At 49.2% G+C, this 128,181-nt stretch overlaps 1 protein-coding gene across 7 annotated transcripts; it reads right to left on the reverse strand.

Moving 5' to 3' along the window:
* Window positions 1-22,911: 22,911 nt before the first annotated feature.
* On the reverse strand, window positions 22,912-103,657 carry COL6A3 (collagen type VI alpha 3 chain). Of its 7 annotated transcripts, XM_019838939.3 has the most exons (44): window positions 103,423-103,657; window positions 89,673-89,793; window positions 87,546-88,163; window positions 81,265-81,867; window positions 76,904-77,488; window positions 74,622-75,221; window positions 72,724-73,296; window positions 70,522-71,130; window positions 67,876-68,481; window positions 65,398-66,012; window positions 63,652-64,251; window positions 62,510-62,847; window positions 61,289-61,367; window positions 60,038-60,183; window positions 58,516-58,608; window positions 57,820-57,873; window positions 56,814-56,885; window positions 55,822-55,848; window positions 55,429-55,473; window positions 55,256-55,309; window positions 54,737-54,799; window positions 53,810-53,875; window positions 53,398-53,451; window positions 51,202-51,237; window positions 50,537-50,599; window positions 49,391-49,453; window positions 48,054-48,116; window positions 47,261-47,323; window positions 45,738-45,788; window positions 45,502-45,537; window positions 44,992-45,054; window positions 44,071-44,133; window positions 42,782-42,814; window positions 42,661-42,697; window positions 42,548-42,559; window positions 41,958-42,451; window positions 40,374-40,470; window positions 38,913-39,611; window positions 37,495-37,597; window positions 34,286-34,683; window positions 32,732-32,995; window positions 31,611-31,712; window positions 24,282-24,446; window positions 22,912-23,623 (listed from the first exon to the last, which is right to left on the reverse strand). In XM_019838939.3, the coding sequence occupies exons 2-44, from the start codon at window positions 89,761-89,763 to the stop codon at window positions 23,583-23,585; spliced, it is 9,537 nt and encodes a 3,178-aa protein (XP_019694498.3). In that variant the 5' UTR covers window positions 89,764-89,793; window positions 103,423-103,657; the 3' UTR covers window positions 22,912-23,582. The 7 variants fall into 7 exon arrangements, with proteins under 7 accessions (XP_019694498.3, XP_023115623.2, XP_023115624.2 ...); XM_023259855.2 differs by lacking the exon at window positions 74,622-75,221 and having other exon boundaries at window positions 103,423-103,656; XM_023259856.2 differs by lacking the exon at window positions 87,546-88,163 and having other exon boundaries at window positions 103,423-103,655.
* Window positions 103,658-128,181: the final 24,524 nt, after the last annotated feature.

Below are 128,181 nucleotides of genomic sequence, written 5' to 3' on the forward strand. Positions count from 1 at the left end.
AATAAACTTTAAAAAACTTTAATAAAAATATATACACATGTACACATCTCAGTATACAGTGGGAGTGATGCCCTCCCCTTAGTTTCATCCTTCAGACTTGCATTTCAATCCTTTATGACTCAGAGGTGTTCTCAGGTTCGCATTTTCCTGGTTGGGGTTAAGTGGCAGTTGATGCTTCCAACACAGCACGCCTACTGCGACCCCCACTGTATTTCTTGCGTGTCCTGAGGTCCACCCAGGGAGCCCTGCTTGCCCTAGATCTCAGGATCTGGGCCAAAGGAGGCCCACACTGTTACTCACTTCCTGGGAGTGTGGGCCATCATGCCATCTTCAAACTTCTATCCCAATGTGGAGTGTGTAAGTTCCACTCACATTATCATTGGCCAAAGCGAGTCACGTGGTCCCACCTACCTTAGAGGGGGTGGGGGGGGCAGCTCTGTCATGGTCATGACACGATCATCTGCCTCCGTGACTATCACGGCCATTCCTTGACCAAACCAGGTCAGGGAGGCATTCTTGCCCCTTTGGCTACTGTGGAGAGAGATGGTCACTGGATCTGCCATCCCAACAGCAAAGAGAGAAGCATGCTGTTTGGAACAGCGGACAATGCTGAGTAGCCAAAAAATGGCATTTGTCCAGGGAGCAAACCTTATCAGCTACCCAAGGTCCAAATGCCTTTTACATGGGTGTCTTGAAAGAACACCCCCACCCCCCGATTAATCTTTTCCCATTTGTCGTGGGGGGTTTTGGTATTTGCTTTTTTTTTTTTTTTTTTTTTGGCATCAGTAGGCTTTCTTTTTTTTTTTTTTTCTAGCACTTTTAGGTTGTGGAAATACCAAGCAGAAAGTACTGAATAGCGTTCCCTTACACCCCCTTTTGAGACACACAGAGCTTCCCTATTCTGAACATCTTGCGTTAATATGGTACATTTGTGATCATTGGTGAATGGAGTTGGCTGAGGCTCTTAGTCAGGGAGGAGCCTTACCCGCTGTGGCAAGGAGTCTGAGCTCTTGGTGGTCCTGCCTCTGTGGAATGGTGATGATTTTTCCTTAATCGCAGTGTGCTTGGTGGTCCAGGGAGGCACAGCAAGGGACCCTCGGGCCTTCATCTGTATTCCCCTCCACCCACTTTGAGCGAATAATCCCTTCACCCTTGAGGAGCGGGATCAATCATGCAGGCACTATAATCCACTCCTTTGCTGGTTAGCTCAGTAGCATGAGGAGCCCTGAATGGCCAAGTAGCAGCATTATTTCCCGCTGGGTGGATGGAAGAAGCTATCCTTTCTAGAGTACTAAAATCTCTCATGCAGAAGATCCCAGCAACATGGCCACCGAAGAGAAAAATGTAATCAGTTTATCAGGGATACTTGTGGAAAATGACACGATCCTTTCCATCTCATTGTTCTTAGATCCGTATGTGTTAGTTAGGAAAGAAGCAGCACTGTATATGGGTCTCAAGCACAGCCTGTAGAACAACATCATAACATCACAAGGCGTTCTTCCCCGGCTGGCTCACATCTGCATTTTCAGCACACCGTTTATATCAATCGTTAGGATTATCGCATATATTCTGGTTCTCCTCTCCTTCCAGCAACCTAGTAGTGAAGTCCTTCCTCCTTCCCTGGAACTTAAGTTTGCCTTGTGCCTCAATGTGACCAATGACATAGGAGTGGCAGTGCTAACTCCCAGCAAGGAATGCGTTGCCTTATCTTTTTTTTTTCTTACCTTGGTAACTATGGAAACATTTGTCAGGATGAAGCCTCCACCAGCCAGAGTTCAGGCGGGGCTGGGCCTGAAATGTGAGTGAGAAACAACCCATGGTCGTGTTGGGGTTTGTTTCTTTCTTCACCATAACCAACCTACCCTCACCAACTCACCCTTTCTTCTACAAGCTCAGTTGCTTCTGGGCCATGGGGTACATGATAAAACCAATGAAATTCATTCGTTGTAAAGTGATTCCCTTTAGAGACAAGGCAGTGAATAAGGTGTTCAGTAAGTCTATGGATGGTGGTGCTGGTGGAGCACAGTAACCAGGAGAAGCAAAGCCAATTTCGGAGTCAAGGTCTGTCCCAAGTAGGACCCGTCACTGTTCCCTCATGGTGCAATGGGCCAATGTTATCAACCCGCCATATGGAGTTGTTGGTTGGTCCCTCACGACGCCATATAGGGAGATAAAGTTTGCATAATTTGCCGGCAAGTAAACCACACAACAGCGGCAATGGCCAGGCCAGCCCTAATAAAACAGAGTCTCTACTGGGGCGCCTGGGTGGCGCAGTCGGTTGAGCGTCCGGCTTCAGCCAGGTCACGATCTCGCGGTCCGTGAGTTCGAGCCCCGCATCGGGCTCTGGGCTGATGGCTCAGAGCCTGGAGCCTGTTTCGGATTCTGTGTCTCCCTCTCTCTCTGCCCCTCCCCCGTTCATGCTCTGTCTCTCTCTGTCCCAAAAATAAACGTTGAAAAAAAAAAAAAAAAAAACAGAGTCTCTACCATGGATCCAATCATAGGCTTTAGCATAAGCTCTAGGGCCACGTGGGTGTTTTTAGCCATTGATCATTGGAAGAAAGAAGCTAAAAAAGCTCCCCGATGTGAGTCATCCCATCTGCCTGATGACTGAGAGCTCCCCCTACAGTGGGGATCTTTGGGTGGCCTTTCAGGTAAGATGACTATTCTCAGCTTCTGGGCTCGTTTCAAAAGGCCCAGCCTTTTACCCCAAATCTCTTTGTCTCTAATCCTCCAGTCCTGCTCATTTGGGGCTCTGACTTCTGTGTCATGGTCCATTGATCAGTATGGCTCCTCATCACCCGCCACTTCTTCACCCCCAGTTGCCACGGATGGAGTTGGTGTTGAGGACATGACACCATTTGTTGTGATTTTCCTCCCTGTTAAGATTACTTCACACCAAGTAGACAAGATGGTTGCTTAGAGTTCTGCCTTTAGAAGCTTCTTCCCTTCTGCTTTCCTTCTTCAGGGTACCCTGAATAACAAATAGCTTCACACAGCATCAGTCCACTGGCACAAGGCACTGACACAATTTGCAGTTATCTATGTACCTATAGAGATAGATAGATAGATAGGTCATGCTCCATTTTTCTTCTCCTCTGTAATAGTCACAGATGTGGGCTAAAGAAGGGGCCACATTGTGACAGAAGTAAGAGTGTCTCCTACTAGCTCGTGCCAAGTTCCTGTGTCTACAGACTCTGCTTGTACCAGCCCAGATCTTCCACTGATGGATGGAGCCAAAGCTGGACTCACCCGAGTCCGTGGCAGGTTGGCGGGGCAACACCTGGCCCATGACTGGCAACCTACGTGGGATGGCCACCTCGTGTCCCCGGCATGACAGAAGCCATCTCCAAAAGAAGAGCCCTTATGTGCTCAAGGGGATGTGGATGGGTTCCAAAATCCACAGGAACTCCGTTGTGACTCTGTCCAGTCAAAGCTTGTCACTGGCCCCTCACGGAGTCTCAGAGGGGCTTTCTGTGGTGGATCAAAGCAATAGTAGGGGCCTCGCAGCTGGTCCCCGTGCGCTGTTCCAAGTGTCTGTCTTATGATAAACTAAAAAGTCTCTAAAGAAAATAAGCTAATAGCAGTAAAAATAAATGTTGAAAGACACAAATCCTGAAGTTTACAAAATTAATTTTCAAAGCAATGAAAAAATAAACAACTGAAAAAGTTTTTAAATTCGGAAAGGCAGAATGAAATAGCATACGCTGAGGGTATGAACAAGGAAGATGCCATTAAAAAGGATTCAGATATTATAAAAGATAATGTCTTAGCATGATTCGAGAGGAATAAAATGAAAATAATTTGAGGGTGATGGAAGCGAGATACAAATAATGGAGAGACAATAACACAATAACTCAGCAATTCTAATTACAGGGCTTTTCTAGACAAATATGAGAAGAATCCTCCTAATGGTATACACAACCCCTCTAACCCCCAGCTTGGTGAGGAGACCAGGCCATGTTCTCAAGATGGCATTGAATCACATACTTGGCTTCCTGCCGTACCCAAGCAAGGAGGTGGAAGCTGGCAACTTTCATAGCTGAGATAAATTCACCATCTGCAGGACTTTGGCACACAACCCCAAACGTCCCCAGAGGTGTCCCATATCCTTCGTTACCTATAGCCAACATGCACACGTGCGCTCGTCATTCTGTGCACGCGCATTAAGCAAGAGGCTCTCAAGAGGCTTCGAGAGACATACGCGCACACTAATCCAAACCCTTGCTCCCAAAGTCTCAGGCAGTAAAAAAGGAATAAAAGTCACATGAAAATTAATGTGAAAATTAATGAAGCTGATGGCTATTTGCACCCCACTGGCCTCCAGTCTTGATGTCCTCCCATGTGCATGGTGTGACTTTACTTTGGTTTCAGGCCAACTTTGAACTAATCAACTTCATGGTGTCCCTTTTTTATGGTTTTACCCAAAACGTATGGGCTCATAGGAGGCAATGCCTTGCACATAGAGCATTTCACCGGAAAAGTGCCCTCCAAACACCTGGTCACCAGATCTCTCTCCTGGCAGCCAGCCACAGGTGCTTCCTGACTGCCACAGGTGAGGCTCACGGAACCAGCATCTGAGTTGGAGAGCTGCATGCAGGAAGCCACTGGAACGTGCTTCGGGGAGCAACACTGTCATCTCCAAGGATGGTCAGAGTTTTGGGGGTGGGGGAGGCTTCAGTGAGGGGAGTGAAAAGACGTGGGCAGATGACGGCAATCAAATGGAACGGAGTGGTTTTCATGAGGTTGTGGGGGGCAGCTCTGGGAGATGGTGATGGGGAGCAGAGAAGGCAAACCCATCTTACTGGCCCTGGTATGGCTGGGATTCAAAGAAAAACCCTTGAAAGAACGGAGGCAGAGAGCATTCCCCTTAGCAGAAAACCAGTTTTAGGGTAAGGCAAGTAAGAGAAAAAAAAAAAATATTCTGAAAACTTTTTGAGAATACAAGGGGAGTTTGCCATGATACAGGTGATCCAATAGGCACAGTGGAAAGATCTAGAAAAGAGGGAAGAAATAGGGGTTGGAGCCTAATTAGGAGGCGCAGAGAGCGTGTGGAAGGAGTCTCCAGCAGTGATGAATGACCAAACCTCCCACTAACCAAGCTGTCAGCCTCCCACCAAGCAGCCCAGGGCCTCTGCCGCATGGCTCCTGGGCTCTGGTAGAACTTGTAAGCAGCCAAACTCAATACTCCCAGCCTTTGCATGTTTCAGCCAAATAAGGGACTCTTCCAGACCCTGACAAAAGGCGAAGAAATAAACCCTGGGATGTTGTCAAGAAACACAAGACGGAAGTGGCACCAGTGGCCATTTCTCCCATACCCCACACCGAGGACAGGAAGAAAGGCATCTGGTCTGGGCATCCTGCCGGGAGCAAGGCGGGGCTGGGCACAGGTGCGGTGTTGTGTCATGGCACTCCTGTGCTGGGTCCCCACTTTCAGAGGCCTTGCTCTTTCTCCACTAGCAGTCACGTAGAGCCACGGTCGGCCCATTGGCTCTGGGGCCCAAGGATGCCCCGAGATGCTAAGAAACCCGAGGCCCCCATTTGGTTGGGGTTTCCCTGGCAACAGAACCTTGGTGAGCTGCCTCTCAATTTCGGTTTGCGATACGCACGGTGATCTCAGGCCACAGCCCGAGATCTAGGAGTCAACCACTCTTAAACGCTTGCCTGCCGGATGTGACAATCGAAACTCACCTTGCTTCTACGATTAACAACGGACCCCAGGGAGTCTGCCCTTTGCTGGGGTTCCTTGAGTAGGACATGGCTTCTGACACCAGGAGGTGGGGCTACGGGGCAGCTGCCAGAGAAAAGCCAGGGGCCTGGGCAGATGCCCAGACAGCATTTGCTACACGGTGTTCTAACCTGGAGACAGAGATGACGTTTATATGCATGGCAGCAGGGATGACGTTTGCAAGGGGGAAAAAAAACAGTAGGTTTGAGCTCATAAAAATTTAAAGCCATGAAAATACCAGGAAAAGGGTGAACACTTGAAAATGTGCAATATTTGTCAAAGTCCTTCAATGAGTGAAAAAAAAAATCTTTAAAATAGAACAATAAATAGGCCAAAAGAAAAATAGCAGAGATAGCAAGGCAGACTTTCAGACTGTGTTGAATTCAAAAGTCAGGTTGTCCGTTTAGCGGCTATGTGACTCAGGGCGATTACAAAACCTCTCTGAGCCTCCGTCGCCCTGCCTACAAAATGAAAAACTTGCATTTTTTTTAAATTGTGTTAAATGTTTTTATTTTATTTTTGAGAGACACAGTGCGAGGGGGGGAGGCACAGAGAGAGAGGGAGACACAGAATCCGAAGCAGGCTTCAGGCTCTGAGCTGACAGCTCAGAGCCTGATGCAGGGCTCGAACCCACGACCCGTGAGGTCATGACCTGAGCCGAAGTCAAACGCTTAACCACCTGAGTCACCCAGGTGCCCCTGAAAAACTTGCATTTTTACTGGAAGAATGCAATGCATGGGCTCCAGATACAGAGCACAGTCTCTGGCCTGGAAAAGCCATTGTGTCCGTTACCGTTAGACTTTTTTGCAACTGTTTAGACTGCATTCTAAATGTTTAAAATTTTAACTTCTCTAATAATTTTAAAATTAAAATTATGCAACATAAATTCTCACATATCGAATGGGCAGAGTTCATGAAATCAACATAGCTCTAATGGGCGGATGGAACATTTCAAAGCCCATAAGTAGGAGTACAAATTGGTATCACTTTTCTCGTGGGCAATTTGGGGATGCATGCCAAACAACAAGACGGAGAATGGCCCTCTGACCATATATTCCATTTCTTACCATATATTCTGCAGGAACAAAAAGAGAGCTGGGTTAAGATCCATGCACAAGGTTACTTGCCACCGTGTTATTTATTAACATGAAAAAGTAGAAACAATGTGGGTGTTTCGAAAAGCGAGCTGATGCGGGCTCCCGTGTGATTCAGTCCATTGCGTCCGACTCGATTTCAGCCCAGGTCACGATCTCATGGTTCGTGAGATCGAGCCTCACTTTGCTTGGGATCCTCTCTCCCTGCCTCTCCCCCATTCATGCTCGCTGTCTCTCTTTCTCTTTCTCTCTCTCAGAATAAATGAGCATAAAAAAGGAAAAGTGAGCTGGTATCATTGTGGGTCATGCAGAGGTGCAAAAGATCACAGGTGCATCAAAAGGAGGCTCCAGGGTCCTGATCGGTAACCAGAAACACCACCGTGATCTGTTTAGTAGGTGACAACTAAATATTCTCTCCCCTTGAGATTCTCTCGTCCATCACCCTTCGTTTGCAGAATCCACTCCCCTGACTCCTGCTTCCCATCCCCCATTCCCGGTGAACCCTTCCGAAGATTCCACCTCTGGGTCCAGGTCTCTCCTTACCCACCCAGTTCCCCAGCGCCTGGCGCCTGCCTTCCTTCCCTTTGCTCGAGCCACAGTCCCTCTGGGCAGCAGCATCTGTGCCCAAGGTTTCCACTGCACAGGGATTCTCCTGAATCTGTCGTCCAACTGACTTCCCTCCTCTGCTTCTCTTGTGTGGCCAATGCTTGCTTAGCAGCTTGTGCACCATAAGAGCCTCAAGACCATGAGTCGTCATTCTCCCGACCGTCCCATAACCCATCATGTGTTCCCCGTCTCGAGGAATGGCTCCACCTCGCATCCCGTTCTGTAACCCGGGCCTGGAAACCACCATCTGTCCCCCGCTGTCCTCACCGGCCCCATCGAAGCAGCCACCCGGCCCTCTTGTTCTGGCCCCACGTCTCCTCCATCCACCACTCCTTCCTCCCCGGCACGCGGCCCTTATCAGGGTCTTCGTCATTTCCAGCCAGACCGTTCATAGCCTCCTTTCCTGCCTCCCTCGACGGAAACCAAACAGTTCATGACGACAGCCGGTGGGGAGTAGACTGTCCTGCTACCATGAGACGTAATTGTGCCGTTTGCCCGCTTAAATTTTTAGTCGATGTCCCTTCACCTGCTCCGTATTAAACACTCTTTTGCATGACAGGCCGGGCCCTTCAAGACCTACACTGAGACTCTCAGTCCCGGCTTATCTCCACCGTCTCGAGAAGGTCAGCGATAACAAAGCTCATGTCCCCCTGAACACCGTCCTCCCTCCAAAGCCAAGCATTGCTTGGCGCTCAGGTGCCCACGCTATGTCCTTTGTGGCCTTGTGGAGCCACCAGCCCTGCTGTCACCTGCCCCTGGGGCCCGGGGCAGACTCAGACGCGCTTCTCCTTAGCTCCTCTCTTCTTCATTGTCACCTCGACTAGAGCAAACCCCACCTGTGTTCACTTGCCGGTGTGTCTACCTCTGAAGGCTACATAGGGGCAAGAGCCGAGACTTTCTGTTTTCCTATCCCGGCTGCCTTTCACGGGGCCTTGCTCACAGGAGCCAGAACTGCGACTGCCGTGTGCATTATCTGCCGCCCCGACTAGACCGGACACAGAAGGCTCTGTCGTGTCCAAGGCTGTCAACACCGAGTCCAGCAGAATGACACATGTACGGCACACGGCACGGAGCACAGACCCCAGCCGCAATAGGGGCCGGGCAGTGAAACTCACACCTCCCCCCCACCCCACCCCCCAGCGTGCTCTAGCAGGACTGTCCTAGATCCGAATGGATTTTATAGCTGCCAGCTCTGACGGTGACCGAAGGAGACGAACCCCAAGGCCAGGTTGAGAAGGCGGACCTGGTCTGTAGCTTTGTTTCCAGAAACTTCTTCCTCCGGGAATTTCATTTATGAAAATGTCTCCGGCATTTGGCTCCCATAGCGGGTGTTTTCTTCTCTCTCCTCAGGGCCCCGAAGCCCAGCACATCCAGGACGAGCAGGGGATTCCCTCAGGTACCCTGCTGCGCCCATACGAAAGCAGCGTTGCCGAATGTAATGAATTCTCGGACAACTTTGGCAACCGTCCTAGTCGGGCACAGGGTGAACCCCTCCAGGCCCTGCCATGTGTTCTGTACCTCTGTTGGGGTCACATGCAGTGACCCTAAGGTCGAGGGGACTCCATTTCCAGGCCACGGCTGCAAAATGTTGCACGGTCCGTATACGACAGACCGGACGCAGCAAAACTGAATTTTTTTTTTTAATTTTTTTTTCAACGTTTATTTATTTTTGGGACAGAGAGAGACAGAGCATGAATGGGGGAGGGGCAGAGAGAGAGGGAGACACAGAATCGGAAACAGGCTCCAGGCTCTGAGCCATCAGCCCAGAGCCCGACGCGGGGCTCGAACTCACGGACCGTGAGATTGTGACCTGGCTGAAGTCGGACGCTTAACCGACTGCGCCACCCAGGCACCCCATAACTGAATTTTAACTAGATGTCTCTGAACCAGAGATTGAAAACTGGTGGCCCAAGGGCTACTCTTACCTAGAGGACATTTATTCGGCAGTCGTGTATTAAAGTCATCAAAACTGCGTGCCTGTGAGAGGGACGAGTCCCCCCATCTGCCTGTCCTCTGACCTTAGTCATCTGTGACCCTGGTCGGGGTCTGTGACCACGCCTAAACCTGGCACACCCCGTGAGCTCCAGACTCAGGGGCGGAGCCTGAGGGTGGTCTCTGAGATGTGGTCACGGCGGCTGCTGTGGCCTGGTCTTTTCTGCCCACTTGGAAACCCCGTAGTGAGGAAGGGGGGGAATTTGGGGGCCCAGACGCCAAGGAGGCATGACCCCCCTCACTGCCAGGGCACTTACAGACCCGACCGACCTGAGGGGTTCCATGCTGGGGGGGCCCTCTCTGAAAAACAAAAATCAATTTGGGGTGGGGCTTGAATAACAGCTTCTGCCAAACGAGGGAATTAGGGTCCCAACGAGACCCAGGAGACAGTTCCTATATTTTCGCAGTAGATATAAATGGGCTGCGGCCGCAAAGCCTAGTGAACTACCCCGGGCTATTTTTAGCCCCTCCTCTCTGCCACGCTGGCAGATGTTCTCCTGCTAAAAGGCAGGCGATGGGTTCCATGTGTGCAAACGGGAACAGAGCGGCTGAAATGCTTCCAGACGCTGAGTCCATTTCCTTAAAAGGCCTGAGAAAGTCACATCGGGTGGCCACAGGGACAGGAGCACGGACCCCGCGCAGAGGACGGATTTCCATCCGAGAGGGCTCTTTGGGCCCAGCCAGGGAGCCCCGGCACGAGCATCCTTTACGTGAAAATGGGTTTTTATTTTGAAACTCAGATACGGAGGAAGAGTTGAGCCGACAGCTACGTTGCATTCTGACAGTCTGAGGAAAGACAATCCTCGTGTGATTCATTTGTGGCAGACACTTTAGAGTCACTCACATAAATCCCCTACAGACATTTACTTTACAAATCAAAGCTGTTCGCCCGGCCAGTTGGTTAGAGCTTGATGCTAAACAGACCCAGTCCTCAGCTCACGCCTTTCCCAGGGCAATGTCACAGAAGGAAATAGTTTTCAGAATATGTTCCAAGACGAATAGAATAGAATAGAATAGAATAGAATAGAATAGAATAGAAACAGAATAGAATTAGGATTAGAATATTTCTTTCTTTTTAAATTTTTATTGATTTATTTTGAGAGAGAGAGAGAGGCAGAGAGAGAGAGAGAATCCCCCAGGCAGACTGCACACTGTCGGGGCGGAGCCTGATGCAGGGCTTGAATTCACCAACCATGAGATCACGATCAGACCCAAGAAACTCTGAAATCAAGAGTCAGGCGTTTAGCCGACTGAGCTACCCAGGCGTCCGAGGATTAGAGTATTTCTAACTTTTTTACCTTAATTCTGAATACAGTGAAATCTGCATAAGTTCGTGTTTCTGGAAGTGGTTAATCTTTGTTTTTGATATCCTGAAGTTGTGTCTTATCGTGAGTAGTATTAACTCCCTTGATGAGGTCGGAAATTCAACAAACCATTTATTGTGCGTAAGGCCAAGCCCTCTGTTGCCCCACTAGATATAGAAAAACATAGATGGGGAAATGTTTGAAGCCGTTTGTACAGCCCTAGACTCCTGTTCAACCACCATACTGTTTGCCAAAACCTAGCTGTAGGTCACAAGCATTAAACCTGGCCCAGGAGTCAGTGAAGGCTGCCAGGAAACTGAGAGGGTGGGGAGTTAGGTGTGGGCTGGAGTGCTGGGCAGAGACCCCCGACATCCAAATCAAGACCTGCAGTGAAAGGTGCCTCGTGGAGGCAGTGGAGCTGACAGTCCGGAGTTCTCCTGGGCCACCGTGATGGAGCCACAATAAACTAAATGTCAATAAGTCCCATTAGCTCAAGTGCTCCTCCTTAACAAAAACTATAAAGCTTTGTTTCTGCTATTCTGCTCTTCCTTTGGAAAACGTCAAGAGAGTTCATCGAGAAGAATCTACCTTGTACAGTGAAACCTTGGGATTGCAAGTAGCTTGTTGTGCGAGTGTTCCGCAGGACAAGCAAACATTTCTAATGCATTTTCACTTGATAAACGAGCGACGTCTTTTGCAATCGAGTAGTATGTGACATCAAACACCACATGATCACAACTGAGCCAATGGTTCTTCTCTCCCCCTCTCTCTCTCTCCAAGACTGTAAGTGATCGTCTCCCGTGCTCAGATGCTTGGTCTCAGGCCATGGTGTTTGGTGGAAATCAGTGATTTTTCAGAACGTTGGAAGGTGCCCATAACTGGCACGAGTGTATTTTTTGTCACTTCAAAGCACCTATGGACACTCCTTTGCTCTTCCACGTGAGAGTAAGTTCAGCGAGGCTTTGCTTCATTCTAGGTCAGGCTTCCAGCAGACACAGACCCTTTTCTCTCCCGCTTTATTTCCAATTACATTAAATACAGTAGGACACAAGTTTATTCATACAATTCTGTAGTCAACATCAGTCAGTGATAGTGAAAGTCGTCCTACACAACAACCCTCTTCTCTCTTGCCTCCTTCGTGCCAGCCACGAAGGTTTTCAAGGTGTGAGTTAATTTGTGTCTTTCTCTATATTTTGTATTTTCTTTTTTACTTCAGATTATATGACAGTATTGTAATCATTTTATACGACTATGTTTGGATTGCAAAACAAAGCATCTGAGTCTCCATCATTTCTTATGGGAAAATTCGCTTTGAGGCACAAGTGCTTTGGATTACAAGCATGTTGCCAGAACAAATTATGCTCGCAAACCAAAGTTTTACCATACTAGTGGCTGAACTATATGCGGTTTCTTAAATGGCACATACCGTCATGAGCCGTGGACGCATCCACGCAGACCCGCACCGTGATGGATAGATACAGTAGTGGATACAGTCGACCCACATCCTCCTGACCGCCATCCCACCTATCTTTAGGCTCCTGGGCCTGAAGGGTGGGGGGCTTCTTTGCCAGTCGTCCCGCCAATGACTGGGGATGTCTGCTGGGGGCTGTGGGGAGACGCTCCCTCGCTCCCGAGAAAGCCACAGAAGCGCGGGTCCTGATCTTCCCTGCAATGGTGCCGTGTCCAAATGAGAGCATCTTGGTACCAGGCTGAGGGTGAGCCCAAACTGAACACAGCACGCAACGAGGACGGAACCTGGACCCTCAGAGGCATCATCCAGCCACCTGACTGGCCAGTCGCGCAGTCCGGGCTACAGATTTTCTATGCAGCGGAGGCGAAGACTGTTCCTAGGGCCCAAGCCAATTCGAGACAGGGCTCCAGTTCCCGGCCGCTGAGAACATGTACTGCACACGTCAGCATCCGCACGGGTCTTCTCCAGACCTCCCCGGCCCGGTCTCAGCAGGACTCAGTGCAACAAAAGTCTCCGTGTCCTTGAAACAAGTTCGCGTCCGTGCTTCCCATGACCCCCGTCCCTCCTGGGCTTGGCCTGTTTCCTCCGCTCGGCCCGAACTGTCAACCAGCCGAGAGGCCTCTCCTGACTCCCTTTCCCTTCCTTACCTACTTGCAGACCAGGCCATTTATCGGCACTCATGGCTCAAAGGACTTTATGTTCCCAAGCTGCCACGTTTATACCCCTCGCCCCAACCGCTCCCTGGAGCCGCATCAATTTTCCTGACACCACTTCGAAGATGGGTGGGCTTCCTGAATTAAAATGCACATGAGGGGGGCGTCTGGGGGGCTCAGTTGGTTGAACGTCCAACTCCTGACTACGCCTCAGGTCATGATCTTGCGGCTCTATGGGACGGAGCTCCGAGTCAGGCTCTGCGCTAAGAGTGTGGAGGCTGCTTGGGATTCCCTCTCTCCTTCTTCCTCTCTCTGCCCCTCGCTCGCCCTTTATGCGCTCTCTCTCTCTCTCAAAATAAATAAATAAACATTTAAAGGAAGGAATGAAAATAAAATAAAATGAACCTGAGACAACTTGACTCCCCAACCGCACTTCTGAAGATAACCGACACTGATGCTCCCCCTCCCCCTCCGTTTTTCCTCATCTCAGTAAAAGGCATCACCAACCATTTAGCTTCTTTTCCGACCCATGTGTCTAAGTCGTAAGCATGTCGTGTGGATTCTATCCCCCAAATAAGTCCGAACCCGTCCTCTCTTCTCCACTGCCATGGCCAACGCCTGGTTCAAGCCTCCATTTTCTCTAAACCGGGGCCACGGCTCCTGAGACCCCCGCTCCCGTACGCACACGTGGCCACAGCAGCCACCCTGCTATTTCTCCCAAGTACCAGAGTCCATGCACCAGACTCAGGAGAGACTTTGGCCCGGCCCTTCTCTCCACCTAGAATGTTCTTCCAGGTCCTCCCATGGCTGGCTCCCTTTTTGCCTTTTGGGCTTGAGCTGATAAACCAACGGCTAGGAAGGCTTGCCCTAACCCCACAGACCCTCTGGGCCCCCCGTGATGCATCCTTACTTCCGCACAGTCTGACTGCTGCAGAGACAGGGAGCGTGTACCGTCCGTCCTGCGTCTGGAGGCCTCGTGTAGCACCTGGCACATGGTAGCTACTCCACAAAAGTCTGTCCCACTTCAGCTTCTAGGCTGCAAGTGCCAGAAACTCACTCTGGTGAACACACACAGAAAACTACTTTCTTAGAAGGATATCGAGTAGCTAGCAGCAACAACAGGAAGACTTAGAAAACCAGTTCGTTTCCCAAAACGGACAGGAGCCCCAACAGCCGGAGAAACAGCCAGAATGCAGACCGCAAGCACCATGGCTCTCTCTAGAGCTCCTGCACCGAGGGACACCGGATGGGCCTTCGCCAAGACAGTTTGCCGCCTCCAGCCCTGTGGGGTGCCGGGCCCATGTGGGTCCATGGGGAGAGCTCAGAGTATCTGCTCAATCACTGCTCCCACTAGAGTGGCCAGGAATAGAGCATCCCCTCCGTCCTCTCTGACAATCCTCTCTCATCGGCTCGATTTTTTGTCTCCACTGAGCTCCCATGGGTTCATGTCCAACCAGGCTGCTAGCCGTCACACTCTTCAGCCCACCTGTGAGCTACCCCGCAGCCACGGTGTGCCAACAGCTCTCCACCCCAAGGGCCCGTGTCTCCCTGCTTCTTGGCCTGAGGACTTTCTGTAGCAACAGTGCGGGCCTAGGCAACCCAGAAGGGCTGGGACTTAACGCCCCCATCGTAGCCCCAACCACAAGAGGTGAGAGTCGAGAGACAGGCGCCCATCTCCCCTCCCTCATCACACTTCTCCCCGGCTCCTGGCGGCTCCCCAGCAGGATGAAGCCCCAGGTGTCTACGGCCACCCCACCCAGAGGGGGAGCCTGCCCAAAATTAACGCACCTGCTGTTGACTTTTCTCTGTACTTCCTTTCAAGTCCCTCAGCTGCGTTTCCCACATACTTTCCTGAACCAACTACCTGCAGCCCAGCAGTCAGGGTCTGTTCTTAGAGGCACCTGAACAAAGACTGGTGCACAAATGACCACGAGCTTCTTTTTTTTTAATTTTTTTTCAACGTTTATTTATTTTTGGGGGGGACAGAGAGAGACAGAGCATGAACGGGGGAAGGGCAGAGAGAGAGGGAGACACAGAATCGGAAACAGGCTCCAGGCTCTGAGCCATCAGCCCAGAGCCCGACGCGGGGCTCGAACTCACGGACCGCGAGATTAAGTCGGACGCTTAACCGACTGCGCCACCCAGGCGCCCCGACCACGAGCTTCTTAAACCAGAATTGCTCCCATCAAGCGCAACTGCTCTAACTTGGGTCTTTCCAAGGAGAAGTATTCTTCCTCGAGTGCATCGACTTCACCGTTTTTTGTTTTTGCTTTTTGTATTGTGCTATTTCTGTTTCGAACATCTCCCAGAAAATTAGTGCCAATCCTGGAACTTCAGCATTCCTGTCGAATTCAAACCTGCTTGGCGAGTTCCATCTACAGATGCCCAAGCCCCCTTCCACGAGATGACATTTTGCAACAGCGTGGCCTGAGGGTTTTCACAGACACCTGTGACTTAAGGCAAGAAAAGAGCATCTACTTTCCAGGTTGAGTATTACTTGGAATGTGTTGCCCTTATGCACAGACTGGCCCTTTCTCCCCTGGCTGTTCCCCCATTACCTGCCCTGCCAAACGTCTCTGGGCTATAACAACGGAACTTTAAAATACCCTTTCTTGGGGCACCTGGGTGGCGCAGTCGGTTAAGCGTCAGACTTCAGCCAGGTCACGATCTCGCGGCCCATGAGTTTGAGCCCCGCGTCGGGCTCTGGGCTGATGGCTCAGAGCCTGGAGCCTGTTTCCGATTCTGTGTCTCCCTCTCTCTCTGCCCCTCCCCCGTTCATGCTCTGTCTCTCTCTGTCCCAAAAATAAATAAAAAACGTTGAAAAAAATATATAAATAAATAAATAAATAAAATAAAATACCCCTTCTTTGGGGTGTCTGGGTGGCTCAGTCGCTTGAGCATCCAACTTCGGCTCAGGTCATGATCTCACAGTCTGTGAGTTCGAGCCCCGTGTCAGGCTCTGTGCTGACAGCTCAGAGCCTGGAGCCTGCTTTGGATTCTGTGTCTCACTCTCTCTGTGCCCCTTCCTAGCTTTCTCTCTCTCTCTCTCTCTCTCTCAAAAACAAATAAAATATTTAATAAATAATAAATACAATATCCCTTCTTTCGCTCTTTGGCCTGCCCATGTGGGCCTCCAAGATCAGGAACAATGCGGAAAGACATCTGTGAACTGGCTCCACACTGGGCCTCCGAACCTCTGAAGGACTGTCCAGCTCTGGAGTCGTGATTCCAAACAAGCAGAAAGACACCCCCACCCCCCCACCCCACCCACCCCCCCCCCCCCCGAGAACCCAGTGGCGCTAAGAACAGCCCATCATGTCAGCTCGGGGGAAGGTGGGAGGCCCAGACAGCATTGAAGCTCAGACCGGCAAACTGAAGTTGGAGAAGGAGCAGGCCACTGGGCAGCCTGGACGGTGGCCCGGTGGCACCACTCCACCAACAGCCCCCAGCTTCTCTGGAAGCAGCTCCCAGATGGGTGGGCCCGGATGACCTGGCTCCTGAGGAGCAGCCAGGTCCAGCTGGAAGTTCGACAAAAGGAATTGGCAGGGAAATCTAAACTGTTCCCTAAAAATGAATCACCATGGGGGACGAAATTTAAGATTGCTCTTCCTAGTTCATGATAACTGGCTTCCTACAAAAAGACCGGCTTCCATTCATGCTTGTTGTGATTTTTTTTTTTTTAAGTTATATAGAAAGTTGTTGGAGAAGGGTAGTTGAAGGCACTTATATTCACAAATCCAGCCAAGATGATGACATACGGACTGAAACGTGCTAATAGTTGGGTCCAAACAGATGTCCCAGTGACCTGGCCGCAGAGGCTTGAGCAGGCCATCCTCCCTACTCAGGCCCTAAACTTGAGCTGAACGTCTAGCTTCTCTGAGTCCTTCCCTGAGCAGAGAAGCTCCGGATAATGAGAAAGACACGAGAACAATTATAACACAAAGAGGGCAGGACAGAGAGAGAACCTCTGTCCACGGAAAGTGACACCAGGTCTCGAGTAGGGTGCTGGGTAGAGCTTGCTTTGTGCTGGGAGAAGACAGAGCCACAGCCGAAATCCAACCCCCAGGGAAGCAGTCCAAAGCCCCCGGAGAAGACGGCGAGGGTCCTGCAAGAATCAATATGTCCTCAGAAACTCTGGAGCGCATCTGGGTCACGACGTCTGGCTCAGATTCAGCCTCCATTAGATCGTTAGCTGGGTGAACTGGACCACTGGGACCCCCCTGCTGCATCATCTATGAAAACCGGAGTGATGACCACACCCAGACAGCACTGCCCGAGGGAGCGTGTGTGAGTTAGTGTGTGTGAAACACCTCATATATTGCCTGACACACAACTGCTCCTGGATAGAGACGCGTTGTTATTAATGTCACACGAGCTGCTAGGACAGCCCCAAACCTCAGTGCGTTACCTGTAGAAGTTTAGTCCTTGCTCACAAAATCCAAAACAGGTGTGGCAAGCCACCTCCAGATGGCCGATCTGGTAGTTCTCGGACGCTACCCCAGAAAGAACCATGTGGACATTCGGATCTGGGGCCCACCAGGGTTCGAGGAAGGACACAGCGTCTGTGACATGGGCTGGCAAAAGGACGGGTCTTGGAAAGAAGTCCACAGCTGTCAGGGGTCAGGGCTCCTGCGGCTCAGACCACACTTTGCTGAACGCAAGCTCAGGACAGATGATCTAGCGCAGGAATTTATTTTAGCTCCTTGGTGGGAATAAATGCGAAAAACTGGAACACAGAAATTACTTCCATTCTTGCATATTTCAGATCAAAAGCTACCCAGAGCCCACACTTCGCCTCCTCTACTATTTCTCTGTCTTGGCCACTGTTGCCTCTCACTGTCACCTGAGTTTCTGCCATAGTGTCGTCACTGCTGCCACCGTCTCGCTGCCCGGATGTCTCGTCCATGCAAGGCAGCCAGGGGACCCTTTAAGATTCATAGCAGAGCACGCAGGCCCCTTGATGGAGCTGCTGAGTGGCTCCTCCTGTGGCACAGAGTATAGGCCAGCGGGCTTATGGGGCCACTGGCGTGCCTTCCAGCCCTCCCCTGCCTCGCCGCAGCCCTGCTATGGTCTTCCCCGGTGGTCCTCCTTCTGCTTGAGAGGAGGACTCTGTGCTCTACGGTCCCCTCTTCCCAGAACCCTCCTCAGTTAGCCACCTGGCCGCCTCCCTCAACATCCCCAAGTGTTCCATCACAGCGGACTCCCCAGCCAGGCCCCCAGGTCTCCCTGCCGGAATTGGGTGGCCCCCCCGCCCCAGCAGGGCCAGCTCCCATAGCAGCCTGGCTGGCGTTCGCTTCTTGTCCCACTTTCCACTCTTGTCTGTCTCCCGCCATGAGAACGTGAACCCCCAGGGACACACACGATGCGCTCAGTGTCTGTAAAATGAATGAACATAACCAAGTGTCGGTTGAACAAAACAGAATCATCTAGAAAGGAGATATTTGTGCTAAAATGGGAAATCTGGTGTGGCTGAGCCCATTGAGGATTGCTCGGCTCTATCTTGTAATTCATATGGGGGTGAGAAACAGCTAGAAGATTAGGGTCTGGATGTGAGGGAAGGGACAGCGCTGTAGCTGGCCAGGAAAATTTTGCCGCATTTGCTTATTTAATATATTTTCCCTTTGTTAGAAAGAAACATATATTTGTGTGTGTGCATGTATATGTGCGTGTGTGCTATTATTGTATTAAATACACAGATTTGTATCATTTTTTAATATTCTATCATAAACTGCAACTGATTAGCGGCCTGGGCCACTTACCAACATTATGACCTATTTAATGGTTACTTTTCCTTTTCTGTTGTCAGCAAAGCATGATGAATTTCAGCATCCCCCTCTCGTTACCCATTTTGATGGCCTCAAATTCATTTTTGTCATCGCAAATAATGCTGCATGGAATATCCTTGGACAAAAATCTGTGTGCACCTGATTGCTTCCTTGGGATAAATTTCCACATGGAAATTTACTGGGAGCAAAGTTGCACACAGGGAAATGTTACACATCGTGAGTATGGGGGGGATGCCATGGGAACATCTGTCAAAACTCAGCAAACAATATGCATAAATGGATGTGTTTTCTTGTATGCAAAGTTGATTTTTTTTTTATTTTTTGAAACTTTATTTATTTTTGAGAGAGAGAGAGACAGAGCACCAGCGGGGGGAGAATAGAGAGAGGGGGAGACACAGAATCCGAAGCAGGGCCCAGGCTTTGAGCTGTCAGCACAGAGCACGATGCGGGACTCGAACTCATGAACCTCAAGATCATGGCCTGAGCTGAAGTTGGATGCTTAACTGACTGAGCCACCCAGATGCCCCATAAAGTTGATTTTTTTTTTTTTGGTGGGGGCTGAATAGACGTCCTGGGAACAGTGCAGGAAGCACAATGCCCACCATTCCCCATCTCTTGGGGTTTTGCTTTCCCAGACAAAGAGCCCATGCCAGGGGGTGGACCAGCACCGCTGTGGGCACAAAGGGCTATAAACATCTGGGTGAGGGAAGAGGAGGGGGAGACGTGAGGCAGCTGCTGGAGGTGGGCAGAGGCAGCTTGTTAAAGGGCACTTGTATGGCGTAAGCCATGGAATGTGTGAGAAGCTTCTCTCCAGTGTCTTGGGTTCAAGTCTTCCTTCTAGATGCCCCTAAGGCCAAGAATGAGGGAGTGCAGTATTCAGCCCATCGTGAAGGGGGCCAGGGCCCAGAACTCTCTGCTCATTGAGCTCCCACAAGACGGGTATTACCTACTTGCTAGATCCTGCTCTCTCAGACTTGGTCAAGGGCCCAGCTCAAAGCACACTGCCCCGAGTCACTGCTGAGATAGAACAAGATAGATGGGACAAGGTCATGGTGGCCCTGAGAGGGCAAAGCAGTGCTTGCTTCTTTCACCTTCCACGGGGAAGGGAAGGGACTCACTTCCTAGGGTGGCAGGAAGCCACACTGCCCAAAGTTGGCCCCCAGTTTCCTCCAGAGAACCAGTATGTGCCTCAAGAAGCCAGACTGGGGACCCTGACTCAGAGGGAGGCCGGGGCAGGGCAGGGCGGGTTAGCAGGGCAGCAGCAGGGAGCCAGGGCCAGCCTCGCCCCGGGAGCCAGGAGGGCGCTGCAGCACAGAACCCCACAGGCCTGGCTACAAAGACGAATGGGGGAAGAGAATAAGCCACAGACTTCTCCACCCTGACTGCACGCAGGCCGGTGAATCCAGCCTGTGCGGGGTTCACAGCGAAAGGCGGTGAAGTGTATATTTAAGTCCTGGAGCGCCTCGGGTGGCTCAGTCGGTTAAGCCTCTGACTTCGGCTCAGGTAATTATCTCATGGTTCATGGATTCGAGCCTCGAGTAGGGCTCTGTGCTGACAGCTTGGAGCCTGGCGCCTGCTTCGGATTCTGTGTCTGCCCCTCCCCACTCATATTCTTTAAGTTTTAAAAAGGATGGGACCCAGCCTTAAGATCCAGTAGCGAGGGTTTCCATAACCAAAAGCGACTAGAAAGTGATAGGATTCAGGGGCGCCTGGGTGGCTCAGTCGGTTGAGCATCCAACTTCAGCTCGTGTCATGATCTCACGGTTCAGTTCGTGAGTTCGAGCCCCGCGTCGGGCTCTGTGCTGGCAGCCCGGAGTCTGGAGCCCGCTTTGGATTCTGTGTCTCCCTCTCCCTCTGCTCCTCCCCCCGCTCATGCTCTGTCTGTCTGTCTCTCAAAAATAAATAAAACATTTAAAAAATTGTTTTTTTAAAGGAAGTGATCGGATTCAGCGGAAAGCCCTCACTGGAGGGCTAGCTAGACTCTGGAGCAAGCAGGTTGGCAGCGGGTACAGGAAAAGCTAGTGCTGTGTTCTGGGCTCAGTCGTGCACTCTCTACTCCCTTCCCCCCAAAAGATATGCCAGGACTCCAACCCCCAGTACCTTAGGATTTTTGGAAATAGGGTCATGGCAGCCATGATAAGTTAAGGTGAGTCATACCATAGTAGGGTGGGCCCCTAATCCCATCTGACCGGTGTCCTTAGGAGAAGACGGCCTGTGCAGACAGAGGCAGAGACCAGAGCAATACAGCTCCAAGCCAGGAGGTCACCAGAAAGTAGGAAGAAGAAAGGATTTCCTACAGATTTCAGGGGTAGCGTGGCCCTGCCGTCTCCTTGATTTGGGACATCCAGCCTCCAGAGCTGTGAGAGAATAAATCTCTGTTGTGTCAGCTGCCCGGTGTGCGGGGCCCCATTGAGCGATCACAGACCGTCTCATGGCTTATGTTCCATCCGCTGCACTTGCGATGCCCCCTCTCCCTGGCCCCACTGCAAATATTTCTTTGCTCCCATGGTACGAACTTGACGAATACACGCAGCCCGAGGGGAGGCACATGGGCCTATTTATAGGGAAGGGGGGGCTCTTCCTCTAAGGTTGGGGACTTTGGGGGCAGCTGTTCCCGAGAAAGTCACAGAATGCACATTTCCCACCCAGGTTGAATATCCATGTGAAGGGAGCTCCTTCGAAGTCCCCTGGGATGGCCTTATCCTAAAAAGGGGTCCTTAAAGATGGCGGCGGGGGGGGGGGGAGTCAACATGACCTAGAGGGCAGAGAGGGCCCATGGGGGGGAAGGGTTGGTGTGGTGCATTGTTCGCATGAGAGGAACCCCACAGGGCTTCTGCACAGGACGCGAGTAGAGGTGTTGGGGGGATGCCCTGACTGTGAGAGTGTCCAAGGGCTTCCCAAAGCTTCTTGGTTCCCTTGAAGCTGCCCTGGTGTCCATCCAGGCCCTCTCAGTCCCAAAGAAGGCAGGTAAACTCACAGCCCGGATGTCTTGTGAAGTCTTGAGTCCTCCCTCAAATTCCTGCAAATTCCCAACAGAGGTCTCCTCTGCCTACCCCTTCCTTCTGTTTCTACGTGTCAACCACCCAGATACGGGCACACAGCTCACGTCTTCCACCAGTTTCTAGGCAGATGGGGCCACTCGGAGCGTATTTTGAGAATTTAAAGATGTCACCCAAAGACCCGGGTGGAAGTCACGGGGAGTGGCTCGCAGGGAACTCGGCACACTCTCTGACCTCCCGTTCCTCTCCGTGGATTAAGTGACAGGGTCATCCCTGGTCTCACACAAAGCAGCTCGGCCCATGCCCACGGCCCCCGCCATCTGTCAGGAGCACTTGTCAGAGCAGATGTGTTTTGGCAAAGGAATCCAGTGTCTCTCCTAAGTGGGTTTCAGGTGCCCCCGAAATATGTATTTATTTGGGTCTTGTGTTCTTTCTGAAGACGGGAGAAAAAGGTCTTTAAGGGAAAAAAAGCTTAGGTTTTGTCTTTGAGACCAGAAATGCGTCGTCCTGACCAACTGTGTCCCATCTCTCAGTCATTGTGGGGTGAGAGCAAGCTGAAATCCCAGAAACAGTCACTTCATAGAGGTGGCAGGAGGGCACCTGTGTGGTTCAGTCAATTAAGCATCCAACTCTTGGTTTTGGCTCAGGTCATGGTCTCACGGTTTGTGAGTTCTAGCCCCGCATCGGGCTCCATGCTGGCAGTGTGGAGCCTGCTTGGGATGCTCTGTCTCTCTCTCTCTCTCTGCCTCTGCCTGCTCACTCTCTCTGCCTCTCTCGGAAATAAATACATAAGTAAACAAACAAACTTAAAATCAAAAAAATAAATAAATAAAAAGAACAGGCAGGGAAGGAGGCCATGGCTCTGGGTCTCGCCAGAAGTCAGAACAGAGGATAAATGTCAGCTGGGCTGCAAAAGATCACAGACTCCAGAAAGGGGGCCTAAGCAAGGAAGGTGATCCACTGGGTCCCAGAGCACTGCAGTGCCAGTGGGCTGAGCCCCCGGTGTCCCCACACTTGGTGACAGGGCAGTCGATCCCCCACTGCAAACACAGGGTGGTGCCCAGGACCACGGGCCTGGGCTGGGCCCCCTTCCCCTGTCCCGGGGTCACTGTGACAGTAAGTGCTACAGAAAACCAGACGGCCAATGACACCAAGCCCACAACACTTTCAATATACTTTATTAAAAAGTTTCTTTGTATAAATTTCCTAAAATCTTTAAAATTAAAATTAAACCCCCTCCCCACCCCCCACCCTGCATAAAAAAAAAAAAACCACACAACATTAGAGGAATGCCAAAAATATTCTCTATTATGACTTTCTTCATTCTTTAATGAAGGCATTGGTCCCACAACAGTGCACCAAGATTCAGGGATTTTGCTTCCTTCTAACTAGGTCGTTTGTTAGAGGCTTTAGGAAAAGAAAATTAGCTTGACATCTAATCTAGGAAATTGGGGGGGAGATTAAAAAGTTGGAATCGTATTTCTTCACCGTACACAGGCTTTCCATCTAAAGTCATGCTCTTTAAGCATGCTCATTAAGTCATGCTCATTAAGCAAGAGGGAAGAAATGAACCAAGCAGAAGTATATAGAGTAGCAGTGAAATTTGGAGTTCCGTTCTAGATCTTACACTTGCCCGACACAGGCATAGCGTGAAACTCCAGAGGGGATCTGAGCTTACAGACATGTCCACATAAACACCAGCAGTGGATAACTATTACACAACGTTCAAAGTATACGATATAACTGCCTGGAGACAGAGAGCGTTGGGTCCACAGACACATTTAGCACCATATTGATAGGTCATGCGGCAGAACGGTTCGTCCCAAGTTCGAACGTACATCAAAGCGGGAAATGGAACAGTGCAAGGATGTCTATACCCAGAGCTTCTAAAGAGACGACTCGGAAATGGCTGCCTCCTTCTTCAAGAGGTATGTGGTGCTGGTCGGCCACGCTTAGGTCCCCATGGCAGCCATGACTCCGGGGTTGACGAGCGCTGAGGATTGATGGAGGGGGCGGGCCGGTGAGGGTGGGAGAGAAGAGGAGGGAAAAAAGCCACATCACTGACCCAAAAGGACACAAAAACGATCCCACGGTTTCTAGTTCTCCTCCCCAGTCTTTCTTCCCCGCTCAGTGCCTTTAACGGCGCCCCTGGCACTCCCTGGCCTGGGGTCTGGGTCTGCGTGTGCAATCTGAGCCCATCGGCTGCCTTGCATCACCAGCCAGGCCCCTGGGCACCCTGCACTTTCCCATTCTGGAACCAGCCAGGCACCCGGAGAAGCTGTTCTTTCTGTGTTAGCAGTCGAGTTGCCCAATGTAAGGGAGATACTGGGTGGCCCCAGTGTCCACATCAGTATAGAGACGAAGCAAAATTATTTAAAGATGAGCAGGAAAGAATAGTTTGGTCTTGTGTTTCTTCGTGGGCAAAAACCCAAGTACACAAGAATGTTTTTAGGAAATAGCAACAATTCAGAAAATTAATTTCACGTGTTCTATTTGAGCATCTTCCGTATCTAAAGATACAACGTACCCCCTTTGTCCTATCCACCGTAATCATTGTAATTCTTATATCTTAAAAAAGGTGAATCGTCGGCCCGGACCTCTTGTCTGATTTGCAAAAGCCACAAACGCAAAAAGAACAAGCAATCACTTACCGGGAGCGCAAACCTTTTCACATTCTTTCTGTGAATTAAATCTGTTCTCGTTGCCACCGCAACCTCCGTACCAGAATCTTGCACAGCTTTTGGTGTCCGCGTCGTAGTACCATTTTAGTATGAATTTCCTGCAAGTCCCTTCTTCTTTGGGTAGCTTACATATATCTTTAATAACGGGATGAGAACAGAGCATCATTTAGGACACGCTAAGGACTCTGCTCCCAGCGCGAGGGGCTGAAGGTCTTATCACAAGGCTGGCCAGGCAAACAGGAGAGTTTTGAGAAGGGACACCTGTCACCCTCCCCACGCCTCCACCTTCTGGCTGTCGGACGCACATGAATCTCACCCACAGCAATAATGCAGTCGCCTCGATGAAAGGACCTCGCCAATTTTACTCGGACCCCAAATGCAAGCCATCGTTACTGGATAATTTCAGATGGAATGAACTGTTTCCCCTTTTCCCATCACGGGGCCATTTACCGTCCAATTCCTCCAACACTAAAGCCCCAGCTAAGAAACTACCTCTTAAAACTATGGCGCTTTCTACTCCTCGGCCAAATGGCACGTAAGTTCGGTCAGATTCTAGTTTAAACAGAAGGCTGTATATCTCACTACAAGACGAGCGGAGGGGAAATAAAACTCAACGTGGAAAAGAAACATCTTTCTGAGTATATGTGTATGTATGCCTGTGCGTGCGTGTGTGTGTGTGTGTGTGTGTGTGTGTGTAGCTGGCAGCCTTTGAGAGCAGCCAAATTAAACAAGCAAAGCAAAGTGCTACCGCTGCCGTAAAATGCACGATGGCAAAAATGTCACATCGCAAAGCTGTTTTGAAGACACGGAGGCATTCTTTGTCCCGTTAAGGAAGTTTATGTTTTCAATGCATACTTCTGGTGTGGCCCAGCTGCAAAGTAATGGCGACATCAGACCCATTGCACAACGCCTGCAAAGAAAAGTTTACAGCCCTTCCACAGGAAAACATCTGTTTACAGAGTCTTCTGGCAAACTCCAGGTCATGCTGGGAAAGAGGAGCATTAATGTCAACCATCTTCTGTAAGTTTGAAAAACGTAATCCTTCCTTCTATAAAACTCCCTGGAGGGGACAGTGCTACATGTTTACGGGAGTAGCCAACAACGCCTGAGTCACCGGGCCCTCCCCACGCAGGGCTGACGTCCCCACCCCCGTGGGTTGCTCACAGCTGCAGAGCTGGGGAGCACGTGCAGGTCTGATTGCACCAAGAAGTGAAAGGAAAACCTAAATCTTCAGGTAAAGAACCAAAGCTTGGGTCAACCGTCATGGACCAGACTCAGGTACACAGGATTTAGGCTCAGAATTGGCCCAAAACATTCCCTGGGGACATGGGAGAGGCCATCACCTAGGCACAGACCGGTGGCTCCACAGTCTCTCCTAGTTGCAGACCCTCTCGAGGGCCCGGAAAGCCAGTGGCCCTACCCAGAGCCTTGGAAGACCCAACGAAGCCAGAAGAAAATAATGACAATTACAAACACAACTTTCTTCCTCCCAAATGTGCCTACCACCAAAGGAAAATGCCTGGCTTTCAAGAAATGTCCTGCGGGGAAGTGAGCAAAGCAGGAGTATTTCAACCACCAAAATTTATCCCTCATTTGCCAGTGGGTTCCCCTTTGAGTGTGAGGCTTGGGCCAAATGGTTGACTCGTCCCCCTTCCTTCTTCCCCTGAGCATCCCCCACATGGCTCACGTCTGTTCCATCTAATTTGTTCCACGTGCCATCAGTCCTGGCCACCTCTGTTTAGCTATTCTGTTCCCGTTCCCCCGTGCTCTTCTGAAGCAGACACGGGAAGTCTCCCCAGACCTGAAGCCACACAGCCCAGGGGCCGCCCTGCAGAAGGACACTCTGTTCCCTGACGGGTTGGCTTCTCCAGCCTCCTAGGGTTTTCATCAGAATGGTTCATCACCAAACTATCACTCCTGCAATTCCACAACCTTTATGCCAGTGACAGTCGCTGCTAAGATCCTGTAGCTTTACCAAGATGACATAGGGGCGCTGGCACCGTGGGCACACAGATATTTGGTAGACCAAGAGAAACATATTAATGAGGGCCCTGCACAGTTGGAAGACAAAAACGTGGGATTCTTCCCTCATAAAGCATGGAAATGAAAGGTTTTGTCCTAAGAAGCCTTGCAGTTTTCATTCCCATCATCCTGACTTCTGAGACACGCCGTGTAGACGGGACTCAGCTGTGTCAGTGCTAAAACAACCATTTTAAAGACACAAAACTAAAAATGTCTTATTATCCAAAGAGGTGTTGATTAGATGGACCTCACTGAGCTTGTCCCCAGAACAAGTGTTTGGACACAACAGCTGTCCAGGTTTTCACTCCAAAATGAGCGTGCCCTTTGGGCACAAGCCTGGAAGAAGCCCGGAGTCCCCTCTGATGTGAGAGGAAGGTCAGGCTGCATACTCACTAATTTTCTCCTCCTTATGTTGAGAACCCAACAGGAGCCTGAAGGCCAATAGGGAGCGACATTTTCAATAACCTTTCCTGATTTATTTTCGCCGAGAATAGCCACGTAATAGGTTCCATCTGAAAAGATAGACCTGAAGGGTTGTGGATTCACTCTCTGGTGACACTTGCCGGTGAAATATGAGCTGGTCAATGGGCACCAGTGAGCATCCAAATACAAGAGGAAACTGAGGCAAGGGCATCTGGAAAACCCTGCCAGGGAATCCCACCTGTTCACAGAAGCCATGGGAGCCAACCTAGGAGTCTTAGAACAGCAACCACAGGGTGGAAGGTGCCCTAAGAAACATGAAAGACGTGTGCACGTGTACGTGTGTGTGTGCACATGTGTGCGTGCATGCCCACGCGTTCTATTCATTTAAAAAATTAGAAGGGCTATGCATGGGATCATTAACAGCGGTCACTGATGCTTCAACTATGGGAGTCATATTTTCTTAGGTTTTTTTTTTGTAAGTTCTGGATTCTCCACAATGAATATCTATGATTTTATAATTAGAAAGAGATACTACTCTTTGAAACACATAAAGGGTTCAACTGAAAATCTTGCCTTTTTTATAGTTTGAGATTTCTAAAAATTTTTTTAATGTTTTACTTATTTTTGAGACAGAGAGAGAGACAGAGCATGAGCAGGGGAGGGGCAGACAGAGAGGGAGACACAGAATCCGAAGCAGGCTCTGGGCTCCGAGCTGTCAGCACAGAGCCCGACACGGGGCTCAAACCCACGAACCGCGAGATCATGACCTGAGCCGGAGTCGGACGCTTAACCGACTGAGCCACCCGGGAGCCCCCAATTTGAGATTTCTATAGTGTCTATGAGTAGCATTTAAAAGTTATCAGCTTTGGGGCACCTGGGTGGCTCAGTCGGTTAAGCATCCAACTCTTGGTTCCAGCTCAGGTCATGATCTCACGGTTCATGAGTTCCAACACTGATCACCATGTGTTCTAAATCCAAAGTGCTACACTGTAACAAAATACAGTTCCTTGTAACAAGCCCCAGTGAATCTTTTATTCATGGAGGTTAAAAAAAATAAGGCAAGGAAAAGTATCTAACCTTTAATACGAAGAAAGGGACACATCTTTGTAAATACAAACCGTGTTTCTAATTAACTGGTACTGCGAAAAATAAGAGAAATTAAACTGTACTCACAACCACCTATAAAAACCAGTTTTTAAACTTAACTTTGCCTCCGCTGCCTAGAAAAAACATCTTTGGAGAGATAATTTATAGTATGCATAGTAATTGATATTTAGATGCAGCTACTGAGTAAGAATACAGTGAATATATTTTTAAAAGTTACTTAATAAAGTGATTCACTGTCTCTCTTTTTTTACCTGTAAAAATAAGAGTATCATAAAAATGTTTTACCCCCCTGGGAAAAATTCCTCAGATGACTTAACTATGGCAGGGGACAGGGGAGGGAGGAGGTGGGGAGACAGGGGAAGCTTTTGTCTCCTGATTCTTCTTTGCCATTTGGAGGTTTAAACATTTTAAAGTAAGTATCTGATCGATTTCCTTCAAAAGAGTTCTCAAAGACTCACAGGCACCACCAAAATCCCTTTTCTCTGCCACATGGTGAAAGGAGACCTAAGTGTTAAAGGTCCGGATTAGGGGACCTGGGTGGCTCAGTCATTTGAGTGTCTGACTTCAGCTCAGGTCATGATCTCGCAGTCTGTGAGTTCGAGCCCCATGTCGGGCTTTGTGCTGACACCTCGGAGCCCGGAGCCTGGAGCTTGCTTCGGATTCTGTGTCTCCCTCTCTCACTTCCCCTCCCCTGCTCATGCTCTGTCTCCCTCTGTCTCAAAAATAAATAAACATTAAAAAAAATTAAAGATCTGGATTAAAAGGACTTTCCTAACTCTGAACCCATGACTCAGTCTTAAGCAACAAACACAACAGCCCAGTCAGATTCTTGTTTAACGATTATGCTGTTTATATTAACTAAATATTGTTTATATATTCCTGTCCCTTCTGGGCCACACAAAAAAAGAACCAAAAACATCCCCAAGTCTTGCCATGGAATTTACTCTCAGTCATTTTCTCTCAATGAAGCACCGAATTTGTAGGAATTTTGCCATCTCTACTCTCTATGAGGGGTAAGGTTACCAGTGACCAGGAAATAACAGACAGATTTCAATTACTTTGAAGTCAGAATTTCATCTTCCCTGACCCAAATCTTTGGGGAAATCCTAGTGAGTTCTTTGCCGCTTCTCTCTGAGCTCGAGCACCATGCTGGGAACCAAGTCACCATGGAGGTGACCCAGGAAGGGGGCAGAAGGGGGACAGGAGCTGAAAGGACCCCCGTGCAAGGGACAAAGGCTCAACCATGGTGTCTTCATGCAAGACTCAGAAGACGCCTTATGTGCAGAAATCAAAGAGGCAAAGACAGATGTCTTCTCCACATACTTCTCCTTTTGTTAGTTTGAGTTGAAAATTACAACCTCAAAAGCTTTTATAAAATCCTTTTATACAATCTCGAACAAGTTCAAGTTTAATTACCCTATCTACCCTGAATTCCTGGAATTCTTTCTATACCTCCTTTCTACATCTCTTTCTCTTCGATATCTCTTTCTAGATCTCTTTTCTGATAAATTTATATCAAGAGGAGAGAACGTCTTGTTTTTCAGCCAATCTTTCCAGTGGGAAGGCTGCGAGAGTTTGAAAAATGCATGGCTGCCTCTAACATAGACCAATTCCTAAACTTGCTTCCAAAAGCAGATTTTTTTTAAACCTTTTCCAGTTCTATATGTAATTCATTTCTTTACAGTAATTACATACCTGTGTGTATGATAGTTCCACAATTCCTGCATTAACTTAGTTACTTTATTTCTAGTAAACTCCCAATGCCACCTGTCAATAGGGGTTGTGGCTGTACTAATGGATGACAGAAAGAGAGAGAGATAGATGGATATAGACATAATACAGTATAGATACAGATATAGATACAGATACAGATATATAAAGGTACAGATATAGATCACTGATATATGTGTGCACAGATACACGGCTACAGGGCAAGTCCACTGATGGCATAAAATAGTCTAGCAATAGAGAAGATTCTCTCTAGAAACAACTAAAAGAATCAAGAGGCCTCTCCTCCCGAGGGGCCACAAAGAGATGGGGGTGTGGAGACAGAAATCATCCAATATTATTTACACACAGATGGGATGGGATGCAGTCTCTACAGAAAGGTAGAGACTGGAGGTGAAGAAACAGACATCATCTTCAAAACTTGCAGAGCAAAGAGTAAAATGATAGGATCCTCATGGTGCCCGGGTGGCTCCATCAGTTAAGCGTCCAACACTCGATGTCATGATCTCACAGTTCACGGCTCATGAGATCGAGCCCCGTGTCGGCCTCCGCCCCGGACACGGAGCCTCCTTAAGACTCTCTCCCTGTTCCTCTGCCCCTCTCCCCGGCTTGTGCACTTTCTTTCTCTCTCTCTCTCAAAGGAAGAAAGAAGAAAGAAAGAAAGAAGAAAGAAAGAAAGAAAGAAAGAAAGAAAGAAAGAAAGAAAGAAAGAAAGAAAGAGGAAAAGAAGAAAGAATCCTCACTAATGGCTCAGAAAGCAATGTGTCGCTGCTTCTGACAATGCCATGAGTATTGAGAAAGCACAGAGCTTTTAAATCCAGAACAAAGGCAGTGTGCCTCGGCAAATGCCTTCTATCAGAGTCCACTGCAGAAATAAACGTTGTAAAGAGGAACGCCTTCCTTCTCCGGATGGCGGCCAGCATATCAAAGAATAAGGACTTGTCTTCACAGTGAGGGGGGTCTATAAAACAATAACATAGGTAAATGCCCATGGAATGTTGACTTCGGAGACCGGTGCCAACATCTTCTGAAGAACACTTACACATACGCAGAGCACACCAACTATATCAATAATCAGTTTCTCAAGGGAGAACAGTCTAAGCTCAGGGTCCACTGGACAAGGGTGAAGGTCTGGAAGGATCACAGAATCCCACTGCCCAGGAACAAAAGCACACGTATCAGCTGTCGGTTCCAGAAACAGGTCGAACTCGTCCCTCACGTAAGGGTACACACACTCGGGCTCAGGCACACGGACAGTGGGATGATAGGGTAAGCCAAGGTGTGTGCTTAGGGAATGAGGACCAGAACATCCCTCCCGTGGTTCGCTTCCAAACGCATGCCTTTCACGGGTTCTAATCTTGGTTGTTTTGTGTTCTTTTAAGCAGCTGTCATTAGATTAAGTCACTGAGTGGACAAATCCCTATGCTTCCAGCTTCATGAACCATAAATCAACTCTAGTCCCAACAGGAGGCTCAGGGGAATCCAATGAACAGACACATGAACTCCTGGCTATAGCCCCAAAGCAACGGCCATCTGGCTTTCTTTTAAGAGTCTGGTGACAGGAAAGGAAAGTCACTATTTACAACTTGGACTACGCAGAATCACACCACATTGGGCCACAAAGAGCCGAGGTGGAACATTCCCACAGAAGCCAGATTGCCTGAGAATCAGAATCCCGGTGGATGACCCGGAGTCGAGGCTTCAAAGGCTTTGAAATGTCTGGTAGAGGGGCGCCCGGTTGGCTCAGTTGGTTAAGCATCTGACTCTTGGTTTTGGCTCAGGTCATAACTCATGGTTCGTGGGATCAAGCTCCAAGCCTGGCTCTGCACTGACAGCGTGGAGGCTGCTTGGGATTCTCTCTCCCACTCTCTGCCCCTCCCTGGCTCACGCACGTGTTCTCCATCTCTCTCTCTCCCTCTCTCCCTCTCTCTCTCTCAAAATAAATAAACAAAATTTGTTTTAATGTCTGGTAGAATGCTTTCTTAGTGTTGTTAATGGACCCAATACTTCACAACTCACCTGCTTCACCACCAGCCAATGGCTCTGTGCTCACCATCAGATTGATGGTTGAACTAGAAGCTGACCTTGCTTGTGGTGGAGACGGCGGAGGCTGAGCTTTCTCTAGAAAAGAGAAAATACATGCGACTCGTAAGAAACACAGACACGGAAGGGCTTAGGAATTCTCAGCAACTGAGGCAGGCTGCCTTTCTGGGTTACCATCTCATGCGAGGGCGAGCCACCGACACACAGAGACCGGCCAAGTCTCTACAGACACTCCCGAGGTCCTCTCATCTCACTGGGCAAATGGAGGGAATCTCTGAACTCCGAACAAATCCTCCCATCTCCCATGTAACCTCTTCCATCCACATGGTTCCGTCCATGAAAACGGAGCCCCAGCGTGGAAGGCGTTTTGCACCCACATCTTCACAGATTACATGGTGACTGATGGGGATTCCCTTTCTTCAGGCATAGTTCCTTGGCCTGAATTATGCTAGCCCAAATAGAAAGGCACGGGGGTGGGGGAATCCCGGAGAAGGTTCGAAGGGGAGGGGGATGGGGGGATTGTAGCTAACAGAGCCTGGGAACACATGCAAGGGCAGGTCGAGGGCCTCGGTGCCGAGGCGGAGCCAGGGAGACGAGAGGCCACGGAGGGCAGAGCCACAGCCTGCTGCACCGGGGATGGGCTGTGATGCCCTCTGCGCCTGGCTGTGCGTGTCCGCTGGTCTAAGGGTGGTAAGAAGCAGGGACTCCTAGGTTCCCCTCTGAGAAGCCAGCGACTCTGGGGGGTGTTTTCTGTTCACTGAACTTGCAAACAAACTTTAGAAACACGGTCGTGGTGGGCAGTCGAGGCCCCAGTCAGGGTCCACGAATGTATTTCTTTCTCCCAGAGAAGGGGCTTCACCTTAGGCCAAACGGATCTGGCTTCCCCCATAAAGCATCCCAGGACCCCCACGGCAGGACAACAGTTCACAAGGAACCCATCTTCCGCGGGATTAATTTACGAAACGGGGCACAACCAAAACACCCAGGACAACCTCATCATTTCAGATCCAGTGAATAAGAACCATCCCCTTTGTGTCCTGTTTGACAGTCCATGCGGAAATCAGGTACTGGCTGCTCAGGGTGGCTCACGTACTCACTTGTAGTGAAACTTCCTTGGTAGGCAGCTCTGACCTGAGACTTCAAGTAGCAAAGCACCACCACGTGGTACGTGTGCCCAGCGAGCAGGCCCCCGATGGCACGCTCCGTGACCGACAGGTTCTGCCTCAGCACCAGGGACTGATCGTGGGCCGAGGTGACAGTGAGGTCATAAAAGTAAGGACTGGGGGGCTCGGGCCTCTCCCAGTGGATTCTGGCGCTGTTCTCTGTGACGTCCGACACCTGGACCTCCCGGGACGCCTTAACTGGAAAACAGATGGAAGCAGAATGTGGGGATAAAACTTAAAACCCCACGTGACTGTAGCACACAGGCAGCAGAAGAACAGAAGCGATGTATCAGCAGGCAACTGGGTGGGAATTCGGGTGAGCAAGGAACTAATTTCTTGTTTGAGCGCCTGAGAACCGTTAGTCTCGTAAGCTACCGACATACACGAAACGTGGAATTCATAATCTCATTATTCATCAGCAAGATGCATCACTATTTCTTTTCTATGGAGAATCTGTGCTGTTAAGGAGAAACTTTGAAAACACACAGTCCAGGGGCACCTGGGGGGGGTCCAGTCGTTTGAGCATCCGACTCTGGCTCAGGTCACAATCTCGCAGTTTGTGACTTCGAGCCCCGCGTCGGGCTCTGTGCTGACAGCTCAGGGCCTGGAGCCTGCTTCGGATTCTGTCCCTCTCTCTGTCCTTCCTCTGCTCCCACTCACTCTCTCTCTCTCAAAAATAAATGAACATAAAAAAAAGAAAAAGAAAACACACAGTCCAGTGTGCTAATCTGAACTGAGACATCCAAAACAGAATGAGCTCCGTAATTTAGAATGTGTTAAATTTAAACTCCAGGGCGTGACAGGAAATTCTTTTAAAGGAATCCCTGCTTTCTCTCTGTTCATCAAATGAAGACAATTTCTACCTTCTCGCAGACACACTCATTCCGCCTTCACCTTTCTATATGGTTTGTGACTCTCTAGTATCTTCTAGCATCAGAGGAAAAGATAAAACAAATTCTGGGTCTCATTAAGCCCGCCCACCCTCATATCTCGTTCCATCTGGAAGGTGTCTTCCCCATGGACAGCATTTGTGGGGCAGGGGGGTTGATCGTCCAGGCTGTGACTTGCCCAATATTGGAATCATCCCAATATTGCCAACATCCCAATATTCACCAAACATCCCAATATTGCCACAGCGTGCATCTTGGGGCCTCCTTCCCGCGGGAAAACCCGAGATGGGGTTCGGGGCCCAGGGTGGGCAGTGGGGGAAGGAGGCAGCAGAGGGCGGGAGACCCATTTCACCTGCTTTTTGAGAGGAGCTCCCCAGCCTCACAGAGCTAAGAGACAGACCGCTTCCTAACAGAAAAAAAGCAACGCTTTGACAATCGCACGCTCTGACCAGCACCTTCTAAAACGCATCATCATCTAGATGCACAAATCCCAGCTCAGTGACGGCATTTCAACTGCTTTATAGACAGGCTTCGAAGGATGTGCCCTGAGCACAGGGAATAAGGATGTCACAGCTGGGCCCTCATGGTGCTTTCTTACCCACGGGCTTAGCAGCGTCTGTCTTGCTGGTGGCCAGTTTGGTGGCCTGGGGCTTGGCGGCCTCGGGCTTGGCGGCCGCTGGTTTGGCTGCGGCAGGGGGTCTCACAGCTGCTGGCTTCGCGGCCGCCGGCTTCGCGGCCGCCGGCTTCGCGACCACCGCGGGTCTGACCGTGGCCGTCTTGGTGGCCTCGGGCTTGGCGGCCACGGGTCTCCCAGACACCGGTCTCGAGGCTGCCGGTTTGGGCGCAGCTGGCTTTGCTGCGACCGGCTTAGTGGCCGGCAGGTTTACTACTGTGACTGGTTTCGTCGTGGTGGTCACCGCTTCTGTGGAGGCCACTGGCTTCGCTGTGGTCACTAGTTTGGATGCGGGACTCGAAGTCACGTTATTCGGAATATTTCTGTTAAGACAAATTAAGTACTGTTTAATATTATTGTTGTTTGATATTTAATTATTTAATTTATCATGTAATATAAGTATATTTATATATTTATATAAATTAGTGTAATATTATATAATATATAAAATATATAAATATAAATATATAATATATATAAATATATTATATTATATAATATATATTATTAATTGTATTTAATTATATATAATATAATTACATATATTAATATATATTATACAATAATAATATATATTAATATATTATATATTATAAATATATAATAATATATAAAATATTTTATATATTATATAATATTACATATTATAATATGCATATGTACATATACATAATACATATGTAAAATATGTATATTATATATTCTATAATATTACATATATACATATTATATATAAATGTAATATTATAGAATATATAATATAATAAAATATTGTTTAATATTTAACTATTGTTAAACATTGCATGTCTTTGCCAGCTATCTACGCTTTACAAAAACACAATCCCACGAGCTATGTGAAATTTGCTGCTTTATCAAAATGCACGCAGTAGTTCTGATATTACACATCAGTATTGCTTATATTAAATTCTTTCCTTTTAGAATCGTGCCACAGAAAAGATACTGAAAAGCATATAAAGTAATAGAATCATTAAAAACGAAGCCCACAGGGGTGCCCGGGTGGCTGAGTCAGTTAAGCGTCTTGACTCTTGGTTTCAGCTCAGATCGTAATGTCACGGTTGGTGAGTTCAAGCCCCGAGCTGGGCTCTGTGCGGACAGTGGGGAGCCTGCTTGGGATTCTCTCTCTTCCTCTCTCTCTCTGCCCCTCCTCTCCCTGCTCTCTCTCTCCCTCTCTCTCTCTCTCAAAATAAATTATTCCTTTAAAAAGTGAAGCCAATATTGTACTGTACGTACATCTGTCATCTTAATTCTAATTTATACAATAAGGGCAGGAGAATGTAAAGAGACAATAATAAATACTTTAATTATTATTATTCTTGTTAGCAAAATTACAGTAATACTACTCGAACAACGTTCGAAATGTAAAAATTGACCAACTGAAACATATACACCAAGAATTAAAAAAAAAAAAAAACCTGTTAACAGCTACTCTCATGATAAGAAAATATCCATTCAACCAAATGCTGTGCTGAGCTCAAAATTTTAAGGTCGGTGTATACTTTCACTCCCAGACCTTATTGTGTGTGTTTGTTTGCATTGATTTTCGCGTGTGTGGTTGTTTTGTTTTTTTTTCACAATGTCTTGATCTATTATGAACCTCTAGAAAGAACGGCAACATAAGGAGACACGGATCCACCAAGAGCCGCACGGATCCACCCCGTGTCCACTTCCGGCCCCGAGATGGGCACTCGTGAATTCCCAGAGCTGTCACGCTCCATGTGTTCGGCAGTAGATTTTTCAGTTGGTGTCATAAAACCTCAAATACTATGTTATATTGCCCATTCTGTCTTCCTAAAGATCAGGTTAAGAATGTTTGAGAGGAATCCGAAAGATAATTAAGGCGAGGGAAAGAGAGCCCCTGAACCTGGACAGAGCAAGACACACAGCATGACACCAAAAAGGGTCACAGCGCCCTCAGCGGTGATTTGCAGCCTGAGAACGGAGTACCTTTCTCCAGGGACAAGGGCAAGAGCTGAAGGACAGAGGGCTGGTAGAGGGAGGCGGTTCTCTGTCCCCACCCTGGAGGTCAGCCGGGAGAAAGCCACATACTCATTTTTCAAGGATTAAGTCGGGTCTGCATCTCCTCTGGGGGCTACAGGCAAAACCCTCTGCTCCCCGACTAAGCGTGACAGTCCGTGGCACGCCCTTTAGGGGCACAACTTGCTGGCACATCGGCCGGGCTCAGTTCCTGCCACCACGTGGCCATCGCCTAGCCCTCTGTCACACGGCCACCCGGCCCTCCTCTCCGCTCCTGGAGTTGGCACCAAAGACGGAGCTGAGCCAGCATCCCCGTGGGTACGAGCCCCCCAGCCCCCACCCTCTCGTCTGCCTTCCTGGAAGAACACGCACGTCGCCTCCCGATGTCACCGCCATCACCTATGTTATCATGGCACTGATCGTTTTAAGTCTCGGAGCCCATTTCTTGGTTAATGTATTCAGTCCTTCCATATGAGGTCATTTCACACCAGGTGCCGTAGACTGTTTAAACACATGGCCGGCCCCAACTCCCCACCCTCTCTGTTCCCATGCCCTTCACAGTGTGATGTGACAGGGCCTCCCATGGAGTGTAGTCCCCCGCTGTTGAATCTAGACCGGCTGGCCCACTGGACATGCCTTGGCCAACAGACTGCGGCAGAAGTAACCGTTCGCTGGCTCCAGTCTCGGCCCCAAGAGGCCTCACGGCCTCTGCCTTCTCTCACGGAACCCTTCCCATCCACCTGGGAGCCAACTCCCAACACTGCCTCCTGGAGAAGGAGAGGCCATGTGGAGCCGAGGCGAGCCAACTGGCCGAGACCATCCTGACCACCGTCCACAGCCGACAGCTGACATGACCACAAACATGTGAGCGAGCCCAGCTGAGCCCAAGCAGAAACTGCTAACCCACAGAACCGAGCGTTAAATAAACAGTTGTTTTAAGCCACTACGTTTCGGGAAGTCTGCTCCGCAGCAAAAGCGAAGGGATACAACAGATTCTCTGCAGAGCATGCTCCACGTGTCCCTCGGGAAGTCACAGTCTCTGGATTTCAATGTCCCCGTCATGAAGTTAGACATTGTCTGGAGGACCTCCGCCCTCTCTCTAGCACCGTAGGTTTTAAGACAATCGTGACGATACTTACAACTGTTTGTGACCAAACTTCACAGGATTCTTTGTCAGTTGGTCCCCTTGGAACCAATCACACTGTTTCCTGATATCTGGGGACAAGTAAAAAGCATTTTCACCTGCAGAGAAAGAGAGGGGAAAAAATATCTTACAAGTGCCTGTAGATCCCATGCAAATTAAAATTTATCTGCTAACGAGTTCAGTGGAGCCCACAGCAGGCAGTCGTGCGTATTTGTTGAATTCATTCATTCCCCCAGACAAGCTAAGTCCAATCAATTTAAACAGTAAGCCTACCGGTCCTCGATCCATAAAACATCTCAAGCCAAAATCTTTTGTTTGGCAATAGTTGGGTGATGAGGTTTGAAGAAAAGATTCACTCGGTGTGAAGGGAAGATAGGAATCAAAGAAAAATCACAGAGTTTAACAGGTTCCAAGCTCCTGAACATCAAATTGTGATCGAATTACTTGTAATATTTTCTCAAAGCTGTGTTTAATAAAACTTTTGTTTTTAATCTTTGGAAGGCAGTGACAGCGTTCCCAGTGTGAACCTGCTGGCCTACCTATGCTTCATGTTTTTCCTCTAAGACTCTGGAGGGACAGGCCTTCACAAACTGGAATGCTGTTTTCACAGAACTCACCTTTCCCTTGAATAATAAACTCTCCACACATGCGTGTTTGTTCCTACTTCCTACAGCTCCCTCATGTATGAGACACTCTCCTCTGCTGACCTGGGGCCATGAACTGCGCTGACCTGGGGCCATGAGCCGTGGCCGGGCCCTGGGGCATCAGGAGAACAATACCCTCCCTCAGGACCATGCATTCTACTGGGACCACAGATCACACAAATGAATAACCAGCAGGCCTTGGGATAGATATGGTAATTAGCATCCAGACTAACGATGAGAAAGCCTTGGGAGTGCGGAGCATTCACGGTGAGTAGGGGCAACTAGAGATATGCTTTGAGGATGATTGTGGGTTTGCCGCTAAAGCAGAGGTGGAGAGAGATCTCAGGGAGGAGAGTCCCATCAGCAAAGGCCCAGAAGTTTCCAAGTATGGGGCTAGCGGCTAAGCCCAGATCAATGCAACTCCTTCTAGGAGCTTCCCTATTTATTATGTCATGCATAATAAGTGGGCACTTGATCCGCGGTACACTCGCAGGGTCTATGGCTGGGAGGCGCCCAAGCAAATTTGGTTGAATATAGGAGTCAACAAGGACAGGATGTCCAGCTGTGGGTTCACTGTCAACCTTGGCTCCTAAAGTGTGTCTGAGATACGGCAGGTGTCATACGTATGTGTGTTGAATGAACGAACAAGTCGGCATCAGCGCACTAGATGTCTCTTCCGCGCCCGCGGCCCCACGTCCGTGATGGCCTGAGGGTATGGGCTGGCAGGAAGACCCTGACCCAGGCCCACGCTGTCCCCTGAAGGACTTACTGCTGACGAAGGACGGCAACAACCTCCCAAAGCGCATCAGTGGCTCCTCGTTGAGCTCGGTCGACTTATCCAACAGTTTGAAGAAGACGTCGCTCGGCTCACTGGCGAAGTTGTACAGCTCCTTGACGTTCACCTTCCTGCCAATGCCCAGAATCACGAAGAAGTAACCCTTGCACTTGGCCTGCAAGATGACCCCCTGGGCCTCTTCCAGCTGCTGCTTGTCGACCTCTCCCGTCAGCATCAGAACCACGACTTTCATGTCCCGTGGGTTGGGTGCGCTTTCGAAGACGTTCTCTATGGTGTATTGGATGGCGCGGCCCAAGTCCCTGGTGCCCTGCAGCTGTGTCATTCTGCTGCTGAGAAAGTCCACCAGCTTCTCCTTGGAGCCGTAGTCCGTCAGGGAGACCTCCACCTTCACGGGGGGCACGCTGGCGTTCCCTGCCGACTCATAGGGCGCGTGCTGCACCACCGCCACCCTGGCAAAGTGCTGGGCGGCCTTGGGGTCTGGGCTCAGGTCCAGCTGTCTGACCAGGTACCCTATGTACTTCCTCATCTCATTGAACTGGAACAGGCTGGTGGACTCGGAGCTATCTAAGACGAAAGCCAGGTCAATGTCCGCGTCGCTGCCAGCCGCTCTCCTGTCCCTGAAGGAAGGCCTCCAGCTGCCAAAGCCACAGGACGGGTCAATGTTGCAGATGTCTAGAAAGAAGACGGGCAGCCCGTTTATTCTGTGACTCCCACTGCAAGACTGTACGTTAATCTGTTGGGAGTCTGGGGTAATTAAATCGTCACATAATACAGAAGCTTATTCATCGCTTGCTGCCTTTTTGTGGCCAGATTTCAGTTTTCATCACCTAACACTCAATCAAACAGATCAGTGAGCTGAAATCCTTATTCTGATACTGTGGTATTGGCGTTAGAAGGAGGAAGAGGAGGGAGAGGAGGGGGAGGGAGAGGGAGGAGGGGAGATGCTGGAGGGAGAGGGAAACGGGGAAGGGAAAAAAGGGTGGAGGAGGGAGAGGGAGGGGGAAGGGAAGGAAGCGGGGGAGAGGGAAGGGGAAGAAGGATGGGGAGGAGGGGGAGAGGAAGGGAGAAAGAAGAATTAGGGGGGAAGGGAGGGGAGGGGAGGGGAGGGAAGAAAACTACTTCTTTGCCACGCTGAAGAAATGTGTTCTAGAAAGGCACAAAGCCAGATCATTGAAATCTGGACTCCAAGGTCAAAATGTAAGCAGAGCCTACTTCCTCCTTTATTTCCTGTCTATCAAAGAGAAGCTCGGCCTGAGGGGTTCCACTTTAAATATGGAAACTACTTATGTAGGAACTACACTGGCAAACGCAAGGCGTGATGAATCTTCATGCAACTCAGGCCCTTTACATGGATGACAAATATTCGTTCAAATGTCGCCCCGTGGATAGTACAGTACATCTTGTAAGAGACTGTCCTGTTCGAGAAGCCCTTACCCAGGCAAACGTGACACGTCAGGACGGTCTTCAAGAAGTTGGTGAGGTCTCTCCTAGGGGGCAGGACAAGCGCGTGTCCCACTGCGGTGTTATTGATCTGGTTCAAACAAAAGGAAATGCTTGGTAGGAGTGTCCGTGGTAAGTAACCACTTGAAAATGGAGCAGGGGAGTCGAGTCGTGTCCATAAAATAAGCTTCCCAACAGATCACCCCCTCTTCTCGGGGGTGGTGTTGGTGGGGTTTGGGAGGAGGTGCTGAGCTTAACAGGAAAACACAGCCTTTCTTCTGTGGAGCTGAGCTGAAGTTCAGATCCCTCTCCTGCACTTTCCGCTGGGCCCGAAGGAAAATTATTTAACCTCTCCGAGGTCCAATTTCCTGAGCCGAAAATGGGGGTAATGTTAAATTCCCCATGTCCAATTACATGATGCGTGGGAAATGGCTGCTATAGCTCTAGGAAATAGTGGGCACTTGAATGGCACAGTTATTCTCGGCCACAATAACAGCCACCGACACACGTTAGCTCCAAACTCTCCCAGAAGGGGATTTAACCACAAGGCAGGTAGTGAAATCGCTTCTAGAAGGTTCAAGAAGCCCTGCTCATCACGGTGCCTTGGGACCCCATCACTAAGTATTCATTGCGTGTAAAAGTAAAGTTAACTAATGAATGAATAATTGACTTTTCGAACTTGCTGGGACACTGCTGTTAAGAAACACAAGTGGTTCTGGGTCACTCAGCCCACACGAGGGAAAATGTACATAAATGAGCCCCTTATGAGGGAAGACAGCTGAAAGTCCAAGCTGGATTCCCAGGCCCAGCGTTGTGTGCTCAAACTGGCCTGTGGTTTGGCAGAATAAACCCTGAGGGACAGTACCAATGACCAGACCGTCTTTCGCTGACGTGGGCAGGGGTAAAACCATAGAATACCCAGTCTCGGAGGGAAGACGGTAGGGACCATCCCTCCCCCACTTTGCCTTTCACAGGCGAGAAACCTAAAACACAGAGAGGTTAAGTGACATGACCATATTACTTCGGTGACTTAAAGCTAGAAAGTGGGCAGGCTGGAACAAGGGCTCTTTCCCATCATACCCACTGCCCACTCGGCCTGAGCAATGCCGCCATCGTTGGCACTGAGTAAATACTAAGTGATGAATTAGCCAATTATGATACATATCATTGTCACAATTAAACCAGCTATTTAAGCAAACGACAAGGGAGCACTGTGCGGCTTCACAGCGAAGGCTGACCATCCTGGCTGAAGAAAGGTTGGAACAGGGGTGCATGGACGTCTGGGGGACCTCCCTAGGGCACTGGCGGCCTCAGGGTCAGTCCTGGGAGAGTCTCCTCCAGCAGGTGAGGAAGGACCCAGTGGGAATAAATCACAGGCATGTGGATGTCACTCTAGAGCCAGAGCCACTCGGCTGTCCCGGAAATATCGCTCAAGTAGCTGCCAATCACAACAGCCTCATCCAGGAGCTTTTGGAAACTGGTGCATGAATCCATCAAGCAGGCACCAGGTGCCCGAGAACATTCTCAGAGCCCAAGAAGAGCCAAAGGAGATGTCAACCGTGCCCACAGGGTACAGACCTGCAATGCGTTGATAAGCTGCCGGTCCTCCTGGCTCGTGAGGAACAAGGGGGTGATCCCCGCATCCGAAAGCTTTAGCACAGCCTCCCTGAGCTGTGGGGACGCCCTCGTGGGCTTATTGCTGAAGAAAACAGCCACTTTCCTCATCAGGAATCCGTTCCTCACACGCTTAAACGTGTTTCTGGCCACGAAGGACATGGCCGTTTCCAGACTCTGTTGCTTGGACGTCAGAGCCACCTGAAGGTTCTTGATCTTGTCCAAGAGGACCGACTTCTTCTTGGAGTCGGCAAACCGGATCTCCGTGGTCACCTCGTTGTTGTAGGTGACCACGGCCACGCGTGCCCCCCGCGGGCAGTTGCTCTCAGCAATGGTCAGGTCGCCCACGATGCTCAGGAGCACATCCCTCATCCGGCTAAACGTGTCTTGGGTCACCCCCTCCGAGGTGTCTAAGGCAAAGGCCAGTTCCGTCGGGAAGACGGGGCATTCCAGGGGCCCTGTGGGAAGTGGCGGGTTTTCAAAGACACACTTTACTTACCGGGAAAGGGGTCTTCTTCCCGCAGGAGAAAGTCAGACGGCTGAAGTCAACTTACCGTAGCAGCAAGCTAGAAAAGAAACAGAGAGAGGAGTGAAACACAGGTACCGCATGAGCATTTCAAACACGAGAGCAGACGTGCGTCACAGACAGCAAAGATCGTGTACTTACGACATTTATCTTTGATGCTTTGGACAAGGGCACATTGCTTTAAAAAGAAAGGAAAGAAGCGTGAGGGGGGCGGACAAGAGGCTTACGGCTCAACGACTGGTGATACACACATGCAACTTACATCCATGGAGTCACCTCTGTTGCCCTTGGGACCCTGTGGAACGAGAAGGAGAGGGTGAGAAGCACCACAGATGCGCGGGACCAGCAACGTGACAGAAACACGGCTGAGGGAGCAAAGGTGGGTCTGGGCTGCCCTTGACCATTTTCAGGCTCTCCCTGTAAATCTGACTTTACTGCTCAAGGAACAAAAGACAGGGGAAACTTTGAGGACAGAAGTGTTTCCCCTGCAAAATGAAAAGCTCCACACCCTGAAAACCTGGAAGGTTGTGACAAATCAAAGGGATCACACATTTGGGCTCGAGTCCAAACATGACTTCTCCTGAGAGTAGAGCTTTCTTTCCACCCGCGATCTTAGTATCTCCTGTTCACAGAAGGGACAGCGACGCGTCACTTAGCTAAGCCTCAGCTCCAGATCTAAAGCACACTGGCTGGATACCACCCCAGAGGAGGTCCAAGGACAGACCCGTGGCTGCTCTCAGGGTCTTATCACAATACACAGCCGCCCTGACGGCCAAGCAGTTGTCTTCTGGGCCAGTCAGGTGCGTTTCCACAAGACTGCAGACTGCCTTAACTTTCTCCGTTAAATGCTTCACTTTCTTAAAGGCAGAAATCACCTGACTTAGCCTTTATCCAAGTCTGACCAGCCTAATCCCTCCACCTTTCCTTGTACGAGTGATTGTCCATCATTCTTTGAACCTCATGAAATTTAACGTAGGGAGACAATATAGGGAGAAATTCAAGTAAGGAAACGAAGATATTCATAATGAAGAAATGCAAGGGAAAACCTGCAGAAGGTCGCCCTCTTGGCCCCAGGTGGCCCAGCACTCGTGGGTTTTAAACCATAAATCAGAAGCTGTCTTGGGGATTTTATAGACCACAGGAAATAGTTCGCAAACCGACGTCTGACATAAATTATACTATTTCTACAAGATGCAACCAAGAGGTATTAGAACTTGTCCTCTCTCTCTCTCTCTTTTTTTTTTTTTTTGTCCTGTACACAAACCTCAAACCTACCCCAGGAAATTATAAAGGCAAATTACAATATACCCTAGACCACAAGGTTCCACAAGAAACTTCTTTGGAACGTTTCTGGTTAGTCTCAAATTCAAAAGCTCTTTTCTCCATTGTGACATCAAAAGAAAAGTGGTTTATAAAAAAAAAAAAATCAATGACAACAAAAATGCAGCACGTCTTTTCTGGGAGGGAAGGAGGCTGTAGGAAGTTTACAAAGGGACACATGTAAAGCTTCCAGCCCATGGCTGGACTGGAACTGGGTGGGTGGGTACTTACAGATGGTCCTGGGTAGCCAGGGTCCCCCTTCTGCCCAATTGCCCCTGGAGGTCCTGAATTTCCCTAGAAAAGGCAGAACAAACAGTGAGATGCTTGCCCAAGAACCATTAAGAAGACTATCCATGGAGGGGCGCCCGGCGGGCTCAGTCTGAGCCCTGTCTGAGACTTCGGCTCAGGTCACAATCTTACAGTTCGTGAGTTCGAGCCCCGCATCGGGCTCTGTGCTGACAGCTCAGAGCCCGGAGCCCGCTTCGGATACTGTCTCCCTCCTTCTCTGCCCCTCCCCCCCTTCTCTTTCTCTCTCTCTTTCAAAAATAAAATAAACGTCAAAAATTTTTAAATAAAAATTAAAAAAAAAAGACGATCCACAGATGTGCAAGAATGCAATAAACAGCAATCAGTGAGACCAGCGCTCGGTGCAGATAACCAATCCAACGTGGTAAAACCACCTGGAAAAGTAAATGATGCAGTTTGTCTCCACTGAGCAAATTAACAGGATCATATGACGATTTTAACTATATTTCAAGCTAAAAATAACCGTTTCCCACATCGAGACCGCGACATTCTAATTCAGGACTCGGTGCAATCTTAAGAGGATGAGTAAACATCCACTGAAGACAGTCATTTGGAGCCAAAAGGAGCTTCAGGAAGAGGACTGTTATGCCTTGGAGGCGGGGAGCGCGGGGTCTGGTGATCCTTGAGATGTGTTAGCAGGAGGGCTTCTGGGGCCTCCCCGTAAGGGCAGCGCGGCTGAAGAAGGCAGTGCAGACAACCACAAGGGGTCCTGAGGACACCGGCCTGGGGCCTAGGACTCCTTTTCTTGTACCCCACATGCCACCAGCCAGGTTGCCGGGGAAGAAGGAGAATGTTCACCACACGTGTTCTCATCCCCCACCTGCAGCCAGGTGCGGGCAGACTCACCCTTCGGCCCCTGATGCCTTTGGGTCCTGGTCCTCCATCCGTCCCGGGCTCGCCAGGGGCACCCTGCAAAGAGAGCCAGGAAGAGGCACATTAAGTTCTGAAACGGAGGGTCCAGCGCAGGGCCCCCGGGCATCTGGACCACACTCCCCAGGGCAGCCCAATGGCTAACTGGTTTACATTCCACTGGGTTACTAGTACGTCTGTGTCCTCCACAGATGCAGCCTTAGTTTACCGCCCCCATGATGACGATGTCATACAGATCAGAGCACGTCAAGTTTACAAAGTGTGTGACTGCCATGTCATGATCCAACCCTCGCAAGGCCCAAGGCAAGTACGCTGTCCACTGTCACCTCCACTTAACGGGTGAGGGAGTATCTCAGAGAGGGCGGGGCCTTCGTAGGCGGCTGACCCCACACTAACACCACAATATTCCAATTTTCAGCCCATGAACATGCCAGACGCAGCCCCCCAAAATGGTGACGTTTCACCACCAGGGGAATATTTATTTACCTTTGGACCAGGGTATCCAGGGAATCCTCTTTCTCCCTGTAAGAGGCAAATAAATAACTCAGTTTTGGGTCCTAATTTACATGCATCTAAAAGAAATTATTCTTGAGCAGAAACGAATACATCCACGGAGTCACCAAGACAAAAAAAAAACTCATGACATTCCAACAAAATTTTGAGAAATACTTCTCTAAAGACACAAGACACCAGAAGCTCAGGAATCCTCAGCAGATACGCACTTTTCTGCCTTTGCGTCCTTCACCGCCAATCCCGTCTCTGCCATCATCGCCCTGGGGGTGGAAAGGGAGCATTACTGCAGGCCGCCATGCTGGGCACCCCACAACCACTCTGTCTAGAGCCCAGAGCACAGGGTCGTTGGGTCCCTGAAGGGTTCCCAGATCAAGGAAGTGTTCCTGCTCCCACCCCATCTTCCATGTGTAAACAAGAAAGCCGTCTGCAAGTAAGTGGGCTTCATGGACTCCTTCGGGAAAATGGTGCTGGTGTGCCACCAATAAAAAGAACATCTGACAGCCACAGGGAAAGACAGCACTTGGGTGTGGAATCAAAGGCCCGCGGAATCTCTGAGACTCTTAGAGCAGAAAGGACTCCCAAAAGTCACCTTGCCAAAGTGCATCCTTGACTCTTTGATTCTAGCAGGAACGCAGGACTCAGTCTCTCACACCCTCCTGAGTCTCCTGCGCTCAGACCTTCTCTCCCCTCCCCCCGTGGCTTCCCCCCCTCCTTCCAGGTCATGCCACTGGACTGCCTTCTTTCCAAACACCCCCCCTCCCTATGCTCTCCAATCTGTCCCATCACACCCTCGCGGGAGACTTTCAGAACTGCACTCCATTGACTATTTCAAAAGAATCAGAACAATATGTGTGAAATATATACACTGGTATCTCTAAAACATACGCAGAACATGCTATTTAGTTAATTTAAAGTTTTAAGCAAACATCAGCAGCTAAAGAGCCATTGCCCCCAAATTTATGGACACACCATCAAGAAATTTCCTTCTGGTCTGAACAGATTTTAAAGCCTGATTTTTCCCCCCTCTGCTTCTGAAACTGAAAGTAACAGAAACGGATCCTTCAAACTTCAGTTTTTTGTAGAGGGGTTACATACACACACAAAAAAATATTTTAAAGTTTGGGATTATAAATCAGATCAACCGGGTTCTCAAAACTTTCTTAAAACAGTCTATAGATTTCTTTGCCCTGTACAGAAGTGTATATTAAAAAAGTATCGTTTGTGAGCAGTCAGATTGTCTTTAGATAATATTTTAAAAAATGAGTTATCAAGGTAATAACTTCTATTCCTAGGATGTCTCATCCAAAGGAAACAGTTTCAATCTGGATTGAGACCTGATCAGATATGATTCCATTTTAACCAAAGGACATTTATTTCTCTGCAGAAAAACTCCATCTAGTCATGGTCACAAACCATTTGCAGGACAATAATGAAGGTGGTTCAAGCTTCAGTGAGTCCCCACATTCACTTACCAGGAAAAACACAAGAAAAAAATGTCTTTCCCCACTCTTTCCCAATGTAATGAAACTTATTTGGAAATTGATTTGCTATTTATAAGCAGTCAGTCTCACTGCATTCGGTCATATCCCCAAGGACACAAGGGGCAACTATCCAGTTACCTGTTTAGGACCAACCCAATTTGCAACGAGAAAGGCTAGCCCAGAGAAAGGCCCCATCTCCCCTGCCTCGCACCTTCCAGCAAAGGATTGGCCACAGCACATCCTGATCTTACCGTCTCCCCTCGGGGGCCCCGGCTTCCGACTCCTCCCTTTGGTCCCGGCTCTCCAGGCTCGCCCTACACACGAGAAACAAGGCTGAGACAGCTGTGGGGCTGAGACCATTTAAAACATGATTCCAAGCAATTTCTGTTCTACGTGATGCCGGCGGTAAGGTAAAGTCAGTGGGTGTTGACTACGCCAGGGGAACCCCCCACCACCACCAAGAGACCGAGAGACAACCGTGGATTCACACGAACACATTTCCTTTACTGAGAAAAGGCTGCCCTTTGAGGCCCGTTCTGATAAGTTGTGTTTTTTCTTAAGGCTTATGGTTCTTAAGTCGGTTCTCAGACAGTCTTCGTATGACAAGCTGCTGTTATCCAAAAGAGTCGGGGAGCTGGGCCTCTTGGATTAGCTAAATATGGCCAGCAGAGCTCCGTGCGTGCGGTGCCAGTGTTTAAAGAATGTGTGTTCAATGCAACACTGGGGCTGTGCTAAGTGCCTCCCATCCGCTCTGATGACTCCAAGGAGGCCAAACGCCCGTCACATACACAGGCACGAACAGATCAGGGAATCCACCAGCTGCTGACAGGTTCTGGCCACAAGAAAGCCAACCCGCTGAGTGTAGCCCGTGAGTTCCCTTCAGGTGGGACAGGACAGGGATCCCACTGGCCAAGCCGGGCTGGCAGCTGGGGAGGCTGGATGCAGACTAAGCAGGTGAGCACACGGACAGATGAGGGGAAGGCCCCAGAGGGTATGGCTGGGCCCTGACCTCAGGAAATGAGCTCTACTTTGGTTAAGACAAACCTTTCTTCCCAGGGGACCGACTCTGCCACGTTCTCCAGGAGCACCCGCAGTCCCTCCGCTTCCCTGGAGCAGGGAGAGGAGCATGTCAATGAAATATTCACCCTCCAGCCAGAGGCCCTGCACTCGGCCCCCACCCCGCAGCACTCAGTGCCAAGTGCGGTGCCGGAGACCCAAATGCACATGGACATGGCTTGTGCAGATCTAACACATCCGTGTGACCGCTCGGAACCAGCCTCCACAAACCAACCCGTGTTGCAGTTAGTATCCCGAGCCCCTGACTAGAAGAGAAGAACCCAGATTTTGTGGGACTTTGTTTCCTCTCCCTTTTCACACCTCCACAGTGACACCTGATTATACAGGTGCAGAATCCTGTACACGTATCCCCTGAGGGAGTAAGTAAATAATGAAGAAACATAGCTCTTAAAACGGGGTGCAGCCTCCAGAGCCCAGAAATGACCCACACGAACGTGCGAGAAACAGGTGGTAGGAGCTCTTTGTCATTGGTGACTATTAGAAGAGTTTCACCTCACCCCCACTCCACCTTAGACTCTTGACTAATGACAGCTTAAATAATGTTGAATAAAACCCACAAAAGCTTTGAAAATAGGTATTTATCAGATGGCGAAACAGGAAAGGAATGTCTAAGCCAACAAGGGATCTCACAAAGTTCCTACTTGGTTGCAACACCTTTTTGTCCATTTCTGTAGCAACAAGCCAGCTCTTTGCCACTTTTTGGTTATTACTGTTTTCTGTCACACATGACAGGGTGGCTCCCTGAACAGCATGTCAGACAGGACGGACACCGAGTGTGCAGTGCTGGGGACCCGGGCCCCACACAGCTAACTCATTTCTGCTCATGGTCACCGAGCCCCGAGATGCATGTCCATGCCTGTGGTCGTTCAAGTTTAAGGAGCAGCTTCAGTGTTGAACCTGAGGGTGGGGAATGCCTTACACCGAATACCGAACCACAAGGCAAACTCCAGGGGCCACATATGAAACAATTTGGCATAAGCCAAGAATTGGGGCAGATTTAGAGTTTACAGAGGTCCAGCCTCAGGCTTTGGAAGTGCAGGACGGCCTCACCACCCAGCTGGCCAATGTTTGGAAGGAGAAGCACTGGGATTCAGAAGCCCCTGGAGCACCAAGAGAAAGGGTCTCTTACTTCCTCAGGCAAACTGGCCAGTCGCCGTGAGGACTGAGGTTGACCCGGGGTCTGTGCTGGCAGGGGGGAGGCGAAGGGAGAAGTCTGCCTACAGTAACACCATCCGCAGGACCTCAGCCTGTGCGGGCCGTGCTCCCGCTTCGCTGAAGACAGGGGTGGGATCAAGCGGACTTACCCGAGGCCCAGAAATGCCTTGTTCACCGATCAGGCCTGGGGGACCCGTGGGACCAGGTGGACCCTGAAGAAGCAAAAGGCCAATATAAGTGCTGCGTTGAGGTGGCGTTCCATGAGGAACGTCGGGGTGACACCTGCACTTTGCACCGAGCCCAGAGCCTCACTCCTGCCGGCCAAAAAGACCGCTAGAGACCATGCTTCTGTCTCAGCTGTTAACAGCAGCTCCAACCCGGGACACTAAGGGGGAGGTTAGCTTAAGAAAAATACAAGGAGTAGGGGCGCCTGGGTGGCGCAGTCGGTTAAGCGTCCGAGTTCAGCCAGGTCACGATCTCGCAGTCCGTGAGTTCGAGCCCCGCGTCGGGCTCTGGGCTGATGGCTCGGAGCCTGGAGCCTGTTTCCGATTCTGTGTCTCCCTCTCTCTCTGCCCCTCCCCCGTTCGTGCTCTGTCTCTCTCTGTCCCAAAAATAAATAAACGAAAAAAAAATTTAAAAAAATAAATAAATAAAATAAAATAAATGAAAAAAAAAGAAAAATACAAGGAGCCCAGAGGTTAAGCGTCTGACTCTTGATTTTAGCTCAGGTCATGCTCTCAGGATTTGTGAGTTGGAGCCCCACATCAGGCCAGAGACAGAAAGGAAATCAGTGGTTTCCAGGAGCTGGAGGAGAGGATATGGGAATGACTGCCTAAGGGCTCGGGGGCTCCTCTGGGGATGATGAAAATGTTTTCAAACTATGTAGAGCTTATGGCTGTACCACACTGTGAATGTATTATGTGCCACTGAACTCTTCAGTAGTTAATTCTGGGTTCGATTATATAAAACTGGCTGTCACCTCATTCAAATTGAAAACCATCTGGGGACTCCTGGGGAGCTCGGTCGGTTGAGCATCTGACTCTTGATTTCAGCTCAGGCCACGATCTCACGCTTCGTGAGTTCAAGCCCTGGGTCAGGCTCCGTGCTGACAGCGTGGAGTCTGTTTGGGATTCTGTCTCTCGCCCGCTCCCTCTACCCCTCCCCTGCTCGTGCTGTCTCTGTCTCTCTCAAAACAAATAAACATTTAAAAATAAACACACGGAACAATTTAAAAACACATACTGGAGCACCTGGGCAAACATCACAAGGCACACGGCCGCGCTGGGAGTACTGACCTGTCCACCTCGGGTGCCCTGCTCTCCCACGGAGCCCGGCTGGCCCGGGCCGCCCTTGTTGCCCTTGGAAACAAAAGAAGATGAAGGGGGCGGGGGTCAGAGTGGTTGAGGCCAGTGTCAGCTGTGTATTCGACAGTCACGTCTGGACAAAGGGGGTAGGGGAGCAGCCCCACAGGGGAGTGGAGGCCACCAGGGCAGTGGCCCCACGAGGAGACATTCAGCACGTACAGCCAGTGCCATTCTGCATGCTTACGATGGTTCCCCACACCTGCCTCACCTCTGCTCAGGATGGTTGTGAAATCAGGATTTTTGAATCCAAACCTGCCTTGCACAGCTGGGCAGACAGACACAGTAAGACGCGGAGACTGGCCGACGAGCGGGTCAGCGGGCGCGTCAGGGACGAGGGACGCCCGGACGCCCCCTGTTCCATTCCTCCCCTCAGTCTCTGCCCCTGGTCCCCACAGCCACGAGGTTTCACAAGTCGTTTGGAAGAGGCTAAATGCACGGAGTCGGTACAGAAGGTGGTGGCTGCTGTTTGAGCCCCACGCCTTGAAGGCAGAGGGACAAAGCTTTTGGCTCCCAGGCTGATTGCATTCTTGCCCTTTGAGAGCACGTGGTGAGTCATGGTGTGATGGCAGAAGAAAGGCACCAAATTAGAGACTTACCTTAGCTCCCGCTGGTCCCCTTCGGCCAAAGCCGCCCTGTGGAGGAGTCACACAAACTGAGAGGGAGCCTGGGGACGGAGCCCGGGGCTTTCTGCAACATGAGTCGCCACGAGCCAGACAATGTGCCTGGCCGGCCCTGAGCAGACTCAAGAGAGACACCCTTCGTCCTGCCCTCCTCTCCGCCAAGTTTTGCTTCCACGCTGCCCCGTTAGCCACCCAAATGGGAGTTTTCAGAGTTACTTCCAACCTGCCAAGCAAAATAATGACTCCTTCTGGCTGCACGATCCCAGCCAATTTCAAAAAAGGATGTAAAAATGGTAATGTCAACCTGTCTGTTTTTCAACCATTTTCCTAACTGCAGGCAGAAGTAATGAAATACGTCAATTATAATGGAAGGGAGTCCCAAACTCTCCAAACGCTCCTGGCCAAATATAACACACACTCAGCTAAGTAAAGCATCGGGAGTGCACATACGTGAACCTAAAAAGCCCAACCGTACTTAGTCTGGGCTCATGACTTGGCAGCATCTTTCTCGATGTTCCAGAGGTGACCCTTCGTTCAAATAAATGTGGGCCCATCGCATAAGCAATGCTTTCATTCCGATTCTGTGATGGCTTCCTCTCCATCGGAAAGGTTTGGGACGGGAACGCATGAAGGTCCTGGGTGTATCTTTGTGAGGTGAAGGGTTAGTGTTCTGGACACTGTAAGGCACCAGCTCTGTTATGGGGCTTGGCCCATCTGTGGCGTCAACCAAAGAAAGACATTCTCCACTCCCAACGGGCCAGCCCAGAGACCTTCTGGGGTGACTGTTTTAACATTATTCACGGTGGTGGAAACTTCTTTAACAGAAGGCCTTGGCCTCCTTCTACGGATGACACATGGACAAATGGAGAAGGAGACGGGCCAGGCGGCTCCTTCAGAGTAACAATCTGCCTGGCCTCCCCCAAAGGGCACAACTAGGAGTACGACCAGAGGCTAAGTGCTCAGTGACGCAGTGCTCAGGCCAGAGGCAGCCCGCAGAAGCCCCAGTGTGGCTGTGTGAGACGTGAGGTGGCCCGGTGGGAAGGACACGTTTCACCTTGGCCTGAGCCGGGCACAGCGAGGTCCTAAGGGAAGGAACCAGAGGCCCCCGGCCAGGCCTCACCCTAGCGCAAGGGAAGAAGCGGGTGGACAAGAGCCCTTGACTCCATCAAGGGTGAACCGAAGTCTCCACCTTGCACGCAGAAATAAAACAAACTGCAGGCAGGACTCTATTTTAAGTCACTTCATGAAAACAAGTTTTGGTTCCGTCACACGCTGAGCGGGTGGCTCATTATAACAGCGGGGTCTTTCCTCATTGGTCAGTTTGCAATTCCCTCGCAGTAACACTCAGAACTTCTAAGATGGTGTTTTCAAATTTTGTTTTTCTTCTGAATTCTAAAGGCACAATTTTAAAACTTATGCCCCTAGCATACCATGTAATCACGGGTGAGAGTCATCCCTTCCAAAAGCCCCCATCTCAGGGCACAGCCCCCTGAGGGTCCAGCCACTGATGGATCCCTCACCGCGTGGCTGGTGCTGGGGAAACGGCGGAGGTACCATTTTTGGCCGCCCAGACCCAGCCTGCTGCTGCTCTGCTCTCTCAGCTTGTGAGCAGAGCCATCCTGACTGCCCCTGACGCCTTACAAACTTCCAGACCACTCCTCCCCCGTGCAGGGACCCTCTTCCCCCTCTGGAGCCACGCTCTGTGTTCCCCGGGGCCCTGGGAGCTGCCAAGGGTTTCCCAAGGGTCGTGTACCTAGCTTTGGTCTTAGCAGCTCTTCGAGGGGACTCAGAGATTAGGGACGCAATGAGCTCTCCTGCAACAGACATTCGCGAAATGTCTCGCAAAGGCAACCGCCTGATGCAATTCACTAGAAAACACAATCTGGTGTCGTCGCTTGAATTACAGCCGCACCAACAAACAATGACTAAACCCACAAGCATACAACCCATCAGCCTTCTTGCCCCTCACTCCCTCACTCCCTCCTGAGTTTGTGCTTCTGTTTGGATTTTTTAAATATTTAGCGGGACAGAGCCTAGCCACATGTTTGAAATCCCCCTCAAAGCCCCCAAGTAAAAAGTTGCTGAGTAACGCTGCCCCAGATCGTGTTGGTGATTCAGGAGGCACTTGCTAGGACTCCCCACAAAGCCCCCTGAGCCCCAAGAGGCACTCACGTCCTTCCCGGTTTCTCCAGGCCTTCCAGATACCCCGTCTCTCCCAGGGAGACCCTGACATGGAGAAAAAAATCAGCGTAAGACTCTCATCCAACTCTGGCATATTGTGCCAGAGACCACGGGAAAGGGGGTTGCTTGTACACACGGCAGAGGCCGGGGGGATGCTTGGTGGGACCCCTTAGACGGGGGTCATGCCGTCTGCACAAGCCTGAGAAGCGCTTTCCGTAAATACCTAAGGGGCATAAATTCTGCAGAAAAGGAGCCCCTCTGGGTAGCAGGTGGACACTGCCTTCCCAGGCACACAGTCCACACCCGACCTCGTGTGCCCATAGCCATGAAGACCACTTCTGTGGCCCCTGTGGCTGGGGGTGAGCCCTCGGCAAAGGGGGTCCGGGGATGCAGAGCACCGTACCATGGGGCCGATGTCTCCGGTTTCTCCTTTGGGCCCTCTCTGCTGACTGTCCCGTCCTGAGTCACCCTGCAGACAACACAGGTCAGGGACATGAGCCACGTGTGCAAGAAAAAGGCACTTCAAGTTCACCTTAGGTAAACAGAAGAGTTTGCCACCCTTCTCAGTCTATGGCTCTACAAAACCTATAGGCCAACCCCCTCCCGAGCCAGCTTCCCTCCTCCTGGGCCAGCCTCCCTCCTCCTGGGCCAGCCTCCCTCCTCCTGGGCCAGCTTCCCTCCTCCCCACCGCCCCCTTCCCCCCTCCCCGCCCCGCCAGCCTCCCTTCCTCCTCCCAGGCCAGCCTCCCTCCTCCTGGGCCAGCCTGCCTCCTCCTGGGCCAGCCTCCCTCCTCCTGGGCCAGCTTCCCTCCTCCCCACCAGGCCAGCTTCCCTCCTCCCCACCCGGCCAACCTCCCTCCTCCGGGCCAGATCAAGGCAAGAGGGACGGTGAGGCACTATTCTCCCTGCTGAGGAAGGACCGCTGCCCACTGCCCAGGGCTGAGAGTGGTTTGGGACCCCACGATCAGGCTGTCAGAGTGAGATGGGTGGGCTATGGGGGATGTGGCCAAGGCGTGGCCCCTCAGGGTCCTACATTTTTGTCACCTCTGATACTTTTCTGAGCACCCGACCCCGCTAGATTAAACGCCTTGAGACCACCTTTGAGGGAAATTCCTGAGGCCTTCGTATGACAGGCCTTGCAAACACTATCTTTGCAGCTAAAGAGCAAACGTGTCTCCAAAACTGTAGGAGGAGGACAAGCCATGTACATTATCAACACATTCTAAAGCAATTTCAAAACTCTGGTTAAAAGCTCTTCCTCCCAACTCACTTCCCAACGACCCCCCTCCCCAGACTTGGGTCCCAAACTGTCCGTGAGAAAGCTCCCTTACCGGGTCACCTCGAATTCCAACGTCTCCCCTCTCCCCTTTGTCCCCTTTGGGTCCTTTGTCACCCTAAATAAAAAATACCAGCAGAGACAAAAATTAGATAAGGTTTCAAATTTGTATCTCCCCCCTTAAAAATCACGTTCTTCAGTTTATAAATCTTAAAAAGAAGAGTATCTCCCGTTTACTCGTTTACATGAAGGTAAATTTACTTCCAAATATTTCCAATTTGTTCAGGTAATCCCAAATCTTTACTAGGACCTACTCTGGACCAGGCACCAGGGATTTATTTAAACAGAACACAGTCAGTCCCTGCCCTAGGAGATATACTCTGCAGACTAAAAGATACGATGTAATTGTCACAACGGACAGAGGACACAGGAGACACCACGGAAGCACCCCCAGAGGACATCAGGGAAGGCTGCCTGGAGGAAGCAGTCTTTACATACAAGAATAAAAAAAATTTTTCTTAGGTGAAAAGTTTTTAGTTTTTCCATAGCAGAAACACTATGGAAACATACTTACCCTTCTGCCGGGACTCCCTTTCTCTCCAGGAGAACCGGGCAATCCTTTGTCCCCCTGTCAAAGACAACAAGAAAACGTCACTCCTGGCACAATTTCCACCGTAGACTGAAGCATGAGTCACAGGGATGCTCGGGACCGGACGCGGTTGGGACTTAGAGTATGAAATTGCTTACATCTTCGCCGTTGAGACCATCCAGCCCGATTTCTCCTAATTCACCCTGCACGGGAACAAGACACACGGTGAGGGGAGAAAGCCATCTGGTAAAGGAAAAATGACCAAAACGGGGAACGCTTTGAATTTCAAAAACGAGGGGCACCTAGGTGGCTCAGTCGGTTGAGTGTCCGACTTCGGCTCAGGTCATGATCTCACGGTTCGTGGGTTCAAGCCCCGCATCAGGCTCTGTGCTGACAGCTCAGAGCCTGGAGCTTGCTTCGGGTTCTGTGTCTCCCTCTCTCTCTGCTCCTAACCCATTCGCTCTTGTTCTCTCTCAAAAATTAAATAAACATCACCAAAAAACTTTGAAGATAAATAAATAAATTTCAAAAACAAAAACCAGCTTAGGTACCTTCTCTCCTGGGAATCCTCGAGAGCCCTGGAAGGGAGAGGAAAGGGGAAACATTAGCTCCTCCCTGAAGGCCAAAGAGAAGAGGCTAGAACAGCAGGGGGTGGAGGGAGGGGCCCACCCCACCTGAAAGCCCTGAGTCTGAAATTCAGTGCCGGGGGTTCATCTGTCTGCCTTGTCCCCTCTCCATCCCGTGGGGGATCCTGAGGCTAATTGCCCTGGCCCTGAGCAGGTGGCCTTCTTGGCTCCTTGGTCAGGAGGGGTGGGTCCTGAAAGCCAGGGACCCGGCTACAAGACCCCTTTGTGACTTGGCCACATGCTGGCCCTTTCCCTTCAGCACCTGCTTTCAAACCTCAGCAAACAGAGGAGAAAGCACATTCAAGTGTTCCACACAAGGAATTTTCCAGCACGAGCCACCCTCTTGCTTCCTCCCACCCCGCCTGGACACCACCCTGGCTCCTCTGGGGGGCCCCGGGGGCTGGAGCCGCTGCCGCCCGCCCCCGGCCCGTGTTCTCTGTCCTTGTGACTCCTTCCTGGCTGCTCTACACGCCATAGAAAATGCCTCCTTCATGGGGGGTGGGAGGGAGGGGAGGGTGGGTGATGGGCATCGAGGAGGGCACCTGCCGGGAGGAGCACTGGGTGTCGTATGGAAACCAACTTGACAATAAATTTCATATTTAAAAAAATACAAAAAAAAAATACAAAGACATATAAAGTAAAAAAGAAAAAGAAAAAGAGAAAAAGAAAACGCTTCCTTCATTCCCAGGCTCCCTTCCCAGCGCAGCCAGTGCCGCTGACCCGCCAGAGTGCGCCCTCTCGCCACGATGCGAGGCCACTGGCTGCTGCACACGGATGACACAAAGGCCCCGGGGGCCTTCCTCCCCACCAGGCATTTGGGGAAACTGTCTCACTTCTGCACATGCCACTGAAAGCCTCTGCCTGCGGGGCCCTGGGGCTGCGGTCCCCACGCTCACGCAGGGCTCAGCACACGGTACCTTTATTCCTCTCTGCCCGGGGCAACCCTGGAAACCTTGAGTGCCGTTCACGCCGGGAGGACCCCGTTCACCCTGCGGGAGAAACGAAGGCAGTTACAAGGTGGAGTTCCGGGCCACCACGCCTCCTCTGGGTGCGAAGCCCTGGGAGGGTGTGGCCTAGAAAGCGGATTTCGCTGGGCTGGCGGGGATGCTGTTCCATCCCGTGGGGCCTCCAGCATTCCTGCAACCCCCGGCCCTGGGCCTGGCCTTGAACCTGCAGTTCCTGCCCCTGGACGGACCAGGGAGGGTCTGCAGCTCAAAAGGGTACCAGGGTGAGCAGGTCACTGGGTCCTGGGTGTGCGTGAGTGTCGGGTGCCCACAGAATCCCGGGCCTGACAGTTCCTCTGCATGGTCGCTTGTTCCCGGCTCTCCAGTGGGTCCTGGGGCCAGCCTGACACCCAGCACTGCCCGCTGGGACCCTGTGACTTCACCACTCCCCATGGACCCTGTATCCCCGTCCCAGGGCTGGGCTTCTTTCTAGTGTCTCAAAGCCTCTCGGACCACATCTGTCCCAGGCACTGCTTCTCAAACCCCCAACCGGACCCTCTGGCTACTGATGACCCAAGTCAGTAAACCTCCCTTAAAGGGCGTGACCCCGACGACCACCCTGGTTGGGTTTCCCGGGCGCCTCTGCTCCGGCTCACTCCCCTCTCTGCTTGGATGTCTGGGTCTGCTGGGTATGCTACACTCGGTGGCCCCCAGTCTCAGAAGCCATTAAGTCTCTCCCTCTGAAATAAGACCAGCAAAGTGCCTGCACTTCATGTCCATATCTGTCCTGTTGGGGACGTCACACTGTTCTCCACAGTGTAGAAATCTGAGTGGAGTTGCTAAGGAGGTTAGAAACTGATGTTATCCCAGTAGGAAAGTCATTGGAAATGGAACAGATTATGAGCCCCACAATTCAACCCCAATGAGTGAGAAACAAGGAGGCAATAAAAGCTTAAAGAACAAGCCATCTTGTACTTACGGGTCCGCCCTCGTCACCAGGATAACCTCGGTAGCCATCTTCCCCGGGAATACCCTAGAACAGAGTAAGTTCATGCTTCAGTTAAAGCTCGTAGTTTTCTTTGTTCTCCAAATATCGCCCTGCCCCCCTTTCTTGGTAGAGCAATGCCACCATGTAGCACGGCTTTAGGTGTCCCCTTGAACTGGGGTTTCTTCTTATTGTTACAGCATAATTTATCAGAATCTTTAAGGCTCGTCTCCATCAAGAAATCCTGCCAGTTTCCTGTAACTTAGACACCTACTAAGAATCCTTGCTGACCATCCACAATGAGGATGCCAGTCAGTGATGCCCACTAATTTTAACATTATTTTTTTAAGTTTACTTGCATTTATCTTAAGAGAGAGAGAGAGCAGAGGAGGGGCAGAGAGAGAGGGAGAGAGAGAATTCCAAGCAGGCTCCATGCTGTCAGTGCAGAGCCCGATGCAGGGCTTGATCTCATGAACTGTGAGATCAAGAGTCGGACAATTAATCAACTGACTGATCCACCCAGGGGCCCCTGATTTTAACATTATTTTATAAAATGATAAACAGACCCCCTCACCCCAAGGAAAGAGAGAAGGCAGCAGACATTCAGCACCCCTCAGGCCTCATGTTGCACCCCTTCGGACTCTCCTGAAATCTAGTCCCAGACGTCAGAGAAGGGCAAAGCCAGCCTACCTTTGGCCCGATGCTGCCAATGGGCCCGCGGTCTCCCCTTTGCCCGGAGCATTTGCAGGGAACTCCACAGCAAGCTTTCTCAGCAATGTTGTCCTACCAAAAGGAAAAGAAAGTTCAAGTCTGAACAAATGCCTAGGAAAAAAAAAAAGCATAAATACGCCGTGAAGGTCAAAATCAATGTACGTGGATTTCACGGTGAGAGATGATCTTCTTCCCACAGAGCATTTCCTCCAAGACTGCTCAGCAGTCAGGGTGGCAGAGGGAAGCCACCAACGTAGGAGCATGGACAGCAACCAAAGTAACACAGACCATACTCACGGTGTCACCGCAGGCTCGGCCTTATTTCTAAAAGTTTCCACCATACGTATCCAAATTTCAAATGTTAAGCATAACTTACATATTTTTAAAACCCCGAAGAGCAAGACCTAACAAATAAATTTCATACGGCCGGGACAGAATGCGGTTCCACAATGGAGATCCGTACACCCTTCCTCAGGACCATGGTCAGAGCACAGACTGGCTCCAGCTGGGAGGAGACCTTGGGAACAGCCGCGGTGTGGGGCCGACACACAAGTGGTCCCCGCCTCTTGGCCACCAGCACCGCCACTCTGGGCCACCAGTGCAGCCACACTCATCAGACACCCTCGACATTCCCTTCCCATCCTAACCCCTGACCTTATTGGGAAAGCGCATGCCCCACCAACATTTCCATCTGCTAAACTCGTGGTGCTCAAACACTTTTCTCACAGCGGGCTTCCTAGAGTTTTCATTTCCTCCATGGCCCGGATGCATCAACTAACGCAACCTCCTTCCACCCAATAAAAAAATAACATCCCAATTCCAGCCCTAGGAAGAATGCAGGAGGGAAGAAGGAACAGTCAGTTTATCCTCCAGCTCACTGTTGCCACCAGAAAGCAATCTCCGAGTTGACCACTCAGCCCCACATCCCCCAAAAAGCCCACCCACTCCCGGCCCCAGGGCTAGCACCTCCAGCTGAGAGAGGCTGAACCCCAGCAATAGGATGCCTCATGAGGGCACCTTTATTTGCTCCAAAGGAAATTAGGAGAGAAGACAAGGGAGATGCCTCTGCCCAGAAACGGCCTTTCTTTTCCTGCATCGTCTTATTTTCACATGTAACTTTTGGATGCTGAGGACAGTTTCCTGTTTGGGGACAGTCACTCTGATGTCTTGCCTTCCCAGCCATCTTATGAACGGAAAGGTTCTCACGAAAGGGAGCAGAGGAAACTGTCAGGTAACACCACCAGCATGCCTAGAGACCCATTTTCCAGCTCACTGTTTTCCCAGCTCTTGGACACCTCCGTGTTCTGGACTCACGCCTGGGATGGCCACAAGGCAGGTCCCAAGTGAATTAAATAAACCGAATTACCCACCCAAAGGGCCCCTCTGCCATTCACCTCACAAACAAACAAACAAACAAACAAACAGAAATGCCTTCGTGATCTTAAATGACAGAAAAAATTGGTGTCTTGACCGCTTTGTGTGTAGAGACACAAAAACTCACGAGCTGCTCCGCCAGTTCATAATCGAGGTCCAGCAGGTTAAGCCTCAGGGGCCTGTTGTACATGAAACCTCGCCCAAACTCCAACTGCATCAGCTGCTCCAAGTTGGCTACACGTTCAAGGCCCACCAGGATCAGAGCTTGGACGCCTGCAGGGGGAGGCACATTCGGTGCGGCTCAGCTGGGCATTCCAGAACCACCATGGCTTTTCCCTCCTTTTTTTTTAAAAGAAAAAACTTCAGGGGTGCCTGGGTGGCTCAGTTGGTGAAGCGTCCAACTTCGGCTCAGGTCATGATCTCACGGTTCGTGAGTTCAAGCCCCGCGTCGGGCTCTGTGCTGACAACTCAGAGCCTGGAACCTGCTTCGGATTCTGTGTCTCCCTCTCTCTGCCACTCCCCTTCTCATGCTCACTCGCACTCTCTCGCTCTCCCACTCTCTCTCAAAGATAAACATTAAAAAACTGCTTTAAAGAAAACTTCAGTATAAAATGTGACCTTTACCTAAAACATGTTGAATCAAACCAGTTAGCTTCTCTGAAGAGTTAAAATACTGGAACTTTGGAATTCTCTAGCAATTGTTCAAGGAATGTCAGTAACTAAACTGATCAGCAGAAATACAGGAAGTGACACCATGAAACGCATTCATACGTAGATTCTCCAACTCTGACAAAACTCAGGTGTGCTTCGGGGAGAGTTGCCACACCACACCCCCAACACCAGATAGTAGCAATCTCGTCCTCTTGGCTCAGGAAAAGCCAGCTAATAAAGAGAACACTCTTAGGATAAGTTATGCTTTTTGTGAGCCTCCGGTGTTGGCATTCACTTTGTGATAATCAGTGTGACCAGATTCCAAACCAAATAAACAGATATTACATCTGATAATGGGCATCCTTGTCTGTCTAGTTACCTTAAATCTGGAAGATGTGGTTTCATTGTTTATTTTAGAGCAAAGTGCATTTTCTGCTTTAAGTTGTAATGTTTTCAAGCGGTAATCACGAAGTCATGTTCTTTTGCAAAAGCATCATGCTTTCAAGACGTTCTACCACCCGAATGAGTCTGAGAGCCTGAGGGTCCTGGGTCAGGATTTGGTGAGGAAGCCGACTGTGGCACGAAGGGGAACCACAGTAGCCCCAGGGAGGCGACAGAGGGCCAGGCTGCGAGGAGGAGTCCCCCGGGTCCCCCAGAGGACTCCAGCAGGGTGGTGTCCCTGCCTCACCCAGGCCAACTTCTCCTGTTTGGAAAGCCCACGACCCACCTTCTTGTCGGAGATCCTCAGACGCCCTTTGTAAATCAGCCAGATCTCCGTCCACCCCATCAGTAAAATGAATGACCACCTAAAAGCAAAAGAGGTGTCAAACCCCAGCCCAAATTACAAAGAAATGACCTCCCGGGGGTCGGGGAGATAGGCCCATTCAAACCCTCCATCCACAGTTGAGGAGACTGGGGCCAACGTTGAGAAACAATCATCCCCACTCATGGTTCTTTAATACCATGCACTAAAGGAGGGATAAACGAAGTGGGTATATGGTGCTGTTTGATTTACTAAAAAAAAAAAATTACAATAAAAATAAAAACAGTATTCATCTCATTTTCCTATGTATGTGATGTAGCTTCTAGAAATGTGTGTGTATGTGCGCGCGCGCATGCGTGCGTGCGTGCACGCTATGGGCTGAACCATGTCCCTCCAAAAGTCATATGTCGAAGCCCTAAACTTCAGTCCCTCAGAATATGACTGTATTTGGTGATAGAGCTTTTAAAGCGTCATTAAATTCAGTGAGGCCACTGGGACCATGCGGTCTCTAATCCGATGTGACTGGTCTCCTTCTAAGAGAGATTGGGACACAGACACACACAGAGGGAAGCTCGAATGGAGACAGAAGGAGAAGGTGGCCATCCGCAAGCCAAGGAGAGAGGCCTCCAAAGAAACCAACCCAGCAGAGACTGATCTCAGACTTCCAGCCTCCAGGACTGGGAGAATACATTTCTGTTGTTTAAGCCACCCATTCTGTAGTAATATGTCTTCTCAGCTCTAGAAGACTAATGCTGTGTGTGTGCCTGTGTGTGTGTGTGTGTGTGTGTGTGTGTGCACTCATGCTATATATGTATATATCTGTATGTAGGTACATATACATGCAGAGAGAATGAGAGAAGAGCGTGATGTACTCAACGGGTAGGACAATAATCAAACAGGAATTAATCATAAATTCAGCTCAATCAAGCTTAATTACTGATTTCCAGGATTTTTTTAGAGCATAAGTAAAACTATTGAAACGGGACAGATATCACATTTTGGACTTTTATGACCAGATGACGATAAAGCACTTTTACGTTCAGGCACCACCAACCCCATCAAACATGAAAAGCGCTTCTAGAAGAACACTTGGGGGTAAGGGGCTTCTGGACACGGAGGTGCTCCTCCTGACCAGTACAAGTCCAGAAACTGGGAACCTGGAACAAGGGGGGAGCCCATGCTCACCTTTACATTGTCTGCTGAGGACTGTCTGAACTTGTTCTGATAGACCTTCAGCGTGTCCGCAGTGAGGACGTAGGGGTGCTGGCTGCGCATGTTCTGGAACTTCTCAAACAGCTCCGGCTGGTACTCGGCAAAGTCAAAGGCCTCCACGGGGCCCGAGGGCGTGTTGGCCACCACCGACACGCGCACAGTGGGCATCTGGCCGCCGGTGCAGCTGATCCTTTGCATCTGGCTGATTCTATTCAAGATGGTGTCCACCTTGGACTCAAGGCCCTTCTGGGTCACAAATACGTTCTGATCCCTTGACCCATCAAACCCCAGAATCACATCCAGATTACAGACTGCAAAAAGGAAAGGAGGCAGTGAGCTCTAAGTCGAGGAGGCCGAGATGGGTCCAATACACAGCCACAGCCCCGGGACGTGGACCGGGCATCACGCTCGAGGGCAAAATGAGATCCTCTATGTATGAGCTTTGAGAAGCAATTCAGTCTGCCTCTCTCTCAGGGAACACCAGTGCTGACTCTCAGGAACTGAAAGCGAAGGCCATTTTAAAGTGTTTGCTTTTCTGGAGTGTTCATCACTTTTGGCCTGCTCTACAGCAGGTGTTTACATCCATCTCAAGATTGTGCTTTAAATGAAATGCACTTGAGAACTCAAATACTCTGAACTCAAATAGTTGATCTAAGGAGCCTATAAACAGAAACAGGGATCAGTAAGTCTGAGTAATTTGGGGAATTCAAGAATAGAGGGGGAAAATACGTCTTATAAGATCAAGAAAATACAGACTTCCACTCTTACCCTGAAAGATAAGTTATCCTTATCGATAACAGGGGCTAAGTGGTTACCAGGATCCAACCCACACAGTTGGGTAAGCAGAATGCCTGAAGCAGCCAAAGGCTCAAGGAATCCATAGGCCAGCAGCGGGCATCTAAATATCTAAACTAGGTCCAGGGGCGTCTGGGTGGCTCAGTCGGCTAAGTGTCCGACTTAAGCCCAGGTCACGATGCCGTAGTTCGTGGGTTCAAGCCCCACACTGCTTTCCATGCTTTTAGTGCAGAGCCTGCTTGGGATTCTCTCTCTCCCTCTCAACAGATGCTCCACATTGGCATGACAGGATGAAAATGTACCTAAAGGGGATTGGTTACCTTTGGAAACATCGGTCACACCCGGACATAAGGTTTCATGCATCGCATCATGCAGAGTTTCCAAAACTTGCTCGCTCAGCTCAGACAGCTCCTGGACGTTCCCCACACGGAACGCCGTGGCGCTGTTGGATGCGATCTTCCCAATCTCCTCTGAGTCGATGTTCTTCACGCCCACGGCAAACACTTTGACACCTCTCTGGGTGAGAGCCAGGCTGGCTTCCTGGGCATCCTCCACCGACTTCCCGCCCGTGATCACAAATGCTATCTGAGGGACCCTCTGATCCAGGCGGCTGCCCGCCTCCGGCACGAAATGATTCAGCCGCAGGTGCTGGAGGCCCACCTTGGTGTTTGCGTGTCTCCCCCCTTTGTAGACCACTTTGTTGATAGCGTCGATAATCTGCTGCTTGGTGGTAAAGTCCCTCAGGAAGAACTCATCGGTGGGGTCCGAGTTGTACTGGACCAGCCCCACTTGGATGGAGTCGCCCCCCTCATACAGCGTGTCCACAATTTCAGACACGAAACGGAGCACTTCCTGGAAACTGTCCCTCCTGAAATTGATGGAGCCGTCCAACAGGAACACAACGTCTGCTTTCTTTTTCTCTAAAAGCGGTTAAAATGGAAATGAGAAGTTTGGTTTCCATATCCAGAACAAATACACAAAGTGTAAAATAACTGGAAAAAGGCATTCTTATAACTCGTTCACAGCAGACACCTTTGTTTTATTCCATGCCTCTACAGGGCCCAAATTCACAGCCACCATCATGCTAAAAACAAGAAGATAAATGATAAATCATCTGAACAAAAAGCTAGGAGGCAGGAGGACTCAGGGAAACTGAGAACTGAGTCCTGGTTATCCCATGCAAAAGGGCATTATGGCAGATTCAACGGTCCATGAACTCAGATGTTTTAGGAAATGCCACTAAACATGATCCTTCTGGTCAGAAATAAACAATGGTGTCTGACAGGTGTCGGGAGAGATATGCTAGAGGCAGAACGAAAAAGGGCTGGGAGAAATAAGACTGGAAGTAGACCCTACACACCTTGGAAGGGCTGCCTGCCAGCATGCTAAGAGCTCCATAGAAGCCCGCCAAAAATGAAAGGCATTTGATGGTAATTTCCTAATTATAATCAAACAATGAAGACTGGAGTAAAAGAGGGGTATGGATTGGCCAACCTCAAAGATGCTGTCCTATTCTGAGAGCCAGTGAATCTGTGGTTAGTCCTCAATGCACCTTCATAGAACCTTTCAGCGGGGCTACAACTAGCCTCATAGAAGCCTCAGGGAAGAATTGGGGCGCCTGGGTGGCGCAGTCGGTTAAGCGTCCGACTTCAGCCAGGTCACGATCTCGCGGTCCGTGAGTTCGAGCCCCGCGTCGGGCTCTGGGCTGATGGCTCAGAGCCTGGAGCCTGTTTCTGATTCTGTGTCTCCCTCTCTCTCTGCCCCTCCCCCGTTCATGCTCTGTCTCTCTCTGTCCCAAAAATAAATAAATGTTGAAAAAAAAAAAAATTTAAAAAAAAAAAAAAAAAAAAGAAGCCTCAGGGAAGAATTAATGACCCTATGCTTTCCGGGTTATGTTTCCTTCTACAGTTCCAACTAAGTCATTTTTCCAGGATTTGGTTTCTAATATTATATGCAGCAACGACCATAACACAAGAAAACTATTAAAATACATGCTAATTGCATTTTTTTTCAATTAAAAAATAACAGATGTCACACTCTGTGGTTATGTGTCCCAGAGGTCATACCTGGCCGTGAGGGAGACGGTATGTCCACTCCTGGAGGTGCAGGTGTGATCCCGGAAGGTCCAAAAGAGTTCATGATTTTTTCTTCTATGTTGGGGAGGTCTCTGAATTCTCGCACCGTGAAGACCAGTCTGGGGTCATTGGTGATGGTCTGCAGCTCTGTTCTGTCAACATTTCGGTCTCCTACCCCTAAACTCACAATCCCTGAGGAGCTAATCACCTGTGAAAACCTGGAAATATCATCCTGGGATTTTCCGCCCAGAAACAGAACCAGGTGTTGGGGTACGCCATCTTCTATCCGGCTCCCAGCAGACTTGACAAAGAGATTTCTTGCCACAAATTCCAGAGCTTTGCCGGTATTCAGCGGGGACCCCCCTTTGAACCTCAGGCGACGTATTGCATCAAGCACAGGGGCCTGGGATCTGTGGGTCTTCAGGTAGAATTCTGGGAAGACCTCATTGCTGAACTGTACAACCCCAATCCTCACTTTGTTGGGGCCAATGTTGAGTCTGCGAACAATTCTGCTAACAAAGTCCCGAATATGCGCGATGCCATCTGGCCTGACGTTGTCAGAGCTATCAATTAGGAAGACAATGTCTGCAGCATCACTCTCAACATCTGTGGATAGAAAGAAAGGAAGAGGAAAACTCAGTATGTGACTGGTGTTTCTTTGGCTTTGTTTCTGCTTTTGTTTCTGAGCTCGGAACTATCTTGCACTATCTTGCACAGTGTTAACTAGCATTAAAATTACAAGCTAACGCACATGTGTTTATCTCTTGAGCTTTTTAAAATTAATCATTAAGGGGCACCTGGGTGGCTCAGTCAGTTACGCATCCGACTTCACCTCGGGTCATGATCTCACAGTTCGATTCATGAGTTCAAGCCCCACATCGGGCTCTGTGCTGACAGTTTGGAACCCGGAACCTGCTTTGGTTTCTGTGTCTCCCTCTCTCTCTGCCCCTCCCCTGCTTGCTCTCTCACTCTCTCTCTCTCTCTCTCTCTCTCAAAAATAAATAAACATTAAATTTTTTTAACTCCTCATTAAAAATTGGGCTTTTTTCACCAAAACAATTTCCACTTCTTAAAAATCTTCGGGGGCGCCTGGGTGGCGCAGTCGGTTAAGCGTCCGACTTCAGCCAGGTCACGATCTCGCGGTCCGTGAGTTCGAGCCCCGCGTCAGGCTCTGGGCTGATGGCTCAGAGCCTGGAGCCTGTTTCCGATTCTGTGTCTCCCTCTCTCTCTGACCTTCCCCCGTTCATGCTCTGTCTCTCTCTGTCCCAAAAATAAATAAACGTTGAAAAAAAAATTAAAAAAAAAAAATCTTCGAAGTTCTCCAAAAGTTTCTAAGTTTACTCTATTTTAATTATGGCTTTGAAGTCTGGGTTACAACCAGTTTTAAAAATGTAAACAGCATTTAGCAACTGGATTACCAGAATCTACAAAATCATGAGCTGTTACACCAGAAGGAATCAAGATCTCCCAGAACATCATTGGTGTACAAGAAAAGGGAGCCAGCTAAGGTCAAAAGTCCTCTCTGTCCAAGGCCACCACTTAGGTAGTGACACCCGGAGAATGCCAACTGTCTCCCAGTGTGCCACAACAGCTCCCCAGGTGTTTGACTCATGGTATTTCTTTTTTTTTTTTTTTTGACTCATGGTATTTCTTCTTGCCCACATATCCCTAGCATTTATACAATTTTTTTGTTTTCACTGTTAATTCCCCTATTTTCTTTACGTGAGTCTATTTTTAGCTACAAAACTAATCCAAAAGTCCTGGGAAAGATGAGCCATGTTTTCCTTTTAGTTAGAATTCTAGGTACTTCTTGGAGGCTATTTTATTAACTAGTCCTATGTTGCCACTCAACAAGTTCAGCCTGTCTTTTGCTTCATAAATCGTAGGGCTACTTGTAACGGAAACACAGCACAGCAAAAGCTGAGCAAGTCATAGAACTCAGCCATTTACATTGAGAAAGAGAAAAGCTGACCCAGCACACAGAGCCAGGCCTTGGGTTCTCCTGTAGAACACAAAAGATTTCACAGAACATCAGTATCATAGGTCCACACTGACAAAAAGAAGACGAAAATAACCAAACACCTGCCCTCCCTGCTAATAGGAACGACTACTGCTTCTTCACCAATTACAGCTGTAGCCATAAGATGAAGAAAGATACCAAATCATAGAATTACTTCCACTTCTTGACAATAGCCAATCCAGGCCAAATCGTATTTCCTTAAGCCTCCCACAGAATTGCCTACCACAGGCTCTGATCCTATCCTAAGACCTAACACCCTCTACTGAGATGCTCCATGGTTCACTGTCATGTGCATCCTCCCTCCTTGCAACAAGCCACTGACATAACTGGCTCAATATTAGGTGTCCCTTTATTTTAATTTAACTTATCATGAGTACTATGGATCTTTGAACCTGTTATTTTTTTATATCAAAAATACTCAGAGAGCAATAATAAATACCCCATCTTACCTGGAGAAGGATAGCGAGTGCTGGCTAGGATCCGCTGTATCTGCTCTGAGGTTAGGGTTGTGATGGGGGTCAGCAGTTTCTGCTCCAGGCTTGGCAGCTCCCGGAAGGTGCTCACCGAGAACACATACTCGGGGCTCAGGGAGATCTTAACCAACTGTTCCTGGTCTGCATTCCTTGCGACCGCAAATGGCGCCACACCAAACTGCTTGAGCTCTGCCGCGGAATCGTCTACCTCGTCATCAGACTTCCCAGAAGAAATGAGGACCAGGAACTGAGGGACACCCTCTTCAATCCGACTTCCCAGTGGCCTCTTGAAGATATTCCTTGACACGTACTCCAGGGCACCCCCAATGTTGATCTGCCTCCCGCCTTTGGGCCTCAGCCGCCTCACTGCATTCTGTACTTCATCCTTACTGGAATGGGCATTCAGCAGAAATTCCACTCTGGGGTCCTCGCTGAACTGGATGACTGCCACCCGAGTCGTGTCGAAGCCCACGTCCAGGTAGTCAACCAGCCTCTCAATGAGGGTGCGGATGTACTGGAATTCAGGGCCAGCATTTTGGGACCCATCGATGAGAAAGACCACATCCTTCTTGTTTCCGACACCTGCAAATCACATGTTACCATGGGTTTCACATTTGTTGGCACCAAATTCTTAGTGTTCATGAACCACCTCCCAGTCTGTCATGGAATCACCACCTGACGGGAAAAGCATCCTAATTCTGGCCATTATAGCTAAAATACCAGTCCCGGTAGTTAGTCCTGGCATTGCAGTGATTACAAGCCATGGAGAAGAGGAAAAACCAGAAAAGGATAAAGAAGAGAAACTCTGAGGGAGGCAGAGAGTAGATACACAAGAGCCATGTCTGGACCAAACAGGGATGGTGTTTCAGGAAGGAGGTGATCTTAACTGTGACATGCATCGGGTTATCTTAGATCAAGCAGAAGGGCATCTGAGAATTGACCATTGGGTTTTCCAGATGTAAAGACCTTGACAAGAGCGCTTTCTGTGGAGTGGCTACAGCGAATGACAGATGGGGGTGGGCTAAGAGAGGAATTATGAAGATTGAGAGGATTCTTTTAAAAGATTCAGGCACTATTGGAGAGGGGAGCAGGCATCAAGAGAGAGTTTTTAAGAAAGAAGAAAAAGTGATATGTTTATATTGTAAAGGGAATCATCCTTCCCATCCTCATTGGAGAGCCAGTGAGGCAGGAGAGAGAATGGTGAATGGCGCCCCTGGGTTGCTCAGAGGGGCAGGTGTCCTGGAGGCAGAGACAGCTCACCTGGGAACAGATCAGGGCTGAGATATGGATAGCAGTTCTGGTAAGAAGAAGAGTGTAGAAGACGTGGGAAAGGAAGAAGGTGAAGGTAGAAAATACTCATTTTGAAGTGTGGGAGAGCAGCTATGCTATAGACATATATGCTTATGTTTAAGATAAAGAAGTTGCATATGCACTACGACAAGATTTCCAAAGTGCATTCTTGGGAACACTGGTACCTCAGGAGGCATCATAGATAAAAGGACCCTGCAGCCAAATAAGTTTTGGAAATGTGTCATTCTTGTATTGGAGATATACAAAACACATCAATTAGAGGGGGGAACCTCTCTCTCTGTTTCCCAAACTTATTTGATCACAAACCATTTAGAACATTCCATGGAGGCCTGTGGGGCCTGCCACACTCTGTCCTGGACACCAGCGAGGAAACGCCGGCCCTTTTAAACAACACCACGTCAGTCACCCTCACCTCCTTCATTCACCCAAAGGGCACCGTATCTGGCATCTGACTCTTCTCTCACTTGCTTCTGCTATTCTTGGCTTCCTTCTGTTCCCCCCTGCCTTTCCCTTTTCCCCCTCTCCATGCCATGAGGCTTCAGATGGCACTCAGTAGGATGTAAGCCACAGGGAACAAAGATGCTGCTGGCTTTCCACCACTGTGAGCCTCCCCACCTGAGTACCCTGGGGAGGCAGGCCCTCAGTGGGTATTTTGAGGGGGTTGGACACATCTTAGTGCCCCTTCAGCGGCCAGGCTCCCACTGTTTTCTAGTTTACTGTAACCAGGCCTAGAAAAGGGGCACAGGAACAATGAAACAGAATAAATCTTGCAGTCAGAAAAGCAAGATGGGGTTCTGCCAGTTAAGCCATTTACTTCTTAACACCAGGCAAGTCAAAAGCAATCATCACTCTTGGGCTCTAGAAACACCAATATTTCAGAGACTGTGCCCCCAGCTGGGTGGACCCTATGGTCAAGCTCCCTCCCTGATCACAGAAGGCTGCCGACTGGACCTGCCAGGGGCAGCATAGAATTGGCATTGAACTGGGGCCACCAGCTAGATGGCCCTGTCCCTTCTGATATCTGTGCAGAAGCCTCTACACAGACGTGGGGGGTCTGCACTAAAGCATGCACCTGCCCCTCTTTGAAACTTTAATTTGGCCCCAAACATGAATCTCAGCATGTCCCCAGGCCTGTACCACTTCCGGCCACTGAGACCAAAGGCACACGGCTCCTAATTCTTCATGAAAAGCCAGTCCCCCCCACACACACACAAGGCAGAGGAAACCAACAAAGAACACTCAGAGCCCATGGGCCAAATGAGTAGCCCCGGATGTTTCTAGAAACAATGACCCAAGGAATCCCCTCCTTACCTGGGCTCGTTGGGGGGAGCAAAACTGGCTGCAGCCTGCTCAGCTCTTCCCGGCTGAGCTGAATCACTCTGTCGGAGATCACCTGCTGGACCGTCCCTAGCTGCCGGAAGGTGGGAATGGCCACGGCAAAGTCGGGGATAAAGGAGATGGTCTGCATCTCTGTGATGTCGGCGTTCCCGATGCCAATGCCGATGGGCACTGCCCCTCCCCTCTTCAGGACCACGGAGGGGCCCCTCACGTCATCCCCAGACCTGTCAGCCGTGAGGACGATCAGGAGCTGGGGGACACCTTCTGCTATCCTGCTTCCGGCCGAGCTGATCAGGATATTCCTCAGGACAAAGTCCAGGGCGGCCCCGGTGTTGGGGGCCGGCCCTCCCAGGAGGGCCAGCTTGCGTATGGCGCTGACCACACTCTGCTGGTCCATGTATGAATTCAGGTAGAACTCAGGTCTGGTCCGGTCGCTGTACTGTACCACGGCCACACGAACCCGGTCTGGGCCCACATCCAGGCTCTCCACCACTCTCTGGACAAACTCTTTCAACAGAGGGAAGCCGCTCCTGACACCCTCAGAGCCATCTATCAGAAACACCACATCCTTTTCACCTGAAACTGGGAGACAGACACCATCCATGACACACAGGACCCGAGATGGACCATCTCCTACAGATCATGGAGGGCTGAAGAATGGCCCCACAAGGGTAGCCGATCGAGAATCCCCAGAACTGGTGAAGGGGACTTTGCGGGTATGACTGAATTAAGTGCTTGGGGAATGAGAAAATTATCCTGGATTATCCAGGCAGACCCAGTGTAAGCAATCCCGTGTCCTTCTAAGAGGGAGAGGAGACGATGAGAGTTCAAGGAAGAACTTTAGGTAGAAGCAGAGATCAGAGAAGAGAGAAGAGGGTTCGCTGCTGCTTTGAAGATGCAGGAAGGGTCCACAAGCCAAGGAGCGAAGGCCGCACGAGGCAAGGAAACGGATGACCCACCAGAGCCTCCCAAAGGAGTACAATCTGGCTGACACCTTGCTTTTAGCCCAGTGAAACTGGTTTCGGATTGCTGACCTCGAAAACAGAAGACGATGCATTCATTTTGCTTTAAGCCACTAAATTTATGGTAATTTGGCACAGCGGAAATCAAAAATGAATACAGCAATACAGACAGGTAGGTAGATAGAAGGACAGGCCTTTAATTTAGAACCTTCGGTGCCTGTGCAGCATTGTCAACTTTCCAAGGTGTCCTCAAGAAACGGTGTTGGGCAGGGGAGAAACAGGACGGTACATCCTGCCTGCCCATTAGCGTGTTGCACAGAGGGGGTTTCAAATGATTTGTTGTAAGTCACAGCGGGGCAACCGGGAAACGTATAGACCAGATGTCTGGGTTACCATCCAAAGCCAACAGCGTGTGGGCCCCATAGTCAATGTAGAAGTTCGAAATTCTCGGGGTTTTTTCCAAAGGGTTATAGGTGCAATTAACGACTTTCTTCACCGCATTTTTACCAATAAACGGAAAGCGGTTAAACACCAAGTCATGGTAGCGTGGAGTAGCAGCTGGAAATTTTAGGTCAGCAGTTAGGGTGCGGATCTATCCCCCTCTCATCACACCTTGTATTCTTGGTAAGTGGACTGTGGATGAATTACAGCACGGTGAGACCCGCTTAAAATAAGACATTGGTAGATCATACGGATGAAGACTGTTTTAGCTACAATGTATCCACGGGTGTGGCTTTTATTGTGCTTATAGTAAAAATAGTGTTTTTAAATGGATTTTTAACTACTGATACGTCTAAATCTTTATCATGTACCTAATTATGAGAAATTCTTTTTTTAACTTATTGTTTTAATTTGTTTGAAGTTTTATCTTGAGATACAGAGTGGGGAGGGGGGTGGAGAGAGCACTCAAGGAGGGGAGGGGCAGAGACAGAGGGAGAGAGAATCCCAAGCAGGCTCCGCACTGTCAGCACAGAGCCCCACGCACAGCTCAAACTCATGAACCGTGAGATCGTGCCCTGAGCCAAAGTCAGAGGCTTAACCGACTGAGCCACCCAGGTGACCGTAATGATGAAATACTCTCATGTCACCCGGATTCTCCTGTTTAGCCCTGAGAACAGTTAGACAATTCAAGTGGGGAAAGAGTCAGCGGCCTACTGTCACTCATACCCTCCAGTACCGGGCCATAGAAGCAACCAGCATTCCCATGCCGTACCTGGTGTCGGCGCCCCATCCTGCACGGACTTTAAGAGATTGACGATCTGTGGTTGAAGGTCTCCGATCTTGGGGAGTGACTCCGCGGCCAGGATGAAGACGGGGGACGGCACCATCAGCTCCAGCTCGGCGGGATCTGCGTTCTTGGCCTGCAGTATGAAGGTCACCACCTGGCTCTGCTTCAGGCTGAGTGCCGGTGTGTCCAAACGATCCGAGGACCTTCCTGCAACTAGCAGCACCAGGAACTGAACCACTCCATCCTCGATCCGGCTTCCGGCGGACTTCACAAAAATGTATCTCTGTGCGTACTCCAGCGCATAGCCCAGGTTGAGGGCTTTGCCCGTCTTGATCTTCATTCTCTTCACGAGATTCAGGATCTCGGGCTTGTTCTGGTGCTCATCAAAACGGGACTCCACCCTGACATCATCGCTGTACTGAGCCACCGCAATCCGGGTCCCATCAGGCTTCACGTCAAGCTCGTCGATAACCTTGTAGAGAAAGTCGCGGACAGCAGGGAACTGGCCCACGAGATTGGCTGAGCCGTCAAAGAGGAACAGAATGTCTCGCTTGCTTTCTACAACAGAAGTAGGTTAGGACACAGTGAGGGATGAGAACCTAACGGGCACCAGAGTGACTTCAGCCCAGCGCCACTAGGATTTGGTAACGGGGGGTCACATAAGTCATCTGATGATCACTGTACCAGCAAGAGGGGAGAAAACCCGCTGTCGAAGCCTGAAGCACCAGCTGTCATTAAGATGCCCCATTTCAGAGCAGTTCATATCTGCCAAGGCCTAGAACCGGAGGGGTCTACCCGATCCCGCACTGTGCTTCTTCCACAAAGCAAGACAACATAAGCCCCAGAGGGTCCTATTCTTGGTGGCAATCACTGTAAGAGAACAGTGTTTTCAAGCCGTTATAAATCAAGCTACGGAAAACGTGGTCCTTATTGTCCTTTGTCTTAAAAATTGACCAGTCTTTAGCGCCAGAGGCTGATGTGGGTTAGCCACCCATAGATAACTGAGTTGACACATATCTGCTCTAACTGGATTTTCTTTTCACTAAGTTTGAAGTTATGGGCCAGGACCCCAAATAGCACCCATCGTTGCTCTGTGGGTCAGGCTGTCTGTGAGTGCATCCCAATCTGCTATACTAAGCCAACAGAAAACAGGGCTGAAGGCCCACAGGGGGCCACAACATGTAGCATGTAACGGGAACATAACTTTCAGGTCAAACGGTTCTTGGAGGTATTTGATTAGGTTTCAGACTGGCTCAGTCTTGCTCCCCCTCTGTGTGGTGTCCACAAGCTGGCAGGTCCCACGCATCCGGCCTCAGCACCGTATTAATCTGCAAGAACAGTAATATTCCCGACTTCCTTTGGAAATCATTTTATCATCACATAAAGATGCAGCCCTTGTTGGGTTTGTAAAAAATAACTTTTGTGTATACAGCAGATTTTGAACATGAAAGAATCATATAAATAAAATGATTTCACTGTCTTTTTTTGTTGTTGTTTTCTTTTCCTATACTTAAGTTAGTTAATATTTCTAACCGGCCCCAACGCACTCTCCAATACGAGAGGGCGTCAATCCCTCGCGCTCTCCCTTCCGTCTGGATGTGTGTTCCAGAAACTTCACGGGCACTGGGGCCAAAAAAGGTGGTGGGGGGAGCCGGGATAAGATGGGAGGGACATAAGCTGCATTTCCCAGACCTTTCTTTCATAATGAACCTTAGACAGAGAACCTCAACTTGCTGGTACAGTGTCTCAAGCCCCCAAATTACTTCAAGCACAGAAATCAGGTCTTCCTTCTACAGTTCACCGCACGCTGGAGTTCAGGCTGGGCCACCTGCCACCGGGGAGGTGTTGGGGGAAGGGAGCCCCGCGCAGCTGGGGAGCTTTACCTGGCTGGGCGAATGGAACTTCCTCCACACCTCCACTAACATATGTGGTTAGGGGCTGAATCAGCTGCTGAGGCAAGGCTGGCAGGGAGCTGAAATCGTCCATGAGATACACCAGGCTCGGGTTAAAAGCGATCTGCTCAAGCTCTGCCTTATTCGCCTGGCTAGCTCCCACACAAAAGGTCAGGACGCCTGCGCGCGCTAGGGCGTTGGCAGCTTGCCCATAGGAGTCCTCGGACTGCCCGGCTGTGACCAGGAGCAAGAGCTGTGGCACGTGTTCGCGGATCCTGCTGCCGCCAGCTTCGGTGAAGTGGTTGGCATGGACATAGCTCAGGGCCGCGCCGGTGTTCAGGCCCGACCCCCCCTTGGGCTGCAGCTGCCTCAGATGAGCAAGCAAATCTGACTTTGTCTGGTATGTGTTTAGGGAGAACTCTGTTACTGGCGTGTCGCTAAATTGCACTAAACCGACACGGATATTGTCGCTGCCGACATCAAGGCTGTTAACTACGTTCATTACAAAGTCCCGCACATAAGGGAAATCGGTCTTGCCAACGTTGAACGATCCATCCAAAAGAAAGATGATATCCCTTTTGTTTACGTGAACTGCAGTGGAGCACAGAAAACAAAGTGAGACACAGACAACCGCGGAGGGCATGCCATGTGTGCCTGCGACACGGGGCACACATGCCAACATTCAGAACACACAGACAGTCGGTGAGGCAAAGCATGTCCATCTCGTAAAATATGGCAGAGGGCTGCATATTTTCCACCGGTGGCGGCTGGTGTTTGTGAGGCATATCGATAGCCAAGTTGACGAAACCAAGTTGGCTCGCGGAAAGATACAGTGCCAAAGTTAGGACGTTTGCAACCAACAAAAATGATCAGAATCCTCCAACTGGAACATTCCTTCCCTAGAAGCGAACGCTACCAGGGACCTGTGCCTTTCTGCCTCAGTCCTATCTATGACCACGGTCACGGTCAGGTTTACGTGTGTGAGACGGGGGTCCCTGGGATTCACCTCTACACATTTGCAGAGAGATTTCCACTTACAGATAGATTACGAGTGTTAGCCCGAGTCCACCTGAGAACATGAGATCCTGAAGGTTTAAAAAAATAATAATAAAACTGGAATGTTCTCATCCTGAAGCATTCCTAGGACCAGCCCTTTGTCATTCTCTACTGGTACCCTTCTTCTGTGGGGAGTCACAGCATTGTCGGGCAATAATCCAAGGGAGAGCCCGTAGGAATTCCTCCAAGGTGAGATAATAGCATCGTGGAAACACATTAAAGTACAAAAAGACTAGCTGCCACGTCTGGCTGAGGTTATACACACGATGAATCACAAGTAGAGTGCTCAAATTAGAGGATACGTAGCAACACATTTAGTACAACATGCCTTTAGGAAAATTATCTCCCCTCTCTTCCCTGGTGTCTCCCTAAAATTTAAACCTGACAACTAATTTCATCCTACGGTCTATCCATCAACTTTGGCCATGAAAGTGTGGACCGGAAGTGTGCAGGAGGTAAGGAGAAGAGAAGGAGGCTTTCGGAAGAGCAGAGAGCCTGGGGAGAAAGCATGCATCATGCAACGTGAGTCATGCATCCAACAGTCCTCCAGTGGTGCACTTGTGTGGCGGGAAAGCTGGTTGCCATGATATTCATCTTCGTTAAGGACGGCAAATTGTACTCATCCACTTGTAAGCTCATAGACCGCTATCGTGTCTTTCAAAATAACTTTTCCCCGACAATCATATTAAATGAAAGATTTTAGAAACCACTGGGCTTTTTGTCTCCACGCCCATTCACTGACTGAAGGAAAGGCCCTTAGAAAAAGGAGAGAGGGTTAATGTTCGGGGCTGGGCCACTGAGAGGGGACTGTCAGCTCAGGAAAGCAAAAGCCAGGCCACATCTTGGTGGTGGCAGGAGGAGGCTGGACAGGAGTCACTCGGAGACACAGAGCCCTGGGATCTGACAAGAGGTAACAACTGACAAGTGACCCCCTAGGCCAGAAGCAGTAAGGACGAGTGGTCCTGGTCCTATAGCTTCCGTCATAAGATTTCTACTCGATGATTTGGAAAGTTCATACAATTCTCATCATATGGCATTTTAAAACATACATCCGTATCATATGGCATTTAAGTCACACAATCCCCAACTAAAGGAAGCCCGAAATAAATTCTGTTTATCACTCTCGTTTCCATCATTTAAGAGCCATCTCTCATCTAAGCTCAAAGGCTCTGCCTGGAGACCACCCTGCTGTGCACCTGACTTGCTCCCCACCATACCTTCAGTGGTTCCGGTGAGGGTCCTGAGAGGCGCCAGTAAGCCGGGCAACACGCCTTGCAAAGGGGCGGCTCGGAACTCGGCGGGGATGAACACCAGGGAGGAATCGAAAGCAATCTCTTCCAGCTCAGCCTGGTCGGCAACCTTGTTCCCAATGGCAAAGGACATGATGCTGCTTCTCTTCAGCTCCTGGGCGGGCTGGCTGATTTCATCTAGGGACTTACCGCCTGTAACCAGCACCAGGAGCTTTGGGACCCCCTCGGCGGCCCGGTAGCCAGCCGAGCTAGTGAACAGGTTATTCCGAACAAAGTCCAGAGCAGAGCCCGTGTACAGGGCCGAGCCTTCCATGGGCTTCATTCTCCGCACGGCGGCAATGACTTCCCTTTTACTGGGGTAGCTATTGAAATAAAACTCTGGCCTCACAGTGTCTGCGTACTGAGCCACTGCCACTTGGATAAGATCCTGTCCGATTTCCAGCCTCTGGATGACTTTGGCAATGAAGTCTCGGATTGCATTGAAGTTGGCCAGTCCCAGTGCGGATGAGCCATCCACCAGGAAAACTATGTCTCTCTTGTTGACTTCAATGACTGTAGGTAGCAACGTTATAAGGTGAGTACAATGGCCTTACCTGTCACATTCAACTATGACCGTCTCTACAGCTAACGCTACTCAAGGGGCACTCCCATCTGCTCTGGCCAGCGTGAGGTCAGCGGGAGTCCCCGAAGAACCAGTCGTAACACACATCAGTGACAGCTGCATCCTCCCTAGGGGGTGGCAGGTAGGGCTCCTGACCCACCCACCCCCACCCCCTTAGTACCTTTGACAAAATAGTTGCACAAAAACAAAATGAGCTTTAGCAACCACCTGTGCAGCATGTTGTCAGTAAAAAAGCCAGGAAGCCCTTTTCTGCCAAAAGTCTGTAGGTTAGATTTTAGGGTCCAGAATGAAGCTAGATCTTAAATACTCAAAGGAGCGATCAGTGTCTACACAGAGGGCACTTCATCTCACAACTGTGACTTCATAAACACCCACTGCCAAGTACAAAAGTATAGAGCAGGCACACCCCCATTGCCTTCCGTTCTCTTCTCCATGCCTGGGTTGTTCAGGCAATGAAAAAAAAAAACAATTCCTTGACATCATAAAACTTATAAAAAGGAAATCGATGTCAAAACCACCAAGAGGCACAGAAGGATTTTCATTTAAGAGACCTGCACCATGAAGGTGCAACTTACGTATCAGGACTGTGATAAACTACAAAGCAAAGACAGCTGGGCAAGGTCACTAGCTTGTGACTCTAAGCTTGTGTCCACCTGCCGTATGCCCACCTGAGCTGTGGGCACAAAGTACCGTGTCAGGCATGACACCCAATCCAAAAACCTGCTAGGACTTCCAACACTCACAAGGATATAGAGGGAGGAGTGCTTACAGTTTATTAAGTATCTGGACGTGAGGAGGCCTCCAATACTCCACACTGTCGGATGGATTATATACCTTGACATTTGACTATACGGACATCACTCGTCCAAACTCTCCTCTTTAAGAGAAAACACGTAGGGGCACCTCAGTGGCTCAGTTGGTTCAGCATCCAACTTCAGCTCAGGTCATGATCTCAAAGCTCATGAGTTCAAGCCCCGCGTCGGGCTCTGTGCTGACAGCTCAGAGGCTGGAGCCTGCTTCGGATTCTGTGTCTCCTTCTCTCTCTGCCCCTCCCCCACTCGTGCTCAGTCTCTCTCTCTCTCTCTCTCTCTCTCTCCTCTCTCTCTCAAAAATAAATAAAACATCAAAAGAATTTTTACGAAAAGAGGAAACACGTAAACGCACACATAGATGCAAAACACACAAGGACAGGCACATGGAGACCACTGCTTTGACATCAGCTTGTGGTAAAAAGAATGAATTCCAAGTCCTTAAGCTCTCCTTAGAGACGTGCATACACGCCGGATTCTCCCTCTATGTACGTGCGAAAGACACGGAATGCCACACGGCCCTGCCCTCTCCTTCCCTCAACATGTACGTAAAAGACATACATACATGCACACATATGCATGTATGCACGGTTAACCACATGTGTGGCATTTCATGCACACATGGATAGTGAACCTGCCTGGAGGCACACACACACACACACACACACACACACACACACACATAGCCCTCCTACACCATTGATGTAGAAGTGCTACTGAGATTCCGGCATCCCAGGCCTGTATAGACATATATGTATGCAATATACACGGGAGATGAATAAAAAGACAGGTCAGCTGTCACCCCGACCAGCAGGCTGACTCACTCAGCTGTTGAGTGGCAGCCCCCCCCCACCTCCAGTAAGCGACATCCCCCTTCCTGGCATGCGATGCCAACCCAAACAGAGCTGTCTTCTGCTCGGACTGGGTTTGAAACACCCTTGTTGGGAGGTGAAACTGAAGGTCCTGCCAGTCAGTGGGCTGCTGGCCTCACTTGCACCACTACCCCCTGCAGGGTGCGTCCTCTGCCCTCACCCGCTCCTCCCGCCCCTCCTCTCCACGCGCCCCTGGCACTGGAGTGACACTGATCTGCCCGGGCCACAGTGACCTGCACGTGTGGACACACGCAGTGGGGCCCTTGGTCTCATTCTCCTCAGCTTCTTAGCAGCTCGGGGCCCTGGCAACCTCTCCAGCCCTTGAGACACGCCGTCGGCACTAGGCTTCACGCTCACCCCCTAAACTGGTTGCTTTTCCAGCCTCCATGTATCAAACGAGCTCCAGCCCCACGGCCTGCTGAAAGTTTTGGAAAGCAGCCAGGCTCCTCGGTGCCCCAGAGCCACGGCACCTGGAACACCGTCCCTTTGTTCTTCACCTGCTGCCCCCTTTCTATCTTGCGGCTTCCCAACTGGCCTTCCCCGGCCACCCTGTCCAAAGCTCTCTCCCCCTGTCCTTCTGTGTACAGCCCCACACAACTTCTGACCCTCGGAATATTTGCGTCTGGACACTGGCCCCCATTTCCACCAGCTCCCCATTATCCCGCAACAGGCCGGCGGCCACGTCTCTCTCGTCCACCAGCAAGCACTGTGTATCCAGCTCAGACCAGATCGCCAGGAACATTTGTTAACTATTACAAATCGGTCACAAGGATTAAAGATGCTGTCTGCACGTGAGGAGGTAATATTCGAGTTAGCTAGGGAAAACTGAAATGTGAGCAACGTGTTGCCACAAATAAAAAGAAGAAAGAATTTGAAACTTCTCCTGGAACAGAAATCTCTTCATCCAGGGGAACTCCTCTCTCATACATTCAAGAAATCAGAGCCCAGGGTGGTTGCGCAGCCTGCCCAGGATCACACAGCTGGTTAATGTAAGAGCCGGGACCGAAGGCCAGGTCTCCCGGCTACAGCCCTGCTGCTCCCTCATCGTTTACAAAGGCTATGGAAACCATCCGTGTGTGTCCACACGCACACGAGCCTGGAGCAACCTTGGTAAGTTGTAGTCCGATGAGAGGGAGGTCTAGAAATATCAAGCGAATTTTCAGGATGTAATTCTGCATCAATTCTGATTTTCCCTACCCGGTGATAATGCAGAAGGCCATTGGTAACCTCTGGCAGACGGGGGAGATCACCAACTAATGTAAGTTGGCACAACCAGATCTGCCTTGAGGCTCAGCTGCCTCAGCGCCAGGCAAAACCGTATTCTTATTTCCATTTTGAAAAACATATTCTCCTCCCACACTTGTCAAATGCGTATTCGTTACGTGATGCGATTCGTTTGACGTTTATAAATGAGTCCCGTTGGGCTATTTTGCCAAAGGCCCTCAGTTTGAATGGATGTACATCATGACCTCACGACTCAACGCAACTACTCCGAAACCTGAGAAGCACAGGAAAATGGTTTCTCGTAAATATCCCGCCAAGTGAGCGTCGTGTGGTTTCTTACCTTCAGAAGCGCAGCTCTCAATACCCAGCACAGAAAGGGCCCCACGGGGCAGCCCTCACCTACCTGCAAGGGCGCTTGTAACACGCGGGCTTAGAGGCCGTGCCATCGTCCTGGACTAATTTTCTCAGAATTGTAATGAGCCCCTGAGATCCATTTTTCAGATGACTGGATCGCAAGTGAATAATACAATTGATGTTGAATAGTCTCCAAGTACCGGCTTTCTTGAATTCACCTCAAAAGCACACTTCCTCGACAACGCACGTGGTAACAAGAGCTTTCCACTCACTCACGGATCTTTTGTTTTGCACCCCCGAGAGCTAGCCTATCTCAGAAGGACCCCGCCGTGGGTACTTACAGGTTCTCCTGAGGCGAAGCGTTCTGGAGGTGCCTGCCTTGCTTCTACAAAAACCAACACACAAAACACCCCACTCCCACACAGATGGCGAGGAGAGCATACGTACCTTCTGTGACAATGGTTGGCGGTTGTAAGACAATGCGCCTTTGGGCCACGCCAACAATGTACAGCAGTAATTGCTCCTGGAGGTCCCCAAAGCTACGGAATTCCGGGACAGTAAACACCAAGTTGTCACTGGTAGCTATGTGCTGAAGCTCTGCCCTGGAGGCGGCCTGGGTTCCGAGGCCAAACGAGAACACGCTAGCCTGTTTCAGTGCTATGACCCCGTCGCGGATCTCGTCACTAGAAGGCCCGGCGCTTATGAGGACCAGCACCTGGGGAACCCCTTCCTCCACTCGGCTGCCCCCTGCCCGGGTGAAGTGGTTCTCCACCACGAAATCCAGGGCCAGGCCGATATTGGCCAGCTCCCCACCAGTGAACGCAAGGGCTTTCACTGCATCCAGAACCTGCACCTTGGTGGAGTAGGTGTCCAAGGAGAACATGGTTCTGGGCTCATCGCTATACTGGACCACCCCCACTCGGATCTGCTGAGTTCCAACCGAGAGTCTCTCAAGGAGATTTACAAGGAAGTCGCGAATGACTGCAAAATGGACACTTCCGGTGTTGTTTGATCCATCAATAAGGAAAATAATGTCAGCAGAGTCTTGTGCTTTAAAAGAAAGAAATGCAAAAAATGTGAAAGCGTTAGAACAAGTGACCACATGCATTGTTCAGTGTTCTGACATGTTTCTTTGGAAACCAATAAGAAACACGAAATACAGACAAACAAAACACATGTTGATTAAGGAATGTGAAATTCTCTTTTAGTTCTGCATTCTGAATGGATAAGAGGCAACTCCTCGGGAACAGTGGCGTAAAATAGGAACATTTATATCAAATGTTCATTTGTACCATCTTTGTAGTTACAATTCAAAACATCATATTCACTTTTCCAGGGGAAGAATCGTGAGTACATGTTCTAGAAATTTCTACTAAATTTGGAGGGAAATGTTGTTACGTGGAATTGTGCGTTACCATACCTACAGGAGGTCCAAACATGATTTCTAATTTTTGGATGTTTCTCTCATAATCCTCAAGTGCTTATAGGAATTTTCTTTGCCCAAATCCACAGCTACGAAACAGAAGCCCAGAGTCAGGGTTTGGTGACTTATCATCCCAGCATGTTGAACACCTGATTCCTGGAATGACTACTGTTTCTTCTCTTTAAAAACCAAGATGGCGGCCTGCACGCAACTCTGTGAATTTGAAAGGAAGAACTCAAGCTACGCTTCAAGTTTTAATCTTAAAAATATCTGATAAATGTTTGGTTTGATCTTCTCTTCTCATACGATACTGAGTTGCGTGGAACTCACACGCAGGTCTGGGATTAGGCTAGATGTTTTGTTCACGTACTTTTGCTATTGCCTCTGTATTCAATCACATAATGCAGAACAATGTTAAGCAGAGTGATATGAAACCAGTCATGACATAATTATCCAACCTTATTTTTATGACGTCCTAAACTGACTGCCTAGCGAGACCATGAGCCTCTAATAAACCCTGGATCAGAATTAGTTCTGGGGTTATACAGATGGACAAAAAAACGGGGACCTTGGCCTCTTTCCTCCTTACAATGGCAAACTAGAAACTTCCACTCCACTATGGAAAATGGGGACTTCACAGAAGCATTGGGTAAGGAGTAGCAATTAATAATCTATAAACCTGAGTGAAATATTTCAAAGGCTCCACTGGAAAATTTAAATTGGACTGATTTAAAACTAGAGGAAAAGAAAAATTATTCTGGTGAATGTTTTTTAATAACTTAAGTGTGTGTTAGGAACAGGAAAAGACTGTATGTGAGCATATGTGATATTTATATTCTGAGATTTTAGGAAGCTATATTTGGGATATAATCACAACATTGTATGTAAGACCATGAGTTCTGATCTTTCTCATGACAGTGAACATTTTATGTTTAAAATTAATTTTTCCTGGGGCGCCTGGGTGGCGCAGTCGGTTAAGCGTCCGACTTCAGCCAGGTCACGATCTCGCGGTCTGTGAGTTCGAGCCCCGCGTCGGGCTCTGGGCTGATGGCTCAGAGCCTGGAGCCTGTTTCCGATTCTGTGTCTCCCTCTCTCTCTGTCCCTCCCCCGTTCATGCTCTGTCTCTCTCTGTCCCAAAAATAAATAAACGTTGAAAAAAAAAATTTAAAAAAAAAATTTAATTTTTCCTTGTGCTGGAAAAAGTTGCTCCCATTTTCACTGTGGAAACAGGATACAAATCTTATCTCATAAAATTAAAGAATTCCGCTACAGTGAAACTATGTTCTTACTCAAGTTCCCTCATATGAAAGCTGAGCCAGAGGTTGCCTGAATCAGAAGAACTCTTCCTCCCCTCACACACAATCCCTGACAACGTTCTTGCAGGTGAATCCCTTGCACAGGGAAAGATAATAACTTGGAAACATGAGGGTTAACGAGAAGGATAATTTTTTGCTACAGTAATTAAGATCTTGTGTTTTTAGTAAGTGTCACACAAAAGTATGAAATAAGAGTGGGCCTTTGCTAGGAATCCCAACGCATTTGCTTTCTCTTTAGCCAAACCATAAGATTCCTGAAGGATCTTTGGGAGGGCGCAGTGCCATAGAAATGGCCCGCATCATCATATGAGCCGTAGGCTCTGTCCATCACACCACTGTATCCCTCAACCTCTCCCAGGCGTGAACCAATGACCCTGAGAGACCGTAAAAGATGTGCATACCAATAAAAGAAGGATTAGCTAGGAGCCTAGGGTCCTCAGGAAGAGAGAAACGATAACCTAATAGATAGGATGACACATTCTTTATTCGTTTATTAATTTTTAATTAATTTATTACCTTATCTTTTTTGGTTGCAATTTATAATACTGTACAAATTAAGAGAAACCCTGTGGGAAAACCCTTGACCCTTTCTCCTCCTAAAGGCTGAACTGCAGCAGGTCATAGAAAAATGTTGGATAATTTGTCATCACTGAAAAAACAACATTGTCCTCTTACGCACACAATGATGGGACACACATTGGCATGCTGTGTTATCCAGGTGAGCTGAAGCCTCAAACAGACACAAGAGCTGTGGGTTCTTGTGTACAGCAAGGCGTACCGATGACCAGTTTTAAGTCTAAGGATAATCAGCTCTAACTAAAATTTACAACGTGAAGTTGCCTGGTTTTCCGCTTTCGTGGCTCACGTATCACACACACCCTTCTGTGGCATTTTCCATAGAAAACTTTCACCGTGTCCATGGAAAAGTCAGGCTCCTTCAACACTGTTGGAAACATTCTTTTCTGGAGCACACTGATGTGGGCACAATGCCTTCCTCAGCTCGTGGGATGCTTCCTTTTTTTTTTTTTTTTAAGAAAAATTAAAGAGATCATATGTGTGTTTCCTCTGCAAACACAAAACTGTAGATTGATTTCGCGAGTGCTTTAAATGTTCCTCTTTTGCAAAGAAGAGAAGGCTCACACTGAAATCCTCACCGAATACAGACCACTTTGGGCTTTCACTTCAGAGCACATTTTAGTGATATGCATTTTAGTGATATGCATTTATAAAAGGATGACAAGGAGATTTTAAAGAACACCACCTTCAGAGACTGATTATGTGAGTAGAGTTCATTTAGAACAGGGGGGACCATTAACGTTTTATACACACCATAGATTACGGTCAAGAACACTCTATGGGGAAGAGTTACCCAGCGGACAGGTAATGGGAAGAAATGGCCCTAACTCACTAGCAATCTCTAGAATGCCCTCTGGAAGCAGAGGATTATTATTATTTTACGTTTATGCTGTGGAACATGCAATGGTACGTGACACCGGAGGAATTGCAGAGTGAAGTTAATCAGAAAAGACAACATAAACGGATTAATTTTCCACCGCGGAGCTGCTAGTGGCTTGGACACTAGAAGACAGAGATGCTTTCTTGGCATAAAAACAAAGGTTTTTTTTCATCTGTGTGGAAACGTACCATGTTGAAAGGCTCAGTTAGCATTCATGTAAGAATACGATTGTTCATTTAAACATAAAAGCAAACTCGTCCGCTCTTTTCCCTCACTTGGCCAAAAGAGCAATAAAGAAAAGATGTCCTGTGTCTCCACTGACCCCTTCACCCTTCTGACATGGATCACTTATCATCCCTATATTCAGAAATGTGATGATCGGTGAAAAGTCAGTATAGGCAGCCTCACAGCATCCCCTTGTTCCCCGGAGATTTTGGTTTGGGATGCTCTGGGGGTGGCGGGGGGGGGGGGTCCCACCTTCTTCTCCTATAATCTGGCAGGATCAACACATGTATCATGAAACACGGGTGAGGCATGTCACTTGTAGCACAGAACGCTTTTTGGGGTTAAACGGGCAGAATCCAGACTGTCACCCGCTCCTCTGTCAGAAGCAGAGCTGCTAGCAGGACATTAGCATTCCCACCGCTGTCAGAGTTGAAATCATGGGCAACCACTGGGCGGACCATTTTATGAACAGCCTCCCGAAACGCCTTGTGGGTGGTTAGTTCTGAAACCCTTCTCCCGTCCAAGCTCTGCCTGCCCAGGACGACTGGTTCCTTCTCCTGACCTCTAGTCATATTGTTCCCTAACCCCTGCTTTCTGAATCTGTTACAAAAACCTGACGTCCATACCGTTTACCTACAATTCCCCTGTTATCCTGATTGCAGTCCAGAAAGCCCTCCCTTTCTCCAGACTCCACGTGCCCCTCTGTCTTTCCACAAGCCCCTCCTGTGTGGCCCTTTAGATTGACCGATTTAGGGGTGCCGGGGGGGCTCAGTCGGTTAAGCGTTCCACTTTGGCACAGGTCATGATCGCGTGGTCCGTGGGTTCAAACCCCACGTCGGGCTCTGTGCTGACAGCTCGGAGTCTGGAGCCCGCTTCGGGTTCCGTGTCTCCCTCTCTCTCCGCCCCTCCCCAGCTCGTGCTCTCTCTCTGTCTCTCAAAAATAAATAGGCATTAAAAAGTTAGATTGGCCAATTTATGTCTCAAAATCCCCAGTCTTGCTTCTCCCTGCCCCCGCCTCCTGTTTTTGAGCCCTCTGGGGGGCAACCACTTTTGAAAGCGTAGGAGAAAAGCGGGCTGTGAATCCCGCTCCTGTGATCACCTCCTGGGGCCGGTGCGGAGGCTGCCTGTCCCCTCCACCCCCTTGCATTCAGACAATCACCCGCCTCCCCAGCTAAGCGCGCTGAAGGGACCTCCAGCCTTCCTTGGGTTTCCCTTATATCCCACTCAGCCTGCAGCCACACGGCACACCTGTGCTCCTCTCCAGAGACTTTAACCTCTATGTGGCTAACCTTCCTGAGCACCAGCCTCCCAGGTCCCCAGCGGCCCCCTGTCCACCGTGCCCTACGCACGTGAGGGCCACCCCGTGAGCATCTCGCAAAACTATTGCACCCCCATGATGTGCCCTTGGTCTCTCTCCATACGCTGTGGTGGCAGCGTCCCCCGGGTCCCATGACCAGCGGTCTCTAGGACTCCTCCCCCTCCCGGCTCCCGTGGGCTCATCCCCCTCCTCCCCACCGGGCAGGACCCCCTCGTGGGCTGCTGCAGGAACTCACTTGCCACCATTCTGGATTTCCTTCCCAAGAAGATCCTCCTGCCCCTCCATCACTCTCTCTTTGCAAGCCCTGCCGTGCGTTCACAACACGGTGCTCTCTCTCCAGGACACGGGTTCTCTGGCCCAATAACAGATGGGAGGGATCTTTGTGAGCTGCCCGCCTGGCCACGCTTCCTTGGTTTCCTTGGCTAAGGATCACAGAAGTCCCTCCCGTGGGGTCATAATATGAGAATGGGGTTTTTTAGAGTTAAAATCTGTTTCTGGGTGCCTGGGTGGCTCAGTCAATTAAGCGTCCGACTCTTGGTTTCGACTCAGGTCATGATCTCACAGTCGTGAGTTCAAGCCCCACATCGGACTCCGTGCGGACAGTGCAGAGCCTGCTTGGGATTCTCTCTCTCCCTCTCTCTCTCTCTCTCTGCCCGTCCCCTGCTCGATTTGTCTCTCTCTCTCTCTCTCTCTCTCTCTCTCTCTCAAAACAAGTCAACTTAAAAAAAAAAAAAAACTTTTTTAAATAAAATAAAATGTAATTGTTTCAGAAAACACCCTCCTGGATGCAGGTGAAAACGCTACCTTAGAAGGAGGCGACACAGCGTGGTCAAACCTTTGTTTTTACACCTGTGAACAGCCATCTCTTCCCAGTCCCGCCCCCCCCACCCCCCCGTCTTTGAGCCACAGTGTTGCTTTAATGCCAGCAGTTGCCAAGCTTATCTGCAAAGAACAGCGAGGCAGGCAGCAGCTTGGCAATGGTGCCATTACCTGTGATGTCTTTAAAGGTCTCTGTGCCTCCAGCCCCTTCTGGAGCCACGGATGACTGCACACAGGACACTAAGCTTCCTACTATGTCGTGAAGTGAGGTAAAATTCTCTAGGTTGAACACATGCATATTGAGCGGTTCGCTCGCTATTTCTCTTAACGCTCCTTCATCTGAATCCTCAACTCCAATTGCAAACACGTTAACATCAGCAGACTTAAGTTCCGCTGAAGGCAGAGCAAGGCCGTCGTCCGAGTGTCCACCGGTCAACACTACAATAACCTGAGGGACTCCGTCACTGGCCCGGCTTCCAGCAGCCTCAGTGAGGTGATTCTGCATTACGTATTCTAATCCTTTTCCAGTCTGATTGCTTCCCCCAATATAAGACATGTTGGAAATGTGGGAGAGGACTTCTTGATTAGTACGGTACGTATTTAACCGGAACTCGGTATGTGGGTTGCCGTTGAACTGGACCAGAGCAAAATGGAAATCATTTTCTCCCACAGCTAAAGATTTTATAACATCATATAGAAACTCTCGAACAAGTTGGAAATGTTCCTTTCCAATGCTCCAAGAGGAATCCACTAGAAATATTATATCGGCAGCGGCACCATTTTTGACATCTTTAAAAAAAGACATTGGTTTAGATTTTTCTCCCGTTCAGCAATTACTTCCTATCGGCGCAAAGCCTTCCTAACCTAACTCGGCTTACGCTGTGCTGTTAACTGAGTGGCCCGCACCTCGCTTGCACTACGGGCAGGCGGGAGGACTTTACCTGAGGGGCAGGGACCTGGGCACAGGGACAGCTGTTGGTCAGCAACCCTTGGCCCAACTTCCATATGCAATGAACCCCATCCATGAACCAGTAGCAGGCTCCAGAACGGGGGAGAAAACATTCCCTGGCGTGTCTTTTAACTCAAGCGTGATTCTCTGTGACAGTTTGAGCCCCGACACCCACCTGATGAGACCAGGCTACTCCATCAGAGATAACCAACCGCCATTTTAAAAATTCCTTCTTCATTTTTGGCTCTGAAACGGGGCCTCGAGAAGAAGGAACAGTGAAAATGACCGCTTTACGTTAACTAGCGTCCGATGCTTGGCGTACTTGGCCAGAAAAATACACATGGCAAGTATGTCTTCCTTACGTGAAGACTTCAATAACTGGAGAGAAAGGAAAGGTCTCATTGTTCCCAGACTTTTTGGCATGAAGAAAGGCACCCTAACTAGTCACTATATATTTTTCAGGGCCAGAAGAGTCTTTGCAGATGTGGGATATTATTTATCTTTCTCAAAGACAGTGGGAGCAGGAAGCTCAGGGCGCCAGGCTGGGGGTGCCCGAGGAGGGCCCTTCTGCAGCTGTGGGCCAGGCTAGCTGTACACAGCCACCTCCCAGACTCTACTTACCTCAGGCTTCCCTGATGCCCCAAGCAATGCTCCCCTTTACTTGAGGTGGCATTCACCTCCCACCATCTAAGGACCACCGCATCCAGTGGGAGAATCCCTGCCCAAGACCAACTCTCCAGGCAAAGGAGAGAGAGACTCAAGGCCATCCCTCCAAACTCATAGTGCGTGAAGCATTTCTACGTTTTCTAAAACTCTGCAAGCAAATTCTTAAGAGGGTTCATTTGGATCTTTTTTTTTTTTTTCATCATTTGGGGAAATGTTTTTTTTCCAGACTTGATTCTAGATGAAAAATGTCTTTTTGTATCCAGAATTATACAAAGAGGGTGATCTGGGTGTTTTGTTTTCAAGGAAAATAATGCTTACTCTCAATAATTGTCTCATCCTGGTTTTAGGTGCCGTGAGATCAAACCAGGGCCAGGAGTGCGGAAAAGCCCTTCATTTTGGTGAAATGTTTGTGACACAAACGTTCTGCTCATACCCAGTGTGAAAACAAACCACTTGCGAACCAACTCCAAGATATCAACCCAAGGGTTAGTAAAAGTAGGCCATCTCTCACTGGATACAGAGCATCTGGAGAAGTCTGTGCATTGAACGAACATCCTGAGACAAAGGGCTCCACCACCCCCTACGTCACATCTAAGTTCTGGCTCAAGCTCACGAGCTCTAAGATCAAAACATCAGAGAGCACCTTCCTCTGAATAAAAGTAAGAAGTGTTTCTGGATCTTACCTGCTTGCTGCTGTTGGGCACGGGTAAGAGAAAAGCCTGAGAGAAAGAGGCAAAAGGTGGCCACCAAGGGCAAATGTCGATGTTTCCTCATTTTGAACGTGTCTAAGCACCAAGTGGGAACCTAAACAAGAAAAGAGGGTGGAGGCAAAATGATCAGTTCTGGTGCTCAGATTACAAACCACTGCACCAAGGATTTAGCCCTTCTACGAAAAGGAGTGCTGACTACACAGTCAGTGAAAATCTTTGAATCCCGTGATGGTACTCCTCTGGTCGTACCTAAAACAAAACCAAACAAAATGGGTAATTAAACCTTCGTTCCTCTCAGACTGAGGCAGGCCACAACAGCATGTCACCCAGAAAATGGCGGAGAAAGAGAGAGGGAGAGAGAGAGAGTCAAGGGTAAAGGTATTTGTGGCCGCAGAAAGTGGTGGGTCTGCGACACCCAGCTTAACTGTAGATCGTGGCTGAAAGAATCCCCCAGGAAGTCTTCGGTTCATGGAGAGAATGGGCTTTGCCCAAATCAGAGCGTGTGCCAACACGGCCGTGGCCTCTGGGACCGCTGCAAATCTTGCCCTCGTTCCTGTTGCTTTTTTTTTTTTAATTTTTTCTTAACGTTTTTATTTATTTTTGAGACAGAGACAGAGCATGCGCTGAGCTGTCGGCACAGAGCCCGACGCGGGGCTCGAACTCACGGACTGTGAGATGGTGACCTGAGCTGAAGTCGACGCTTAACCGACTGAGCCACCCAGGCGCCCCGCCCTTGTTCCCGTTTAGCACTTTTTTCCCAGCAAAATCCTGCTGTGTGCCAACCACCAATCTCAGAATGAAAGAAGCCCAGGGCCATTGAATTAACAAGCCTGTGAAGCCAGACCTGAGGGCGGGCCGCCTGGTGGCGCGGTCTCCCGTCCCCACGCACCAGCTGGTGGCCGCAAGCGTGACTTCCAACCAGCCACGCTCATGTTCTGATGGGCAGATCTTTGCCCCGCAAACAAAACCCTCTCCTCACCCCAAACCAGAAGGCACCCTCCTCTGTCAAAATTCCAATGGCCTTTTTTGTAGAAATCCAGGGGGAAACATCCTAAAATCATTTGGAAGTTCCAAAGAGCCAGAGAGCCACAGTGATCTTGAGAAATTAAGAAAGAAAAATATAGCTGGAGGTTTCACGTTTCCTGATTTCAAAACATATTACAAAGCTACGGTAATCACAACAGTATGGTAATAGAATAAATACAGGCATGTAGGCCGATAGAATAAAACAGAGATGCCAGAAGTAACCCTCACCTCACTTATATGGCCAAATGATCCTTCATAAGGGTATTCAGGCGACACAGTAAGAAAGAATAGTCTCTTCAACAAATGGTGCTGCGAAAAGTGCATCTCCACATGCAAAAGAACAAAATTAGACGCTTCCCTTATAATACTCACAAAAATGAACTCAAAATGGGGTCAGAGATCGAAATGTAAGACCTGAAACTATAAAACTCCTAGAAGAAAACAGAAAAGTCCGCATGATGGTGGATTTGGCAATGATTTCTCGGATATGACACCAACAGCACAGGCTACAAAAGCAAGAACAGACCAATGGGATCGTAGCAAATGTATAAAACTTCCGTGCGGCAGAGGAAACTACCAACAGGGTGAAAGGGGCAATCTGCAGAATGGGAGAAAATATTCACAAACCATATATCTGATGAGGGTTCAAATCCAGAATATATAAAGAACTCCCACAACTCAACAACAACAAAATAATCTGACTTAAAAATGGGAAGAGGGCCAGGGGCGCCTCGGTGGCTCTGCAGGTTGAGCGTCTTGACTCTTGATTTCGGCTACGGCCACAATCCCAGGGTCGTGGGATCCAGCCCCACGTCAGGCTCTGCACTGAGCATGGAACCTGCTTAAGAATCCGTCTCTCCCTCTGCCCCTCCCCCACTCATGTGCGCACGTGTGTGTGCGCGCGCGCTCTCTCTCTCAAAAAAATAAATAAAAATAAATAAATAAAATAAAAATAAATAAAAATGGGAAAAGGGCTTGAACAGACATTTCTCCAAAGAAGATACACAAATGGCCGTTAAGCATATGAAAAGATACTCAACATCATTAATCACCAGAGAAATGCAAATGAATCAAAACCACGATGAGCTATCACCTCACACCCATTAGAATGACGGCTATGAAAAAAAAATAGTAAACGATAATTATCGATGAGGAGGCAGAAAAACTGGAACCTTTGTGCCCTGTTGGTGGGAACGTAAAACAATGCAGCCACTAGAGAAAACTACATGGAGGTTCCTCAAAAAATCAAAAATAGAATTCCTGTATAAACTAGCAATCTCACTTCTGGGCATATAGCCAAAATAAATGAAACAGGATTGCAAAGAAATACATCAACACCCCAATTCACTGCAGCACGAGTCACAATAGCCGAGTCACAATAGCCAAGCGGTGGAAACAACATGAATGCCCATCGATGGATGAATGGATACGGATAAAGACGATGTACGCATACAATGAAATCTCATGCATCCTTTAAAAAGAAGGGAATCCTATCATATCCCTACAACGTGGATGAACCCTGAGGATGCTAGGATAAATGAAACGAGCCAGTTCCAAAAAGACACATACCGCGAGACTCCACTTCCGGGACACAGCCAACTATTAGAAACAGGTAACAGGGGCTCCTGGGTGGCTCAGTCGGTTAAGCATCTGACTCTTGTTTCGGCCCAGGGCATGATCTCACAGTTCGTGGGATTGAGCCCCACATCCGGCTCTGTGCTAAGCATGGAGCCTGCTTGGCATTCTCTCTCTCCCTCTACCCCTCTCCCCAGCTTACACTCTGTCTCTCTCTAAACTTAAAAAAAAAAAAAAAATCTGATGTAACACTGCGACCTGGTGCGAAAATTATCTCTGCCCTAAGTCCCAGCTGAGCTATGAAATCAGCTCCACCTAAGCCCTAAGCTTTGGCACCTGCTTGACCTTTCTAGCGTGACCTTCCTCTTGCCCCTAGGCACTCCATGGGCCCAGAGATTCTCTTCACAGCTGTCCGCTGTGCAAGGCAGGAGCTCCGCCTTCCCCACATTGCTAATGAAGCCAACGTTAAGGACGGTCTGGTATTGTCAATGCTGTCGTACAGAACAACACAACGCACGATAGCAGAGGGAAGTCTGACTGATGAGTGATGCGGCCTTGGCAGAGGACCAACGTCCGGCTGAACTGCTCAGCGAGACGGCATCGAGGGCCAAGGGGAACAAAGAGACAGCCCCTTATGCAGTCTGCCACCTAGGCACGTGGGTGCAGGGGGCACGAAGAAAACCAGAGCTCAGGCCCACGGTCGTGCCGGCCAGGGGTCAGGCCCAGAGGGAGGAGCTGGAGTCCGAATCTTGTGGCCCAGCTGGAAGGAACAGCAAGACACAGAGCGTGGGCCCTAGGCCAGCCTGCCAAAAGTTGGAGGACTCGAGAAAGATAAAACCATAAACAAGAGAGGAGATTCCAAGATCCACTGTGCCTTTGCACTTCCAAGGAAAGTCAACAGAAAGTATCACCTGTGACGAGACCACCCTGTGACTCCAATTCTGAGAGCCTGAAGACATTCTCGGCAGCTAAAATAGAACCGCCTGTCGATCCAGCTTTCTCTTGGAAATATATCAGCTGCCAAGGACATGTTCTAACGATGATCGGAAGGCCAGTCATCAAGAGGACATCTTTCTCTCTTACAAGAAGGTGACAGCGAGTGGTGAGAATGGCAACATTTCAAAGGCACAGCCCAACCACCTTGGCTTGAAACGGTGAACACACGTTAGACACGGATTGATACAACCGAGAAGGGCAGTCCCCAGTGCCCAGTGCTTTGGTTCCACGATGTCCCCAAGTCCTAGTTGAGTCCTGGCTGGTGCTCAGGACAGTCCCCACAGGCACTGCTTGGCTGGTCGGTCTGTTTTCTCTACTGAGGATGACCCTCTAACACAGCCCCAGCATCACCGCCTCCGCGCTCTAGAGATCCCTCAAGCCCATGCTCCACCCTGGGAATCTTCCAGATCTTTCCATCCAGCCATACTTTCCCTCCCCCACACTCTGCTAGGCCTATTCCTGAGTTTTGGGGGCAGGGGGAGGAAGTAAACGCAATGTCTGTCATTTGTGTATGTGTGTTCTCAATAAATTGAGAATACACGCTTTAGAACAATGTAAAAGTACATTGTACACATGCTATTCGTGAGTCTCCTGATTACAGCAAACACTGGAATTTCTTATCAGCAGTAAACATCCTACTAGAAAACTGTTTTGTGGGAAAATTGTCCACACTATTTAAATTTTACTGGATTCTTTCCAAAAATATAAAGTCTTTTCAAAAAAAAAAAAAAAAACCCTGTAATATTACAATTGGTTGAGAACTTTTTTTTAAATACGGGATCCACGGGTCTGTCAACCTCCCACAAATGTGTACAAAACCCAATCTGTGCACATGTAGGATCCACATTCGTGTGTGACTCTAAAAGCATCCATTCTACCTCCCCCCTAAAGTGTAAGCAGTACCGTTTCCACAAACAATTTTGATGCAAATCTTCTGGGGAGTCCAGCTCAATGGTTTGAAAGATTTGATCCATGCACAAGACGCAACATTCTAAGGAGTACTTCTGTTCAAGAATTAGAGCGAGAGAATATCACAGGGCCTCGTTGGAAAGCACTAGACTGTGTAATGCATGCCGAGAAAAACAGGACGTTGAGACAAAGATCTGCCCACCCACTGCTGGGTGCTGGACGGGTGAGCCACAGGCCCCTGCAGGCAACCTGGACCCATGGGATGCGTTGTGTGGACAGAAGTTTGCTAATGGCATTTTAACCATCTCTGTATCTCACAGGGCCTCACATCTGACTTCTTGGAATCCACCAGTCCTCTCATAGGGTAAACATTTGAGTGGGCCCTCTACTGAGAAATTCTAAAATATAATTTTCTCATCTTTGATAAAGCTCGTAACATCTAAATGGAAATGGAATGAAATCTGTAATATCTTCCGGAGGCATTACTTACTTAACCCGTTCTCTAAGGAAAAGGAATTTTAAGTTGGTTGAAAGTGACATGCAAAAATGTTTATTTCCAAGATATTAATCTTTAAGGGTAAGAAGCCCCCTAAACAAAGTGCTACCCAATTGAGACACAAAGTACAGCGCATAGGAATTCTCTTTTCCAAAATGTGCCCAGTTACGAAGGGAAGGGAAGGGAAGGGAAGGGAAGGGAAGGGAAGGGAAGGGAAGGGAGGGGAGAGGAGGGCAGCGAGGACAGAAGGGAAAAGCTCTTCCCACTCTGGAGACGATGCTTGTGCCACCATAAGGAGTGATCCAAGCTCTGCTCGTGACCGATGAGCTCACGTGGCTTGGCTGAGCTGAATTCCCAGGTGGGAAAACTTTTTCTTGCCATCACGCTTGGGAGCCAGTCTCGTGGCTCAAGTGTTCCTGGCCCAGCTGTTGAATATTTGTTAATATTTTCGTTTGCAATTGAATCTATTCTATTTATCATGCCATGGAGTCCCGATTTTTAAAACTGAAGTTTTTGAAAGACATCAAACGTCGTCTCCCCCGGTGATCACCGCGCTTGCTCATTTCAAAGAGGGGGAAGGAGGCAGCCACGCCCTCATTACCCACCCCCCTCTGCGCCAGCCTCTCCCCACCCCCCCAGGAAATGGAGACAAGAGAGCACAAGTAAGGTTTACTGTGCGTCTGTCTCACGGTAGGATTTCATGCCCTCCTCCCAATGGCCCAGTGGCTGCTTCCCCCCTACCCTGACCCCATTTTATAGCTGGGAAACTAAAACCAGGCGAGGCAAAGCGATGTGCCCAAGGCCACATGGATACAACAAGATAGACCCAGAATCCTAACCAAAGTCCGCATTTGCAAAGCCCAAGGAAAGGATCCCAGGAAACCCGGAGAGACTGAGCCAGGCCTGGCCCAGATCTCAAGGAAACTCCCCATCCCTTTGGGGTCAAAAATAGACTTCTCTGTAACAGATTCTGTGTCGACAGAATCCATTTGACTGTTGCCATTCTTTTAAATATGAAAAAAAGTCCCAACCGGCTGCTTGAGCCCCTTGGGTTGGGTGGAGTGAGGTGCTCCTTTGGGTCATAGAGTCTGTGTCCAAAGGGCAACAGATTCAATAATAGAATTTCATTAAGTTTTCACTCTCATCTTTCTACTGAGCATTAGTAATTCCTTTTTTCACTCCGCCTCATTCTGAAAAGGATTCCAGGTGCCTTTTTCCTTTGTGTAGCTGCCCATTTGAAACTTAAAAAGATAGCTCTTATTACAAAGATTGCTTTCCCCGGACCTCCAACTTGCAATCGTATTCGGTCATACTCCAAAGACTCTCCCGAGCTATTTAGCAACCCCGTGAAATTAGTTTTCATTAAGTCTACTCAAAAGCTGTTTCATTTTCCATGTCTGGAAAGATTTTTTAAGAAAGAGACACACACATGCACACAAGGAAATCATTTTGAAACAAAGGCTTAAATACTTCCAGAGTTCCAGAGGCTCCATTTTGAGGGCATTTATTCCGTCCTCTCCGACTACCGCTTTTTAAAATCAGGCTGGTGCTCCTACCGAGTCCTAGGACTTCTGTTAACTCCTGGTGTCCCGTTTCACAGGGGAGCTACAGCAGTGTAGGACGCGGGGGCGGGAGTGCGTCCTATCTGCTGTGACTCACACTTCAGGAAACCCCAGGGACCTTGAGCTGGCTGCCACCCTGGTTCTCTCTCTTTCCCTTACTCCCCTTCCCTTCTTGCCTGAATCCTGGGAAAGGAGTCCCCATCCTTGTCCCCAGGGAGAAAACTGAAAGGATTCATTAGGTTCCCAGAGAAGGAAGAGGATAGAATTTACTATATGCCTGCCATTTGAAAGAACTTTGGGGGATCCTCAAGCGATTTGGAGAACACTAAGAAGGCCCCTCTAACTCAGGAGGTGGTTTTTTTTTCACTGTTGATTTTACAACCTCTTAAACCTCTTCTTTCCATTCTATGAAAATGCACCAGAGAAGAGAATTATCAGCCACGCATCCACGTCTGCAAACAATTATCTGGTTGACCCAGGCTCTGAACATGTTTCCTGTGATAGCAAAATTTTAACTCTTCTGATTATGTGTTTTGGCCTGGCCTCACTGCCACCCACAGTGTCCTTGCCAGACGCTGAAGAGCCAACTCAAGATCTTTGATGTTTGGTCCCTCCTGGCAAAATCAAGTAAAACGATACCCGTTCCGCGGCTCCTGTGTTTAAACAGAGCAAGACAGGGGCGCCTGGGTGGCTCAGTCAGCTGGGCGACCAGCTTCGGCTCCAGGTCACGATCTCATGGTTCACGGGTTCGAGGCCCGCGTCGGGCTCTGTGCTGACAGCTCGGAGCCTGGAGCCTGCTTCAGACTCTGTGTCTCCCTCTCTCTCTGCCCCTCCCCCACTCGTTCTCTGTCTCTCAAAAATAAATTTGAAAAAATATTTAAAGAATTCTAAACAGAGCAAGAAAGGAAGCGGGAGGGGGTTTGGACATCCCCTTGCAAGCAGCCTCCTCCCTCATGGAGGTCACGTGCAAGCATGTGCTGAGCGCCGTCAGGGTTCGCGTCCTTCCCCCCCTAAAGGCAGCTTGAAGATCCTTCAGATTAGGTGCCAGATACTTGGAAATGTATTTGAAGACATATTCCTAGGGTCCAAGGCAATAACCGTGAAGCAGAAGGTTCTACATCTGCTGTAGATGGGAGAGCTAGGCACCACCATGCAAACATAGAAGGCAGCCAGACGAGACTTCTCCATTTATACTGCTAATTATAAACGTTGAGCAGAGACTAGGTTGGATTTAACATTAAGGAAGAGAATGCCTTAGAAATTGCTTCAGAAGAAATTGCGCAAACACCCATCTCATTCCAGCCCCGTGAAGCGTGGTGCCGGGTTCCATCCGCCTCTTCCCTTCTTGGCCACGGACTCTTGGGGCTACTGGCCTCTCCAAACCCATGGCGTTCCGTTGCTGGGTTATTCGAAGTGGCTAAAGCGCTCTCAGATTGAAAGGAAAAGTTCAACATTGTTTTCTACTCCGACTCACGATCAAGTCTAGAAGAGAAAGTCACTTAGAACGGACTTTTTAAAACCTTAAGCGGAGACGTCTGATAGGACATCCTCAACACCAGATTTAGTGTAAGAGCCTGGAAAACTCCTACTTCCTTTCCTCTCTATCAGTAATGATCAGCTGATCTCTCCGGGCTCACTTATCTTAGGCGTAAAATAAGGCTAACTGCTGATGCTCTGACAGACAAGGTTCGGAGACTATTTCCTCTCCTGTTTCCCTGGGCGGGACCAGTGACGGGGATCCTGCTGCCCCCACGAGAAACACAGAGTCCCCCAGGGACACACTGGGCAATCTGTGGGCCTCAGCTGAGCTGGCGCTTGCTCTGGCGGCTGGCCCCCGGCTGCTGAATCAACTGATGAAGATTCCAGAAGAGAAAAACCAGTTTCCTGGAATGGCTTCCCTTGAGACCTGAGTCATCTCCAGCTGTTGTTCGATTTTTAATTTTCAAATTAAACTCACCCGGGGGGCTCTTCCGTCCAGCGGCCAACTCTCGATGCTCTGGGTCCATGAAAACTAAATGTACAGCACACGCTGGGGAAATGTTACCGAACCATTTCCTACTGTGCTTTCCCCTGGCCGCTGTTAACCCGCAAATGTTTCCTGGTTATTTCCTGAGTCTTCGAATTCAGGAGGACGGCAGGGATTATGCTCTGCTAGACGCAGCCAGACCCCTCCAAAAGATTAATAATTTGCCTTTGGGAAAGGGTTTGGCAGGACTTTCCATGTTTGTCTTACTTTTCTCCTCTCCTTTTTCTTTCCAGATTTTTTTTTAAGTAACAATTACCCCTCTGCCAACTAAACTTGTGATAATATGCTACTCCACGGAAGACGGGTCAATGGGAAGAAGTGCCTTTCTTCACATGATGTTCTAGAATATTCTCTAACAACTTTTACTCCCTGGATATTCCTGGTCCCGGACACCTGCTGACGGGCGTGCATCACCGTGGGCAGGGGCGCCCAGAAATTCTGATTTCACTCTACTATTAGCACTGTGACCTCAGACCAGTAATTCACCTCTCTGTGCCCCATTCCTTCATCTGAAATATCAAGGGTGTGGAGGAAGTATCCACCAAGGTGGTAATTTTTTGATATTTATTTATTTTTTAATTTTTTTATGTTTTTATTTTATTTTCAAGAGAGACAGAGTGCGAGCGGGGGAGGGACAGAGAGAGAAGGAGACACAGAATCTGAAGCAGGCTCCAGGCTCCAGGCTCTGAGCTGTCGGCACAGAGCCCGACTCGGGGCTCGAACTCATGGACTGTGCGATCATGACCTGAGCCGAAGTCGGGTGCTTAACCTGCTGAGCCACCCAGAGGCCCAATTTTATGATATTTAAAATAGCCCAATGGCAATCACATATTTGCCAACCAGAGGGCAGGGTCTATGTCTCAGTCACCCTTGTGCCCTCCCTCAACCCCAAAGCTCCATGCCATGAGTACAGCAAGGCTTATCCAGCTTGAATGAATAGGAGAACACATGGACAGAGTACAAGGTTAGGGTCCTCCTCTCGGAGCTGGGATCCTGTCCTTCGGGATCCTAACAGTGGATAGCTCGGCAAACGAGAAGTCTGAGAGTCAATAATATATGTTTTTTTTTTTTATTAACCAAGATTTAAAATGGGACGTTCATAATTATCGTAGTCTGTGTGCATTTTTTAAAATATGTTCAGACAAGTCACCCTTTGGGGGGAAGCAGCAAAGGGCGGATAATGAGAAGTCTGAGAGTTACTGGATCAGTTTACTACCTTAACATTATTACTGCCTGTTTTACGTTCAAAAATTCTATGTGGACACATTAAGGCATGAACATGCAAATTCACTTGGGTTCTGAAACAACTTACTGTTAATTTAAACTTTTCTTAGGAGATGTGGGTAAAATGTTTCCTTTGTAAGTTCTTATATGGTTAGTGCCCTTGTAATGAGATTATTTTAGAGTACAGAATGCCTCTTTTCAACGCATAATCTCACTTCAATACCTGAGCACAGAAAAAAAAAAATAAAATAAAATTCTAAATTTATATCTACTTCAGGTATTACGGGCACATTTAAAAATACACGTGTTTAAACAGTGTAAAGTTACCCATGAACCCTGTTGAGATGTCTATCAACCCTTGCAAACCCAGAAACCCCACCCTGAAGGACTCCCACCCCTTGCGAGATTTTTCTGGGGCTCGGAAAGATACACCGCCCTCTAGAGGAAAGAAAACCACACTGCATTTTCAGGAAAGGCTACACCCGGGTGAATGTGCTAAGCCAGAATTTCGTCTTTCTCCCAGAACAGACCCAGGAGACCAGAAGGTGTTAAAAACTGTGCTTCCAAAGATTAACATCATGAAGAGACCCCCCCTTTGTCAATCAGGACACAGTGTGTGCTGAGTGTGAGGTGTCAGGGGCCATTGCCCATGCTGCAGAGAGAGCCAAGAGCATCTTTTCTTTAAAGCATAGAACCTTCCAGAATTTTCACACTGGAAAGACAGAAGCCATGTCTGGAAGTGTGGGGAATGAAGAGAACCGTCCTTGTCTTGCTCAAAGCTGTCTGAATGTACAGGAACTTTTTGATGCTTCCCTGCTTTAAAATTTGAATTAAGTAAGGCTTTCGTTTCCTCGGCTAGAGCTACTAATAGGATTTTTTTTTTTTTTAATGTCAGGTCACGCCTCCGGCAGTGGATGTTTACGCAGCCGTGGCACATAAACCCTAAGGGACTGCCTCACCGTGTCCCACTCAGATGGGGAAACAGCCTGGGATTCTTCTCCAAAAGATAACAGATCCCCAGGTTGTTCCAAAGAGAACAGTGACAAAACCAATGGTCAAACACAAGTGTGGGCTGAGGCCATCAGCACGCCTTGCGAGACGGTCTCACAGGGCAGAATTTGTGGCTTGTCGGTGACTTTTAAACCCTAAATGTGGAATTTCACATAACAGTGGCGGGTGGTACAGGCCGCTGGGAGGGACCATACTTCATCCGGTTGTCCAAACACGCTGAGCAAGCTCCCAGGGCGGGAACCCTCTCCGACTCTCAAAAGGGACAGAAGACTGGTTTCAAGCTGGCATACAGCGGTGGCCTCTGTGGCCTCCTAACCCCAAACTACGGTCGGAGGGGGAGCCTCGTAGGAATCAATCACTGATCATTGATTAGAGATGTTTCCTCCTGCTTTATCACCAGTGACGTGTTAGGTTCTAAGCAACAAAAAAGGACAAAAGGGGCTCCTGAGGACAGAGTCAAATGTATGAATGCTAAACACTTTGTTATAAAGGGAGGTGCAGAAAGAAAAGACCTTTCTGTTCAGAAAGATTTGGTATCAAACAGGTCCTTACGACCCCTCGTTTGGACATTTGCCATACAGGCCATCAGCGGACAGCCACGGCATGGTGGAGAGGGGCACACTTCCTCCCAGGAAATGGAAGAGCCTGGGCCACAGGCTAACCATCTAGAGGTTTCCCTGGCCCTGGAGGGTGGGGCGGCCACACCCTCCAATTCCCCCCTAAGAAAAAAGCAGGACGACCACCCCTCCCCACCTTGCTGTGTGCCACCCCCTCCCAGGTCTTGCTCTCCACCCAGTGTCTTCTTAATGGCCATCTCCCTGCTGGAGTAGGGAAAGAGAAAACTCAGCCTCACGGCAATACAATCCCTTGCCTCCACATAGACGGTCAAGATCACACGGCCATTCCTATACGTAGAGTTCCTACAAAAGCCCCTCACCTCCCCATCCCTGTGCCTTCACCCTCAGCAACGAGCCCACATTAAGAACCAAGTAAAATACAGTTCCCACCCCTCTGGGCCCCAGCCCCAGAGGTGGCCTGAATGAAGAAGGCCTCCTCAGGCTCTCAGGTCGTACGGCCAACGTCCCTGCCAGCTCCTAGCACCTCCTTCTCCCTCCGCTGGGCTGGGAGAGCCTTAGGGGGCCTAAACCCATTGTCCCATTACTTAGAACAGAACAGGACAGAAGGACACTATCCTCTGGGGAAAACAAATCAAAGAGCCCGTTCCAGTTCAGATGTTAAGTGAGTTTGGGATCCTCCATTGCTCGGACATCTGCTTTCCTGAAATGGTGATGCTTTTACCCGCCATCTCAACCATGTACTGGCTCCATGGCCTCTGCAAGCAATAATTTGGCACCTCAGGGCCCCCGCCCCTGATTCTGCATCTTTAAAACCAGCGGGCCACACCTCAGTGGCTTCCAACCAAGAATCTCTGCCATTACCTTTCGCCCAGCAAAGAACTCAGAAGTTCTGGTACACTGTCCAACAGCTAACTGCTTTCCAATAGAACGCTGGTTAGGAACAAAGAATGTTTGGTTTTTGAAGCCATTTCTGTTCAGGCTTCGCAACTATTAAGAATGGATGTCCTGGGAGGTTGGGGGATCCCAGGCAGGGGAAAAATGTGCCCACATGAGCTCCGAGCACCTTTGCGGCTCTCGGATCCTACAGCTGTCGTGTGGGGATAGCTGTGTGCAGGGCAAGGAGGGGCGGGCACGGGTCAGCACCTCTGTGCTCCCTCTGGGTGCAGGACACAGCCCTACACTCAGGCCAGTCTGGGTGTCCGGACCAGCCTCTAAGTTTGCTCCTGGGGCTAGGCTGTGAGCGGCTGTTTTTTGTTCTACACTCCCCCCACCCCAGACCCAGTATTCCCCTGGGCCTGCCCAGGGACCCCACCCATGCTTCAACCCCGGCCCACTTTCGAACACACCAGGCTCTTGAAACAGGTCCCCAAAGCTGGCTGGCAGCTCTCAGGAGACACTTTCCATCGTGGGCGAGCGAGGACCCACGTCCCGCCCTCCCGGCCAGGGAACAGGCCTCTGGGCGTCCCAGTCTGGCACCCGCAGCACATGTGGGCACCACGGGCCGGGCCCACGGCCCCCGGAGGCCTGCCTTATCCAGTGGGCACGCAGCCCAGACACCAAATGCTTTCTCCTCCTCCGACCTCGACCTCGGCAGCTCCTCTCTGCAACCCCCAAGGGTAAAGACTGCAATAGTGACCTCAGGTTCCTCAAAAGAGGTCGGCCCGGCGGCACCGGCTGGGGAACTCTTGACTCGCCCCGAGCCTGGGCACCAACGTCACCCCCGAAGGCCACAGATGTGCTCCACCAGCCCCCGCCCACGCCAGGCCCCGGGCGGAAAGCCCCCCCCCCCACCCCCGACACCCCCAGCTGGGAGAATTCAGAGAGAATCTCCCCAGAGAGCTGCTCAACAGGTAGCTCTTGAATCCTCTAGCCAAGACACGTCTGCTCACAGAGCACTGGGTGCTGTATGGAAACCGATCTGACGATAAATTTCATGCTACAGATAAATAATTAATTAATTAAATAAAGAAGGAAAAAAACAGAGCAGGTCCCCACCGAGTGCCGTCAAAAACAGACGGCAGCGAGCCCGGCACCACCACAGTTGGGGGGGGGTGGGGGTGGCGAGGGACAGGCAGAGAAAGCCCGCGGCGCCACCCGACGGCAGCCCAGAGCTCGCGGGCAAGCGGCGGCCCTACCCAAGCTGGAGAAACCCAGGGGCCACCAAGCCAGAAAGGCAACTCAGCAGAATCTTCCAGAGACGGAGAAGGCGCCCAGAAAACGGACTCAAGCGAAGAGGAGAGCCTCCTGGAGACGATCCCCGGTTTAAAGCATTTCCTTCTTGCCCGCAGACTCGGGAAAGCAGAGGGGCAATCGCACTCACCCTGAGCGAACCTGAAGACGTGTGTGTCCCTGGGCTCCCGCGTTCACTTATGGTCGAACCTGACGCATGTTTCTCCCGCTCACTGTGTCTGCTCTCCTTTCTGCCGGAGAGGGGCTCCGGGCGGCGGAGGAAAAAGCCCTCCGGGTCCTCGCTGGAGGCTGGAGTGCAGGAGAACTCAGCGGCCCTCAGTGGAAGACTGAGCTTCGAACTGGACCCGATCCAGGGATACAGTCAGGGCTCTCTCCAGCTCCTCCTCCTCCCCCTCCTCCTCCCCTCCCCTCCTCCCGACCCCTCCTCTCCCCCTCCCCACCGCGGGGCCTGACCCAACTGTAAATGAAAACCAGACTCTCTGAGCTCTGTTGCTTCTGGCCCCTGCTGCAGGCTGATGTTGCCCTCCCAACGCGGTCTTCACCCTACAAGCCTCTAGCTGGACTCCCGCAAACGCCGCCTCTTGAAAAGAAATCCACCTCTTGTACTCGTCACCTTTAGGGCTGGGCCCCTGGTGGCAAAGAGAATGAGTTTTGGAATTTTTTTTTTCTTTCCGTGGGTATCCATGGTTTTCCTGAAGTGTTTTCCAACACCATCTGGAAGGCAAACAGGAAATGCAATCTCCCCCCTCCACCCTCACCACGCCCTCCCGTTTCTCCTTGAAGTTTCTGAATCGGGACTTCTCCTAATAACTTCCCTTTCAAATAGAAAACCCAGCAATCAACATCTCCCCCCCCCCCACCCCGCCTTCTGCTGAGCAAAGCTCTGTTCGCCAGTGAAAAGGCAAGAAAATGGGACGACTTCTTTTTTAAAAGTTCTCCACATAATGGTTCTGACTCTGCGGCCGATGGTGCCACTCTAGGACACATCCGAGGGGACACAGGGCGCTTTCCTTGCTCAGAGCTGCAAGAAAATTCTTGAGAAACAACTTGCCAGGCTTTGCACATTTCACTACACTTTGATACACATTATCTGGGTTACCCCAACATCACCACCCTCCACCCAGCCGCCCCTTGCACATTTCACTACTCTTTAATACACACTACCTCCATTATCTCAAACATCACCACCACCCCCCACCTTTAAATAGATATTTGCTATTTTTTCTTGTTGTCAGGCGAGATTATGGCCTCCTTTTATAGGTGAGAAAACCCTGGGGGCCAGAGCAGGGCTCAGCCCAAACCCCGGCCTCCAACACCCCCAAGCCTCCCCTGCTCTGCATCATGGGGCTCTTTGTGAGATTAACAGGAAAGATGAAGAAACGTCTAACAGATACTTATGACTTTGAGATCTTCGTCCAGCCAAGTGTAGAGTAAAGATATCATTAACTCCTCTCCACAGATTATCCCCTTTAAATGTAGGGAAGAGGGGGAGACAGTTGGAGGAAACCAAGCCTGTCCCCTCTTAGAGTAGGCAGCTTAGACAGGAGCTGGGAGGCCTGGGCTGTGATACCCCGGGCGACACTTTACAAGCCTGAGGGTACAACATCTTGCCTTTGTGGCTTTCAACATCATGGCCTTGAGGCTTGTAACACCCCAGGGGGCTGGCAGACCAGGAGCCACAGGTGCAAAACCTGTGCTCACCTCTTGAACTTCTGCCCCGGGGTGACCCCCGAGGTTCATTATAATGCATTTGTATTTCGGTCTGCCCCCTCCATGGGGGAAGGCTGCCGGGAGGGAGGCAGTGCAAACCTTGTAGGGTCCAAAACTCTCCCTCATGATTGGCAGGAGCCCCCAGTAGACATCACTCCATCCTGTGGCCCAAGACCCCCACCTCCATAAAAAGAAAAGACCCCTGTAGCCTCAGGGCAGTGGCCACTTCTGGACCTGCCCTCTCTCCCACCTTGAGAGTGTACTGTCCTTCATAAGCAGCTGTGCAATTGCTAGTTTCCTTCTGGCTGCCTGTATTCGAGCCCAGATGCTCATGGAAATCTTCCGCGGGGCATCCAAGAACAGAGACCTCCATGCACACAGCCAGCCTCTCTCCTCCACAGCTTAGGGTTCAGCTGGCAAAATGTCAGCCTAGGGGACAGGGATGGGGGCCTGGGTTGTAGCAATTCCCTGCCCGGCGCCTGTAGATGAAGAAGAAATGAACAGAGGCTGAGCGTGGCCACGGCATTACCCGTGGGACGCCGGTGCTCCCACCTGCGACCCCACCGCACAGGGCAGCCTCGGACCGGGCCCCATGCTGCGGGGACATTGGCTGCACTTCATTGGTTGGTGTCTGCAAGTTCAGCACTGGGGGGAACCCTGGGTCCAAGGCCATCACCTGCTGCAAATAAGGCAACCTCAGATTAAGACTTCCTGTCCCAAGCAGTGTGGCCCCGCAGAGGTTAACCGGACAAGCCTGTCCTAGATGTTCCCTTTCAGCACTCTCTCTTTGCAATTAAGAATGCAACTACTTCCGGAGCGCCTGGGGGGGACTCAGTAGGGTAAGCGTCCCACTGCCGCTCATCTCATGATCTCGCGGTTCGTGAGTTCGAGCCCCGCCTGGGGCTCTGTGCCGACACCTCGGAGCCCGGAGCCTGCTTCGGATTCTGTGTCTCCCTCTCTCTCTGCCCCTCCCCTGCTCGTGGTCTGTCTCTCTCTGTCTCAAAAATAAATAAAAACATTAAAAAAAATTTTTAAAAGAATACAACCATTTCCTTTCAAATATTGCTTGGTCTTAGGAATTAGTGGGGGTTCTTTTCTTTTTTTTTTTTTTTTTTATTGAGGCATAGTTGACACACAAGGTTACATTACTTTCAGGTGATCTAGACCCTTTCCAACACTGCTTGTGACTAGAGAAACTTCTAGAAGCTGGTGGCAGGTAGTGGCAACTCAACCCAGGCTCCATGGGTTTTTTTTTCCTCCCTTAATCACTGGGATTTATGATTGTCACTGAAATGTCTAAGTTGCTCTCCCCCACCTGGTCCCAGGAGGAAACCATCTCAAATGTCAGCACTGACCCAAACATCAGGGGTCTTGGGTCCCGGCCACCTGAGGGACCTCATAAGCCACAGAAGCTCTCAGTTCAGTTTCCCACTGAAGGTCGCATTGGACTGACCTCGGCACCTCTCCCCATACTTTTCGGCACAAGTTAGAGAGCTGCACATCCCATTCCCAGGTTTGCTAGTTTTTAGGGCTCTGGGTGGGAGCTAGGCTTCCCCATGTGGATGTTCTGGTCTGACGTGGGAAAAATGGAGGGATGCACACCGGAGACTTTCTGCTGGCAAGCAGAGTGTGCGGGTGCTAGGGAGCCTCCTCCAGACCCTTCGTGGCCTGGGGCCCCCACCTCAGCCAAAGCGGGTGTCAGCCGTTAATGGCTCACAACTGCACCCATTTTGGAGGCTTGTCCTTGGCTGCTGGGAGCTGTCTCCTCTGGAAATGTCAGAGTGTGGAGGGTAGACAGAATTCTAAAGGAAACTCCAGCTTCCCAGATGCCAAGGGCTGGTGGGGGTGCAGGGGCAGCTGGGCTGGGCATCACAGAGTCCACATTCCAGCCTCCAGGCAATAGCCAAGGATGTGTCCACGTCCCTCCCAACCCCTGTCCGTTCCTACCCCAGGTGGTGGCCACACAGGCTCTCCAGGGAAGCCCCTGTGTCCCCACCTTCCAGAAAGGGCCAGGGGAGAGACTAGGGAGTCCTGGGAATCATTCCCAGAGGCCCAGCCCCAAGCCTACTCCACTGACCTTCCCAAATTTCCCCACAATGGAACCCTTTCTGCCCATAACAGCTAGAAGTGCTTCTTTTCCCTGTACAGACCCCCGACCAGTACAGACCTAGTACATCAGCTCTGAAGTTTCTCTCAGTTCCAACAGCTGTGTTTATGTGTATCGTGTGACAGACACAAAGAAGAAATACTGCTGGACCCACACGGGACTGAAGATGCCATATTGTATTTACTTAGTCTCCAGCTCAGTCACACACAGGACTCCTGGTCCTGGTTGCCTCTCGGGCTTTGAGCCTCTTCTCTTGAAAAGACGGCCTCTCTTACTGTTCTGTTGGTACCTCTCCGGTGGCATTTCTTCTGATCGGTTCCATCTGCCGTTTGCAGTCCCCATCAAACCAGCAAACACGTAAAATCTGCCCAGAGGTCCAGACTATTATAATGACTCGCACCGTCGCATCTATGCGGTAATATAATGTGGAAGAATGCCCTTAAGTAGAAGTGTAATTCTTTTCTTTTTTTAATGTGAAATGATTTCCCCTCAAAAACCATTTTAATTCAACGTAGTAAGTCCATGCCGATGGAGGAGAAAGTGCAAATAACACAACGGACGTGACCCTGAGGTGGTAAATGCTGTATCTCAGTTGACATGGAGACCCATTTAGTTTGTGGGAATGTTCAGAAACGTGACGGGCTGGGGTGCCTGGGGGACTCAGTCCGTTAAGCGTCCAACTTCAACTCAGGTCATGATCTCACGGTTTGTGGGTTCGAGCCCCACTTTGGGCTCTGTGCTGACCGCTCAGAGCCTGGAACCTGCTTCGGATTCTGTGTCTCCCTCTCTCTCTCTCTACCCCTCCCAGGCTCACACTCCCTCTCTCTCTCTCTCTCTCTCTCTCTCTGTCAAAAATAAATAAACTTTAAAAAAATTTTTTTAAAGAAACGTGTTGGGCTAACACCTGGGGAATTGAGAGAAGCCCATCACCATGACCTTTGTCCCCGGTTGAGAGATGAGCTCCTGATCCCCTGGCAAGTCACAAGGTGCCTTACTGCCTTCCACACTTGCAAAGGCCTTTTCTGGGTCACAGCCCACGCCCTCAACTCCTCAGCCCCAAGGATATTGCTTGAGACCAAAAGGATCTTCCCAAGAAGCATCAATAGATTTGGCGAACAACAAGCAGACAGGAAGACTACAGCATTATAGGCGGAGTCCCACTTGGGCATAATTTGCCCTGAGCTTAAGATCACGAGATCCCTAAAATGAAAGGATGATCACATGTCATCGGCTCCACATGCACCTCCACAAAGACATCAACTAGAGGGGCAAATAGTTGCATCTTCCTTGGTGGGGGGTCAGGGCACACAGTCGACGAGCATTTCCCGTCAAAACTCTCCTGGGAGCACCTCTTCCCCGGCCAGAGAAGTGAGCGTTCCTGAGGACAGACAGCCCTGCGCATTAAATGCTGCTCTTGCCAATGCTTAGAAAGCACTGAAAAAGGACAAAAAGGAAAGTTAACAGGCATTTCTGCCTTTAAGATAAAAATCAGGGGGCTCCTGGATGGCTCAATCGGTTGAGCGTCTGGCTTTGGTTCAGGTTACGATCATGCAGTTCGGGGGTTCGAGCCCCACGTCGGGATCTGTGCTGACAGCTCAGAGCCTGGAGCTGCTTCGGATTCTGTGTCTTCTCGCTCTCTGCCCCTCCCCCACTCACAGTCTTTCTCTTTCAAAAGGATAAATAAACATTTAAAAAGCATTTTTTTTAAAGATAAAAATCAGATTCTTAGAAGGGGCTTAGGGTGGATGGAGGGAGAGTGTCCAGGCTTCCCGGCTTGCCTGCACAGCTCGCACTTTCGAAGCTCAGGGCAAGAGCCTGTAGTTAGATGCTCAGATTTGCCCACGGGGCTGGAGTTTACTTTCTTGGACAGGGGGTGCGTGAGTTTCCAGAGGCAGCTTAACGTCAAATGCTCCAGAGACGCAGCTGTATTATTTCAAGAGAAGAAGGATGGTGAGACCGACTAAAGACGAGGATTTGAGGTTTCCACTGACCCCACGGCCGGACGGTAGCTGGGCTTCCTCCGTCCACCCCGAGCCGGCTTCAAGCCTCCTCAAGCGGCATAGCGGGAAGTGAGAATGACGCCCTAGTGCCTTCTGTGCCGCTGACGCCCCACAGGTCTGGACCCGTCAGCTCAGCTTTCTGCTGCCCAGTTTCCTCGCCTACAGACCGCGTGGCAGTTGTGCAGGGCGACATCAGGACAGGTCTAGCCCCGACCCTCCAGGAGCCAGGGCTCTCTCAACCACAGTCGCCTCTACCTGATTTCTAGCCTCCACTTCTTTCCCTGCCCCAGGCCATAAACGTCTGATGCTCCAGATTCAGCCCCACCCAACCCCAAGCTCAAGGGCAATGATAGAAAAGATGTGCTGGGCTGGCTACCCCCTGCCGCGCTCCCGCTGCACCTGACTCCTGCGTATTGACGCGACCCTCCCGCCGCTCCAACCCGCTGCTGAAATGATGCTGTTGCGACAATTTTTGAGGGTCTAAAGAGAAAAGACATCTCACCTCCAATTACTAGAGAGCGCCAGGCTGTGAGGCTAGGAAGGAAAACCCTGTGTTCCTCATCGTGTGCTCTCATCGTGCGCCCTCTCGTCACGTGCTTCAAAAGAGAGCTGTCGTTTCCCCGCAGAACGTTCCAGCACCACCTCCACTGGCTGCTCCAGGGATGGGCATAGGACACGGGAGGTCGAAACCGAGCTCTTCTCAGGGGGTTCCAGCTTGTGCCCAGAGCCAGCCAGTCTCAGGCTTTCTCTGCTATGAGCCCAGGAGCCACCGTATTTGCAGCCATTGGAGGAAGCCAGCCCGAGAGAGCAAAGCAGAGGGGAGAGATAGAGAGGGAGGGTGCCACCAGCTTCCCGGTTCCAGATGTCCTAAAAACAAGTCTACCCCACAGTTTGGTCCCACCCCATCCGTCTCAACTTTCCCTTTGATGATGTGAGCCAAAAGTTATTCATTTTTTACACTAATTTGAGTCAGGTTTCCCACACTCGTAATCAAAGGAGTCCTGCCTGATGCAGAAATAAAAACGGTTCACAGGGCGACTTTCTTTTTTTTTTTTTTAACGTTTATTTATTTTTTGAGAGACAGAGCATGAACAGGGAAGGAGCAGAGAGAGAGAGAAAGAGAGACAGAATCCTAGCTGTCAGCACAGAGCCCAACGCAGGGCTTGAACCCATGAACCATGAGATCATTACCCTGAGCCGAAATCTGATGCTCAACCTACTGAGCCACCCAGGTGCCCCCACAGGGCGACTTTGTAATGTGAGTCCCGGGCTAGCTGATCAGTCTGGCCCACTGCATCTTTACCAAGGTCATTCCATGACGACTTCTGCTAATAGTCAAAATGTGCCCCATCCTGATTTCCCGTGATTTTTCTTAAAACCGGTTTTGAATCAAACAGAGAGGAAGTGAAGTCTTTGTCGCTCATGGCACATGGACCCAAAAGCCAAAAATAGAAATTAGACATTCACTAAAGCATCTGCCCAGCGAGACATGAGGCAGGTCGTTGAGTCCTCCAGCAAGTCTTTGACTTTCAGTGCCCAGGAAATACCTTGAAACAATGTGCATTCTTGCGAAGAAACACCCTCCAGAAAGAGTTTTCTATTTAGCTTGAACGGGTAACTTTGGGGGAGCATGTTAGACCCCTCCGTCTGGGGGGAATGAAAAGATCGCCAGCATTGAGCTGGCTCTAGGAAAATCCATGTAAAATTGCCCAGTGAAAAATATAGCATTCTTCCCAGAATTTTGTGAGCTATAAACCATGCTCAGCCGATTAATTTTAAGGATGTCAAACCCAAACGTGAGACGAGCCAAGAAACTTGCGCAGTTGATTGGAATTCAAAACCCTGAGCAAGGAGATGTTTGGTTTTACAATTATCAGACTACACCAAAGTTCCAATCTTGACTCATTTTTTTAAACTTTGAAATATAAATTTCCATTTAGAAAGGATGGGTGGATTGGTTCTTTTTTTTTTTTTTTTTTTTTTTTTTTTTAGCAATCTCAATTCCTTCATTTATTCCACACATGTGTGCTGAGGGGCTCTTTTGTGAAAATGTTGGGCCAGGAAGTAGAGGTGATGCCCAGATGCGTCAGACACGGACACGTCCCTCCAGGACCTCCCTGCATAAACCCCAAGTGAGATGGAGGCCAAAGGAAGAGGTTTGGGAGAATGCATGGAGTAGACACTGGGGGAGGGCGGCAGAAGAGGGCACCCTCAATTCTGTGGGGGAGACCCGGGGGGTTCCCAGAAGCCTGGCAGATTCCCTTCAGCTGAGGAACTTGAGGACAGGACGTTTGATATGTGGTTGTGGGTCACTCAGTAACGGGAGATTCCAGATACTTTTCAGGAGTGAGCTGAGGCTGAAAACACAAGGATTAGCTGGGAGTCTGAGTGCGAAGGACGCAGGTGCCTAGACGGCAGCCCCGTGAGGATCACCCCTTCCTCACTCCAGAGGAACCGGGAGGCTACGTCCAAGAGCCATGGAACCAAAGAAACTGCAGGTCCTGGGGACACGGGGCGCAGAATCGGGCGAAACAGACTACTATTTGGCAATGGGAAAGAATGAAATCCCGCCATTGTGCTAAGTGAAATAAGGCAGTCAGAGAAAGACAGAGATCATATGTTTTCACTCATCTGTGGATCTTGAGAAACTTCACAGAAGACCATGGGGGAGGGGAAGGGGAAACATAGCTTCAAACAGAGAGGGAGGCAAACCATAAGAGAGTCTTAACTACAGAGAACAAACCGAGGGCGGGCAAGGGAAAGGGGAAAGTGGGTGATGGGCATTGAGGAGGGCACTTGTTGGGGTGAGCCCTGGGTGTTGTATGGACACGATGAATCACGGGAATCTACCCCTGAAATCAAGGGAATCCTGTATACACTGTATGTTAGCTAACTTGATGACAAATTATTAAAAAAAAAAAAGAAAAAGAATAGGGCAAGGTGAGACCCTACAGTGACAACAGAAGGGACGAGGGCCACTGAGTATGATCTTCACTGTCCTGAGGACGTGTCCCTTCCGAGCTGCTGGCCCCTCAGCCTCCGCAGCAAGCAGCGAGTTCTGTACTCTCTGGAACTGTGTCCTGGGACTACCGTCACAAGGAGCCACAGACAGCAGGCCCCAAACACTAGAAGTTTAACGTCTCTCAGTCTTAGAGGCTGGAAGTTCAAAATCAAGGTGTCCACATGGCCACCCTCCCTCTCGAGCCTCCAGGAGGGGATCCTGCCTTTCTTCTCCCAGGTTCCAGAGACGGCAAGTGTTCCTCCAGTTTCTGTCTCTGTTGTCACATGGCCTGTCCCTGTACATGTCTATCTTACAAGGACACCAGTCACTTTGGACTAGCGGCCCACCCTGTCCAGTGCGCCCTCCTCCTAACCTATCACACCTGCAACAACCCCACTTCCAAAGATCACGTTCTGAGTGCTGGGGACTAGGACTTGACCATGCCTTTTTTTGGGAGACACATTTCAACCCATAACACCGTCCCAGCAGATACCAGAAAGCAACTCCACTGAGAAACTCAGGGACCCAAAGGAAATATGTTCGGATGCTAATATATAGAGTCCCTCAGGAAATAGGTAAGTCCTCAGTCTCCCTCGAAGCTCATTATTCGACAAGCCCCACCTGTGAACATAGAGCTTCCAACTAGATTGTCACGTTCTTAAATTTGGACAACCAGTCAAGGCCTCTAGGGAAATTCAGGAGTAAGACACAGAAACTTTTTTTTAATTTTTATTTTTGAGAGAGAGGGGAGGGGAGGGGCAGAGAGAGAGGGCAACAGAATCCCAAGAAGGCTCCGTGCTGTCAGCGCAGAGCCCGACGAGGGGCTGAATCCCACAAACCATGAGATCCTGACCTGAGCCAAAATCAAGAGTTGGACACCTCACCGACTGAGCCATCCAGGCACCCCAGAAGCAGAAACTTAAATAATAAGCAGAAATTAATTAGTTAGTTATTTAATTAAGGAACTTAGAGGAAACAGAGATAATGCAGGGAGCAGAGGAAACTCTTCACGGGGTAATAACGAATACTCACAGAAAGCAAAAAAATATATATGTTGCGTCCATAGAACAAGAAAAGGTGTTTTGTTTTGAAATGAGAATATTTACTGAACAAGAAATCTTTCAGAAGTTATAAACACCACAACAAATCTCACTTCTCTGTGAATTCTAAAAAGGCCAGACTCAGAAAAGCAGCGAATAAAACAATGGCGACCAGAGGCTGAGGGGGTCGGAGACGTGGGGAGATGTTGGTCAAAGGGCACAGATTTGGCTTTAAGATAAGTCCCGGGGATTCGATTCGAGGTATGGCATGGTGACGATAGCCACTAACACTGTCTAGTACTCTTGAAATTTGCTAGAGAGTTGGTCTTAAGTATTGTCACCACACGCACACACACACACACACACACACGCAGTGTGATGTTCGGTGATGGATGTGTTAGTTAGCCTGATTGTGGTCATCGTTTCAAATGTATACATCATGTTGTACACCATGAGTATATACAATTTTTATTTGCCAAAAATCTGGGGAAAATGTCATAGCAAAACTAAAAGAAATCGAAGGGCGCCTGGGTGGCTCAGTCGGTTAAGCATCCGACGCTTGATCCAACTCTTGGCTCAGGTCATGATCTCGAAGTTCATGAGTTCGAGTCCTGCATCCTGGCAGTGTTTAAGATTCTCTCTGCCTCCCTCTCTCTCTGCCACTGCCCTGCTCGTGTGCAGGAGTGCTTCCTCCCTCCCTCTCTCTCTCTTTCTCTCTCTCTCTCAAAATAAACTTCAAAAACAATCAATATAAGATGTTGGCACGTTAACTAGAGGAAATCCCTCAGAAAGTAGAACCAAAAATCAAAGAGAAGGAAAATAAAACAGGAAAGACAAGAAAACTACAGGCCCATCCAGGAGGTCCAACATCTGAGGAACAGAGTCACAACATGAAAGAACAGAAAACCAAAGGGAACAAATTATCAGATTAGTAATTTTTTTTAAAAAAATCCCTGAATCGGAGGGACTGAACAATGAAATGGTCAATGAAGAAGGACCCTCGTCAAGGCACCTTACGGTGACATCTCACAAACACTGATAAAGAGAAAAGATCCTAAAAGCTTACTGAGAGCTAAAACGAACAAAAGGGGGGAGTTTTATACAAAGCATTAGGGATCGGAAGACTTGTCAACCATGCACAGAAGCAACGTTGGAAACAAGGTGATGCCTTCAAACGTCTGCGAGAGTAAATGTCTCCATCCTAGAATGCTACACACGACCAGCTATTAATCGAATACAAGGGCAGAGTAAAGACACCATTAGGCCAGATCTCAAATACTTATTTCCCGGTACCTTTATCAGGAGTCTGCTAAAGGATGTGCTCTACCTTGTGGAGACAGAAAACCAAGAAAGAGGAAAACTAGGGCTCCGGGAGGCAGGGATCTAACAGAAGATGCAGGAAAAAGGACATTTCCAAGTAGATAATGAGGGACAGCAGCTTGTGCAGCCCATCTGGAAACCAGCGGGCCAGGACCAGAGCGAGAGTGTGGGGGGTCTCCAAAAGGGAGGTCCCAGGAACTTACAAAACACATAGATGAGTGAAGTGTTCGATGGTTATTGAAAGAAGCTTGGGGAGGAAAGACGCATCAGCCCTCAGAGAAGCAAACCAAAGAAGAGGCCATTATAACTCTCATAATAATGGAAGACTTGTTGAACCAAATCACATGACATGATTACCAACCGGGGGAAGGGGATGGCGTGGGTAAGGCAGCTACGCACTTACGTCCACAGCAGGAGGTCAGAACTTGGTCCTGAAAACACTGAGAACAGTACAGGCATCGCACACAGATAGATGGATGAACGAAGAACGAGAAAGAACACAATGAGTTAAAATGGTTTCAGCAAGGGTGGGACAGAGGGTAGCTGAACTTTAATTTGTAAAAAAAAAAAATACATCGTTTTTTAAGAAAATAATAATAATAACAAAATCAGAAAGAAAATCAAATAACTTAGCTCTGGGTTTAAGATTTAGCTTCCAAATTTTCTGAACACGGTGAGAGGGCAGAAGCAGGAAGGGGTTCCTAACCACAGCATCGAGTTGATGCGTCCTGAAGCACGATTTTTCAGTTTGGAGAAAGGGATCTTTTGGCTTAGAGTTTAAAACTTCCAGGCAACAGGGGCGTCTGGGAGAGTCAGTCGGTTAAGCGTTCGACTCTTGGTTTCGGCTCCGGTGATGATCTCGCAGTTTCGTGAGTTCAAGCCCCGCATTGGGCTTTGCGCTACCAACACAGAGCCTGCTTGTGATTCTCTCTCTCCCTCTCTCTGTGCCCCGTCCCCACTCACACTTTCTCTGATTCTCTCAAATGTATAAAATTAAAAAATAAACTTCCAGGCATAAATTTATGTAAACATAGTTGTTTTGTTTTCATCATTACAAAAAAGGGGGAGGGGGGCACCTGGGTGGCTCAGTCAGTGAAGCGTCCGACTCCGGCTCGGGTCATGATCTCATGGTTCGTGGGTTCGAGTTCCACATGGGGCTCTGTGCTGACAGCTCGGAGCCTGGAGCCTGGGGCCTGGAGCCTGGAGCCTGCCTTGGATTCTGTCTCCCTCTCTCTGCCCCCCACCCCACTCATGCTCTGTCTCTGTCTCTGTCTCTCTCTCTCAAAAATAAATAAACATCAAAAAAATGTTTTACATTAAAAAAAAAAAAAGAAGAGAGGATGGAAAAGGAGAAGAAGGCTTGGCACCCTTTCTTGAAGCCCATAATGCCCTGCAAAACAGAAGCAGGTAATCGTGAGAGACAAGCTGAACATAGCCAAGGAATGCTTTACTGTGACCTGATGTCTCAGCTTCGGGGATTTGCCCTCTAGGAGGCTGAAGCAGGGAGAATCTTCATTGAAAAGACTTTCCTCTCCTCGCTTCCTCTGCCACCGAGTCTCTGTCCCGATTCAAACAGACTGTGTTTCGTGAAACAGATTCCAACCTTACCACAAACGTCTGAAGCACGTGTGTGGAGTGGCTGCTGGGGACACCGGCGGGGCGCGTGGTGCGCACAGGACAGCGACGCGGTTTGCAAACCCCGCCTGACACTGACATGGACAGAGACGTGTCAGCCATGCCATTAGGCCTTCCAGAAGGGTTTCGATCATCCTTCTGAGACAAAGCGCTTATTTAGGGGAGAGTTCCACTTCTAAACATGGCTAAAAATATCTGGTCTTCATTAATTCCAAACGAACGGCCATTTCTCGTTCCAAGAAACTGTTGCTGCTTGGAGAAGAGGCCACACTGCATTTGACTTAAGGATTCCAGCTAATGATCCACTCACTCCGCCATATGCAAAGTCAGTCTGAAATTTCCAGTGGTCTCCTCTTTTTCCCTCGTCTGCAAGGAAGAGAGGAAAACTGCTGGGTCTATCAGAGTGTATCGTTTTCATTCTCGATTTTCATTCTCTTCTCCACGAGAAGAGTGTATATTCCCTCCCACTGCCGTTGACTTACAGCACCTGCTCTCACGCAGGTTGTAGCCCCCACCCCACTGTCGGGGGTGACGAGCTAGGCATGAGTAGCCAAGGCAGAACGGAAACGCATCAGTGTGTTTTGCAACACCCAAACATTCTCTTCTGCTGCAAAACCGGTGGGTCCAAAATTGCCGTTTCTCCAGGTTAGGCTCGTCCAGACTGCAATATGTGTGGCACCGAGCCTCGGCAGGCCACCCACAGCCACCTTTATGCAACATGATAAAGAAATAAGCGTTCAGTGTCGAAAGGCACTGAGATCTGAGGATGGGTTGTTATCATAACACAGCGGCTGAATAGACTAGGTTAGTAGTAATTGCAACGGTTACGTACTGCAAAGACGGCTGAAGGCCATTCCCTGAGACAAAAGTGTTCTATCTGCCCGTATGCCCTCTTCTCCTTAAATGTGTCCGGCTTCGTGTTCCTTGGGAACACGGGCATTTGTGCATTGACGGGAAGTCAAATGCTACCCGTCACATTTTCTCTGCACCTCCTGTTCTGGGGGAGCTCTTTGAAAGCTTCCAATGAAAGAACTTATTTACTGGGGGAGCCTGGGTGGCTCAGTCAGTTAAACATCCGACTCTTGATTCGATCAGGCCACGATCTCATAGTTGGTGTGTTCGAGCCCCGCATCCGGCTCTGCACTGACAGCCTGGAGCCTACTTGGGATTCTCTCTCTCTCTCTCTCTCTCTCTCTCCCCTCCACCGCTCACTTGCCCTCTATCTCTCAAAACAAATAATTTTTTAAAAAAGAACTTATTTACTGAAAAATGATTCTCCCTGGGGGCACCTGGGTGGCTCCGTCGGTTAAGCAACAAACTTCAGCTCAGGTCATGGTCTCGCGGTTTGTGGATTTGAGCCCCGCATCCGGCTCTGTGCTGACAGCTCGGAGCCTGGAGCCTGCTTCAGATTCTGTGTCTCCCCCCGCCCTCTCTCTCTGTCCCTCCCCGGCTCACACTCAGTCTCTCTCTCAAAAATAGATAAACATTAAAAAAAATTTTTTAATGATTCTCCCTGGTTTGTCACATGATATTACCAGTCACTCTATGTCATAGTAACTTTCCAGATCAGCAACTTTTGATTTAATTTTGTTTTACAATATGTACATATATCCCATATATATTTAAGAGCCCCGAAGGGAGGACAGGTCAAGGAGTCATCCTGTCATGACCCACCACTCCTCAGACATGGATGCCATCCATCTGTGAGGGAGTTAGGATGTAGAGTTGCAAACCAACTCAGAGCTCATCAATGTGCAGTGCCAGTCCCCATGCTTGACCTTCTGGATCCCAGGGAGGCTGTGCCAACCAGACCCTCCCACATGCCCTACCACTTGGTTCCAGTGACATCTGTACTTTGGCTCTCATGGCTTCTGCGACTCAAAGGCACAGTGGTCCTTCCTGGCCATTCTGGGGGGGTTAATGCATCCCTTTGACTTGATTGAGCCCCTTTCTTACCTCCTCCCAAAGCAACTTTCCCTCTCAGTGCCAGAAGCTTCTCCTGGGCCTTCAGCACAGCTGGGAGTCTTCTATAAAGACACAGTCCTGACTGTTCTGCTCTGCCCTGTTAATGGAGGACGTAAGGCAGGCTGAGTTTCAGGTCTTAGGCCCAGTTTGAAGCTTGGTTTTGATCTTGGTGTTGGTCACCACCCAATGATGCCAACTCTTCGTCTACCATCAGGAGCCTCCCTGAGCCTTCATCTTTTTCTCAGCCTTCTGAGTCTCTGTGGGGGGGCCTGGTCCTTGGACTGGGGCGCCCAAGGTCAGGAAACCTCATCTGCCATAGGCTCTCTGAGCACTCTGGTAGAGACGTCTGCCATCACCCTCAAGTGATAATGACCACCATCAAAGGGAGGCCCAATGCCAAGGGCATCACATGTTTTGCCTCACCTAACCTCACTGCAACTCCAGCAGGTACCCCTGGTACCTCTGGCATCTACAGGTGAGGGAACCAAGGCTTGGGGCAGGTAAGACATTTGCCCAAGCTCACCCTCCTAATAAATGGCAGGGAAGAGGTGTGAACCCAGACAGTTGAGCCCTGAACATCATGGCAAGGTGAGGCTATGAAGAAAGACAGCTGGGTCCAGAGTTCAGCCCTAAAGGCACCTGGGACTGGGACCGGCAGACGGTACCAAGAACCCAGCCCTGGCTTTTGCTTTCCTTCTCCATTCATAACTTTCCCGATGCTCCTCACTTCTCCCTTCTCTTCAAACACCACGACGTCTGCCCTGATTGATTCTGGAAGAGACCCGACGGACGTCCGCTTCCTCAACACCTACCAAGGGAACACACGCTTTGCCAACCAAAACCACTTCTCTCATGGTTTAATTGGATGTTGTGAGTCGGCAAAGGAGAGAAATGTTACCTCAGCTTGCCCTTCAGTCCAATAGATGCCTCTCGTTCCCCATGAGTCCGTTCCAGCTGCTGGTGCAACAAAAGAAGAGAAACTCATATTGTGTCAGAATGTGTCAATCCAGAGAAGTAGAGAATTGGAGAATCGAAGGCTCCCTGAGAGAGCATCTAGTCCGAACTCTTCACATTACAGATGAGGAAACCAAGGCAGGAAAAGATCATGACTCATCAGGCACAGGACGAGCTGGCACCACAGCCAGCTCCAGAACTCAGCCTCCTGGTTCCCCAGCCCTGCAAGTCACAGGGTCTCCCTTAACGCCCTTCTCATTTTTCTGTGGTTCCCCCTAGGGGCTGCTCTATTCTCTCACCCCTAACCACAATCTTCCTGAAAAGAACATCAAGTTTTTCTCTAGTCTGTCTATTTTCAGCCTCAAAATGTAGGCAGTTTTCACTATTTTTGGTCTTTGTCGGAAGATATACTGTAATGAGATTTTTCTTCCACATAACAAATCAACCTTGACTTTTCCTCATGTCACCCACATCACTTAAGTGGCTCTGAGTCACATCTCTGCAAGCCTCAAGGGGGAAGAGAGACGTTTCCTTTGCCCATCCTTGCTAGCTTGCCAGCCCTGGATTCATATCCAAGATTAGAACACTTGAAGTTTCCATACAAATTTTAAGAATGTTCTTCGGGGTCACAAGCCTCCAAGATGATGAGCATGTATGTTATCCAAGTTTGATGTGCAAAATTTGAGGGCAGAATAAGTGCAGGGTCGAGGGAAAAATTCTCTTCTCCAATCAGCCCCAAAATAAGCATGAGTTTGTCCTAAACTGGTGAGAACTTCTAGCAAAGGCTGCTGAACAGCCCTATTGGACTCTGGGGGTTGTCAGAGTCCTTAACCCACCCAACCAAAACAAGCATGACCCCAAGGCCCCAATGGAGTCCATCACCTCCTGCCCTCCCTGCCCATCCCTCGATCTCCGTAGCACCTGACTTTCTTAACACTTTCCCCGTGCCAGCCTGACCTTAGCCCTTGGGCTTAAGAAGGCCAGGATATTGGAAACCTGGATCTTCATAAAGAAAGGAAAAGCATCAAAGAGGGAATACATGAAGGTAAAACAAAATCTGTTATTGTTCTTACTCTTCATGGATATAATTGATAGTTGCTCAAAATAATAATAGCAACAATGGATGAGATGGTTATGGCCTGTGGATATGAAACACATGACAGCAAAGTTCTAAGGTGCAGGAGGGAAGGATTGGAAACAAGATACTTCCACTGTCTGTGAAACAGTTTAGAGTTCATTGAAATTGGGCCAATTATTTGCAAATTTGCATGACAAACTCTAGAACAACCACTAAGTTTGTTTTTTATATAGTATAATTGATATCTTGAGGGAAGAGAGAAAATTAAGTTATATAAAATGCTCATTTAAAGCAGAGAAAGCATAAAAGGGAGAGGAAGAGAACAAAGAACAAGTACAATAAATAGAAGACCGTTAAAAACGTGGTAAACATTAATCCATCTTTGTCAATAATCACTTAAAATAGGAATAATCTAGGAGCACCTGGGTGGCTCAGTAGGTTAAGCATCCAACTTCGGCCAGGTCAAGGTCTCATGGCTCATGAGTTCTAGACTCCTATCAGGCTCTGTGCTGACAGCTTGGAGCCTGGAGCCTGCTTCAGATCCTGTGTCTCCCTCGCTCTCTGCCCCTCCCCCACTCACTGTATATCTCTTTCTCTCAAAAAATGAATAAACATTTAAAAAAATAGAAATAGTCTACATGCGCCAAGTAAAGATAGCAATTGTCAGAGTGAATTGAAAAATAACCAAACTATATGTTTTCCGTAAGAACCCCAATTTAAATATAGAGATCCAGATAAATTGACAGTAAAAGAACAGAGAAAGATATACCATGCTAACATTTACAAAAAGAAAGTTGGGATACCTACCTTAATTTCAGACAAAGTAGACTTCAACACAAAGAAAATTTTCAGGGATAAAGAGGGACATTGCATGATCAAAGAGCCAGTTCTCCCAGAAGAGATAACAATCCTTAACATGTACGCACCCAACAGCAGTGCATCAAAATACGTTAGGCAAAAACTAATAGAAATGCAAGGAGAAAAACTAAATCCCCTATCATAATTAAAGACTACAGCCCCTTTTTCAGTAATTGATAAATCACTTAAGCAGATAATCAATAAGATGTAGGTAATAGAAATCAGTGAAGATACAGATGAACATCACTATCAATTAACTTGATCTCATTGATATGTTAAAAATATTCCATCAAACAACAGAATAAATATTGTTCTCAAGCTCACATGGAATATTCACAAAGATAGACCACATTTATTTGGGCCATAAATATACCATAGCAAATTTAAAAGAATAGAAATCGTACCAAGTATGGAACTAAACTGCACATCAATAACAGAAAATTTTCTAGAAAACCTTCAAAAATTTAGAGATTAAACATACTTCTTAAAAAACACATGGGTCAAAGAAGCATCAAGAGGAATTAAAAATGTTTTGAACTAAATGGAAGTGAAAATATAATTTATAAAAAATTTGTGCAATGCAGTAAAACACAGTATTTAGAGGGAAATGTGTTCTTCTAAATGCCTGTATTAGAAAAGAAGAAAGATGTAAAATCAATCATCTGAGTTTCCACCACAGGAAATTAAATGAATAAGAGCAACTTAATTTTCTTTTTCAGTACAGGAGAAATTAAATACTATAAACTGGGGCAGAAATTGATGAAATTTGAAAAAAAAAAACTCAAGGAAAATCAAAACAAAAGCTGGTTCTTTGAATAAATGAATAAAATGTATAAATTTCTAGACAAGATAACCATGAAAAAGAGAGAATACACAAATTACCAATATCAGAAATGAAAGAGGTGCCATCAGGAATGATCTCATGGACGTTACAAAAATAATGAAGGAATACTTTGAGCATCTCCATGCCCACGGATTTGATAACTTAGGTAAAATGGACCAATTCTTGAAAAACACAAACTACCAAAACTTCCATAGAAAGAAAGAAATAATCTAACCAGGCCTATATCTATTAAGGAAATGAACTCAATACTTAATATTGTTCCAGAAAAGAACATACTAGTCCCAGATAGTTTTACTGTTGAATTCTACCAAACATTTAAGGAAGAAATGATGCCATTTCTCCACAAAGTTTTCCACAAAATAGAAGCAGAGAAAGTACTTTGGAGCTCATTACATTGAGTCGATTTGACCCTAATATCAAAACTAGATAAAGACATTGCAAGAAAAGAAAACTACAGACCAGTATCTCTCCTGAACATAGATGAAGAATTCTCAACACAATATATAAAAAGAATTATGCGCTATGATAAAACAGGCTTTATTTCAGAAATGCAAACATGTTCAACATTTGAAAATCCATAGGCTAGAGAAGAGAATCACATTGTCATACCAATTTATGTAGAGAAAATATTATACAAAACTCAACAGCCTTTGTGATAAAAAAAAAATTCTCAACAAACTATAAATAACGTGAAACTACAGAAAATCTACTGTTTACATCATAATCTGTAGTGAGAAACTAGATACTTTGCCGGTAAGATCATGAACAAGGCAAGGAAGTCCTCTCTCACCATTCCTATTCAACATCTCGTAAAAATGATAGCTAGTTCTAATAAGATAAGAAAAGGAAATACAAGATATACAAATTGAGACCAAAAAAGTAAAACTATCTTTGTTTACAAATGATATGATTACCTAAGTAGAAAACCCTAAAGATAGCAACAAAAACAATAAAATATTTAAAAATAAATGTATCAAAGGGAGTGCAAAACTTATACTCTGAAAACAACAAAACATCGTTGAAATAAATCAAAGAAGAATTAAATAAATGGAAAGGCATCCCATGTTCATGGATTGGAAGACTTAATATTGTTAAGGAGGCACTACTCCCCAATCTGATCTACAGATTCAGTGCAATCCCTATCAGAATCCTGGATGACTTCTTTGTAGAAGTTGACAAACTGATTCTAAAATTCATAGATATTTGCAAGGGATCTGGAACAGTCAACACAATCTTGAAAAAGTAGCACAAACCTGGAGGCCTCACTCTTCCTGATTGTAAAACTAACTACAAAACACCAGTAATCAAATGGTATGGAACTTGCATGAGGATAGACATATCGATTAATAGAACAGAATGGGGTACAGAGATAAACCCATACATTTATGTTCAATTGATTTTCAACAAAGTTACCAAAATAATTTCAAGGGAAAAGAGTCATCTTTTCAATCATTGGTGTCAGGAAACAGGATATCTACATCCAAAAGAATTAAATTTGACCCTTACCTTCCATCATAACACATCATATTACAAAAGTTAACTCAAAATGAACCAAAGACTTAAATGTAAGAGTTAAAACTATAAAACTCTTAGAAAAAAAAAACTAGGGATAAATCTTAACAACCTGGATTAGGCAATGGTTTTTAGATATGACGCTAAAAGAATAAGAACAACAACAAAATAAATTGAACTTCATCAAATATAAAAGTTATTGTGCCTTGAGGAGCTCCTGGCTGGTTCATTCTGTAAAATATGTGACTCTTGATCTCAGGGTTGTAAGTTCAAGCCCCATATTCAGTGTAGAGATGACTTAAAAATAAAATCTTTAAAAAAAGATTTGAGGGGCACCTGGGTGGCGCAGTCGGTTAAGCGTCCGACTTCAGCCAGGTCACGATCTCACGGTCCGTGAGTTCGAGCCCCGCATCAGGCTCTGGGCTGATGGCTCAGAGCCTGGAGCCTGTTTCCTATTCTGTGTCTCCCTCGCTCTCTGCCCCTCCCCCGTTCATGCTCTGTCTCTCTCTGTCCCAAAAATAAATAAAAACGTTGAAAAAAAAATTAAAAAAAAAAAGATTTGAAAACACCTTCATGCTTTGAAAAACAAACACCTTTAAGTGGAAACCCATCCCACAGAATGGGAGAAAATATTTGCAAATCATACATCTAACTAGGATTTGTATCTAGAATATATAATGACCTCTTATGATTCAACAATAAAAAGAAAATTCAATTTTTGAAAAAACGGGCAAAGTATCTGAATAGGCATTTCTCCAAAGAACGCATGCAAATTGCCAATAAGTGTATGAAAAGACCCAACAGCATCAGTCATTTTGGAAATGTAAATCAAAACCACAGTGAGATGCCGCTTCACATCCACAAGGATGGCTTAGACAGGAAGTGAGAACGTGGAAAACGTGAAATGTTCATGCACTTCTGGTGGGAATGAAACATCACCACTTTGCTGAGTGCTTGGGAAGACAGTCTGGCATCCCCTCAAAAGCTTGAACATAGAGTTACCCACCCTATGAGCCAGCAACCCCACTCCTAGCCCTATATCAGAAAGAAATGAAAACATACATCCACACAAAATGTTCACTATTCATAGTATCCAAAAAGCAAAAACAATCCAACCAACGAGTAGATAATAAAATGTGGTCTTCGCATACAATGGAATATTATTCAACATTAAAAAGGAAGGAAGGTGGAGTGCCCGGGTGGCTCAGTCGGTTAAGCAACCGACTCTTGATTTCAGCTCAGGTCACAATCTCACAGGTCGTGGGTTTGAGCTCCGGGTTGGAGTCTGCACTGGCAGTGTGGAGTCTGCTTGGGATTCTCTCTCTCCCCCGTCTCTGCTCCTCTCCCACTCTCAAAAATAAATAAATAAAACTTTTTTAAAAAGGAATGAAGGATTGATACAAGCTGCCACATGGATGAAGGCTGAAAATATTTTTTGACATTTATTTATTTTTGAGAGACAGAGAGAGATAGAGCACAAGCGGGGGAGGGGCAGAGAGAGAGGGAGACACAGAATCCGAGGCAGGCTCCAAGCTCCGAGCTGTCAGCACAGAGCCCGACGTGGGGCTCGAACCCACGAGTCACAAGATCACAACCTGAGCCAAAGTTGGACATTTAACCGAATGAGCCACCCAGGCGCCCCTGGAGCTTGAAAACATTATGCTAAATGAAAGAAGCCAATCACAAAAGACCATGTATTGTATGATTCCACTTATATGAAAGATTTTTAAAAGATTTAAAAAAAAAAACAAGATTCTCTCTCTCATAAAAAAAGAATAGAATAGAATAGAACAGAATAGAATAGAATAGAATAGAATAGAGGCATCTGGGTGGCACAGTTAGGTAAGCGTCAACTCTTGATTTTGGCTCAGATCATTATCTCAGGGTTTGTGAGTTCAAGCCCACGTCAGGCTCTGCACTGACAGTGTGGAGCCTGCTTGGAATTCTCTCTCTCTGCCCCTCGCCCTCTCAAAATAAATGAATGAATTAAAAAAAATATTCTGTCCTCAAAAAAACCAACTGGAATGGAATGGGATGGGATGGGATGGGATGGGATGGGATGGGTTGGGATAGGATAGGATAGGATAGGATAGGATAGGATAGAATGGGATGGGATGGGATGGGATGGGATGGGATGGGATGGGATGGGATAGGATAGAACCGGTCCTGTATCGACCAAGCAATCAAGAAGTGAGGGGCCAGCAAGAACCAGAGGACCGGACGAGGGGACTCGGACCGTAGGCACCCGTCTCCACCACTGTGGCCGTGGACTCTGAGCCGGTTACTGTCTCTGAGCTCCAGCTCTCTCTGTGGTAAAATGAGAGTCATTGGCCCATCTTGCCGGTCCCGCAGGGCTGCCGTGGAGGTTGGTTGACAAGAGTCTGCGAGGGAGTTCTCAAGGCTGCAGGACGGTCTAGCAGAAGTGACAGGAAAGCAGCCTTGGCGTTTCAGAGCCTCTCTTACTGCTCTCCCTGCCTGGAAGTGTGCCTTTACCTCTCCCTTCTTCTCTGCCCAGAACACCTGCAACTATCGCCTCCTCTTAGCACCCGACAGGGCGCCCCCCCATTCCCCCCCCCCCCCGCCACGGCACCCCGGTGGGTTTGTGTTCAACGTTCCCCATCGTCACCTCTGTGCCCTGGCCAAGGGACCCGGCTCGCTGCTGACGGACAGGCCTGGGAGGGGAGGGTGAGCACCGGGGGAGAAGGTGCCAGGCACCCTCCGCGGGGAAGGCGGATAGAGGTGGGAGGTGACGGGGAGGAAGGTGACAGGTGGGTGGGGACGCTCCCGGAAGATGACGCGGCAGTGAGTAAGGGTGGAAGCAGGCGTGGGGAGCCAGCTCACCTCCAGCCCGGCCACCGCAGCCACAGACCGGGAGGGGCCGGGCACCGAGCCGGGGTGGACGAGGCGTCCCGAGAGGAGCCGGCAGGCTGCCAGCCAGCCATTCATGGCAGTGGCACCGCCACGCCCTCTCGGGCTGCCACCCCAGCCCTCCTCCGAGGGCTCGGTAATGGGAGACTCACCGAGGACGCCGTCAGCAAGGGCGGCCGCTGATTCATGGTGTACAAGCAACGGTGAAGTCCTTTTTCCACTGTTTGCAACAGACTAGGTGCTGTGCCCAGTAACGGTGACCGTGCCAGTGGGTCCCCACCGCGCCCTCCCCTCGCCTGACCTCTCCGGCCCCGAGCGGAGGCTCCTCGCCCCGCTGCCGCAGCCGCATCCTGGAGAAGCACCGGAGACGGAGGTCGACGCTGCCAGCCGAGCAGAGGCAGGGGGTGGGCTGCAAGCCCGTTTCCCGGACAGACGGAGAAGGGGCGGAAATGGAGGTGCCGAAGTCCCCAGCAGGACTCCCAGCAGCCGCATGGCCGGGGAGACCGGTGGCAACAGGATGGGGGCATCGCTGCCTCGTTCATTCATTCCCTCATCCGGTCATTCACTGCTTCATTCATCCGTTCGTCCACTCATTCACTGCTTCATTCATTCATCCATCCATCCACTCATTCACTGCTTCATTCATTCATTCATTCATCCACTCATTCACTGCTTCATTCATTCATTCACTCATCTGCTCATTCGCTACTTCATTCATTCATTCATCCACTCATTCGCTGCTTCATTCATTCATTCATTCATTCGCTGCTTCATTCATTCATCCACTCATTCACTGCTTCATTCATCCACTCATTCACTGTTTCATTCATTCATTCATTCATCCGCTCATTCACTGCTTCATTCATCCGTTCGTCCACTCATTCGCTGCTTCATTCATTCATCCATCCATCCACTCATTCACTGCTTCATTCATTCATTCATTCATCCGCTCATTCACTTCTTCATTCATTCATTCACTCATCTGCTCATTCGCTACTTCATTCATTCATCCACTCATTCACTGCTTCATTCATTCATCCCCTCATTCACTGCTTCATTCATTCATTCATCCGCTCATTCACTGCTTCATTCATTCATCCACTCATTCGCTGCTTCATTCATTCATCCCCTCATTCACTGCTCCATTCATTCACTCATTCACTGCTTCATTCATTCATTCACTCATTCACTGCTTCATTCATTCATTCATCCACTCATCCCTTCGTCCTTCATACCAGCAAGCCACCCCTGAGGGTTTTTACCTGTCAGGACCTGCCAGGAGCCAGAGAATCAAAACACAGACAAATGTATGTGGCTCTCAGCACCAAGGGAGGCTTACGGATTCTCAGGACACCCTTCTGTCACCTTCTCATTCGCAAGGGAAGGATCCCCTCCAGGTAGCCGTCGATCGACCTGTTGGTGGCTGCCGCGGTCAAGGTGCTGGAGCCGGGGAAAAATTCCAGAAGCATTCCCAGCGCACAATTGCTTAGATCTATGGGGATGGAGTACATTTCTGCAGAGTGCTTAGGGAAAAGGGCTCTGACAGCCACACCGTCAGGCTTTCCACCCAGCCCCTGGGATCCCGGGGGAAGCCCATCACCCAAAAAGCAGCAGCCACAGCTCATAAAGGTTGTCACCTGCAGCATCTCTGCGGGCTTGTCCCCGATGAATGGGAGTCACCTGCCCAGAAATGCTGGCAGCCGTGCCCCCTCCAGAGGGGAGACCCAAATCCAGAGAGTGATGGAGGCAGGGGTGCAAAGCACTCCAGAGCAGCCCCTACGTGTGCTCCAGGGGCGTCACTGAACCCACATGCAGGGAGCCAGACGCAAAACAGCTGTGAGCCAGGGTATCTGCATGAAATCCCAGCTGCAGAGATTTACCTGGGCCAGGTCCTTAACCTCTGCAGACTCGGTTTCCTCCTCTATAAATTAGGGACACAGTTGCTGTGCAGATTGTGTGTGTGTGTGTGTGTGTGTGTGTGTGAACACGGGAAGAGG

Source organism: Felis catus, chromosome C1 (genome assembly GCF_018350175.1).
Source record: "Felis catus isolate Fca126 chromosome C1, F.catus_Fca126_mat1.0, whole genome shotgun sequence".
NCBI classification, from domain to species: domain Eukaryota; kingdom Metazoa; phylum Chordata; class Mammalia; order Carnivora; family Felidae; genus Felis; species Felis catus.

Bases quoted from the DNA above. Each gene is read 5' to 3' on its own strand.
- COL6A3 (XM_019838939.3), bottom strand. From the start codon at position 89,763: ATGAGGAAACATCGACATTTGCCCTTGGTGGCCACCTTTTGCCTCTTT. The intron at 75,222-76,903 runs GTATGGTGGGGA...GCTCCACTGCAG, and splicing joins CCTCACCGGAACCACTGAAG to TTCACGTAAACAAAAGGGAT. The intron at 50,600-51,201 runs GTAAGTCTCTAA...TTTGTTTCCAAG, and splicing joins GGGGACCAGCGGGAGCTAAG to GGCAACAAGGGCGGCCCGGG.